This window comes from Manis pentadactyla, chromosome 6, assembly GCF_030020395.1.
Source record: "Manis pentadactyla isolate mManPen7 chromosome 6, mManPen7.hap1, whole genome shotgun sequence".
Classification (NCBI taxonomy): Eukaryota; Metazoa; Chordata; class Mammalia; order Pholidota; family Manidae; genus Manis; species Manis pentadactyla.
Window position 1 is genome coordinate 45,857,491 of NC_080024.1, and position 144,179 is coordinate 46,001,669.

Here is a 144,179-nt window from a genome sequence, read left to right on the forward strand (position 1 = left end):
TTCCTCCTGTGGTTTCTTTCCTTTGGCACTCGATCCTTACCCTGCCTGTTTAGAGTGACCTCTTGCGTCCAGAAATAGGAAGATTTTCATTTCTCAACAGACATTCTAGTGACAGTATCCATGAGATAGCTAATGGCATCTTTTACCACACTGGCGTCAGAGGTCATACCTCAAATCCAGGCACAGTTCGGCTGGGGCTCCAGATTGCCCCCAGGTATCCAGCAATGGGGTGAAAGAGAAAGAACTAGTCACTAGCTCCCACATTTCCTAAGCAAACTATATAATAGCAAAAGGCAAAAAGCATCATTCTCAAAATAATTCAACAGACTAATACGTTGCTCCAGCATCTTTCTGAATATACTGAGCCATCCTAACTGCTCTAATTTGGCAAGAAAAAATAGGAAGATTTGCTCTGTCACAGTGACTCTCTGTTTTCCCCAGAATTTGAAGCATAATTTTTAATACTATGCAATGCAAACTAATAGAAGGAATTTTTTCCATCCATTTGCTTTTGGCAACAAGCCTTTATAAATCCTAATGAAGTTTTCTCTTCTTTGCTTCGAAGAACCAAGTCCCCAGTCCATGGAGGCAGATCAGCCCAAACCAGTGTTCAGTCTCCTTACAGCATCCCTCACGCGAAGGCACTCGGGTCTGGATCTGGTCAGGCTATCCAAGGAACGGCACGATGCTGCTCTCACCATGCAGAGCTAACCTACAAATGAGTTTTGGTGATTGATGGTCTGAGCCCCTTGTTTGGGAGCTCTGCTTCTTCCCACAGTGCAGAAGAGCTTCTAGTGCTGAGACAGGGACCGTGGGTGTAGTCAAGAGTAGAGTGAGGGCCTCTGGAAAAAGCAAGGCAGGATACTTACAGTCAGAGCAATGTACCTACATGCAGGGAAACCCCCTACCAAATCCCATGTTGAACGCTAAGCTCTAGAGTCATTCCTCAGTGAGATCAGTTAATATTCCCAGATAAAGGAAAGTGTCTCAGCATAGCCCATGTTTTTATAATGCTGATCATTTGTCATCATGTGTAAGATTCACTTTAGCATGCCAAAAGGGACTTGGTGTCCCATCAAGGACAAACATCATAAGACCACTTTTAACAAGTCCACACCCCTAAGCCCTTTATCAGTTCCCAAATATCTTCAACTGCCTATAAATACCCTAGACAATGTACCACTCCGGGCTTTCTTATCCGCTCCTGGCTTAAGCCAGGAGTTCTGTCCTCTCACTTTATCTCTAAATAAAAGCCTCTCCCTGGCTCTCCTACCTTGGTGTTTGCTAAGTTCATTCTTCAACGCTGCAAACAAAAACCCCAGTATCAGTGCTACCACCAAGTTCAAGTTCCACAGGAGAAATCACTGCACACAAGCTTTTAGAAAGTAAATAAATTCTAAAGCAAATGTGTTTATTTGCCTTCAATAGAATGTGGATTTCTGGTGAAAAATTAAAAATGTACTTCAGAATCACAAATGTAACAATGACCAAAGAATTTCTGCAGAAAGTAAGTGTATAAAGTGCTTCCTGTCAAAAGAGGAAACTATTCTGTTTTTAATGTTAGGTGCATACATTTGAATTAGATTTACCTATTCCCAGTTTTTTGAGAGAATGGACACTTTCTGTAAATTACCATTATTATGCAACAGGCTGACCAATGATAATGTCATTACCCTCTCAACTGCCTGACACACATATGACAGCAAGTGTCAAAGAGTGGTCAACCCAAACATCCCTAGAAAATTCCAGAGTCTAAATGTCTAAATTAATCTGGTAAACCAGTTCCAGAGAAGATGGGAAGAGAGCAGAGCAGCCTGAATCCCAAACTGGTGGGAAACGGCCTGAGTTCACAACCAGTCCTCACCACCTCCTGACTACGTAAACGTGGGCATGTTCCTGAATATCTCATCACCTTGCTGTCCCCACGGGTAAAAAGGGCTAGTAACCACCTACTTCAAAGGGTTGTTATAAGGGTTGAACAAGTTAATGTTTGCAAGGTACCTGGAAAAATGCCTGGCACTTTGTATGGGTCAGGTTCCTGTCAGGAGACAGTAACCACAGAGTAGTGAGCAGGGAAGCCTTATAAATCTTTATGGGGAAATTCACGTATATAGGTACATAGATAGGTAGATATGAAGTAATAATTAGTAACAGGGGATTAGATACTAAAAAATACAGGAATAGCAGATCCAGAGACAGCACTAGAGCTGAGCAGAGTGCCCAGGGAAGGAGAAAGCTTGGGAAACCCCCCATCCCTACTACCTGTGCCCCCAGCCTGAGTCTGACCTTGTGAAGGGAGGTGTGACAGTGGCTCCCCAGAGACCAAGAAGCTCACTGAGGTGCTGGCAGGCAAGGAGAAGCCACCCATGGGGCCTGGAAGAATCTGGGAGCTTCGCCAGAGAAGCCGACCAGCTCGCCCAGGTTTCAGCTGCAGGGTGGCCCCTGAAGTCACTGGGAACCTGGCTGGGGCACCGGGAAGCCACCAGCTGGGGTGCTGTTGAGTTAGTGAGGAAGCCAAGAGGGGGACCCACAGGGCTGGGAGCTGCCACTGAACCTCACTGGGGCTGAGGGCCTCTGGGGTCCCACACTGCAACCAAACACTATCGGATAAAGAACACAGGGATGCACACTGAGCCAGGAAAAGCCCCTTCTTCCTGCAGTGTCCCTCCAGTGACAAGGTCAACTGGCTAAAGAGAAGTATTTACAGGGTTCAGCTCCAGGCTCATTCAGGGCAGTGAAGAATGGGCTTGTAACCAAGAGGCAGAGTTCATAACTGGCATAGGGATGCTTAGAAAACAGTATAAAGGTATTTGATACAATGAGCACAATAGAATGGTTTTGCTACACAATAGCTTCCTAGCTAGATTTTCTCAAAGGAAGTAAGGCCAGAAGAAGTGTTTTCTTGTAATAGGAGAGGATGACATCTTGGACTATTTGGCTGGAATCTGTGATAGATTTTCTTAGTATTTTTCTAATTTCTTAGTCTTGTAGTTGTCATTATTACAACAGACCAACTCATGTCAAAGGATATCACTTTATAAACACTTGGTGTTGCTTTCAGTAGTTTGTAACGCATTTTCCAGTTCATTTTTTCCATGCAAGTAACATTATTCATTGTAGAAAATTTTAGAAGGTATTTCTGAGCAGAAAAGTTAAATTTATCCTGAGACTAAAAAAAAAAGGATTTGCTAAATAAATAAAAGCTATGCAGCATGCAGAAGACGCTAAGTCCTATCTAGCTTATCTCTGGGACTGTACTGGCAAAGCCCCTATAAGAGGAGGCCTACCGTAGTGCCTAAAAAGGCCTGGATTCAAGGGAGGTAACATACACATGAATCCTGTCTTTGCCTCATACTAGCTGCTAGGCAGCCTACCCAGCCCCTTTGTGCATCAGTTTCCCCATCTGTAAAATGGGGATAATAATAATACACCTAAATCATAGGGCTGGTGTACTAAGTAAATTAGTATACAAAGGGCTTAGGACAGTACATGTTAGTTTTTAACTGGGTAGTTGCTTGGCCAGAACTGCAAACAAAAATGTTCCTAACATACCAAAACGAGAAATGTAAGTGGGAGCTAATAGGACAGATTTTTTTAATCCACAGGCCTGAGACATCCTTCCTCTGGGATCATCCTCCCCTCGATCCCCAGGTCTCCGCTCTGGCCTGTGATTGACAGCTCCAGTGTTTGCTTGCTCATCCACAGCCCCCACTTAGGAGAGGCAGTGATTTTGCTCAGGTTATATCACCTATTTAATGGTTCTCAACTGTGGGTGAATTATGCTGTGCCCACCTTCCACTCCCAGGAGACTCTTGGAAATGTCTGAAGACATTTTGATTGTCCCAAATGTGGTAGGGGTGCTCGCAATGATGCTGCTTAACATCTCAGACTATGTGGTATGTCTGCACACAATGAAGAATTAGCCAAACTGTCAACAGTGTCAGCACAGGAACACCCTCCTCTGGAGGGTGCAAGGGATTTGGAGAAAGTGAACAGAGAGCCAATGAGCAAGGACATGCTTCCTTGTTCCTCAAAGGTTCCCGATGAGTTCAGCCTGGGTTACAAATCCAGTCTGGCCAACCTACCGCCTGAGTCTAAATATACAATTTCTGAAGCCTCGGGCTATTCCTGTCATCTACATAGAAACTGAGTACCCACGTCTTCCAAACCAAAAAATTAATGGATGAGTTCTTGAAAGAGCTGCTATTGAAGCAGAATGTCCAAAATGTTAAGATATCTTGGCAGAAGGAAGCAATACTTGTCCTTTTCCAACGTCAGCAAATATACTCCCTTTTGCTTTCCATGTGCTTGCCAATTTTAAACAAGTTTAATGTGCTCTCTGTTTGAATAAACTTCTCTAAGTTTCAAGCCCCTATATTCATTCCTATAGCTGAGCAAAATATTACTAAGGCAATGAGGGCTTCAGGTAAGAGGGGAAATGGAAAGTATGAGAAGCAACATTATAAAATAAAAAGTTGCTAAATAAGCAGGGCAGCACACTGATGGTTACTGTCCAATTCTATTTGTCTTAGCCACAGCCTACCTTAGAAACTGTCTAGCTGGCAAAATAGGAAGTGGATATGCAGAGGCAACTGCCTGTGAACAAAGAAAAATTAGCTTTTCGGTAATAATGTGTAACAGTGTGTGTAAACCATGTGTATCTCATGCTACTTCCACTCACAGGACTGTAAGTGAAAATGGCTCCTTTGAGGCTGTACCACCAACCAAATTCTGTGACTATGAAACTCTGAAAACAGCTGGAAACCACCTTTTTTTCTGTTAGCTCTTCATGTTTCCTTTTCTGGCTATCCTACATGCTTGAAATCCTGCGTGCAAACTGCAACCCTCAACAAAGAATCAGTCACCCACCCCTCACTGACTGGAATCAGCAACTTGACAGTTTTCAAGGGAGTTTCCTAGCATATGGAAAATGACAGTAATTTCCGTAGCTAAGTATCGCGTTTGCTCCTTGTGGCGGTGACAACAGCGATACGTACACAGACCTGGTTCACTTCAGTTCTTTATTGTTGCTCGGAAGGTCGGGAGAAGGTGAGTGAGAAGAAGCAACAGCCGGAGAGAGCGAGTGAGAGGAAGAATGAGAGGAGAGAGACTCTCCTTCTCTTTCCTGCTTATGCCTTATATAAAGGAAGCTGGCCTATGGTGATCAAGATCATGCGTGACCTTTAAGCTGATTGGTAGCATGCCTTCTGCATGAGTTGAGCACGAGCGCGGAAGCATGGGGCAAGCCTATAGGAGCAACTTCCTTATGCTAATGCCACCAAACCAGGAAGGGTGGCGCCCAGGAAGCGGGCGCCATCTTAGGGCGTTGGTCAGCTACAGTGGAAGGGCGGTGTTCAGCCATAGTGGGACTCAGCCTCGGCCATAGGCCGGCCCCTACATCTCCCCCTTTTTTGTTTTTTAACACAATGAGGCTCGGGGACCATGCCTGTCTTAGGTTGTCAGGGAGGCGCAGCATCCTTACCCGTCATAGGGCAACAGACAGCTAAGGTCTGCGCCCTGTCTTAGGTTGGTATGCATACCTCCTGATCTTACCCGTCTTTGACTACTGGTCCAACATATTGAGCCACACCCTAGGGGAGATGCCTTCCTCTATAGCTGTCATGGCCTGCACCAGAGCCATCCGCACTTCCCGATGTTGCCGTTGCATGGAACAGACTTTTCTCCCAAGTAGGAGAAGACCTAAAAGGAATAATATACCCATAACACCCATGCCTGACCAGGCTTTAGTGGCATTTAGCACAGCTTCAGCAAACTGAGCTACAGACAGCGTCTCTACCTTTTGGGAACTAACATTCAATATTTCTAGCCGTAGCTGAGTGGTGAGCACGTACAGATTGGCAGCTTTAGAGAGGTTATGAAAAGGAATGCCAGTAACACATAGAGCTGTCAAAGGGCAGATATGGGAGATTAAGTGTATTGTTGGTAGAGTAAAAGGCGGGAAAGGTATGTGCAGTTTCAGTCACCGGGAGTGGTAGAGGCCAAGCCTTCACCAGACCCCATAGTTCTCTGGGTTCCGCTATCGCCTGCTGAAGGATCAGTAGCAGGATCAGCATCAGTGGGGTCGGCATCTCGCACTTCCGGTTCTGGTCTTGCCACTCTCCGTGTCAGGCGTTCAGGCACCCAGATGGGATTGTTTCAGTCCTGTGGGAAAACAGAAACAGAGCCTTGGTTCCAGATTAACACTGGATCCGGGCCTTTCCATGATCCTTCCAATACATCCTTCCACATAACTGCGGGCATGTCTTTAGGCCTGGAACGGCAATTATGCTGCTCTGCTGCACTGTGGCCATCTTTGTCCAATGTCAAAAAATTTAAAATGAATAATATGATGTTAAGTTTGTCTCTGAGGGATCCGAAGTCTGCCCCTATTCCCCCTTTTTGTTTATAGAGAGCATTTTTAAGGGTCAGGTTGGTGTGCTCTACCACGCCTTGCCCTTGAGGGTTGTAGGGAATACCTGTGGTATGGGTGATATCCATTACCCTTAAAAATCTAAGAAAGGATTGGGATGTATATGCTGGTCCATTATCAGTTTTTACATGCTTGGGCTTTCCCCAGGCCGAAAACGCCTGAAGGCAGTGAGTTATGACATCTCTAGTTTTTTCCCCTGTATGGCAAGAGGCGAAAATGATGCTTGAGCAGGTGTCAACAGACACATGAATATATTTCATTTTGCTAACTCTGGAATATGAGTGACATCTATTTGCCAAATGTAACTGGGTAGTAGTCCCTTTGGATTGACTCTCTCTGAAACGGTGGGTAAGAGTGTAACACACCATTTACAACTTACTACTATGGCTTTAGCTTGGTCTCTAGTAATATTATATTTTAAGCGAAGGGTGTTTGAATTCACATGAAATTGTTTGTGAAATTGTGTGGCTTGTTCTACATGGTCAAATATTACTGAGATGTTAGACTCACGGGTCAGGGCATCGGCACGTCTGTTTCCCTCAGCAATGGGTCCCGGGAGGGAAGTGTGGGCTCTTACATGTCCAATAAAGAAAGGTGTTGATCGATCCCAGATCAGTTGTTGTAGCTTTCTAAAAATACTGGCAACGGGGGAAGACTGGCTAATATAACTTACATTCTCTAAGATGGACACAGCATTCACTACATACTGACTATCTGCTAAAAGGTTAAAAGGTTCCTGTGAGAAAAGTGTAAAGGCTTGTGCTACAGCCAACAGCTCTGTTTGTTGGGCTGAAGTGGTTGGAAAACTGAATGTCCAAGATTGGTCACCAGTGACCACAGTCCCAATGCCATTCTTTGACCCATCAGTGAACACCACCTTAGCCTTGGGTATGGGATTACATCTTGTGTTTTTAGGAAAGATGATGGGATTAGAGAGGCAGAACTGTAGCCAAGGATGTTTTGGGTAGTGGTTGTCAAAGGAAGCATTGGTGATGGTGTAAGCAACAGCCCATGCATCACAGCATGCAGTAAGACATTCAATCTGCTCAGCAGTATAAGGTGTTATTATTACGTTTGGGGGAATCCCAAATGTTTTTATAGCTGTCCTGATTCCCTTGATGATCAAATCAGCTATACTCTGAGGATACCAACTTAATGTTTTTCCTGGAGAGTGGGCTAGATATACCCAGAGAATTGGCCCTTCCTGCCAAAGTACCCCTGTTGGACTATTATTACTGGGTATCACTATAAGGAATAGCAATTTGCCATAGTCTATTCTATCTACCTGGGCAAGCTGCAAGCGGGATTGGACTAGGCTCAAGGCTTCCTTGGCTTGCTTACTGAGAGAGCGCGGAGATGATAAATCAGAATCGCCCTTCAGTGTCTCATATAATGGACTGAGTTCTTCATCTGTAAGCTTTAGGAATGGCCTTACCCAATTTATATCTCCAAGGAGTTTTTGAAAATCATTGAGGGTGCTTAGATGATCTGTTCTTATGATCACTTTTAATGGTCTAACAACAGTATCTTCCAATTTTATTCCTAAATACCGTTTGGTACAAGTTACCTGTACCTTTTCTGGTGCTAGTTCTAAGCCCCATTGTTTAAAATGTTCTTGCAAGAAGCAGAGGCCTTCTTCTACTACACTGTTCCTTTCATGACATAAGAGAATATCATCCATATAATGATAGATAATCACTTCAGGGAACCTTTTTCTAACTTCTGCCAGGGCCTTATGTACAAACAATTGGCACATAGTAGGGCTATTCGCCATGCCTTATGGCAACACCTTCCATTCATACCGCTCATCTGGGTGACCATGATTGACGGCTGGTACCGTGAAGGCGAACCTTTTACAATCCTCAGGATGAAGAGGGATGGAAAAGAAACAATCTTTGATATCTATTACAATGGTCTTCCAATCTTTTGGCAGGGCCATAGGCAATGGTAAACCTAATTGTACTGATCCCATGAGAATCATCTGTTTATTTACAGCTCTTAGATCATGCAGCAATCTCCATTTTCCTGATTTCTTTCTTATGACAAATATGGGTGTATTCTATGGGGAAGTAGAACTTTGAAGATGCCCTGCAGCAATTTGCTCTTGCACTAATGTGTGGGCTGCTTCCCTTTTCTCTTTAGTAAGGGGCCACTGAGGAACCCACACGGGCTCCTCCTCTGATCACCATTGTATTTTTAGTTCTTGTCTGTCCTCAATGGCCCCGAGGAAAAACCCAGTCCTGGGCCTCCAATCCTACTGGGTACCACTCCTGAGAGCGGGATGGGTGTCTCTCTGCCAGTCAAGTTTTTTCCTATGCCTCCGGTCCCTGTATGGCCCTGCTTCCTCATAATGGACTTTGCCTGATTACTATAGAAGGTTTCTGTTGTTAGTTTAAGATTCATCTGGGTCAGTATGTCTCTTCCCCAGAGAGACACTGGTATGCTCAGCACATAAGGTTGAACTACTCCCTCATGCCCTTCCGGATCTTTCCAGGGGAGTGTGGCAGCACTACATAATGGGGCTTGAGCTATGCCCAGCCCTCTTAGAGTCTGAGCAGCTCGGTTTAGAGGCCAATCTTTAGGCCACTCAGCTTCCCTTATAATGCTGCGATCTGCCCCTGTGTCTAATAGTCCTAAGAAGTTCCTATCTCTAATCTTCAGGACAAGCATAGGCCTGTCTCCCAGCTCCATTGTGAAACAGGTCAGAGGGGCCCCAGATGATCCAAATCCTGATTGCCTCTTTTCATGTTTTTATGTCCATATTGTCTACGCTTACTAGGAAGCATAAGAATTTGAGCAATGCAGTCTCCAGAATTGATGGCTGTAACGCCTCTTGGGGAGGAGACCATAATCTTTAGTACTCCCTCATAATCTGGGTCAATAACTCCTGGGTGTACTATCAATCCTGCTTTGGTTGTGGAACTCCGGCCCAATAGGAGTCCCACTGTATCCTTAGGTAATGGACCTTTAAAATCTGACTCTACTAACTGGACCCCCATCTCGGGTGTCAATACGAGTCTGGTGGTGGCACGGATGTCCACTCCTGCGCTCCCTGCGGTGGCTCTCCTTGGTTCAACTCCAAGCTGGATCCTTGATCTGTCAGATGAAAATGTGTCCTGGGAATTTGTTGGATCACCCCATACATTTGAGGGCCCTGAGGTGGGGGGCCCGGCCTCCCGTTTTTTGCCTGCTGCGGGGGTAGTGGGCGTCCCTCCACATCTACTACTGATCTGCACTCTCTTGCCCAATGGTTTCCTTTTCTACATCTGGGACATAATCTCGGTTGTGGTTGGATGTTGGTCACACTGGCTCCTCCTCCGCCTGATTTCAGGCAATCTCGCTTTAAATGACCCATCTGCTTGCAATGGAAGCATGCCCTGGGAGGGGTACCCCTGCTACGCGCCTGTTGCAGTCCCTGAGTTATGGCTGTGGCTATCACTTGTCCTTGCACTACACTATCATTGATGTCTCGGCAAACTTTGAGGTACACATTTAAATCTTTATTTTTCCAAGGCCTGATAGCTTCTTTACACCATTTATTTGCTTGCTCATAGGCCAACTGTTTTACTAGGGGCATGGCTGTGTCAGCATCTCCAAATATACGGCCTGCGGTTTGCATCAGTCTTGCCAAGAAATCTGCGTAAGGCTCATTTGATCCTTGGAGTACTCTGGATAGTTGACCCTGTAAATCACCAGAGCCCTGGAGTGTTTTCTAGGCCTTGACAGCTGCTGTAGCTATTTGCATATACACTGCAGGCGGATAATTTATCTGATTATGCTGTTCTAAGTAAGGTCCTGTGCCCATCAGCATCTCTAGGTTCCACTGATTGTTCCTTGCGGCAGCATTGCGCCAGGCAGTGTCTTGTGAAAGCTCTGCCCACGCAGTTTTGAATAGCAGGTACTGACCTCCAGTAAGGCATGCTCTGGCTACATTAGCCCAATCATTTGGTGTTAGATTCTGAGTGGCTAATGACTCCACTATGGCCACAGTGAATACTGCTTGCACTCTATAGGTGGTGACAGCTTCCTTTAGGCTTTTTACAAGCTTAAAATCTAGGGCTTGATGGTATCTTTGCTGGGTGTTTGGATCTTCTATTACTGGGAAGGCTGCATTCCCCTCCATGGTTAGCCATTCCCTCCATCTATTCTTGCCCAATTGTTCTTGGCACCCCTGGCCACCACAACATGAGTAACTCTGGTAAGGGGGTTGGAGAGCAAAATGGATGATTTGGGGCAGTTGGCACAATCTCTTCTACCTTACTGCTCTTATTGGGGAGAGGGGCCGAACTAGTCTCTCCTTCCTCTCTGCTTATTCTCAGTTGGCTCAGTGAGGGGTACAATGTGGGCCAATGTCCTCTCTGAGCAGCCCTAGCCTCTAACTCTTCTCCTGATAATTCTTGGTCCTCTTCCTCATCAGAGGACCCCCCCTGTGTAGATCCTCTTTCAGATGCTCTCGCAGAGGCTCTTTCTTCTTTCACTTCCTCAAGAACCTCCTCTCCTTCCCTTCTGGCCTCTCTACAACTAGGTTTATTCTCTTTTAGGCAGCTCCTAACCAGCCCCCATATGGGGAGCGTCCCAGCCAGGAGCGGCTCCCTGCGATCTGCGTTGCGCAGATCCTCGCCTAACTTTTCCCACACGGGGGTAGTGATTCTTCCTTCATCTAGGAACCACGGAGCATGCTTCTCTACTGTGTGGAGGAAAGCCCTTGCGGTTTTTGTTTTTAATGGTGTTCCGCTGGCCCTCAGGAGTGCTCTCAAAGGCTCTTCTGCTCTCAGTCTAGACCCTTCAGACCCCATGTTAATAGTGAAGAGATTAAGATATACTCCTGATGTCTATAGGTAGGGGGTACTCTTATCACTAATTTACATTCGTCGCTATACCGCGAACTTTCCTTGCTTCGTCGCTATCCCGCGAACTTTCACTGGCACCCTTACTTCATCTAACATACTTAGCAACAACAAACACAATAATAAGCACAAGGATGAACAAGACGAACAGACAGAATAGAAATCCCCACCTCGGCTGCTTACTTTCGTTTTGCTTGTTGATCCACTCACCCTCCTCTTTCGAGGTGCCCTCCCGAGCGATCCTTCCGAATGGACTGCTTCAGGGTAAGAAGCTCTATGGTGTCCGCGTCCACCAGTTTCTCCTCTGGGTGGTTGGAGAAAAATTCCCGGGTTTTGGCACCAGGTATCGCGTTCGCTCCTTGTGGCAGTGACGACAGCGATACGTACACAGACCTGGTTCACTTCAGTTCTTTATTGTTGCTCGGAAGGTCGGGAGAAGGTGAGTGAGAAGAAGCAACAGCCGGAGAGAGCGAGTGAGAGGAAGAATGAGAGGAGAGAGACTCTCCTTCTCTTTCCTGCTTATGCCTTATATAAAGGAAGCTGGCCTATGGTGATCAAGATCATGCGTGACCTTTAAGCTGATTGGTAGCATGCCTTCTGCATGAGTTGAGCACGAGCGCGGAAGCATGGGGCAAGCCTATAGGAGCAACTTCCTTATGCTAATGCCACCAAACCAGGAAGGGTGGCGCCCAGGAAGCGGGCGCCATCTTAGGGCGTTGGTCAGCTACAGTGGAAGGGCGGTGTTCAGCCATAGTGGGACTCAGCCTCGGCCATAGGCCGGCCCCTACAGCTAAGTTCCTAGTTAACATAGAAATATACATATGTTAATCAATTGAAGACAGTTTTCCTTTACAGTTTTCATTTGCTGTAGTAGAAGTTTTTCCTTCATTTTACCAAGTTCATACTTCCTATTTAGTGTCTAACCAACATCCTACAAAATGGAGATTAAATCTACTCAAAACTATTGCAGATAGAAGGCCATCCTTTTCTAAGGCAGCCTCATACTCATATGTCAGCATCCTTCTCTTTACAGAACAATTTACTATCACAAGTCTTTGTGCACAGTCAAAATGCTATTTAAATAAAATTTTTCTATGAACAGCTTCTCAGGTAAAGCCAAATATGCTTGTATGTTAATTCCTTCTTTAGAAATCAAAGTATAGCTGGAAAGAATTATACTGTATTTATCCATAGACTGGGAAGTGAGTCAACAATTTTTTCAGTGGTAGCACTTGGTAAGGAATAAGGCCCAGCCTGTGAAAGAAAAAGAAATTGCATCAGCAATTCAGGCAAGAGCATAAAAGCAGGAGAGGAAAAGGAGAGACTGCTTTTCCCTTTCTCTGAAGTCAGCCAGGGTCCACCCACCAGCATCCTCTCTGGGATCTTGTGAGCTATGCCTTGGAATTACTTTAAAGAACTTGACAAGTTAGGTGCCCATTATGGCCATTGCTAAAGTAATTGCGGGCATTAGCGACACTCATGCTAAGGAACTTGCACTAGTACCTCCTTTGTTCTGGCACTATAAACCCTGCAAGGTCACAAATCTGTTTCCACACCCCTGAAGGTTGCTGTCAGATACATTTTCTAAAATAACTGGGGACAGAGGGTTGCCCTAACTCTTCAGAATTTACTGAAGGCCTACCGGGACGTGCAGATATAAAGGCAAAGCAGTCCCTGTCTACTAGGAGACAGACATGAAACCCAGTGCTTTCATACCTTCCAGCTCAAAAACTGTAAATATTAAACAAATTCATACCTTTACATCTACTTCCTCCCTCTAGCTTTTCCTTTGGTCAATGATGCTGTGTCAAAATCAAATCTAGGACTAAAATGTGTATGTGTGCAGGGGGAATGGGGTGTCATTCTACAGCCTTCAGTTGATGAACCTCATTTTCTTGATCTTTAATAAGAATTGGGAAAGACTACCTTCATTATGTTGTTGTTCTGAATCAAAAAAGAAAAATGAACAATTAAGTAGATGAAAATACTTTATAAACTAACATAAGGCAATACTGAAACAAAAACTTATCTAAAACTATAAATGAAACAAACAAACCCTTCATTTGGTCTCCACTGCCAGCATGAGGCTCTCCCCCATACAACAAACCAGTCTGAATCAGGGTAAACCAGTTCTCAACACACAGGTTACCGGAAAGGGCATAGTCAGTTATTTTTTTTATATGAGCAATACTTAAATATCCTACTCATCATTAAGACTTTCTATTGTGTCATCTGACTAAACAGCTGCACAAAACTACTTTCCCAAAGCAGTAAAACAGAATCACTGCCTATAAAGCATGCTTTCCTTTTATTTTTTTTTAATTTCCAGCAAGAGCAATGGATTGTGATGAATTTCTCGTTTGCAGATTGGTATCAGGAAAAATGTGCTTTTATGCAAAATTAACTTAAGCCCCAAGAACCACACCCAAATAATGTTCAAGTTACTCTAGCAGGCTGAATTTGACTTCACTGCCTGATACCTATAAGGGTCCATTTGTCCCTTTCAACCTCAGCTGTACCTTGGTCAAGTAGATATTCCAAATCAAATATTCTGATAAATGCACTAAATAGACTTCCCTTAAACTGCTTGATGCAAAGAAATGCAGGCTGTTGACTGAATCATCCGTGCATACAGGCAGACCTTGTTTTACGGAGCTACACTTTACCACACTTCCCAGATATTGTTTCTTACAAATTGAAGGTTTGTGGCAACCCTGAGTCAAGCAAGTCTCCTGGAGGCATTTTTCTGTTCACTTTGTGTCTGTGTCACATTTTGGTATTCTGGCAATAGTTCAAACTTTTTCATTATTATTCGTTATGGTGAACTGTGATCTTCACAGTAATGAAGTTGTGGTAATCGTCAGTGATTAAGACTCACTGAAAGTTCCAATGCAGGGTTAGCATTTTTTAGCAATGAAGTATTTTTTAATTATAGTATTTACATTTTTTAAATACTTAATGCTATTGCACACTCAACAGACTACAGAACAGTGTCAACATAATGCACTGGAAAACCAAAAAATTAATTTGACTTGTTCTATTGCAATGTTCACTTTATTGCTGTGGTTTAGAACCAAACCTGCAGCATCTCCAAGACAGAAATTCAAATTCTCTGTAGACAAATAATCATTTACAAGTTGGGAAAATGAGAAGTAAACACAGGCCCAACCACCAGTCTCCCTCCTCCATTGCTACGCCACAGAATTCATTTTCCCCATAATTATCCTAAATAGAAACATCAGATTTCACCTCCATTTCATCAAAAACAGTGCCATTGAGCTGGGCTCTGGGGGCAAACAAGCCCCCGCAGGTCCATGGTTTCCGTCAATCAGCCTTGCCCAGACCATTCTCAGCCAGCACAGCCTGGCCTTCGCGGGGTGACTCCGGGGGCCCCCCGGGCCTCGCTGCTGTGCAGGTGGGCAGGGAAGGCCCGGTGGCATGCAGGGAAGTCCACTTCAGTTTTATCACTCAGGGTGGGATGGCCTTCTTGTCGGAGAGCAGAACCTTTGCTGGAGGTGGGTGCGTGATTCCATTTTCAGCACCGTCGGTCCTGCGGGAAGCCTGCGAATGCCCAGGCACCCCAGTGTGCCCCAGGGAGGTGGCTTCTTACTGCGCAAAGGGCTGAACTGCCTTTCCACCTGGTGACAGGCTCACCGATGCCTGGGACCAGGCCTGGAGGGCACTGGCTGGAGACACCCTAACTGAAGCTGAGTTCTTGACTTTGATTTGGGTGCTGGTGGAAGGGCCCAAAAATCTGACTGGCTTAGGACGAATCTTAGAGTTCACCCCTTCTTCTTCCTCTTCATTGAATGCTATCAGTTGCCTGTAAATACAGAAGCATGTCATTGTCAGCATTGACAGGTTCAGTAACTAATTAAAAGGTCTCCAAAGTTTACCTTCAGGATGAACAAAAAACATTTAGTAAAGAATCTGAGTCGAGGTTTAGAGGTACCTCATCTCTCATCTCCCACCAAGATCAATAACTAAATCAGCAAGTTTACGAAAGGGTGTTTCAACTTGAATAGAAATTCTTTAAAGTCACACATGTTAATACCAATGACGTTAAAATGTGGAGTGTTATACTAGACTTATACAACATATCACTCGGCTCCCAAGAACCGTGATGTGATTCAGAGGATAACCAGGACTACGTCAAATTATTTTTCCCAGAAAAACAGTTTCAAGAGATTAACTGAGAAAAGAAGTGGTTTCACAAATAAACTTGAAAACTCACTGCTGCATATTTTACTCTCCTTTTGAAGCTTTAAAACGCATATTAACAAATTAAACATTCTGGGAAGGCCTATAGTAAAGACACCTGTTTCATTTTGTTGGATCTGTATTTGCCAATTATGCTGTACCCAGAAAAATTAACATTCTGTGGAACACATTTTGGGAACTGCTAGAACAGTCAAACCCATGGTATAATTAAAATGCTTTTTTAATTTGGGAAGTATTAGAGAAAACTTCAAAGATTCCTGAACTGAGTTTGCCATTCACTGTAAGTCTAGAGGAGGAACAGTGTTTCAGTTCTTAAAATTTCTTTTTATACAACTTATTTAAACTAAAAACAAAAACATTCCCCCATTTCTCCCCTCAACCCCCGCCCCTGCCGACCTCTGGCAACTACCAATCAGTTCTCCATATCCATGAGCCTTTTTTTTGGTGGGGGTGGCGGGGTTATTTATTTTTAGATTCCACATAGAGCCTTCTTGTCTTTGTCTAACTTATTTCACTTAGCATAATGCCCTCAAGGTCCATCTATGTTGTTACACACAGCAAGATTTCTATGGCTAGTCAATATTCCTGTGTGTGTGTGTGTGTGTGTGTGTGTGTGTGTGTGTGTGTGTGTGTGTGTGTGTGTGTGTGTGTGTGTGTGTGTGTGTGTGTGTGTGTGTGTGTGTGTGTGTGTGTGTGTGTGTGTGTGTGTGTGTGTGTGTGTGTGTGTGTGTGTGTGTGTGTGTGTGTGTGTGTGTGTGTGTGTGTGTCCATTTATCATCAATGGACATTTAGGTTGTTTTTATATCTTGGCTACTGCAAATAATGCTGCTATGAACATGGAGATGCGTGTGTGTGTGTGTGTGTGTGTGTGTGTGTGTGTGTGTGTCCATTTATCATCAATGGACATTTAGGTTGTTTTTATATCTTGGCTACTGCAAATAATGCTGCTATGAACATGGAGATGCCTATCTTTTCAAGTTAGTCTTTACATTTTCTTTGGTTAAATACCCAGAATTGGAATTGCTGGATCATACATCATTTTAGTTTTTTTAGGAACCTCCATACTGTTTTCCATAGTGGCTGCAGCAATTTACACTCCCACCAACAAGTACATAAGGATTCCCTTTTCTCCACATCCTCACCAACATTTGCTATTTTCTGTCCTTTTGATAACAGCCATTCTCACATGTGTGAGGTGGTAGTTCATTGTGGTTTCTATTAGCATTTCCCTGATTACTGCTGTTAAGCATCTTGTCATGTAACTGTTGGCTATTTGTAAGTATATTTTCTTTGGAAAGATATCTATATTCAGATCTTCTGCCCATTTTTAAATCAAACTGCTTTGTTTTGCTATTGAATTCTTTATATATGGATTTTATATATTGAGAATATATATCTTCTGATATACGGTTTGCAAAAATTTTTCCCATTCAGTAGGTTGCCTTTTCATTTTGTTGGTGGTTTCCTTTGCTGTACAGCAGCTTTTAAGCTTGATGTAGTCCTACTTTATTTTTGATTTTGGAATCCAAAAAATAACTAAGACCTATGTCAAGGAGCTTAACACCTATGTTTTCTTCTAGTTTTATGGCTTCAGGTCTTATATTCAAATCCTTAATTCACTTAATTAGTTTTTGTGTATGATGTAAGATAAGTAGTCCAGTTTCATTCTTTTGCATGTGGCTGTCCAATTTTACCAACACAACTTATTAAACAGACCCCATTGTATATTCTTCACTCCTTTGTCATAAATTAGTTGACCACATATGTGTGCATCTATATCTGGGCTCTCTTTGCTGTTCCATTAATCTATGTGTCTCTTTTTATGTCAATATCACACTGTTTTAGTTACGAGAGTTTTGTAATATACATAGTACCCCCTTATCTGCATTTCCCTTTCTGCAGTTTCAGTCACCTGCAGTCTGGAAGTATATGATCCTGGACTGACTCCTTTATCATTACGTAATGTCCTTCTTTGTCTCTTGTTACTTCCTTTGTTGTGAAGTCTAATTTGTCTGATACAACTACTGCAACTCCTGCTTTTTTCTCCCTATTAGTTGCATGATATATCTTTTTCCATCCCTTTACTTTCAGTCTGTGAATGTCTTTGGGTTTGAAGTCTCTTCTAGGCAGTATATAGACAGGTCATGTTTTTTTATCCATTTTTCTTTTGATTGGTGCATTCAGACCATTTACATTTAGGGTGCTATCGATAGGTATGTACTTATTGCCATTGCAGGCTTTAGATTCGTGGTTACCCAAGGTTCAAGGGTAATTCCCTTACGATCTAAGAGTCTAATTTAACTCACTTAGTATGCTATTTTAAACACAACCTACAGGATTTTTTTTTCCTCCTCCATTCTTTATTTATTAGGTAGCATATTCTGTACTCTTTGTCTATCCCTTGATTGACTTTAGGGGTAGTCGATTTGATTTTGCATTTGCTTAGTAATTAAGTGTTCTACTTTCTTTGCTGTGCTTTTATTTCCCCTGGCGACAGCTGTTTAGCTTTAGGAATACTTCCATCTATAGCAGTCCATCCAAAATGCACTGTCGAGGTAGTTTGTGGAAGGTAAATTCTCTCAGCTATTGATTAACTGAAAATTATTTAATCCCTCCTTAAAATTAAAATGATAATCTTGCTGGGTAGATTAATCTTGGCTTGAGGCCCTACTGCTTCGGTGCATTCAATATATGATGCCACTCCCTTCTGGTCTATAAGGTTTCTGTTGGGAAGTCTGATGATAGCCTGATGGTTTTTCCTTTGTATGTCATCATTTTTCTCTGTCTAGATGCTTTTAAATGTCTGTCCTTATCCTTGAATTTTGCCAATTTAATTATTATACGTCTTGTTGCCTTCCTTGGGTCCCTTGTGTTGGGAGATCCATGCACCTCCATGGTCTGAGAGGCTATCTCCTTTCCCACACTGGGAAGTTTTCAGCAATTACCTCCTCAAAGACACTTTCTATCCATTTTCCTCACTCTTCTTCTGGTGCCCATATAATGCAAATATTGTTCCATTTGGATTGGTCACACAGTTCTCTCAACATTCTCTCATTTGTAAAGATCCTTTTTTATCTCTGTGCCTCAGCTTCTTTGTATTCCGCTGCTCTAATTTTTATTGCATTTACCATTCTTTTACTACATCTAATCTGCTTTGAAATCCCTCCATTGTATGTTTCATTTCAGATATGGAATATCTTAATGATTCAAATCTCTGTTCTAAAATCGTCCCTGAGTTCTGGAATATTTCTGTACCTCCATGAGCATGTTTATGATTTTTATTTTGAACTCTCTTTCAGGAAAACTGGTGAATTCAATTTCATTTAGCCCTTTTTGTAGTGTTTCTGAGATTTTTGTTTGAACCAGGTTTCTCTGACGTTTCGTATTTGTACGTGGTGCCCTCAAATGCCTAGATGCTCTATTCTCTGGAGCTGCTCAGCCCCTGGAGTGACGTCAGGGGTCCCAGTGGAATAGTGCTTGTGCCTAGGGGGGCAGAAAGAGCTCTTTCCTGCTTCGCAGCTGTTGTGCCTGTTTCCACTGTCAGAACCTGTGGGCTGAGTACACAGGTGTAACCCTAGGCACTTTTTGTTTGTAGCTGTGGTTGGCAGGTCCTCCCTCGGCTGGACTGACACCAGGGCAGGGACTGCCGATTTGCAAGACAGTGTCAGTAGGCCCGGAGGAAGGCGCAGCAGGTTGTGTATCACAGTGGGAGGCCTTGGAGCTGAGCAACTAGGCTGAGAGACGGAGTGTCTGAAGCTCCCGAAAGTTTCCAAACTGCTGGGCTTCCACCCCCTCCCCGCTCCATTTGCCCGCTCCATTTGCCCTCCTCCTGCCAGTGAGGTGTGGTGGGGAAAGGCCTTGGGTCCCACCTGATCAAGGCTTTGGTATGTTACTTTGTTTGTGAGATAGGTTCTGTTCTTCAGGTGTATGCAGTCTGGTGCAGTCTTCTTTCCTGTTGCTCTTTTAGGATTAGTTTTATTAACTATATTTTCATATTATATGTGGTTTTTAGGAGTTCTCTTTCTCACCTCTCATGATGCCATCTTGAATTTCTGACTTTCCTTTTCCTAACTAAAGGTATATTTTAGTAGAATGTTCATGTGCCTCTTTGGCAATGTATTCAATAATTAAATCACTAAAAAAATGAGTATTTGAACTTTATGTACTAATTTTTTGTAATAAAATGAAAAACTTCCCCAAATTCATTGTTTTTAGAAAAGTTCTGTGTTCTTTATCAAATATTCAACTAAATTATGGGTCCCAAATTTTCATAATACAGGAGACAGCAAATTACCACTCATGGCATAAATCTGGCCAGGCAGCTATTTTTGACCAGCCTGCAAACTGTTGGTCAAATGGTGCCCAACCCCCACACTCCTTGTTCTAAGATGGCGACCGTTAAGTTTCGGTTTCCCTAGATTAGGTTCAGCTTCTCCCTCATGACACAAAAACTCTGTGATGCAGACCAATAAACTCCCGCCAGCTGACCCCAACGAATCCATAAACAATTAGCTCATGCCAAATGCCTTAACAGAATATATAAGCCAGAGCTCCCCAGCCCGCGCTGCTGCTCTCTCACTCTCGTGGGCAGCAACCTCGCTGCCACTAAATAAATCTTTTGGTTGGATATTCACTTCTTGGTGTGGTTATCTCTTCCCCTAAGTAACTCGGTGGTTTTTTACAAACTAAGAATGTTCTCAAAATTTTTTAATCATTGAAAAAAATCAAAAGACTAATATTTTGTGATGTGAAAAGTAAATAAAGTTCAAATTTCACAGTTCATAAATAAATATTCATTGAGTCATACATAGCCATATTAATTTGTTCATATGTAATCTTTGGCTGCTTTTATGCTCTAAAGGCAGAATGGAATAGTTTTGACAGAGACAATATACTTTGCAAATTTTGGTGTTTACTATCTAGCCCTTCACATAAAAAGTTTGCCAACCTGTTTTAGTACAACATAAATAGAGTAAATCACCTCAGAAATCATTCCAATGCCTTGTGGATTTAAAAGACATTCTTCAGGATCAGTGGCTCAAATACAGTTAGTTCTAGAAATTTCAGCTACTACAGATTTTATCAGGCAATATGTAATTCAATGTTTGATACTTTTAGCATTTTTTGACAAGGTTAGCCAAACATGCACAAAGTTTCATTTAACATATGACATCTAACACAGAACCTTTTCTGGATTAAGTTTTTTCCTACAACTTAAATTTATCAATGATTAAAACACTTTTTCCATAATTTTAATAGCTTCAAGAGGTAATCTTGAACTTGATGCTCCTTCCTCTACTAGAGTTGGAGAAAATTGGAAATCTCCTTTACCATGAAAAACATATCAGAGAGTACATTATTCTAAAGTACTAAATCTTTATAGAAGTATGTGAACCAGAGTTTCTTGAAACCACAATGAATTTCAGTCACTAGTGATTTGTTTATTATCAATTTTTTAAAACATGGATAAAAGCTTCAATGAAAAACTTTTCAGTAAAAATCTTCTGTTCCATTAAAACGCAGTTTAAAAGTACGTGAGTCTAGGGCTCGGGAATATCAGTGGTTTGTATGACATCTGTAAGGATACTTTTGACACCACAGTCAGTGTATGCACACTGGTAGAATTCTTCTGAAAACAGGTTTGAACTGGAGTGCCAGTCATTTCTTATTAACTGTCATTGTTGAAAGATCTGTATCTATAGGTTTCATGATTTTATATGATCTTTGAGATCAGATCATTTATTAGAGATTGTTAAACTTGGACTAAATTACTAATTAAATAAATTATTAGAAAGTAAAAATTCTATATAATAATCACATTTTTTCCTCTGGTCTCCATTTCATAAACTGACTGCCTAACTTTATTAGAGAAAATACAACTTTGTAAATCAAAATTCCCTCAGGTGTTTCTGCTTTAGAGCTGGCTCCCTGTCAAAAAAATTTTAGAAAAAAGAACACATTCTCCAAAATTTCATGAGTCAGCATTAGGAGAGCTAGTGATTGTGATTAACATTCTTTGCTGTTTGGTCCACCTTTTGAACCTTTTAAACATGATCCTTAGATTCCAGTGACAACCATGCAGCAGTTGGATCCATGTCACAAAGTAGCAAGTGAACTGATTTGAAAATTTCTTCTAACACTGTACTAGCTATCCATCTTGTTAAATTTTCCTCATTACTCATGTTCTTATAGTCTTTACGTTCATGTAAAATTATTTATATAAAGGATTTAATAACTTAACTACCAATAATTTTTTTACTGATGATATCTTACACACAAAAAGTAACTTGTGTGTAAAGGGTTTTTTTCTTTAATTACATGTCTCATTTTATGCATATATAGTATTTTATACACAGTAATCACTTATCTCTAGCTGGTATTTTATCCATAGCTGGATTTTTTTGCTTGCGAGGTATTTTATAAACTGATAAAACTTTATCTGCAGGTGGGAAAACCTGATTTCTTATATCTGCAATAAACACTTTTATCTGAATATCGGAATATACTTGTAATAGTGAACCAATCAAAGTAATAGTGCCATAAAATCCAGCTGGAATTTTATCTTAACTTGCTAACTATTTGGTGAAAATATTCTCCAAAAATTTAGCAGGAAAATTCATGTTCACTTTGTGGTGGTTACTGAGGACTGACTGGTTTACTAGGTACACTTTTGTTTCTTTTTATCATGGCACATAGGTAATATTAGAAATTGGCATTTTCTCATACCAGTATGTCTATCAGAAATGTTTATTAAACCCTTCTCTTACCCAGGTGTTTACCATACTTTCTTTGGCTGTTAGTTTTTTGCTCGGTATTACAAGAATCATCTTATAGGGCATTATGTTATGCTTTACAAAACATTTTCTTTTCTCAGGGAAATAAGCATAGTTATATCAAGCATAGAAGCTTCAGTGCTCACCCTGCCGGTGTTGCAGATTTGGAAATCCTGGTCTTAATTCGAAGACACACTTTTGACAGAGCTGAAGACACATTTGACAGAGCTGAAGACACCTTTACCAGCATTTTAGATCCTTGTTTGGTAATACTGGACTTGGGAATTTCTGTGGATAAAGCAAAAAGTATATGGATATTTATTAGACATTTTAATTGAGGCAGTCACACATACTACAGCATTGGCTATTAAGAATTCAGAAATGCACATTTATAAAAGAATTTGCAGGATTTCAAAACCATTCACAGAGATTCTTTTGATCCTTCCAAAACTCCTGTGAATGATATCTTCATTTTGCACACTGAATCTTGGTAAGGTCAAATATTTTGCTTAAGGTCACACGAGTAGAAAGTGGCCAGCCTGGGGATAGAGTCTAACTTTCTGACTTTCATGGTGTCATTATATCTACTGCATTCTGATGCTTCTCTAGTCAGGTATGCAAAGGATGCCTTTTTCTAACAGAAAACTCTCTGAAACACTGTGATGAGCTAAACTCACATGGGAAAGTAACTTTTCAACAATGTACAGTGAACGTGTCTACTTCTGAGTTCTCAAGTGAAATTAGAAGTGCATTAAAACTGCTATAATTTCTCACCCACTTCGGGTAAGTGTTTAGTTGACTAACTTCGGTAAGTGTTTAGTTGACTAACTTCAAGTGACTTTTTTGTCATGTGAAATAACACCGTATTGATAATAAGTTTCCATTTGGATTCACTTTTCTGTACCACTTATTCAGAACATGGACTCATAGAGAATATCATATTTTAATGTAAACAAAATGATAATTTTATATATAAAAACAGAAGTGAGCATTTATTATTTCTGAAGCATGAGTGGCATTAATACAAACCTGATCTTATTTTTCACCAAAAAGTCATAGAAATTAGGCAGATAGAGAAGTTTTTCAGTGTATACATAAGGTGTACAAAACTGAAACAGATGAGATCCCCGGAATTCTGGGGCTTGTCTTAGCCCTTCATTTAGGAATTATGAAAATGAAGTGTGATTAGGAAGAGAGGCAGACTCTCTAATTCTGTACCTACACATCTGTGCAGATCTATTCAATCTCTATGGGCCTTTTTGTTTACACATAAATCTAGGGATGAAGGGACTATTCTGTTGATTATTCCTAAGGGCCTTTCTAGTTCTAACACTCTTGGATTCTACACAGCTTATTAAAAACAGGAAAATGGAACAAGAGGAAAATGCTGGTCTTAGGAAATACTTTGGGTGAGAATGAGGAGAATTTTGAGGTAATACTAAGAAGAAATCTTGAGGAGTTGCTACAGGACTAAAAGTTGCCCAAGTCCCAGGGGATGTCAGTATGCCAGTAAAAGAAATTCAGCCCAAGGAAATTAAGTATCTACCACAATGAGACTGAGAGAAGTTTCACAAAGACCCACAGCTAGGGAGGCAGCTAACCTACTAAGGAGTCAGGAAACCCGAGTTTAAGTCTTAGCTTTACTACTTAGAGCTGTGTGAATGTTGCCAAATTGAATCTAATTTCTCTCTGTTTCTTCATATGTAGAATGTGAATGACACTCCTTGTCTCATAAGAGGATAAATGAGATATATGTAAAAACTACGCATTTTGTAGACATGCCATCGTCAGGAGCCAGTGCAAGTGGTCACTCTGAATTGTCCTTTGGGCCAAAGTAGGTTCTTATTTAAAAAAATAAGAAATAGTAGTAAAACCTCAGATAACTCAAATATGAGATGGACTAATTATTTGACTTATCTGAGAAATTTGGTAAAATTTCATTATTAGTTGATAAACTTTCTAAAGTGTCTGACTCTGTATTTCACATAACTGAACTGCCTTTTGCTTTTAAATGACTGAATAAGGACATCTGGTTCACTACCAAGGCTACCATTCCAAGCACCATTTTTTTTTTTAAGTTTCTAGGCTAAGTAGCCATCAACTTGCTAGGATATACGAGGAATATGTTTTGATGAAAAGTCACAGAAAAATTCTCAGTAGCTGAGGATCTCAGATATTCAGACTTAAGTTATTTTAGATTTTACTGCATATTCTAAGTGAAACTGAGAATGTATATGACTCCTACCTATTGAACTCCAGACTTAAACATCCAATTATGTATGTGCCACCTCAACTTGAATATCTAAGGGGTACCTCAATTTCAACGTAACAAAAACATAATTGTGCCATACACCCCCTTACCCCACCCACTAGTTACTCCCATAGTCTCTCCTATACACGCCTCCTCCCTACTACATGTCTGTGTTAGGCTCTTGAGAATACAGTTGTGATTTTCATGGAGCTTATAATCTAGAGGGAGATAGTAAAAACAACAATTAATAGTCTGTCAAATAGGAATTGTGCCAATGTGCTAGAGAGAAAAATAAAGAAGTGGAACAGGTACTGCCATAGTGAGAATGAGGCTCCAAATAAGTTTTAAAGACCGTGGTCAAAGAAGACCTCATTGAGAAGGTGACATTTGAGCAAAGATCTGAATGTGAGGAATGAGCAATGCAGACATGGGGAGATGGGTGCTATATGAAGATCAGCCAGAACAAAGGCCCTGAATGCCTCAAATGTTTACGAGGCAGCAAGGAGGTCAGTGAAACTGGAGCAGAGTGAGCCAGGAAGAAGAACAGAGGAGGTTAGAGAGGTATTAGGGGGTTGGGGTGATGTTTAGATGAGGTAGGGTTTCACAAGCCATTGAACTTTCTTTGGCTTTTGTCTCAGATGAGATGGGAAGTACTTATCAATATCTGTGATGATCCTGTTTATGTCCCCACCCTTTGACACCCTGCCCCAAGGTACAATGTAAATTCTGTAAGACCAAGGACTTTGTTAGTCTTATGCATATATGGGATCCTAAAACACAAGACGTACCCAGTAAATCTTTGAATGAATGAATAAATTATCGAATCGGACAGCTGCAATATTACTGAAGGATATAAGAATTAAGCATGATCATTGCAACAAAGTTGGAAGAACAAAACACTTCAGGAGATGGGATCCAGGCTGGGCTCTGTGTCTTACTCAGTGTAACCTTGGACAAGTCACTTCCTTGGACTAAGCTTGAGTTTCCTCATAGAAAAAATGAGGGGGGGTTGTATCTAAGTGGTTTCTCTAATAGCCTATGATTCCATAAATGCAGGTATCAGTGATTGTTGGGACACCTTTTGGATATGATATGTTCATAGAATTCTGGCATACTTGCCACTATTCTATGAATCATCTTACTGAAAATGATTTTCAGTTCCAAGTTGAGAGAATGTTTCTTCAGCAACTCCTTGAGTGGGTTGTATGTTTGACATAGCCAGGGTGAACCTTGGTGTGAGTTTCAAGATCACTATACTATACACATGACAGCCTACCTCTTGTACATGCTATCATTGTTAGAAACACACTGATGCTCTGAGCCTCCAACAAATAGAGAATGAAAAACTCCTTACAAATTTTCTAAAGACACAGTCTTAATAGAGATTAAGGAAAGTTAGGTCCATATCAGCCGGATTTTAATGTAAGCAAATAAATTTAGCTCTAAAATCCTTTTTTAAAAATGCATTTTGGTCAGGCTAAGTACAAAGGAAAGACAGGTTCTCAAAAAGAAATCATATAAATTCTAGTATCATGGATTCTGGCTATGATAGAAACTATCATACGATACACCATTATTTTATGGATATTTCTCACAGGAGCATTGCAAATGTAACTTCATAATATCACACCATATTCTTGACTAAAATCATTAATAAAATCTTAGTAGCAATTCAGGTTTGAGTCTTAGCTTTACTACTTAGAGCTTGAATGGATGAATAAATGATTGAATCGGAAAGCTGCAATATTGGCTCATTTTAACACCTGAGTGATACAGTACTGGATCATTTTCAAAAAGTAGATAAGCTCACAGGAAACAAACAAACAAACCAGTATCAACTTCAGGTTTGATAACTTAAAGATTCATCAAAGCATTAAACAAGGTCTCCATTTGAATACTTTCTAATTTAAATTAAGGAAAGACTTTCACCTTCAAATATTTTAGCACTGGCATCTGGGGTACAATCTTCAATCTCACTAAAACAAAAGAAGAAGAACATTTCATTTTTTATGTATTTAATGAATGAAGAAATTATAGCTAAATAGCAATCTGTCAGTCATTCTTCATATGTAAGTAAACCTGGTATAGTATGTCACTTGTATCACTGACTTTCCAAATCAAATGAAAATGATTTCTAAATTGACTTTTTTTCCCACTTTTAAAACTTAATATACATAACATAAAATTTACCATCTTAACCATGTTTAAGTGTAGTTTTGTGCTTGACTATACCTGAATTGTTATGCAACTATCTCCACAATCCATCTCTAGAACTTTTTCATACACCCCAACTGAAACTTTGTACTCGTTAAATATGAACACCTTCTGTCTCCATCCCTAGACCCACTATTCTGCATACTATCTCTATGATTTGACTACTCTAGGTATCTCATATAAATGGAATCGTATTTGTTCTTTTGTGACTGACATTTCATTTAGGATAATGTCTGTATATGTTGTAGCATTTGACAGAATAATATGGCTGAATAGTATTCTACTGAATATATGTACATAACACATTTTGTTTATCCATTCATCTGTCATGGGCTCTGTAAATTGCTTTCACAATTTGGCTACTGTGAATAATGCTGGCGTGAACATGAGCACACAAACATTTGAGTCCCTGTTTTCTTTTGGGTATATACCCAGAGGTAGAATTGCTGTATCATATGTTAACTACTTTTTTGAGAAACTGTCATACTACTTCCCATAGTGTACCATTTAAAATACCTGACAGCAATGTATAGGGGTTCCAATTGCTTCCACCTTCCTGCCAGCATTTGTTATTTTGTTTTTGTTTTTTTATAACTATTCTAATGGATGTGAAGTACCATCTCATTGTGGTTTTGATTTACACTTACTAGTGATGTTGAGCATCTTTTCATGTGTGTACTGCCCATTTGTATATCTTCTCTGCAGATTTTTTGTTGTTGATAGGATCTTTTAAAATAATGTATTCTAAATAGTAATCCCTTATCAGACACATAGTTTACAACTATTTTCTCCATTCTAAGGGCTGACTTTTCACTCTGTTCTTTGAAGCACAAGATTTTAATTTTGATAAAGTTCAACTTAATCTAATTTTTCTTATTGTTTGTCATATCCAAGAAATTATTGCCATATCCAATTTCATGAGGTTTTTTTTCCCCGCTATGTTTTCTTATAAGAGTTCTATAGTTTTATTCAGGTCTTTGATCCATTTTGAGTTAATTTTTATATACGGTGTAAGATAAGGGTCTACATTTTTGTGTGTGTGGTTATCTAGTTTTCCCAAAACTATTTGTTGAAAAAACTGTACTTTCCCCATTAAATGGTCTTGGCACACTTATAAAAAATCACTCAACTATATATTAAGGGTTTGTTTCTGGGCTTTTATTCTATTCCATTGGTCTACATTTCTGTCTGTATGTCAGTACCGCACTGTTTTATAAGTTTTGAATTCAGAAAGTCCAATTCTGTTCTTCTTTTGCAAGACTGTTTTGGCTATTAGGAGTCCCCTGAGACACTATATACATTTTAGAGTAGTTTATTTCTATTACTGCAAAAAGTGTCATTAGCATTTTTATAAGGATTGCATTTAAGCTGTAGAATACTCAGGGTAGTCTTGACATCTTAATTTAAGTTTTGCAACCCATTTACATGAGATGCCTTTCCATTAATTTGTCTCTTTTAATTTCCTTCAGTAATGTTTTGTAGTTTTCAGTGTACAAGACTTTTGTATCCTGGTTAACTTTGTCCCAAAGTATTTTAATCTGCTTGATATTCATAAAAATAAATTTTTTATTAAATTTCTTCTTGGGTTGTTCATTGTTGGTGTTTAGAAATGCAACTTATTTTTCTATGTTCACTTTTGTATCCAACAACTGATGAATTCATTTATTAGTTCTAAATTTTGTTCCTTTTTTATACGAAATCTTTAGTTTTCCTCAAACCAGATAATGTCATCTGTGAACAGAGATCATTTTACTTCTTCTCTGCCAAATTAGATGCCTTTTATTTATTGACTAGCTGTGGCTAGGATTTCTGGTATTGTGTTGAATAGAAGTGGTGAGAATGGACAACCTTGTCTTATTCCTTATTATAGAGGAAAATCTGTCAGGCTTCCACCCTGAGTATGATGTTAATTATAAGCTTTCCATATATAGCTTTTATTATTTTGAGGTCATTTCCTTCCATTCCTCATTTGTGTGGTGTCATAATGAAAAGGTGTTGACTTTTGTCAAAAGGTTTTTCAGTTTAGATGAGAACATGTGTGTGTTTTCCTTCATCCTGCTAATGTGTTGTATTACATTGCCTGGTTTTTGTATGATGAACTTGCCTTGTAGTCCTAGGATAAATCCCACTTAGTCACAGTGTATAATCCTTTTCAGGTGATGTTGAATTGTTCGCTAGTATTATGTTGAAGATTTTTGCATCAGTAATCGTAGGGTCTGTAGTTTTCTTATAGAGTCCTTGTCTAACTTTGGTATTAAGTAATGCTGGCCTCATGAGTTTGGAGATAATCCTTCCTCTTCAGTTTTTAGAAGAGTTTGAAGAGGGTTGATGTTTATTCTTGAAATGACTGCAAGAATTCATCAGTGAACCATCTGTTCCTGAGTTTCCCTCTGGTTAGATTTTTGATTACTGATTCACTCTCCTTACGAGTTATAGATCTGTTTAGATTTTCTATTCCTTCGTGATTTGGTCTTCAGAGGTCATGTGTTGTAGGAATTTATCCGTTGCATCTATGTTATCCAATTTGTTGGCATACAGTTCATAGTACTCTCATATAATCCTTTTAATTTCTGCAAAATCAGTTATAATAGTCTTTCCTATGACTTTAGTTGAGTCTTTCCTCCTTTTTCCTTAAGCAATCTAAAAGTTTGTCAATTTTGTTGATCTTTTTGAAGATCCAAGTCTTGTTTTCACTGATTTTCTCTATAATTTTTCTATTCTATATTTTGTTTATCTCTGCTCTAATCTGTTATTTCCTTTCTTTTGCTATTTTACTTTAGTTTTTCCTTTTCTACTTAAGGTATAAAGTTAGTTTTTGCTATAAAATCTTTTAATGAAGAATTTATAGTGATAAATTTCCCTCTGAACACTACTTTTGCTGCATCCCAGAAGTTTCAGTATATTGTTTTCATTTTTTTTCTCTCAAATATTTTCTAATGTCCCTTATGATTTCTTCTTGGATGCATTGGTTGTTTTAAAATGTTAGTTTCCACTTATTTGTGAATTTTCTACTCTTCCTTCTGCTATTGAATTCTAATTTCATTGTAATTGGAAAAGATACTTTTTATGATTTCAGCCTTATAAAACATATTAAGATTTGTTTTGTGATCTGCATATACAAGGTTTATCCTGGAGGATGTAACATATACTTGAGAAACATGTGCATCCTACTCTTGCTGGGTGGAGTGTTCTGTACATGCCCATTCGGTCCAATTGGTCTATAGTGTTATTTAAGTCTTCCAAATGTTCTATTTGGTTGGTCTATCTACTATGGAAAAGTAGTCTATTAAAGTACCCTACATTATTGTAGAGCTATTTCTCTCTTCAATTTTGCCAATGTTTGCTTCATATATTTGGAGGTCTTGTGTTTGTTGCATATGTGTTTATAATTGTTATATCTTCTTGGTGAATTAACTTTCTTATCATTATGTAAACATCATATAATTGTCTCTTCTAACAGGTTTTCACTTAGTCTATTGTGTTTGGTAGGGATATCTTTTCCCATCCTTTCACTTTAAAACTTTGTGTCCTTATATCTAAAGTGAATTTTTGTAGTTCATATGTAGTAAGTCAAAAAGGCACTTAATACACCCAACCTACCAAACCTTAGAGTTTAACTTAGCCTACTGTAAACACACTCAGAACAATAACATTATCATAAAAGGTGGGGAAAGTCACCTAACACAGAAACTTTTTTATAATAAAGTGTTGATTATATCATTATTTATTGAATACTGTACTAAAGTGAAAAACAGAATGGTTGTATGGGTACAGAATAGTTGTAAATGTATCCGTTTTTCATTTTTGTGACTGCATGGCTGTCTGGGATCTGCAGCTCACAGCTGCTGCCCAGCATCACAAGAGTATTGTATCATGTATTGGTAGCCTGGGGAAAGTTAAAAATTCAAAATTTGAAGTCTGGTTCCTAAGAATGTGTATCACTTTTGCACCAGTGTAAAGTCGAACAGTCTTAAGTTGAACCATTTTTAGGTGGGGACTGTCTATATTTTGGATCATGTTTTTAAATCCATTTATCAATCTGTCTTTTAGTTGCAGTGTACACACCATTTACACTTAAAGTAATTACCACCAGGGAAGCATTAATTTTTACAATTTTGTTTTCTGCATGTCTTATAGCCTTTTTATCCCTTATTTCCTCCACCACTGCCTTCCTTTAGCTGTTAGGTGTCAGCTTTCTTCCTTTAGTGTTAGCTGAGGTTTTGTAGACACATTTTGATTCCCTTTTCATTTGCTTCTATGTATTTTCTAAAGGTATTTTCTTTGCTGTTACCACAGGGATTAGATATAACATCCTAAAGTTATGATCATCTTAAATTCATACCAATTTAACATCAAATGCAAAAACTCTATTCCTTTATAGATCAGCCCCATCCCATCTGTTATTCATGTCCCAAATTATATTTTTAACTATTCTGTACCAATGAGTATAGATTTATAAATATTTTGATGCATCTGTCTTTTAGGTCCTATAGAAAACAGAAAGTGTAAACATGAACTAAAATTATAATAATACTGGTTTTTTATGTTTGTGTGTTTATCATTACTAGGGAACTTTTATTTTCATATGGCCTTGAGTTACTGTTTAACATCCTTTAGTTTCAATTTGAAGGGCTTCTTTTAGCATTTCTTGTAGGCCATATCTCTCACCTATGAAGGATATTTTTGCTGGTTATTAAGTTCTCAGTTCTCACTTGACAGTTTATTCTTTCAGTTCTTTAAACATATCATACACTGCCTTCCAGCCTGGAAGGTTTCTTCTGAAAATTTCACTGATGGTTTTATGGGGATCTCTTGTATGAGATGTGTCTTTTCTCTCTTGCTGCTTTCAAGATTCTCCTGTGTCTTTGGCTTTTGACAAGTCTGATTATGTCTCAGTATGGACCCTGTGTGTTTGGCTGATTGGGGTTCATTGAGGTTATTTGTATATTCATGCCTTTCTTCAGTTTTAGACATTATTTAGCTTCAAATAATCTCCATGCCCTTTCTCTCTTTTGGAACTCCCATAATGCTTACATTGAATTTTTTTAATTGCATAGAAAAAGTAAATCCTGTATCAAGCAATTTTATTCAGTTGGAATTATTTGCAATCCAATATAGCAAGATAATAGCATTATTAGTGTGAAAATGTTTATCTTTTTAAAATTGAATTATAGTTGATATACAATCTTATGCTGGTTTCAAGTATACAACACATTGGTACAACAGTTCCCTGTATTAAATCCTCCACCTGACTAGTGCAGTTACTATCAGTCAGCATAAGATGTTACAGAATCATTGGCTATATTCTCCATGCTGTACTCCAATCCCTGTCACCAATTTATATTATGATTGAGAATTATTGTGCCCCTTTATCCCCCTTTCCTTCCTCACCCACTCATCCCAACGCTTCCCCTATCTTAACCACATCACTTCTCAGTTTTCTATGAGTCTACTTCTATTTTGTACCTTTTGTTTGTACCTTATTGTTCCACAATAAGTGAAATCATGTGGTATTTGTCTGTCTTTGCTTGGCTTATTTCACTTAGCATAATACTCTCTACATCCATTAATACTGTCACAAATGGCAGGATTTTTCTTTTTCGAAGCTGAATAATATAATATTCCATATGCATATGTACCACATCTTCTTTATGCATTCATCTATTGAAGGACACTTTAGTTGCTTCCATACTTTGGCTATTGTAAATAATGCAGCAATAAACTTAGGGGGGCATGCATCTTTTCAAATCAGGTTGTTTTTCTTTGGGTAAATTCCTCAAAGTGGGATTTCTGGGATGTATGGTATTTCTATTTTGAGTTTTTTGAGGAACCTCCATACTACTCGCCACAGTGGCTGCACCAACTGACATTCCCACCAACAGTGTAGGAGGGTTCCCTTTTCTCCACATCCTTGCCAACACTTTTTATTTCTTGTTTTTTGGATAATCTTTGTCATGTATATCTAATTGGTATATCTCTTCATGGATATTTTCTGGAGATTCACTTGGTTTCTCTAAATGGGCCCTATTTTCCCTGTTTCTTTGTTTGTATTGTGATCTTTTGTTGAAATTTGGGCATTGGAAGAAACAGGTAACTCCTAGTTTTAGGATATTTATAAGGAAGCCCTTCTTAGGAACAGCCTGAGGTATAATCTTAAGTCTTACGTCTTTCCTAAGCATACATGTTTTTGGGCCTATGTATGTGCTTTTTTTTCTTCCTTATTCAGTTTTATTGATCTGCTTTTAGGTATTTGACTTCCTAAGAGTCTCATCATGATCTTCTCAGTGTCTTAGATGTTCTGTATTCCTCTTCCTGTAATCTGTCTTAGGTGTTTGTGCATCTGTAGTTCCCTGTGATTTTTGTGCACTGTGGCACCCATCAACTGCCTTCAACGGTTTCTAGGCTTAGAATCAAACTATGCTACCGTTCCTAGTCTAAGATCCTATTCAGGTGAATTGGAGCCTACAGATAGGTCAGTCCACTGCAAACAAGTTCCAGTCTGTTCTTTCCACTCCAGAACTGAGAATTGGGTCATTTCTTCCCAGCTGTGGCATGTCATCTTGCAGAGGAGGTTGGGCAAGGGCACATAAAAATCTGCGGAATTTCCCACCATTTTGAATGTGGTTTTTCCCTGGTTGGGTATTCACTTGCTTACTTCAGATAGTTGATTTCCAGACCTCCTATAAAGTTGTTTTACCAGTTGGTAGTTTATTTTTTGTTTCTCTGAGGAACAAGGGACCACAACTGGCTCATATGCCATTTTGCTATAAATTGACTTTTGGTATTTCCTATGCCCTCTGCCTTCATCATTGATATAAATAATAGTGAGATGCCTGCATTACTAATTATGTATGTTAAAATAACCATTATGCAAGAAAAGAGGCAATGATGAGGCAGGAGTACATTCCCAAAATAGTGTCTGAAAAAGAAACAATCTATCACACTGTGTGGGGGAAAAAAAAAGTACCAAGTAGATTCTTTTTCTATACTTGTTGCTTCTCTCACAATAGAAAATGGTACATATTCCAGATTATGAATATTCTTACAAGGTTAGGAACAATTTTAAAACAAGTTTTAACTATTTAGATACAGTCTAGATTTTAAGTCTACAATGTACTCTGTTCTTTCTGTCCTCTATAGTTGCCACACAGTCCAGATTTTGCACCTACAGTCATCTACACTTAGTCTTCTCTTCATGTAAATACTGTCCATCCTTATAGGCTCCCATCAAACTCCATTGCTTTCTAGAATTGGTCTCTGAATGCTTAAGCTTACACTGCTCCTTCTCTTCTTTGGATTCTTCTTATAGGAAGTTATACACACTGGAACACTTAGCTACTTAAGAGAGTTGAGTAGGAACCTTTGGTTAACAGTGCAGTTACTGCTGTGACCCAGTGTCTATCTCCCAGGTCAAAACAAAAACAAAACACACTAGCAAATTCTTGATCCAAGACCCTGCAATGCTAGAAAGGATGTAGAGACCAGGGAACTGCAAATAGGCCATCATGTTGTAAAGGGACACTTTAAGAAGTGTCCACAGTGGGGAGCTAAGGGAAGGAAGAATAATGAAGAGTTGAGGGAAGGGCTTGGGCTGAAGAGTTGCCCATGGTTGAGCACCATATTCTTCCCATAAGCATTACTTTCATCTCAGATTTCTATATGTATATTGCTTTAATTTCACGTACCTGGCACATGAATTCAAATCTTCTTGGTTGCATGAAGATATACTCTTAATTCTTTCTGTTAAGTAACATATTCGTTCAGCCGGAAGATTTCTTTCTTCTTTCTGGAAAGGTGAAAACCAGATATTACATTCAAGAGAGGTTGATATATAACTTTCTTACCTTACTGGCACATTTTGCACTCTGATGTACACATTAAATGACACAAAGCTTTAGAGATTACTTAAAAGATAGATGAATCCTATAATTCTAATTAAAATGTTTCTAATGTTCTTTGAAAATGCTTCAGTGAATATGATCTATAGACTAATAGTAGAGTTTGTATTGTATAGATTTTCACAATGTTTGAAGAATATAGTTTTCCACTTCTGTCCTTTACAAATATTTTTTATCATCTCTTACTGAGTTTAAAAAGAAAAAGAACAAATATTACTCTGGTCAATTCAGTAGCTTGTCAGGTCAATCTTTTTTAGAAAAAAAGACTTAATTGAAATGTAGTTTATACATGGTATTATATTGGTTTCAGATGAACAACTTACTGATTCATCAATATACACAGTACTGAATGCTCACCATTATAAGCGCAATTACCTTTACCACCATTCCCTATATACTTTCATCCCTGTGACTAAATTATTTTGTAATTTGTAGTTTGTACCTCTTTACCCCCTACAAGTTATTTCACCCATGCCTCCCCCAGTGGTAACCAACTGTCTTTTCTCTATATTTCAGTCTATTTCTGTTTGCTTTTAGATTCCACAAATAAGTGAAACCATATGATATTCCTCTTTCTCTGACTTATTTCACTTAGTGTAAAACTGCCTAGGCCCATCCATGTTATCACAAATGGCAAGAAATCTTTTTTATGGCTGAGTAATATTCCATAGAAATACCATATCTCCATCCATTCAGTGATGGACACTTTGGTTGCTTTCCATATGTGGCTGTTATATATAATGCTGTAGTAAACACAGGGGTGCATATATCTTTTTGATTAATGATTATGTTTTCTTTGGGTAGATTACCCAGTAGTGGAATTACTGGGTTAGGTGGTATTTCTATTTTTAGTTTTTTTGAGAAACTCCGTACTGCTTTCATCTTAATCTACACTCTGATCTATTTGTCAGGAAGTCATGTGTGATTTCATGGTCCTGACTTTTATTATAATAACTCTATTGTAATGTCTGTTAGAATCTCAAAAAGGCTACTACTGAGATTATTGTTCATGCATCCATTTTGACTTCTGTTAATATTATAACATTTCTCAAGCTATCAATGAAACCAGCATTTCTGACTATGAGAAAACCAAGAGTAAAATTTCTGACAATTCTACAGATAACTAAAAACTAATTTTAAGTAATGTTATTCTGTTCAGAAATTTTATTCCCAAGGGATTACTTACATATGAATGAAGACTACCAAGTAACATGCTAATGTAATGGTAAGAACCCATATGGCAGAGGTAACTTTAGAGCTAGAAAGCACTGTCATCTGGTACAAAATATTTAGGGCAAATGGATTAAATTAGTGCCTCAGCCCATGATAATCTCCATATTTGGGCATGAAAACATAAAACACTTATTGAAATATTTCTCATCCCAAGATTTAGTTCAGTCAGTAACAAGACAGTGCTGGAGAAAATTCACTTCAAGTTTACATTCCAGGGAGTAACTTTGGTTATTGTGCAGGCCATAGATTATATCCCTAAACACATTCAGTCCTCTTAGGAGTAAATACCATCAGTACAAGGGGATTTGTTAAAAATCATAGGTATAGTGGATCAACACAGTTCTATGGGACAATCCCTTTGCCCTCAGTGGTATAGTTTTCTTGTAACAAGAACATCATTTCGGCATTTTAAATCCCAATTAGTTTAATGTATTGGAGCTCAAGTATAGAGCTACAGGGCTATAGGTCTATAGCAAGAGGAAATGGGTTCATAAGAATGGCAGTACATGGGCTGCTGGGTCTTGAACAAGGATAGAAGAGGAACAAAACTGGGCACTTCTTGAGAGTATAGAAAAACTCAGGAAGGCTAATTAAAGTAAGATAATAAAGAAGTATAATCTAAGTGTCTATAGTCTAATGTTTGTTGATGAATGTTGCTAAAAGTAAAAAGTACTGTGTAGAGCCATAAATTTGAGAAATTAAAACTATTTTAGCTTATTTTTGAAAGTTCATATATCCTGATAGTCTATTAACTGGGCCTTTAAGATACCATTAGATTACCCACAATAAAAAACTACAGGAACTATATGAGATTGCTTTTCTGAATTTTCAAATGAAGATCATAATTTTGGTCAGCCTGGTTTTACTATTAAGTGTATGTCCCCATGTTCCCATAAAATTTTCTTTTAAAAGCCAGTTTAAACTGATTGTCTTAGGAAAACTAGCCTGAGACCTTGAGAGTGAGCCACAGAGCTGATGTGGCAAGTCCCAGTAAGTTACATGACTTTACGGATGAACAAGTGTAACCAATTCTCACAGAGTGCTGGGCAATAAGAAAAAATGCACTTCCATATACCTGTTTGAGGAAGGGAATCACAAAACAATTATGCCTCACTATTCACTTGTATTTTGAATTTTAATTTTAATGTTTTCTTACTGCTTTTGCACTTACCTCTAGGGGTTTTACATCCAATTGTCCTGTCTTAGTCAATGAAGCATGTCTTCCTTTTTTTATCTTTCCTAAATTAGATGTGTCTGATGAAGAGATACTTCTCCCGTTTACTGATACACTTCTTAGCTCTTCTATGCTATGTCCAGTTTTTCTTAAACAGTCCATCTCAAGTTTTTCAAGAGGTTGAGTTTTTACAGAAATGACTGCTAAGTGTTCTGAGAGAATGTCAGGATCTATTTTGATTGGCTTCTTCCTAATATGTGGGACTATTTTAATTGGAAACCCGTCTTCAACTGAATCTTGCTCTGACTCTCCTTTTTCTAAGTCAGGGATCATTTTGTCAGCATACTTCTGTGCCTTTTGAACAATTCTATTAATGTCTTGATCTCCAAAGAGTTCAGCACTTGAATTCTTTAACTTAACTGTATCTAATCGAAGATCTGAAACTCCACTAATAATTAAACTAGCCACTTCCTTAAGGAAGGCTGTGTTTGTACCTTTTATGTCATAATAAAGATCTTTATGGGTTCCAGATTGTTGCAGTATATCACTGTAAATAGAATCAATAACCTGAGAAATCATTTCTATGCTTTCTGGATTTAAAAAGTGTTCTTCAGGATGAGCAGAAACAAGATTAATATTATTTTTGGAAATTTCAGCTGCCACAGATTTTGTCAGTTGAGATGCAATTTTATTTAACTCAGGCTTTGACAAGTTTTTTGCATCTTTGCTTGAGACACTGGGCAATGTTACAATTTTAGCCAAGAACAAAGCCAAAGCTTCCTCTAAAGTTGTAGTATCTAACATAGGACCTTTTTTGGATGAAGACTTTTCCTGGGACTTAAACTTATCAACAGTTTTGACCACTTTTTCCATAGTTTTGACAGCTTCCAAAACTAATTCTGAATTTGATACTTCTTCCTCAAATTTAGGTTGAAATTCAGAATTGGAAATTTCCTGCACCATTAAAAAACCTATTATATTAGAAAGGGCATTGCTCTTACCCATTAAATCTTTCAATATAGAGGTGTGTGAGCCAGAGTGCTTTAAAACACTAGTATAAACAGAATTAACTATTTTTTCAATAGTTTCATTGTCAGCTGAAGGTACAGTAGGCAATTCCTTGGCTGGTGATACAAGTTTAATGTTACTTTTGGAGATAAATTCTTGTATTGAATTTAATATTTTTGAGGTTATCTTTTGCATTTTTTGCATTTCAGTTTCTCCAGATTTGGTTCTTTCCTTATCTACTGTTGGAAACATAGATAAAAGCTTTGATAAAAATTTTACAACAGTTTCTTCTATTACATCGTAAGGCAGTATATGAGCACATGGTTGAGGCTGGGGAGCGTCAGCAGTTGTGATAACATCTTTAAGAATATTTTCAACAATGTAGTTAACTTCTGAACATTGATATGGAGTTAGCTCTCCAGAAAAATAGCTCTGCAGCTGATTGCCAGACACTTCTTTTAGAATCAGGTCAACTATGCTTTTGGAAAGGATTCTGCATCCACTGGATACACAATTTTGTATAATCTCTTGTGACCCATACTGTGACAAAAGATTATTATAAATAGAATGAACCACTAATTGAATAATTTCATCATCACTGGGATGTAAGGAGTCCACATACTGAATAATCATATCATCATATTTGGAGATCTCTGTTGTAACTGTACTTAGTAACTTCATTTGAAGAAAATCCAGTTCTGTGAACCGTTTGCCCTCAGGTGTTTCTGCTTTGGTGTTAGACAGAGTTGAGAAAATTTTAGATAAGAGAGCAGAAATCACATTCTCTAAAAATTCATGAGGCAGCATGACGGTATATGGTGACAATGCCTGACATTCTTTGCTGGCTCTTTTAACCACGTTTTGGATCTTTTTAACAACATCCTTAGATTTGAGAGGCAAATATGCTGAAGCTGGAATCTCATCACAAAATCCAAAATTAAGCTGCTGTTGAAAAATTTCATTTATCACTGCATTAGTTAGTTGTCTTGCTATGGTTTCCCCATTAGTTTTTATACTCTTACAAATGGAGTCTTGAGACCTATATTCCTTCAAAATATTGCATACAGAGGAGTGAACAACTTTGTTGACCAATGTTTGATCAATTGCTGGTATGTTATTTAGGAAAGGTATCTTGTTTAAAGAGGAGTTTTTAGTCATTTTGTGCATATGTGGAATTTTATCCACAGTTTCCTTAATGCTAGATGATGCCTTTTCTGCAGTTGACTCTTTATGCCTGGAAAGTACTTTAGGAACTGATGATGACATGTTTTCTACTGGGGGAAGAAACTGATTTTCCGGATCTGTTCTAAATACCTTAATTTGAGCATCTGAAAACTCCTTTAACAATGAATCAGTAAGTTTCATAGCTGTGTCATATAGTTCCGTTTGATTTTCATCCTCACTTACATTTTGACATCTTTCACACATTTGTGTTTCTGGTGACGAAGAAAAGATCAACTTGTTTATAATTTCAGTGATAGTATCTTCTAAAAACGTAGCAGGAAAAATTCCAGCTTTATGTTTTGGTTCGTACTGATGACTATTTGTTTTACTAGGTTCAATTTTAATCTCCTTTACTTTCACTTTCTCTTTTTCTCTCTCTTTCTCTCCCTCTTTCTCCATGGCAGGGAGATTTTTGCTAATTGAGAGGGATAAATCCTTTGTTGAAACAGACTGTGCACTGTCCTTGCCAACCTCCTGAATTACCTGCAGTGACCTATCACTTGGGGGACTTTGGAGATGTGAATCATCTGTGGATCCTTGAGAATGATATATTTCTAAGATAACATCATAAGTATTTTCAATGATATTTTGAACATGTTCATAATCTGAATATTGTTCCTCATTTACAGCTATTTGAGATGGACAGGCTTGTCTTTCCATTCCATTTGATTTTGGGGTAGCTGCTTTCAAAGTTTTCTCTGCTGTGGTCTCTGTATTTCTCACTTTAGATGCCAAAGAAGATAAATGAAAGGGCTCATCTTCTTTATTCAATGAATTTTCTCTTACGCTCTTAAACTCTTCACTGTCTGTTTCAAAATCTGCTCCAGGTATTTCCTTCTCATGTTCTATATCATTAGTAGCTGCTTGAAATTGTGTCTGTGCCTCATTACATTGCCTTTCCTCATATTCTGGAGCTGATGTACTTTTCTTCTCAGTGTCATCATTTTTATGTGTTAGTCTTAACTCTGCGTCCTTTGTAGCTTTACTTTTTGTACTAGTAGTTGAAATAACTTTTGATATATTCTCATTATATTTTCTAATTGAAATTCTCATTTTATTTTCCTTCTCCTTTTTATTTGCCACACCTGCAGCTGACTCTGATAACAGGTTAACTGCATTATTTTTCATGATTCCAGTTACAGCGGTAACTATCGGATCTTGGATGCTGCCTTTTTTCATTGATGTCTCCTCACCTTTGAAACCTTTCTTTCTATTCACTGCACTTCTATCTATTTCCAGTGTGTTCAGTGAATTTTTCTGGTCTGACTTTAGAGAAGTATGTTTATATGATTGTGTTGGTGAAGCAAGTTGGTTCCCTTTTAAGCATCTGTTTACTGGTGTAGAAATTTTCTCTGTTAGGCATTGAATCCTCTGGGTGATGTTATCTGGATTTAGAAATGAAAAGAAGGTAGAAGACCCATCTAATGAAAAAAGTGGCTGAATTTTGAATGCAGAGATTGACTTCTGGGCTAAAGCAGTAATCATTTCTATAGCAATGTTATTTTTATCATCATTCTGAACATCATTAGATCCATACTTTGCAATGAATTGATCATAGAAGGGAGAGAAATAAAGAATCACCAGTGTTTACAATAGCTCAATAAGTGAGTTAAGTTAGACGGTAAGATAGTAAAGAAGCTAACCTTGAACCTTTGGTAACAATGAACCTAAACCCTGCAAATGGCAATAAGTACATATCTATCAATAATCACCCTAAATTTAAATGGACGGAATACACCAATCAAAAGACACACAACAATAGTATGGATAAAAAAGCAAGACCCATCTATATGCTGCTTACAAGAGACTCACCTCAAACCCAAAGACATGCACAGACTAAAAGTCAAGGGATGGATAAACATATTTCATGCAAACAACAGGGAGAAAAAAGCAGGTGTTGCAGTACTAGTATCAGACAAAATAGACTTCAAAACAAAGAAAGTGACAAGAGATAAAGAAGGACATTACATAATGATAAAGCAGTCAGTCCAACAAGAGGATATAACCATTATAAAAATATATGCACCCAATAGAGGAGCACCAGCATATGTGAAACAAATACTAACAGAACTAAAGGAGGAAATAGAATGCAATGCATTCATTTTGAGAGACTTCAACACACCACTCACTCCAAAGGATAGATCCACCAGACAGAAAATAAGTAAGGACACATAGGTGATGAACAGTGCACTAGAACAGATGGACCTAATAGACATCTATAGAACTCTACATCCAAAAGCAACAGGATACACATTCTTCTCAAGTGCAGATGGAACAGTCTCCAGAACAGACCACATACTAGGCCACAAAAAGAGCCTCAGTAAATTCAAAAAGATTGAAATTCTACCAACCAACTTTTCAGACCACAAAGGTATAAAACCAGAAATAAATTGTACAAAGAAAGCAAAAAGGCTCATAAACACATGGAGGCTTAACAACATGCTCCTAAATAATCAATGGATCAATGACCAAATTAAAATAGAGATCAAGCAATATATGAAAATAAAATGACAACAACACAAAGCCCCAACTTCTGTGGGACACAGAAAAAACAGTCTTAAGAGGATAGTATATAGCAATCCAGGCATATTTAAAGAAGGAAGAACAAACCCAAATGAATAGTCTAACGTCACAATTACCAAAATTGGGAAAAGAAGAACAAATGAGGCCTAAAGTCAGAAGAAGGAGGGACATAATAAAGATCAGAGAAGAAATAAATAAAATTCATAAAAAAACAATAGAAAAAAATCAATGAAACCAAGAGCTGGTTCTTTGAGAAAATAAACAAAATAGATAAGCCTCTAGCCAGACTTATTAAGAGGAAAAGAGAGTCAACACAAATCAACAGTATCAGAAATGAGAAAGGAAAAATTATGACAGACCCCACAGAAATACAAAGAATTATTAGAGAATACTATGAAAACCTATATGCTAACAAGCTGGAAAACCTAGCAGAAATGGACAACTTCCTAGAAAAATACAACCTTTCAAGACAGACCAAGGAAGAAACAGAAAATCTAAAGAGACCAATTACCAGCAACGAAATTGAGGTGATAATAAAAAAACTTCCCAAGAACAAAACCCCTGGGCCAGATGGATTTACCTCAGAATTTTATCAGACATACAGAAAAGACATAATACCCATTCTCCTTAAAGTTTTCAAAAAAAATAGGAGAGGATGGAATACTCCCAAACTCATTCTAGGAAGCTAACATCACCCTAATACCAAAACCAGGCAAAGACCCCACCAACTAATATCCCTGATGAAGATGAACAAAGATGCAAAAATACTCAACAAAATATTAGCAAAACAAATTCAAAGTAAATCAAAAGGATCATACACCATGACCAAGTGGGATACATCCCAGGGATGCAAGGATGGTACAACATTTGAAAATCCATCAACATCATCCACCATATGAACAAAAAGGACAAAAACCACATGATCATCTCCACAGATGCTGAAAAAGCATTCGACAAAATTCAACATCCATTCATGATAAAAACCCTCAACACAATGGGTATAGAGGGCAAGTACCTCAACATAATAAAGGCCATATAAGATAAACCCACAGCCAACATCATACTGAACAGCAAGAAGCTGAAAGCTTATCCTCTAAGATCGGGAACAAGACAGGGATGCCCACTATCCCCACTGTTACTCAACATAGTACTGGAGGTCCTAGCCATGGCAATTAGACAAAACAAAGAAATAAAAGGAATCCAGATTGGTACAGAAGAAGTTAAACAGTCACTATTTGCAGATGACATGATATTGTACATAAAGAACCCTAAAGACTTCACACCAAAACTACTAGACGTAATATCCAAATTCAGCAAAGTTGCAGGATACAAAATTAACACACAGAAATCTGTGGCTTTTGTATACACTAACAATGAACTAACAGAAAGGGAAATCAGGAAAACAATACCATTCCAATAGCATCAAAAAGAATAAAATATCTAGGAATAAATCTAACCAAGGAAGTGAAACACCTATATGCTGAAAACTAAAAGACACTCTTAAGAGAAATTAAAGAGGACACTAATAAATGGAAACTCATCCCATGCACTTGGCTAGGAAGAATTAATATCGTCAAAATGGCCATCCTGACCAAAGCAATATACAGATTCGCTGCAATCCTTATCAAATTACCAACAGCATTCTTCAACGAACTAGAAAAAATAGTTCTAAAATTCATATGGAACCAACAAAGACCCCGAATAGCCAAAGCAATCTTGAGAAGGAAGAATAAAGCAGGGGGGGATCTCACTTTCCAAATTCAAGTTCTACTACAAAGCCACAGTAATCAAGACAATTTGTTACCTGCACAAGAACAGACCCATAGACCAATGGAACAGACTAGGGAGCCCTGATATAAACCCAACAATGTACGGTCAATTAATATATGACAAAGGAGCCATGGACATATAATGGGGAAATGACAGCCTCTTCAACAGCTGGTGTTGGCAAAACTGGACAGCTACATGCAAGAGAATGAAACTGGATTATTGTTTAACCCCATACACAAAAGTAAACTCTAAATTGATTAAAGACTTGAATGTAAGTCATGAAGCCATAAAACTCTGAGAAGACAATATAGGCAAACATCTCCTGAATATAAGCAGGAGGAAATTCTTCCTGAACCCATCTCCTCAAGAAAAGGAAATAAAAGCAAAAATGAACTCATGGGACTACATCAAACTAAAAAGTTTTTGTACGGCAAAGGACATCATCAACAGAACAAAAAGGCATCCTACAGTATGGGAGAACATATTTGTAAATGACATATCTGACAAGGGGTTAACATCCAAAATATATAAAGAACTCACACACCTCAAGACCCAAAAAGCAAATAACCCGATTTACAAATGGGCAGAGGATATGAAGAGATGGCTCTCCAAAGAAATTCAGATGGCCAACAGACACATGAAAAGATGCTCCACATCACTAATCATCAGAGAAATGCAAATTAAAACCACAATGAGATATCACCTCACACCAGTAAGAATTGAAAAGACTAAAAACAACAAATGTTGGCGAGGATGCAGAGGAAGGGGAACCCTCCTACATTGCTGGTGGGAATGTAAGCTAGTTCAACCATTGGGGAAAGCAATATGGAGGTTCCTCAAAACACTAAACATAGAAATACCATTTGACCCAGGAATCCCACTTCTTGAAATATACCCAAAGAATACAACTTCTCAGATTCAAAAAGACATATGCACCATTATGTTCACCACAGCACTTTTTACAGTAGCGAAGATATGGAAGCAACCTAAGTGTCCATCAGTAGATGAATGGATAAAGAAGATGTGGTACATATATACAATGGAAAACCACTCAGCCATAAGAAGAAAACAAATCCTACCATTTGCAACAACATGGATGGAACTAGAGGGTATTATGCTCAGTGAAATAAGCCAGGCGGAGAAAGACAAGTACCAAATGACTTCACTCATATTTGGAGTAATAAGAACAAAGAAAAACTGAAGGAACAAAACAGCAGCAGAATCACAGAACCCACGAATGGACTAACAGTTACCAAAGGGAAAAGGACTTGGGGGGATGGGTGGGAAGGGAGGGATAAGGGCGGGAAAAAAAAAGGGGACATTAGGATTAGCATGTATAATGTGGGAGGGGGTACGGGGCGGCCTCTACAACACAGAGAAGAGAAGTAGTGATTTTACAGCATCTTTCTACGCTGATGGACAGTGACTGTGAAGGGGTATGTTGGGGGAACTTGGTAAAGGGGGGAGCCTAGTAAACAATATTCTTCATGTAATTGTAGATTGATACCAAAATTTAAAAAGCAAAAAAATCAATATATTGGTAATTATTGGCATATGATTTTCACCTTTCAAACACCTCATTAAAGAAAAAAAAAAAATCAAGAAATAAATTGGGTTTTCTTCAGGTATTTATTTTCCACCTTGTAGATTCTTAACTTTAGCCAGAAAGTTGAGAAAATAACCCTGAAGAATTCAAGTCTCTGTCAAGTGCTGGTATCTCTCTTGCTTAAATGCCTAGGGGCCCTAAGAAGCTGGAAATCCTGGGACAGAGAAATCATTTCCAACTTTCGTGCTACATCCTAGCATGTCTGCAGTGATCTCTAGAGAATTCATTCATGTATTTATTTAAAATATATTTCTAGTAAAAACATGTAATATTATACTGTGTAGTACTTTTAGAAAGTCAAGAAGATGTGTTGCAATAACAACTTCACTGAAATTAAAATGTGTTAATTCCAGGAAGGGTAGGGATAGACTGCAGTGTCAAGAGTACTTCAAATGGGTACCGGACTCTATTCTTTCTTCTATTTAACAGTATTACAGTTTTTCATTTTCTTACCTGTATTATCAAAAGTAATTGGATTTTTAGTTATCACTCCATCTTTCTATATGGTACAAAATTAAAGAGAAAAATATTCATTAGTAACTGTTCTTCTGAAAAGGATTTTGCCTTCTATCAATCAACTAAATTAATACAGATTTTTTCCCCTCTAACTCTCATGAAAATTGTCTCAGAGACTATATATATTACCAACTACCTAGGACACCTTCCACACAGATTTCAAATTTAACTAGTTCAAAACTGGGTTCAATATATAGCCATTTGCTCCTCTTCTAATATTCTATAATTTGTTTAAGATATAGTAATCCATTCAGTGGTTGATTCTGATAAGTTTAGAATCATTTAGTAAGCTTCAGGGAGAAACCATTCAACCCATTCCAATCCAAGTAATGTTTAATGAATGCAATTCTTAGAATAAAAATAAAATCAATCACCCAAACTGTCATTTTACTGTAACAACATTAACATTTTTTTGTTTCTCTCAGCCCCACAAGACAGAGTTCTCAAAGGAGTGATTATGTCTTACACATCTTTGTATCCTACATGTCCCAGTTCCCTCATTTTCCTTTCCTGTGGGCTTAACACAGTGTTCAGCCAACAGTACAGCTCAATAAATGCTAGCTAGCTATTATTATCATTATAATTGCTAAATGTGTCTTAGTTTCTGCTATATTACATAAAGAAATTAGCATAAAGATAGCCCAACAATTTCAGGGAAAAGGACTGGTTTCATAAGGAGGCCCTAATATCCTTATCCAGTCAATACCATGATAGTGAAGGAGATGATTTATAATAGTGAAAGTTAGCCAGTTAAATGAATAATCATCATAGAAAAGTTTGAGACATAATTTTATACCTTTTGTTCAGTGCCATTATTTTCATCTGGTTGACAAACTACTGAACTTACTGATTTTCTGACAACATTCTTTGAACTACTTAGAGATGGATGTATTGCATTTGCTGTAGGTCCTAAAAGTAAATTAAAAACAAACACCTAAATGTTTTTAAACAACTTATTAAAGTATAGTGGAAGTATGGTAATTACTTAAAATGGTTTTATCCATTTAAAAATATGTCTACAACTGTGAAACCATCACTGCAATTAAAATAACATTTCTAATACCCTAAAAGTTTTCTCATCCACCTCTGTAATAGGTCCATCCCCTGACAACACTGCTGTTACCTCTCACAGAACATTAGTTTACATTTTCTAAACTTTTACATGAGTAGAATATATGGTATGTACTTTTTTTCCCTGGCTTCTTTCACTCTAAGTCACATGTTTTAATTTGGTCCTTTTTATTTCTGAGATGTATTCCATTGTGTTGATATGTCACAATTTTTTTATCCATTCACCTGTTGTTTGGGTTGTTATGTTGTAGAAATTGGCAGCTTGCTCAAAACTTTCTATGGAAATACAAAGGACTTGAATAACCAAGTCAACCTAGAAGAACAGCAAGTGTTGGAGCACTCGAATAGCCAAATTTCAAGACTTATAAAGCTATAGTAATTAAGAGAAAAGTGTATTCATAAAAGAACAAATAGATCAATAAAACAGAAGAGAATGTCCAGAAATAGGTCCATCTGTCTATGATGCCTTTCCTTTCAAAGATGCCAATGTAACTCAGTGGTGTTGGAGTAACTGAATGTATACAAGATAAACTTGGATATTTCTGTTTTCACCAATAGCAAGGAAGCTATCAAAAATCACTATGATTATGTCAGAAAGGAATCAAGAGCTATCTTGAAGGGGCTCCCACTGTCCAGCACTGTCACAATTTCACCATTAATAAATTTAGTAACAGCAGTGTACTGAAGCACATCAAATTTATTTAAATCTATGAACTCACAGTAACACAAAATATTAATTACTATTGGAGGATGCTATTGGAACAACTCATTATTTTGAAAACTGATAAATGATGGTAAAGTATTACACATTCATCTGTTTTTCTTAAGCATCCTGTACCACAATGTAACCAAACAAACTTGAGGGGAAATTTCTTTTTATAAAATGATTCCAGCTAATCTTTAAAGAAGTAATGATAAAAATAAAATATCCCAATTTTACAACTCCTAATTAATTCATGGATCTAGCCTTGAAAATTAATGGCTGTACCGCCCTTTTCAGAGCAGTGAATGGTCCACAGACGGTGACGTCTCACAGACAGAAGAAAAGCTAATAAACCTTAGTGGATTCAGGCTAAATGAGAGACTTGCTAGAGAGGCAGAACTCCCTCATACGGTCACAAAGACATGAGTTTTATGACTGCATTTTCTATTTTTATTTCTGTAATAAAGTTCTTTGTATCACAACAAAAAGAAAGAAAATTAACAGCTGTAATTAAAAAAGAGAAAGACAACAAGATACTATGTTTCCTGGTGGAAAGACACACCACCATCTATGAATTAGTCCTGCTGAAGAAAATGAACCTGCAATATAGGGGCATATGAAGACCCTGAACTGATCTGCTCTCCCTAGATGAAGCAAATCTACATATAGAACATTTCTCTCTGAAAAACACATGGAAACTAGCTGAACAGCTCTTCCACAGTAAAGAATAAAAAGGCCACATCAGGACAGGTAGGGGAAGAGAAACAGTGTAATAGAAAATGAAAAGGCAACTCAAGAGACTGGAAATACCTGCAAATCACATATCTGAAAAGACTTTTATTCAGAATATATATATATAACTACTAACATTCAACAGTAAGGCAACTACCCAATTTAAAATGAGCTAAAAGATTCAACAAATACTTCATTAAGTATGTTTTACAAAAGTCAAAACAGCATATGAAAAAATATTCATCATCATTAGCCATCAGGGAAATGCAAATTAAACCACAATAACATACTACTACATCTATTAAAATGGCTAAAATAAAAATTACCCATGATATCAAAGTTTGCAAAGGTGTACAGCAGATGGATCTCTCATGCATTGCTGACTGGAATGAAAATGTTATAGCCACTCTGGAAAAGAGTTGGAAAGTTCTTTTACAAATATTCTTACTATAAGACCCAACAATCCTTTGTTGACACAAAAAGCTGAACACAAATACTTCTCATCTTCCTATTCGTAATCAACAAAACCTGGAAACCCAAATTTCCTTCAACTAGTGAATGGATAAACAAACTCTGGTGTATACCTACAATGGAATAGCACACAGCAATAAAAAGGAGTTAACTATTGATACATGCAGTACCTTGAATGACTTTCAAAGGCATAATACTAAGTGGAAGAAGACAGTATCAAAAGGTCAAATATCATATGATTCCATTTATAAGACATTCTCCAAAGAAAAAAGAACTATACAGATGGGGAACCTATCAGTAGCTACCTCAGGTTATTAGTGGGAGGTAGAAAGGTGTGACTACTAGAATGTAAGAACTGTTCTGATGTGATTGTGGGAGAGAGCACACAAATCCATACATGTGCTAAAATTCATGCAGTTGTACAAAAATTCCATTTTGTTTTAGGATTTAAAAATCTAAATGCCTCCGGATCTTTGAAAATAAAAAAAAAGAGAGACAAGATCAAAAGTAGGGACTATAGGGAATTCAGGGCTCTGAACTCTGCCTGGAGAGTTGCCAGCTACAAAATGAGGGGCAAATTGCCCATAAGAGTGTAAAGGCTGGGACAGTGTACAGAGTTCATACTCAGGGTTCAATGATGAAACGATAGAAACTAGGTTTGATTATGGTAATTGGAAAAGAGGGGCATTCCCATAATAGATAATGACTTGTGATGTCACTACTGAATATTTCTAAAATTAACAAAAAAGGGATTCACATGCCACTCTCTTAGAGGGTAAGTAGATAGGGCCCTGTTCCTCCCCCACCACATATGTATCAATATAATTTCAGAATTTATCTTTTAATGAAATATCTTCCAACTATGCCTAATTAAATTTTCAGGTTTGATCCCCAGTTGTCACAGATAGACTTGTAGCCTGGTGAGGTTGAAAGTAATATTTTCCATCTACCATCCTTTCCACCAATATCACTGAGAATTTTGATATCAGTAAGACTAGTTTGTGTTGCATGAAATACTAATTTTAGAGGCTCATTGTGCACAAGATAACTTCATTAGACTCTGAAAATTTACTTTTATTGTCTACATTTAGTAGCTATTGGGCTGGTAGTGCCATAATTGCGTGTTGTAATAACTGTTTGATGTGTGGAACCCATAAAGCTTAGAGTTGAATTAACTCAATCTCAGTGTTCCTGAGTAGAAGAGAGACTTAGCTAAGACAACCCTGTCTCTCCCCAGGTTTCTGAGGCTTGATGAAACTAATCAAATTACATAATCAGGGAGGAAAGATTTTGGACTGCTTTTTCTTTATATTTTAACTGATAAAAGGAGAAAAGAATTTTATTTATATACATTGACTTTTCTCCAGAAAATTAATAGTGGGAAGGAATTCATATTATTAAATTTTGAACAGTCTTATACTTTTAATAGTGTATTATTTGAAGGATTTTAATGCTGGTATTTGGGTTCCTGGTCTAATCCAGTGAGCTCTAATAGACAATATGAAATAACATAGTATAAGATAAAAAAAAGAAAGTGGTTTTTCAGTGGGGTTAGTGGTGGCTTTGGAGTTAATGTATTTAAGTTCTGACCCACTTCAGAGCTTTGTAAAATCATCTTAAGCATTATAAAAATTATTTTGCAAATTTGTTAGGTTTCATATATTGTTCATTTAACAGCAGTAGACCCTCATTTAGTTTTTCTAAAATGAGATAGTACTAAATCAGTAGCTAGAAATCAAATTCTGAAAGCAGTAGAGGTTGCATCATTGTTCATAAGCATCACTCCAGATCAGTCATTTGGCAACAGGACTTATCTGCACTTAAGCAAAAGAGGCCATCCAAACTCAGTCTCTCCCCAAATTACTACTTAGTATTTCTTGTCACAATATTCAATTACCATTTACTCCTTTATTTGCTCTCCGGTCACCAACAGCAGAAGCTACCTTTACATCATCAAAAGTCTTCTTTTTCTTCTTCCGGGAAGCTTAAAGAAATGTAACAAAACATTTATTTGTAATTGTGATGACAGAATTAGACTATCTTTTATGACAAAAACAGATTTTTCATGCCCAAGAGGAAATGAGCCATATGCTAATTCACACGGAGGATTGTAGGGAGGTATTGAAGATGGAGAGGCGTGAAATAGGAGGAAAGAAAATTACTATTGAAATACTATCCTTTCGATTTAACTTATATACTCAGAGGGACAGAATTTTCTTTGGAGGGACAGAATTTTCTTCCTGAAGAGAGAAAAGCTCATACCCAGCTCAGCTGTAACATGCCATTTCCTCTGTATGGGGATACACAGCTACTGGCAGGAGATCCACTAGCTCACAGTGACTACTGCAATTCTTGGATGTGCCTCAGACTGGTACAAGCAACCACATACATAATCCCTTTTTTTTGTAATAGAGGTAATCACAGTTGTTGTTTCTAACCATCTAGGGGGGCAGTGGGTCCTCACAGCATGTATGCTCAATGGGCTTTCATGAGAGAGATAAAATGTGAGTCATCTGTTTCCCCACTGCAGCAGATTCATTTAACATTCCCTCTCTCTCTCTCTCTCTCTCTCTCTCTCTCTCTCTCTCTCTCTCTCTGTTCCTCTGAAGTCATCTATAGAGGTATAATTAAATTTCATCTGTTGCCTTGATAATATAAACTAATTTATATCCCTACTCTGAAAGAAGTGATTTGTGATAACAAATGTTTAAAATGTCTACTTGAAACTCTTTTCCTATCAAATGAGAAATTTATCAGTTGAAGATGCAGAGATGTATATACTTACTAAAGAGATTTCTGGAGCATGAAACTGCTGCCATTACCTCAATGAGCTGAATAGACTGAATTAGTCAATTTAGCAAACAATTATTTTATATATCTATGCATGTGTGCACACACACACACACACACACTCACACAGTACAAGGTACTCTGTGAAATACAAAGGTGGGAGTTACATATTATGGGTGATTAAGAGAGTGGGAAGTATTCCATAAGTATGTTAGTAAGGACAAAGTACTACTAGGGATTCAAAGAAGAGGGATCTTTCTATTAGGGTTATTGAAAGACTAGGGAATGGTATTTACAGTAGAGTTTAAAGATTTGTGGGGTTTGGATAAATGGACAGTGAGCACATCATTCCAGGATGAGTAAATTGGATGAAGAGAGGCAAAGAAATGTTAAAGGTAACTTGTGCTTTAGAAATGGTTAGTAGTCTAATTTGATTGGACAATGAAATAAATTGAGTGCTCACTATGAGCTAGAACTTTTGGGCTCTTGAGGAATTATTTAGCAGTATTATCTTTGTTTTCAGATGGTAAAACTGTGCTTCAAAAGGTTAAGTGATTTGTCAAAGCTATTCATATTGCTAAAAAACGGTAAAGCGGGACTTGGACTTCAGCTATGCAGATCACCACTAGATGATGTCTTCTTCAAGGAGAAAGTACAATGTGAAGTTAAAGTTAGGTTTGACTTGGACTGTACATGGTGATGAATGGTTGCCTAAGAAGTCTGAGCTTCACTTAAGAGGTAATGAGGATCTTTAAGTTTTGAGGCCAGGAGAAAAGACCATCAGAGCAGAGTTTTAAGTTTAATTAGGTAGTAGTATAAAAAAATGGGGGGTTGAAGTAGGTAAAAATAAGAGCCAGTGAAGACTAGTTAGTAATCTATTGGAGTGACATTGGGAGAATGTCACCTGGAACAGGACTGCCAGGACAGATATAAGATTGGTGGGATGCTCTGATGATACCACCATGGAAGTTCTTTACTGATACTACACAGTCACAGATACTTAAGACAAATCTACAGTTTTGCATTCTGGCAATGAAATTTTAATTAATATCATTAATTAATTTACTTTAATCTCACTATATCTTGCAGGGTTACAAATTGAAGGAAGCTGGTAGAGACTGGGAATAAACTCATGATTTGATGTTCCTCGTTTAAACTCTTTTCTTTTTCTCTTTCCCTCCTTCTCTACTGCCTCCTTTCCATTTTTCCTGTGCTTTTTTCTAGTACTGTCTATTTTTTTCTGCCTGGCAGCATAGTAGAATACCATGTTAGTGTATAATAGCAATTATCTTACACACAAGTTTTTAAAGTTTCAGAAGCAAAAAATACATTATTTTTAGTATAGCGAACTTAGAACTGTGGTATAGAGCTTGTGTACTGACACAATTGATAAGATTTTAGGTTGTTTTAATTTTTTATGTATGTCTACTTTTGAACTTCAACTGTAATAGGGAAATGCCCAGAAGTGTACCTGACACAAAGCAGGCAGCAACTGTATGAAACAGACTTTTGCAGAAGGATTTTTTTACACGAATAAGTAGGTAAGTACTTTCTACATGGCTACATGAACTCTTAATGTTCTCACACTTACAATGTGTTCCATCTTGTCCTCTGTAAACAAATGTATCTTTTTTAATCTCTTTTCTTTTAAATACATTTTCTTGTATTTTTGGTAAATGAGAAGCCATTTCTTTCTCTGGAAGGACTTGTTTCTAAAATATTTTAAAAAATAGATTGGTTAATACCAATTGCCTTTTAGAAATGCAAAAGATTATTTTTTAAAATGTGACAGTATATTGGAAATTAATAGTAATTCTTGTCTTGTGACTCATAAGATTATGTTGAGAATAAATTTGGGAGGGTAGTAAGGGGTAAATTTCCACCTGTGGACAAACATGAAAAATATATTTAACACTCAGATGTATTTAATCTCACTGTACATTAGAGAACTAGTCCAGTTGCAGATCTGATAGGGTCTTAATCCATAGCTACTCTGGTAAATTTAAGCAATTTCTAAATCATCTTCAATTGAGGATTCCTGAGTGACTTAACTAGAAGTCACTCAAGCCTACCATAAGTAAACACAATACATGAAATATGACTTCTTTGGTGAATCTCCAGCCTAATATTGACTGTGGATTACTAGAAAGGAGATAACTTCACAAAGAAAGAACCTCAGAGGCCCTCAGAGGGTTCCCTGAGGTATTCAGCAAGAAAATGGATCAGTACATGTCTGTGAGGAGAACTACACAAGGCCACAGAAGGGACCATCCTATCCTAAAGGACTGGTGCAGTTGTCACCTACAAACCATCTGATTCTGACTAGCCACTGTAGAAAAATATCATAAGTCACAGGGTATTTTGACAAAATATAACCAATACAGTACAAAATATCGGTCTTGCCTCAGTAGTGGGGAGTAACTATGTAAATATCATAAAAATATTTATTATAAAAAAGTAAAAGAAAACATAAACATGGCTGTGGCTCTAACAAATCTTAAAAAAGCAAGACCTATTACAAACTGTTTCCAAATAAATAATCTACATTCAAAAAAAAGAAAAACCTAAAGAATATGAGAGTATTTAGTGCCCAAAAACTAAAATTCATGACATCTGGCATCCAATCAGAGTGCCAAACATACTAAGAAAATATGAGCCATAAAATGAGCAAATCAATCAAAATTGACCCAGAAATGAAACACATTAGAATTAAAGATTAAAACATAACTGTATTCTACATTTTTATAAGGTGAAAAAGAGACATGGATCATATAAAAGTTACCAAAATCAATTGTTTTAAATGTGTGAGATGAGAAATGCAGTGTAGTACATTAATACCAATGTATTAATGGTAAAGTAGACATTACAGGAGATTACTGTGTATTCAAAAAAGAAGCTATTCAAATGGGAAGACTAGGAGAAAAAAGCTACAAAATGAAAATATCAGCATAGGGTGGGACATCAAGCAGCTTAATATGTCTGTAGAGAGGACAGAGGGGACAAAATAAATATTTCATAGTAATGTCCACCATCACTGCTTCTATTTTACATTATTACATTGGAGGTTCTGGTCAGCAATCAGGCAAGAAAAAGAAAAAGGCATCCATATTCGAAGAGAAGAAATAAAACTATCTTTATTCATAGAAAATATAATCATTTATGTAGAATTTCAATTGGCATCTAGAAATAAACTAAAAATGATTTTATCAATGCAAGATAAAAGAAAATGTTTTTCTATATATTAACATCAATAATCAGAATTTGAGATTAAAAATACAAATTATAATAGCATAAAAATTATGAAATACCTAGCGATGTGTAAGACCTGTACACTGCACCCTACATAATGCTGGTAAGAAAAATAAAGGAAATCTAAATAAACAGAGAGGGAAATTTGGTTCATGAGTTGGAAGACTCAACATTATCAAGAAATCAGGTGTGTCAAAGATGACCAATAGAGTCAACACAATTCCAATCAAAGTCTCAGCAAATTTCTTGGTAGAAATTGACAAGCTGACCCTAAAATTTATATGGAAATATAAATGGCTTACATTAGTCAAAACAACATCAAACTAAAAGAACAAACTTGGAAGGCTAGCACCGATTTAAAGAATTAAAGGTACAATATTCAAAAGAGTATAATAGACAAATAAGTCAAAGAGCAGAAAAAAGTCCAAAATTAGAGTGATACAACTGATTTTTGACAAAGATGCAAAGGCAAATCTTTTAATGATTTTGATAACTCAAAGCATACAGTTTGCGGAAAATTATATATAACATCAAATCTAAAAAAGATAAAAATATTAAGAAACACAAAAATGAACTGAAAACATCACATACTAAAACATGATTGAAAAAAGACAATTCACAGTAACTCCATTGAAAATATCAATAATTCAAATAGCTCTCCCATTAACATGGTTCAAGCAGCCTCTGGTGTTACCATGCCTACCATCCGTGGTCATGTCTAATGGGCACTCACACTGCCAGAATTTGTTCCACTGCACTAGTTGCCACTAAATAATGGGCTAGAACTCCTTGAACTGTTAATTGGCATCAGGCAAAAAGTAAAAGGAACCTAGGCATTTTGTTGCTCTCTAAAAACTAATATTTTCAGAGATTTCTGGAAGTCAAAGAAAGGCCAACTCAGAGGGACTGTCTACTGAAAAAAAGTTGTGTAATATTGAGCATTAGAACATAATAATTACAGTAAAGTGGAATAAGCTAATCTTGCCATATGAACAGTGAGTCCCTGACAATACTAAAAGATACCTGTTAACCCAAAGTAGAATAAAAAATTATCATATACATATTTTAATTTCCAGTATTTGAAAAATTTCTGTAAAGCTGCTTAACCAGGCTATGTAAATCTTACACTTACATCTAGGTGTGTCAACAATAAACTACTTGTTTTGCAAGCATTTTCTATTAAAAAAAAGTATTTATCATATATAAATATGTTTTTCATTTCCCAGAAGTAAAACTGTTGTTTGATATGCCCTTTTATATTTAGTTTAGTAAAATTCCTGTACTTTGTTAATAGTCAATTGTGTTTAACTGCACTTTAATCTAATCTGAATCAATTCCAGACATGGACAACTGACCCGAAATAAAGATTTCCCTCTCTTAAAATAAAAGATAAATATTTCATCTTATTTTGCTACCTGTTCAGAAGAAATTAAAAGAAAACATGGAAGAAATGTTTTGGAAACATGGAGGAAAAACTCTAGGCACAGAAAAGAGAAATGGGGGAAAATACAGAACACTTAAACGTCATTCTCATTTCTATCCAACTCTCTTAACTTTAGAACACCAATCTGTAAAAGTACATATACATACATTTGACATTTTTATCCAACTCTGTAAACTCTAAAATCTGAATTCACTCATGCACATGAGTATGCATGTGCATACACACACACAAAAACACACACACTCTCATACACAGTCTCACACAACCTGAGTCAAACAACTGAAAGGCTACATCCATTCACTCTGCACCAAATCATTCCACTTCATCTTGAAGAACATTTTTTACTGGTGATAAACACAGCTGCATGTGTGGGTACGCACACACACAGTGTGTATGTTCTTTCAGTCACTGTAGGGCACTGTAACTACCCATACTGTTTCTGTTGCTCAAACTGGTTTGGCTTCCAGCTTACGAATCTTGCTACCACAACAGACTATTCCTATTGGCCTCAGCTCAGGCAGAAGGGACATATGTGAGTAGCAATTTAATTCATCAACTATGCTAGCAACCACTGGCATATTTGGCATATTAATCACTTTCTCTTTCTTGGCCCAATAGAGCAACTTCAAAATATTATTTATCTCTGCTCTAAATTTTCATTTGGAAAAGTTAATTTGTCAAAACTAAAGGTAAAAATATTATAAGAAAGTACTTTGCATACAAACAAACCTCTCTCAAACCCTATGTAAAGAAACCAGATTTAAGTGTTTAACTTACCTGTTCTTTTATACAGTGTTTTTCAAAATCTAATTTTAAGCTTCTCAAATATTCTCTATATTTATTAAACTCTTTCAAGGAACATACAACCTAAAACAACAAAAAATATATATAAATACACATATTTAAAAATCCCAACAATTACTTTCCAGAGTAAAAATAGTAATAGCATACCATTTTCGTGACATTTGGGTATCAAGAATATAAATTGCTAAAAATTTTTTAAGTGATATCTCTCTACAATTGTTAATCAATAGGCAATCTTTATCCAAAAAACATTATTAATAATACTTGTGCTACAAAAAGGAATTTAGTACACCCAACTGGAGTTACGAAAATACTAATGTAATAGTAATGTTCAAACCCAATAAGAATATAGTCTGTGAGGATTCTACCAAGCTGATTTTGCTAGGTTCCCATTCTATCTCAATTTTTCAAGAAGTGTAGGGGACATAATCCTTGACAAGCATATGACATCAGAGACAGAAAGAGGCCTATGATATAGTTGGGAAAATTATCTTGACATCCTCGAATTATTTGGCCACCATCTTTTGACATTACAAAGAAAAAAGGTGAAGGGAAAAAGTTTAATTTAGAAACTGTTTATCTGATTTCCCTTGACCCATGTACTAAGCAATTAATGGAATTTCCCATTAACCATTTCTCCTGACCGAGTTAAAGGTGATACCCCTTCTATACCCAGAAATATATGGAGGCTTTCAATGATTAAAGAGAAGTAATCTTCAACTCACTTCATTATTGCTGGTGATGAATCCACCTTTCTTTAACCTTCCCAGGATATCCTTGCGTTGATGGTATGCTCTTAAATGTGGATCATGGAGACTATTATATTGGTTTTCCAAAATTCGACAATAAGGATCCGATAGATTAAAACCGTAAGAAGGTTGAAAGAGCTGCAAACACAAATTTTGAAATATTGTAAATGTAAAATTAGTTATGTAATTATTGTTATAAATGTAAAAACAGAATTTAAGTTTTAAATATCAACCCATTGAAATGACTAGACTGTTCACTGAAAATAAAGCACGCAAGAAGAATTTGAAGGACAAACAAGCAACAGAAAAATTTGGATTAATGAACACTAATTGTTTATCCCCACCTCTTTTCCCACTGACCAGAACTAGTCTAAAAGTCCACCCTCACTCACTGAATTCCTCCCCTAAACTCCATCAGTCAGTCCCTGGCCCTGAGACAGAGAAGAAAGGAGGAAAGGGAAAGAAACGGAATAGGAAAAAGTTTGCTTTAATGTAAAAGCTAATGTTAAGATTCATCTTTTTCCTCTTCCCTCTTCTAGGTCAAACTGTTATATTCAGTGGATAAAAGGATAATATTACTTATGATTAGTTTATCTCAGTAATCTGAAAAAGGAAGAAAAATGGAAAAGTCTTTCACCAGGATTCACTGAAGCAATTTTAACAAAAAATAGAAGTAAAACTCAAGATGCTAAAGGTAGTGGATTAAAGAGTTATTTTTACTTGGGGTCTTAGCTGATGCAAGAAACCCCGTGTTCGCTGACTGCCACAGTCAGGAAAAATTTCAAGGCCTTTATTATAAAGTTCAATATATTGAAGAGCCAATTATAAAGGATATTGATAAGGACTGAGGTTTCTCCATATGTGTATGAACCAAATACAACCTTATATAATAGCCATTAAAATATAAAAGGTGGAAAGTTTAAGCTACAGTCATGTTTCTATATCTATTACTTTAGGGGAAAAAGCTGAGTTACTTAATTTCATTCGTGACTTAAAACATTACCAAAGTGAACATAAGGGATTTTTGTTTGTTTTGTATTTGGTGTGAGTTCTTAGTCCATTTTTTAAATTGCAGCATGGCAATGGAAGAACCTCTGAAAGGGAACAAGTGCAGGGTGGAAGTAAATGTGGAAGTCCTGATATTGCCTTTGCATTCCTTCTTTTTGCTTACCTTGCAGTTTTTTTTAATACAAAAATAAGTTTTGGTCTGAAGTAGTATCAAAGCAGGAATTGGCTCAAGTGAAGGGCAATTAGAATGTTTAGGGGATGTAGCAAACCTGAGAACACCTGCCCTGTTTGCAGGCATCCTATTCCACTTATAAGACCCCACCCATTGTGCACCAATCCAGACCTGTCTGCAGGTACCAATTTGTTACCTCTGTACTTAGTCTGGCAGCTGTACCTCAGTGAGATTCTGAACATTAAGGAGACTGGCTGGGTACGACTGTAAAAAGAACTCCCTAAAGGTAGGTTAAAGGATGTCTCAGATGTGAACAAAACGGCAGATTAAAGGAACCTGATAGGATGCTAGCTTTCATTTTCCATTTAAAATTTCCTTGGTAAGTTTCTGACCTCTTGCTTAACACCAGACTTTAATCCCCTCTAAGGGTCTAAATTATTAAGTGGAATTCCCCTAATTACCAATGCTTCCTTGAGAGGGTAAAGAAAGGAATCGCATAAGGTAATGTCTTGAATTTAGTGAGACCAGATAAGAAGCCTCTACCTTTCCTGTGAAGGGAAACACTCAACAATCAGTCAAGGAGTGGAGTGCTCTTTTAGATTCTGAATTTTAGCTGTTAATGGCAATATGTTTCTGAAGATCAAAACTGGGCTAATGCCTGTAAAGAAAGAGCACCTTTAAAACGAATCCATTCATTACAGCCAGGGAAACCCTTCTATTGTCAGTTAAAATAACTGGTTTCCCTTTAAAAAAAAGTTTGGGGGGAATTAATTTAACATAGAACATCTTTTTAAAAAATAGTTTACAAGAGAGGAGCCAAGATGGTGGCGTGAGTAGATCAGCGGAAATATCCTCCCAAAACCATATATATTTTTGAAAATAAAACAAATGCAACTATTCCTAAAAGAGAGACCAAAAGATACAGTACAACGAACGGCTAGGCTACATCTACATTTGTGAGACGCCAGCGCCTCACAAAGGGGGTAAAATACAAGCTGTGGCCCGGCGGGACCCGAGTGCCCCTCACCCCAGCTCCAGGTGGGAGGAGAGGAGTCAGAGTGGGGAGGGAGAGGGAGACCAGGACTGCTAAATACCCAGCCCTAGCCATCCGCACCGGGACCGCGGACACACAGGGAGTGGTGTGCTGCATACTAGGGAAACGGAACAGTAAAACCTGTGAGCGGGTCCCCACAGCCGGTGGCCCAGGGGCAAAAGAAAAGCGAGAGCTTTTTGAAACTCTTAAAGGGACAAGGACCCCACAGCTGGACAAAAGCATCCCAGAACACTCAGCCCAGCAGCTGGGAATCCCAGGGAATACCGGACGCCCTAACCCCCTGGGTGGCAGCACAGCTAAGAGGCCCCTCACAGCCATAAACAGCCTCCTGCCCGTTCCTCCTCCGGCACGGCCCCGCCATAGCGGAGCAGCATCCTGAGGGTGGCCACACACACAGCACCCACAGAGCTTATTCCACAGCAGCCAGGCAAGAAACAGAGACCCTGCCAGCACACAGCTGCCCAGCACAAGCTGGTAGGGGTCGCCATTCTCCCAGGAGAGGAAGGCCACAAACTAGCAAGAAGAGACATTCTTCCGGCCTAAACACGCGCCAGCTCCCCACAACTACCTCTATCGCCATGAAAAGGCAGAAGAATTTGATCCAGACCAAAATCAGAGACAACCGCTGAGAAGGAGCTTGGAGAGACAAACCTAACCAATCTTCCTGAAAGAGAATTCAAAATGAAGATGATAACCATGCTGATGGAGCTGCAGAGAAAAATACAAGAGCTAACAAAGTACGAAGGGAGACTAAGGAAATAAAATAATCTTGGAAAGGACTTATAAGCAGAATGGAAGAGATGCAAGAGGCCATTAATGGAATAGAAACCAGACAACAGGAACGCACAGAAGCTGATACAGAGAGAGATAAAAGGATCTCCAGGAATGAAACAATATTAAGAGAACTGTGTGACCAATCAAAAAGGAAAAATATCCATACTATAGAGGTATAAGAAGAAGAAGAGAAAAAGGGACAGAAAGTGTATTTGAAGAAATAATTGCTGAAAGCTTCCCCAAACTGGGGGAGGAAATAGTCACTCAGACCAGGTAAGTACACCGAACTCCCAACAAAAGGGACCCAAAGAGGACAACACCAAGACACATAATAATCAAAATGGCAAAGATCAAGGACAAGGACACAGTTTTAAAGGTAGCTAGAGAGAAGAAAAAGGTCACCTACAAAGGAAAAACCATCAGGCTAACATTAGACTTCTCAACAGAAACCTTACAGGCCAGAAGAAAACGGCATGATATATTTAATGCAATGAAACAGAAGAGCCTTGAACCAAGAATACTGTATCCAGCACAGATTATCATTTAAATATGGAGGGATTAAACAATTCCCAGACAAGCAAAAGTTGAGGGAATTTGCCTCCCACAAACCACCTCTACAGGGTATTTTAGAGGGACTGCTCTTGATGGGAGCACTCCTAAGGCTAAATAGATGTCGCCAGAGAAAATAAAATCACAGCAAAGAAAGCAGAGCAACCAAAAACTAGCCAAAGGCATAAAATAAAATCAAGTACCCACAAAAGCAGTCAAAGGAAAGAGAAAAAAGCACACAGTAAAACACCAAACATATAAAGAACAGAGGAGGAGGAATAAGGAGAGAAATAAAGAATCACAAGACACTGTTAATAATAGCTCAATAAGCGACTTAAGTTAGACAGTAAGATATTAAGGAAGCTGACCTTGAACCTTTGGTAACCACGAATCTAAAGTCTGCAATGGCAATAAGTACCTATCTTTCAATAATCACCCTAAATGTCAATGGACTGAATGGACCAATAAAAAGAGACAGAGTAACAGAATGGATAAAAAAGAAATACCCATCTATATGCTGCTTACAAGAGACTCAGCTCAAACCCAAAGACATGCACAGACTAAAAGTCAAGGGATGGAAAAAGATATTTCATGCAAACAACAGGGAGAAAAAGCAGATGTTGCAGTACTAGTATCAGACAAAATAGACTTCAAAACAAAGAAAGTGACAAGAGATAAATATACATGCACCCATCACAGGAGCATCAACATATGTGAAACAAATACAAACAAACTTAAAGGAGGAAACAGAATGCAATGCATTCATTTTAGGAGACTTCAACAGACCATTAACTCCAAAGGATAGATCCACCAGACAGAAAATAAGTAAAGACACAGAGGCACTGAACAGCACACTAGAACAGATGGACCTAATAGCCATCTATAGAACTCTACACCCAAAAGCAACAGGATACACATTCTTCTCAAGTGCACATGGAACATTCCCCAGAATAGACCACATACTAGGACACAAAATGAACCTCAGAAAATTCCAAAAGATTGAAATCCTACCAACCAACTTTTCAGACCACAAAGGCATAAAACTAGCAATAAACTGTACAAAGAAAGCAAAGAGGATCACAAACACATGGAGGCTTAACAACACGCTCCTAAATAATCAATGGATCAATGACCAAATCAAAATGGAGATCCAGCAATATATGGAAAGAAATGACAACAACAACACAAAGCCCCAACTTCTGTGGGATGCAGCGAAAGCAGTCTTAAGAGGAAAGTATATAGCAATCCAGGCATATTTAAAGAAGGAAGAACAACCCCAAATGAATAGTCTAACGTCACAATTATCGAAATTGGAAAAGAAGACCAAATGAGGCCTAAAGTGAGCAGAAGGAGGGACATAATAAAGATCAGAGAAGAAATAAATAAAATTGAGAAGAATAAAACAACAGAAAAAAATCAATGAAGCCAAGTGCTGGTTCTTTGAGAAAATAAACAAAAGAGATAAACCTCTAGCCAAACTTATTAAGAGAAAAAGCGAATCAATACACATCAAAATAATCAGAAACGAGAAAGGAAAAATCATGATGGATCCCACAAAAATACAAAGACTTATTAGACAATACTATGGAAACCTATATGGCAACAAGCTAGGAAACCTAAAAGAAATAGACATCTTTCTAGAAACATACAACCTTCCAAGACTGACCAAGAAAGAAACAGAAAATCTAAACAGACCAATTACCAGCAATGAAACTGAAGCAGTAATCAAAAAACTACCCAAGAACAAAACCCCCGAGCCAGATGGATTTACCTCGGAATTTTATCAGACATACAGAGAAGACATAATACTCATTCTCCTTAAAGTTTTCCAAAAAATAGAAGAGGAGAGAATACTCCCAAACTCATTCTATGAAGCCAACATCACCCTAATACCAAAACCAGGTAAAGACACCACCAAAAAGGAAAATTACAGAACAATATCCCTGATGAAAGTAGATGCAAAAATACTCAATAAAATAATAGCAAAATGAATTCAAAAATACATCAAAAGGATCATACACCATAACCAAGTGGGATTCATCCCAGGGATGCAAGGAAGGCACAACATTCGAAAATCCATCAACATCATCCACCACATCAACAAAAAGAAACACAAAAACCACATGATCATCTCCATAGATGCTGAAAAAGCATTTGACAAAGTTCAACATCCATTCATGATAAAAACTCTCAACAAAATGGGTATAGAGGGCAAGTACCTCAACATAATAAAGGCCATATATGACAAACCCACAGCCAACATCATAATGAACAGTGAGAAGCTGAAAGCTTTTCCTCTGAGATCAGGAACAAGACAGGGATGCCCATTATCCCCACTGTTATTCAACACAGTACTGGAGGCCTAAGCCACGGAACTCAGACAAAACAAAGAAATGCAAGGAATCCAGATGGGTAAAGAAGAAGTTAAACTCAATAAGGCTTCTCTCTCACTTACCAACTTTACATTTCCCTGTATGGCCCCGGAAGATGACTGGTTAGCCAGAGACGGGTAAGATTCCTCAAGGGAGGAACAACCTAAGACAGGCACAGTCGCAGGGGGCCATCTGGTGAGAAAATGGGGAGCAGCAGAGGTGAGGCTTAGAACCTCCCCCCTCATGTTCTGAGAGAAATCTTCTGCATACATGGATGTTTATTGCCCTCGTCTAGCTCGGATTAACACATAGTCTACAGGCACACACCTGATCATCTACATTTGCTCTCTTACAACACTAAACTCTGTTTTCTACCTTTATCTCGTATCTACCTACCACTTCAGCATTTTATTAAAAATAATGATAATAGAGAAATGTGGTATCCACATATAAATCAAGTTTAAAAATCAAATGAATATTCATATTTGAACTGTTTATAGTTCATAATGCATGAACAAAACCAAAAGCTTCTGTGATGACTGCCCTTGCACTGTTCACCATGCAACTTATTCACTATGTAAGAATTTGTACTCCATGTAAGAATTTGTTCATTATGCATCAGAAGATTGGAGACTGACGAAAATTAGGCTTGGGGTGGATTAATGATTGTGCATTGAGTACTGACCCCCCCATACAGAAATTTATTGTTGTTAACAACTATTTGATCAATAAATATGAGAGATGCCCTCACAAAAAAAATGTATATATATATATATATATATAAACACACTTCCAATTGTAAAATAAATAAGTAACCGGGATGTAATGTATAGCACAAGGAATATAGTCAAAATATTGTAGCAACTTGGTATGGTGATAGCTGGTACCTAGAATTATCATGTATATAAATGTTGAATCACTGTGTTGTACACCTGAAACTAATGTAATGTAATACTGTGTGTCAACTACCCTTCAATAAAAAAAAAAAAGTTAAACTGTCACGATCTGCAGATGACATATTGTACATAAAAGACCCTAAACACTACACTCCAAAACTAGTAGAACTAATATCAGAATTCAGCAAAGTTGCAGGGTAAAAAATTAACACACAGAAATCTGTGGCTTTGCTACACACTGACAACGAATTAAAAGAAAAAGTAAGCAGGAAAACAATTACATTCACAATTGCATCAAAAAGAATAAAATACCTAGGAAAAAACCTAACCAAGGAAATGAAAGACCTATACCCTGAAAACTATAAGACACTCTTAAGAGAAATTAAAGAGGACACTAACAAATGGAAACTCATCCCATGCTCTTGGCTAGGAAGAATTAATATAGTCAGAATAGCCATCCTGCCCAAAGCAATATACAGATTTGATGCAATCCCTATCAAATTACCAACAGCATTTTTCAACAAACTGGAACGAATAGTTCAAAAATTCATATGGAAACACCAAAGACCCCGAATAGCCAAAGCAATCCTGAGAAGGAAGAATAGAGTGGGGGGGATCTTGCTCCCCCAACTTCAAGCTCCACTACAAAGCCACAGTAATCAAGACAATTTGGTACTGGCACAAGAACAGAGCCACAGACCAGTGGAAAATAGAGACTCCAGAGATTAACCCAAACATATATGGTCAATTAATATATGATAAAGGAGCCATGGACATACAATGGGGAAATGACAGTCTCTTCAACAGATGGTGCTGGCAAAACTGGACAGCTACATGTAAGAGAATGAAACTGGATCACTCTCTAACCCCATACACAAAAGAAAATTCAAAGTGGATCAAAGACCTGAATGTAAATCATGAAACCATAAAACTCTTAGAAGAAAACATAGGCAGAAATCTCTTGGACATAAACATGAGCGACTTCTTCATGAACATATCTCCCTGGGCAAGGGAAACAAAAGCAAAAATGAACAAGTGGGACTATATCAAGCTGAAAAGCTTCTGTACAGCAAAGGACACCATCAATGGAACAAAAATGTACCCTACAGTATGGAAGAATATATTCATTAAATGACAGAGACGATAAAGGGTTGACATCCAAAATATATAGAGAGCTCACACACCTCAGCAAACAAAAAGCAAATAATCCAATTAAAAATGGGCAGAGGAGCAGAACAGTTCTCCAAAGAAGAAACTCAGATGGCCAACAGACCCATGAAAAGATGCTCCACATCGCTAGTCATCAGAGAAATGCAAATTAAAACCACAATGAGATACCACCTCACACCAGTAAGGATCGCCACCATCCAAAAGACAAACAAAAACGTTGGCGAGGTTGTGGAGAAAGGGGAACCCTCCTACACTGCTGGTGGGAATGTACATTAGTTCAACCATTGTGGAAAGCAGTATGGAGATTCCTCAAAAAGCTCAAAATAGAAATACCATTTGACACAGGAATTCCACTTGTAGGAATTTACCCTAAGAATGCAGCAGCCCAGTTTCAAAAAGAAAGATGCACCCCTTTGTTTATCACAGCACTATTTACAATAGCCAAGAAATGGAAGCAACCTAAGTGTCCATCAGTAGATGAATGGATAAAGAAAGTGTGGTACATATACAAAATGGAATATTATTCAGCCTTAAGAAGAAAACAAATCCTACCATTTGCAACAACATGATTGGAGCTAGAGGGTATTATGCTCAGTGAAATAAGCAAGGCGGAGAAAGACAAGTATCAAATGATTTCACTCATATGTGGAGTATAAGAACAAAGAGAAACTGAAGGAACAAAACAGCAGCAGAATCACAGAACCCAAGAAGTTCCAAACAGTTGGGATTCCAAACCCACAGAATCCAACAGTTACCAAAGGGAAAGGGACTGGGGAGGATGGGTGGGAAGGGAGGGATAAGGGGCGGGGAAAAGAAAGGGGGTATTATGATTAGCATGTATAATTAGCAAGTAAGGGGGGGCATGGGGAGGGCTGTGCAACACAGGGAAGACAAGTAGTGATTCCACACTGATGGACAGTGACTGTGATGGGGTGTGTGGGGGGTGCTTGGTGAAGGGGGAAGCCTAGTAAACGTAATGTTCTTCATGTAATTGTAGATTAATGATAACAACAACATCCAAAAATTGAGTAAAATTATGCAAAGCAAGGGCAATGGAAATTGTAACTTAATTATGCGCTGTGAGCAGAATCTTGAAAGATTGAAGTTGTTACTTATATACATCCTAAACAATACCTTAGGTTTTTATGTGAGTTTTTTGTTCTCCGGTAACTGTTAGTGCAAATTCCCTTAATGTATTTTGCATGATGTAGCGCCTGAATTTTAACAGCAAGTAGAAAAATTTTTAATATAAGAGTTAAAAATTACCTTTTCACCTAACTTTGTTGTGCGGTACAAACAATCGCTTCCTGGGATCCTGGGCAACTTGACCCCAAAAGGGAGATCCAGTAGTTGAGCTGCTCTGATCCCTGGAAAGTGGGTTTTGTCTGCACCCTGTCAGAGACAATTGGAGAGTTTTGTCTTTCCTTTCAGTTATTACTCATTTAGTTTAGACCCAGCTACTTCTACTCCAACCAAAAAAACCCAGAGTCCCACACTCAGGGTCTACGGACCTCTCCCTGACAGACAGCCCCAAAGCCCTCCCGCTTCCCGCCCTCCAGTTCCTCTCCCGCTGCCCCGCAGCCACTCGGGGGCCAGCGGAGCCCGAACCTCTGGCCGCGCCGGGATGCCGAGGCGGGACGGTTATGGCCCGGGAGGCCCGCCTGTGGCTAGCCCTGCCCCGTTCCCCAAAGGCTGGAGCCCAAGCTGGACAACTACGATGGGCGTGCTGCCACTCACGTGTCCGCACTGCCGGCTGTCCGTGACCAGGTCGCTGGCGACCGTCTTGGTGGCGGCGCTGGCCGTATTGGAGCTGGTGCTGAGGTACTGCTCCACAGCAGCTCGGGCCGGCTCTACCCCTCTGCCACCTATCCCTCTCGCATGCCCTGTGCCTCTTCCCCAGCGTCGTCCCTCCATCCTGACCCGACTGGGAATGGCCAGTACTCTGCGTCCCCAAGGCTCTTCCCTTGCCTCCTTCTAGGCTCGGAACCTGGGACAATTGGGGGCGGGGGCACAGAAGGGTGACATCACAAGCCCGCCCCCTCCCGGCCTGGCCCCGCCCTCGCGAGTGAGTCCTGAGGGCATCAGAGCTGAGAAGGAAGTCCTGTTGGCCTGCTCTAGAGGGTCATAGCTCATAGATAGTATCATTTCTCTGTGAAACCAACTCCCCTCAGTCAAACCAAACCAAAAGTAAAACATAGGAAGATTTGCTTGGGGAGAGGGGTAAGCTGGCTAATTTCACCTGTCTTCCAAGGAGCTATATGGTTCTGTGCATAGAAACTTAAAATTAGAGGCCTGACTTTCTACAGGTCCTCTCAGCAGTGACCACACCCCATCCCCAGCCTCCCACAGCCTTTTCCTACTCCAGGTCCCACGTATAGTCCACTGGCTTCCTTCAGGGCTCGTTGCCTTCCTCCTGCCTCCCTCTAGTTTTCCTTCTAGCCCTCTGCTTCTCTCTCTCCCACTCCTTCCTCTCCTCCCTTGCTTTCTCCTATATCCTTCTTTGACCGCCTCTCAACCATCCAGCCAAAATTTATGAAGTGCCTGACACCATTGGGCCAGTCATTGAGCCAGGCACAGGAATACAGCGACAAGTCAAATATGGCCCTTTCCTTAATGAAATTTCCTAATTCTTGGGTGACATATGCTTATAATGAAGTATTTTTAAATTCTAAATTCAATATCATTACATTATTCGTAATCATTTTTGATAGTAATAGAAGCTACCTATGGATGTAAGCTATGAATGAAAAAACTAGTATATTGTATACAATTTATTTGACTGGAAAGAATTATTTTATGTGAAAACTAAAGTTGTGTATGTTGTACTGTCTTTTAGAGTTAATATGTCTTGCTTTTCCCTCAAGTATATTTGCCTTAAAAAAGGGTGTTGAATCATTTATAATACATACCATATATATATTAAATATACAGATAGTGTGTGTGTATATATATATATATATATATATATATATATATATATATATTCTCTTTTTTGGAAAGGGTTGCATTTTATCATTTGCCAACTCATGCTATCAAGTAAATATGAGCATATATTTTTAATATATTTTAATTGGTCTAATTTTCCCAGAAGCTCATTAGATTATTACCTTAGAAGAAATCAGCAATTATTGCATTTCTTTGGCAGATAAAAAGATTTATCTGTAGTCTTAAATAATTTCCTACATTTATAGCATAAATTATTGATGCATTTTGGTTGATCTAAACTTTATGCCTAAAAATAAAATAGATTGAAAAGAAGAATGAATATGGGAAATTTAAAGAATAAATAAATGTAGAGTGTTCATGCTTATACATAATTATTTCCTAATCATTAAATCAGAGTAGTAGAAAAGGTGATCCTGATTTTTTAATTGAAATATAGTTGATATACAATATTATTTATTTTCACAAGTTATATTCACATATTTGAGAAAGAAAAGGAAAAATCAGGAGAAAAAAATGTAGTTTAAAAAAAACACATTAATTCATATGAAATTATTCACCCTGAATTAAAAAGAAAAACAACTGAGTCTCATGAAAAGCACCAAGTTGTTTTAAGAATGATGGATGGATACAAAGGTATCTGTATTTCTAGTGTATTAAAAAGCAAATGAAAACAAAGATAAAGGGAATATTTCTTGACTCTTAAAAATATTTGCACTGGTAACTATGGATTCAATAGTAAGTTATTCTTCTTGTTTGTTCTCATGTAAAAAGTAATGATAATCTTGTGAGAAACAATTTCAAATGTTGAATAAGACTATGAATTAAGACAGCCATGTAACAGACAGTTACATTTAGACTGCCATGATTTCTTTTTATATTCTACAACACTTGTTGGGATAACAGTGAACACATAGCCCTAACTACTGCTTCTCCAGTCATGGGACTGCTTGCTCTATTTTCAGTAAAATAACTCTGGTTATCTTAACCCTTAAGACCATATTTTTCTGCTTTCCCTTATTCCTCCTCCAAGGGGCCAAATATCATTCAACATTTTCACAAAGCTTTTTTTTTAAAACTGTATCTGTATCTCGCACATACAACAAACCAAGTGCTTAAAATGTCAACTGGGATTACACAGCTCATTTGAATACTTTAAATCATCAGTGTCTTTATTTGAAAACATTATATTTTTAGACAATGTGTGATGTGTCTTAAAAATATGAAACTGCACTTTATTAAGAAGAAATAGATCTAAAGGGGAAAATGTGAAAATAAATGGTTTCCCAAACACAAAACCACACAGAGATTGCTTTAACTGAGATGGATGTATAATGGAGACAAGTTAGAAAGAATAAACAGAGAAGCACAAGGAAACACTACAGAATCCCTGTGCAACAAGCAGCCCTTCGAATATATGTTTCAACTATTATACTGCAAATAGAGCAGTTGAAAGCTTTGGGAGAATATGAGTTGCATACTACTGTATCTTTTTAAGAAATGAAGTACACTTGTACCAAATTCATATCTATTGAACTGAGAGGAAATATCAAGAAAAGGAAAAATATTTTAGCATAATTACTTCATTATTCATGGAAAAAGATACACACATAAGAAGAGAAAAGCAACATGCTATATAAAGTTAATAAGGGCAAATCATATTTTGCCTAAAAGCAAAAACGTTATGCTAATAAGGCATAACATATTCAAAATATATCTGAAATAAAAATAACAAAACAAAAATAACATGATTTCATTTATATATGGAATCTAAAAAACAAAATCACATACAAACAAAACAGAAACATGTATAGATCAGATTGGTGGTTACCACAGGGGGTGGAGGCAGAGGGATGGGTGAAATAGAAGGAAAAAATGACGATGTTTAATATTTTAATCTGGGCAATAGCTAATGTAAGTGTATACACACATCAAAATTCACCAAGCTGTACACTATGATTTGTGCATTTTATTTTATATACCCCAATAAAGGAAAATGTTTAAATAAATAAAACCAAAATATTCTCAAATAAAGAGAAATAGCCAAGTACTAGAAAAGAATAAATAAAATCAGAAAAAATAAATACAAGAAGATGCTCTACTTTTGAATCAGATATAGATCTTGGAGAGGGTAAAAATGTGTGGATTGTTTATACTTACGTAGTTACCCTTTCTGGCTCCATGAAACAGGAATTAGAATTGCCATGTCAGAGTTCAAAATATATTCTAAAGGCATTGTTTCAACATAAATTTTCTTCCACATAAAAATTGAAGAGATTTTATCTTTGTGAATGAGTGATGCTAATGAGGAAGGGATAGAAAACATTTCTAGATACAGTGAAATCATTCTGATAGGATAATAGCTCAAGGCCTCAATGATGATGTGAAAGACCCATTGAGTCTATTGGAATCTACGTATTTAACAAGATTCCCAACTGATTCTTAGGCACACTTGAGTTTAAACAGCATTGATTTGGGGATATGATGATCCCATAAAAATAAAAGTATCTCGTTCAGGTAAGTTATCTTAAGCTGACATTAAAGAAAAGAGAGGTTACTCCCTTTGATTAACAATGAGGTCTCATTATTTTATATCTAATGCTGAAATAAAATTACACAGACTATTCTCTGTCTAAAGAGAGACAGAAAAACATTTTTGTTTCATGCAAATAATGGAGAAATTATTGGAATAAGCCTATTTTGTGTTTTTAGTATTTGTATTTTAATGGTGCTAATAGGTAAATCAGTGACATTATAAAAATACGGTACTTTCTAGAAATTTAGTGTTGGAATAAAATGTATTTCATAATCAAAGGCAGATTTTTTTGCTGTTATTTCTGTAGACAATGGAAAAACTGGTTTAATTATTCTTGCAGATTCCTGTCTCCTAGGAACTATTTAATGAGTCAAAGACATCTCTATCTAGGAAAGGGTTTGATTATCAGTAGCTTAAATAATGATCCAGTTCAAAATGACTTTGTGGATTCTGAATCTGAGAGATTTTGATAGTTTGTTAACTTATAATAAATATTTATTAAATGCCTTCTACATACAAGTAACTGAATAATACCGACACTCTCTGTGCCTTGTTGAATTTACCATACAGCAAGAGATAGTTTTAATTGGCTGAAATCAAGACTTGGGGCTGAAAATCCACTCTTATTTCCTCTGCTTCACTAAGGCAGAAATGAATATTGAAAATTGGATTATTTTGGAGTACATAAATTTATCTTCCGGAGGGAATTTGAATTTTGGTCATAAAAGCTTAGAGCACATCTGGCATGTCAGATAAGGAAAATGATGTAATTAGATAAACTGCAAAGGGTCCATGTAAGAGAATGAACTGGATCACTGTCTAACCCCATACACAAAAGTAAATTCAAAACGGATCAAAGACTTGAACATAAGTGATGAAACCATAAAACTCTTAGAAAAAAACATAGGCAAAAATCTTTTAGATATAAACATGAGTGACCTCTTCTTGAACATATCTCCCCGGGCAAGGGAAACAAAAGCAAAAATGAACAAGTGGGACTATATCAAGCTGAAAAGCTTCTGTACAGCAAAGGACACCATCAATAGAACAAAAAGGTATCCTACAGTATGGGAGAATATATTCATAAATGACAGATCTGATAAAGGCTTGACATCCAAAATATATAAAGAGCTCACCCACATCAACAAACAAAAAGCAAATAATTCAATTAAAAAACGGGTAGAGGAGCTGAACAGACAGTTCTCCAAAGAAGAAATTCAGATGGCCAACAGACACATGAAAAGATGCTCCACATCGCTTGTCATCAGAGAAATGCAAATTAAAACCACAATGAGATATCATCTCACACCAGTAAGGATGGCTACCATCCAAAAGACAAACAACAACCAATGTTGGCGAGGTTGTGGAGAAAGGGGAACCCTCCTACACTGCTGGTGGGAATGTAAATTAGTTCAACCATTGTGGAAAGCAGTATGGAGGCTCCTCAAAATGCTCAAAATAGAAATACCATTTGACCCAGGAATTCCACTTGTAGGAATTTACCCTAAGAATGCAGCAGCCCAGTTTGAAAAAGACAGATGCACCCCTATGTTTATCGCAGCACTATTTACAATAGCCAAGATATGGAAACAACCTAAATGCCCATCAGTAGATGAATGGATAAAGAAGATGTGGTACATATACACAATCGAATATTATTCAGCCATAAGAAGAAGAAAACAAATACTACCATTTGCAACAACATGGATGGAGCTAGAGGGTATTATGCTCAGTGAAATAAGCCAGGCGGAGAAAGACAAGTACCAAATGATTTCACTCATATGTGGAGTATAAAAACAAAGAAAAACTGAAGGAACAAAACAGCAGCAGAATCACAGAACCCAAGAATGAACTAACAGTTACCAAAGGGAAAGGGGCTGAGGAGAATGGGTGGGAAGGGAGGGATAAGGGCAGGGGGAAAAAGAAAGGGGGCATTATGATTAGCATGTATAGTGCTGTGGAGGGGGTAAGGGGAGGGCTATACAACACAGAGAAGACAGGTGGTGATTATACAGCATCTTGCTATGCTAATGGACAGTGACTATAGTGGAGTTGGGGTGGGGGACTTGGTGACGGGGAGAGCCTGGTAAACATAGTGTTCTTCATGTAAATTTAAATTTAAATTTAAAAAAAACTGCAAAGGTTCCCAATGAGCATGTAACCATGCATGAAAATGGGACTGCACCCTACGGGAGTGCTAAGGCATGTTTGGTCCGCTGCTTGATTTTGTCCTACATGATTTGTTAAGCAAACAAAAGAATATGAGAAGCTCGCTAGTCTGAGTGTGCCAATGTTGCAGTAAGGCACTTCACCCATTCTTTCTAGGCAGTAAGGCACTTCACCCATTCTTTCTAGGCAGCTGCCCCTGTGAGAACTGCAGATGCAGAAGAGCTGGCCACTGCACCCAAAGTAAATATGGCAAGGTGGCCAGAAATAATTATGAACTACAAAAATGTAAGCTACAGATGCTGCACTCAAAGAATACACAGAGATGGAAAAAACAAAAACAAAACCATACAGAACAGGCAAAAAAATATTCATGGAAGCCAAAATTAATACCCACTCTCAAATATCTAGATAAGCAAATTCACATATTTAAATATACTACAGGTAACTGATAAAAACATTGGTGTGAATTGAATGTTATAGTAATAAAGAAACTGAAACATGATGGAAACTGAATTTATAGAGGAGAAAATCTGTTACCAGTGATGAAAAATAGTTTTCTAAATCACACCATAAATTTGAAGCAAGGTTGACATTACAACCTAGCCTCCTAACTCCTGGTCTAATCCTGTTTCTACTGAAGCATGCTGCCTATCTCCCGTTATCATAACATGCTCTCCGTAATACCAATATTATTCACATTATGTTGCTCTTCAACATGCGATTTGATTATTTTCTCAAGTATTACTGTTTAACAAACTCAAATTATTACTTGATGTTCTAAAATACATGAAAAGAACATGTACAAACTTGTTAAATTTTGCATTTTATTAAATGAATTACAATAGTTTACAATATTTTAACTAATAATGTATAATTTCTGCTGTGAGAATATTTCTTTTATTATTTAACCCTTTTGTTGTTTTTTTAGTTTCTTAAAACAGATATGCTGTACTCTTGATCCTTTTTAGGGCTATTAATTACATTTTTTAAAAGTCCCTTCCATTCTTCGCCTTATGTTTATATGTTTTAGATTCTTGGTTCAGGTTTTTTATATCCTGATCATTCTCTTTTTGCTGCTGGCAATCTTCAAATATATGTTAACCCTTAATTGGTATTTAATATTTATAAATGAAGACTATTTGATTGGTATTGCTATTGACATTTTATTTTTTTGCAATGGTGGAAGTCTGCAAACACCTTAGCTGGCATTATGCAAGAAATAAACCTAAGCTCTGGAAAATGAGCAGGCTCTAAGTAGAGACAGCCTTCGATTTAAGGTATGTACTAGGGAGATGATGCTCCAAAGCACTATAATAATGAGGAGTCTTCTCTGGGGTTGGCGCACTTAATAAATATTCCAAAACTGAGTGGTACTTTCTTTCTTTCCTTTTTTTTTTCTTATTTAATTTGGGGATTGAAAATTGTCTTAATCTCTGTGAGCTCTCCAATTACCAGACTAATTCCCTTCTGTGGAATGGTTATTTAGAAAGTATTTCTTGAGTTTAGCTAAGAGCAAATGCTACATACAGCCAGTTGCTCCTTGTACATGAAACACATATTTTCAAAGACAGTTCTTTAATTCATTACCATGATTTATTCTCCAAAAGCCCATCACTGCATTCAGATTCTCTATTACAATCTCTTCTATGCAAAATTAGAGGTCTTCTCCTAAGAGGTCTCAGTCAACAAACCATCGTTTTCTCTCCTCCAGGAATTTGTCTGTTTCTCTTCTGTTGATGGTACAATTTCTTATTTTGCTAAGAATTTATACTTTTGTTATTAGTATTCTGTAGATATACAATGTCACTTCAATTAGATTTTATGAAGGAGAACGGCTAAATTATTACTCTTCCATCTTGAATCTGATATACATTTGTTTTTTATGTTTACTTATTGTTTGTTTTGACCATACATTTTTAAAAATTCATAAAATCTTTACCTTTTTTTAGTTTCTGTCTTTATAGTTTTTATAAGGAAGAGTTTGCCTTCTCTAATACACAGTACCTTATTATTAATTTTAATTATTTTAACATTGTATCAATTTGTTTCTCTTTCTATATGATGATGAGAAACATGATGGGCAAAATAAATAAATAAATAAATAATCATAGGCAACAACACGTTTTACCTGGCTCCACTTGGAGAAGGTATCAGGGTGGTGTTCTGAACAGTTCTGTGTAATGCAGAATAGGACCAAGAAGATGTGAACTTGGGTTTCAAGTAGATGATACTATAATGAGAATGCAATTAAAGCATTTATAGGATATTACGACCTTACAGTTCTCCCAACTGGCATGGGTTATAATCAGTGTAAATAAACTAACTATTAAGAAATTTATGTGTACATTCTCTATCTTGGCATTGCTTCCAGGAAGGAAACTTCAGAGCTGAAAAATGCTGCCCATTCTCCGGCTTCACCTGTGATCTTGCTTGGGCTACTGCCATCCTGCTGATTTCTCTGACCTTCCTATTCCTAGTTTTTACCAAAATAGAATAAATCCAAAGGGAGAGTCACTACATAGACCATACAGGGTATTTGCCTTACATTCTGACTCTGAAATTTTGGATTCTATTAAACTCTCTGTGGAAATACAATGAATATGTTCAATTTGCTATATTTATTACATGATTTTTTCTTTGTCCAATATTGTGAAGTCTTTTAACCCTTTCTTTGGATAAGCATTTTTTTAAAAACCAAGTACTTAATTTGGTTTATGTGTGACACATTAAAACTTGCATTACAGTTTTTCTAATTAAGATGATTTTTTACAGTATTTTTAATTTTACAACAATATTTAAGGGAAGATCCACAGATTTCCCATATACCTTTTATCCCCATGCATATTTTTTTTAACCTAAGAATCCTTGCTTCTGCCACCCCACAGCTACCTGACTTATCCCCACATAGGAGATCTTCACTCAAACTACGTATCTAATAAGTGCTGTACTCAGACTTGCTTTCTCTATCTTGCCTCATCATTCTGGTTTTAGATTCTTTTGGATTTTCTCTGTGTTTCATTTTTTTTCAAAATGCAGATTGTTTTTTAAACTTTGCTATATTTAAAAAGAAAACATTTTCTATGATTTAAGCCTCCTTGAAATTAAATTCTGCTGGTCAGAAATATCCCAAATGAAACATCTATTGACCAACCCCACAAACTTCAACTGCTTCCTGGAGTTTGATGACATGTGATGGAAAGTTCACTGCTGATAAATAAGAGTAAAACAGTTTACATTATGCTTTATACTTATTCTGCATAAAAAATAGCTTCTTTTGCTTGTTAGAGTTAATTACATAGATATCTTGACCCTCATTTTCTCTTTAAAATGTTGTAAGGTATATCATCTGTTACCTTTTTCATGATCCCACCTACTAGTCAGTTGTGCAAGCCAGAAAAATGGAAATTACTCTTGATTCCTTCCTTTTCCTAACTCTCAACATTTAATCAATCAATTAGACCTCTGTATCATTCAAATCCATCTACTTTTCTCCCTTACATCACTATTGTTTAAGTTCATGCTGCCACTTCTTCTTGTTTTCTGAGATTATGGGAGGTTTCTTGCATTACTCCGGCTTACATAATTTCATACACTGAAGCTGTAGACAATTTTTTTCTTTCTGGATTATTTTAACCCAGAATTAAAATATATTAACCATAAGTGAAAACGTTTTCCTAATAGGCATATAGACTTAATCAATAAAGTGGGTTTATCATATTTGTGTTTATGGAGTTTTTATACCTTTTTCGCTTTTATAACTTTTAGATATGAGTACATTTATGTAGTAATTATTTTTATTAAAGTTGAGGCAACTTGTTCAATAGAATCAAACATTGGCATATGGTAAATATGCTGCTCATATATGAATTTACTAAACATTTTCAAAACTCCTGGGCAGAATTCATTTTATTCTTTAAAAATACATGAATATTTATTTTAATATATCATGATAAATTGAAACTGTTATTAAATTTCTGTGATATTTCATAATCACCTCCACAGTGATATTAGATTCAGGGATAATTTAGACATAAGGAGAAATATGATATATTTTCTAAAGAATTATCCATGTAAACCCTGTTGAAATGTATAACTAACATTCCAGGAACTAAACTATCCAGAAAAATGATGGGATGTGAGAATAAAAGAAAAATTATCAATTATACACCTCTAGCCTTAAGAGATTATTACTTATGAATTTTTATGATTTCTTGGCAAAGGGTATCCCTCTTAGTTGCTTAATTTTGCAGGAAGAAAAAATGACTTAATATAACCCATTTTCTATTTGATGGTGAGTTGTATAAATTTCCTGTTATTTCTTCATATAATTTGTCAAATTATACTACTGGGAATTAACATTGCTATTGAACTTTTAACAGTATTTACATATTCTAGCAAAACTATTAATCTTACATGTGTTAATAAACTGAACTTGAAAATCTATTTTGAAGATATTCCTACATTGTTTTATAACTTTGCTTACTAGGAAAAAACTACACAAAAATCAGTTTGTTTTTCTTCTTGGTGATTGATATTAAGTGAGTATCTACAAGAAATTTAGTCCAACTACAACAACCCAGAATGAAGTACTATAGAAAAGGGAATTACAAAGAAGAAATTCTAGAGGTCAACTGCTTTTTGACAAAGACTCAAGAACAATTAAATTTAGAAAGGACAGTCTTTCCAAATAGAACTGGAATACCTGGGCATCCATATGCAAAAACAACAACAGGAATCTAAACACAAACCTTCCACCTTACATAAATTTAACTCAAAATGGATCACAGACAAAAATGCAAAACTATAAAACTCCTAGAAGATAACACAGGACAAAATTTAACTAACATTGGGTGTGGTGATGACTTCTTAGGTACAACACTAAGCACAGTCCATGAAAAAAAAGTTGGTAAGTTGAAATTTAATACAATTAAACACTTAGCAATATAAAAAGACACTGTAAAGAAAATGAAAGGATGAGCCACAAACTAAGAGAAAATATCTGTGAAACACATATCTGATAAAGGATTGGTATCCAAACTATGCAAGGAACTCAATAATGTACAAAATATATATACACATGCAAAAAAACCTCAATAAAAAATAACCCAATAAAAAGCAAAAGATCTGAACAGACACCTTACCTAAGAAGGTATAGGTAGATATCTGAACTATGATTTAGATAGTATATAAGTATATGAATAGACGTTCAGCATCATTTATCATTAGGGAGTTTCAAATTGAAACAACAGTCCGATTGTTTAAACAACTACACACTTATTAGCAACTTTCATTCATTGGTGTTGGAAATGCAAAATTATACAGCCACTTTGAAAGACACTTTGGCAGTCTCTTACAAAAGCAAGCATACCTTTAAACATAAGATCCATCAATTGTGTTGTGTGATATTTACCCTAACGAACTGAAAATTTATGTCCTCACAAAAGCCTACACACAAATGTTTATAGCAGCTTTATTCATGATTGCCATAACTTAGAAGCAACCAAGATTAAGTTCAATAGGTGAATGGACAGACTACTTGTAGTATATCCTTAAGTGTACACTGGCTGAGTTTCGATAAATGTTCATAGATAACGTAAACCCTTTTCAAGATAGGAACATTATCATCACCTCAGAAATCTCCTTCATTTCCTTTCCTATTCAATTCTCTCCCATGTTCCTTCAAATAAAGGCATGACATTCATTTCTACAACTCTTATAGCTGTTTACACAAGCAAGACATTTAAAAAGAGGTTATATGATATAGGTAGAGCAACTACAAAAAATACTATTATGTGTCTAAAATGTACTAAGTATTTTGTTAGAGAAATAAATCCTAAATACCTGGTCCTCCTGCCTAAGCTTAACCCAGCTACCAAATTTCTCCACATGGCTCTGATAGCAAACCTAAAACTTTATGTGCTCAAATAGGACATAAGCTGTGTAAGTAAAAAATGAAATCTATTTACTACATAATTGCCAAATTTAAAAGTTCTCACAGTAATTTAATATTTTTAATCAGAGTGGGAACTTATTCTGGAGACAGAAAGGGAGACAAAAGAGGAACTTAAAATAAGTACTGTAAAATAATTTCAACATTCAAAATCTTAATCTACTAATTAAGGTCAATCTCAAGAAGCATTTTTTTCTTTCTTTGCATTTTCATATCAAATGGATTTTCTATTTTTATGAATAATGGCTCATCTACTCCAGAATTTAGATATAAAGAATGTTATTTAACTTAAAGAATAAATAAATCTTAGCCTCCCTGTGATTATTTTACAGGTATTTCATTTTTGTTATATGTTTTACAATACATTGAATGAATTTAAAAATGCAATTACTCTGTTGAGTTGCTCTACTAGTATCATAATATATTAAGTATGACACTAAATCTAAAACCAGACTGAAAAAAGTCCTGTTTCATGAAATCTGATCATTCTTTATGGTTTAGTCTCCTTTCATAAAGCTTTTCCCATAACCTAACCTTTTCTCATAATATCACGGAACAGCATTCACTTGGAATTAATCACATGCTATCTTGTGATCTCACTTCCATTTGTAGTATTTTTTCCTATGTTTCACACAGATATGCCCTGTTTCCCTAAATGAACTTAACCTCAGGGAGATAATATTGTTCTTCAATCTTTTCTTATAAAGAGACACACAAAAGTCATGCACACAGAATCTGTGGGCTACACACAAATATGAAATACATCTCTGTTTGAAAACATAAATATCTATTCTTTTCTGTCTTAAAAGAATAAGACTTAATAGATCTTATATTTTGGAAGAAATAAACAGCAAGAGCATTCTAAAATGTCTACGATGAATTTAACAAATCGTATTTTTGAATTGTCATCCGAAGATTTTATTGTGTATACACTTCAGGTTGTTGGTTTTTTTTTTTAATTTGACATGTTAACATTTGGTAAATTTAAGATGTACAGCTTTTACTTTGTACATTTATATATTGTAATGTGATTGTTTCTGAAGCAATATCTACCACATTACACCATAGTGCAATATTAATTTCTATATTCATTATACTGGGCATTAGATCTCTATGGCTTCTATACTAGTCACTACAACTTTGTACCCTTAAACATGAGCAATCTTATCCACCTACTTCCCATTCTATGATAACTGCCATTTTACTCCCTTTTTTACAGACTTGACATTTTTAGACTCTACAGATGACTGATATAACACTTGTCTTTCTCTGATTTATTTTAACATGTTCTCAAGGTATATCCATACTTTCACAAATGACAAGATAGCTTTCTTTCACATGGCTGAATAATATTCCATTGTGTACATGTACCCATAACAGTTTTATCCAATGATGGGCATTCAGAATTTTTACGTATTTTGGATATTGTGAATAATGCTGTAATAAACATGGGTCTGCATATATCTTGTCAAAATCCTGCTTTCATTTCCTGTGGGTATATACACAGAGGTGTAATTACTAGACCACATAATCTGTTTTTGATTTTTTGAGGAAACTCCATATTGTTTTCCATATAGGTGGACTAATTTACATCCCCACCAGTGGTGTATGAGGGTTCCTTTTCACCAGAGCCTCACTAGAATTTGTGTCATCTTCTTGATGACAGCCATTCTAACAGGGGTGAGATAATATCTCGTGTGGTTTTGATTTGCATTTCCCTAATGATATTGATCATTTTTTCATGTACCTGTTGGCCATTTTCAGGTCCTCTTTGGAAAAATGTCTATTTAGTTATTCTGTCCATTGTTTAGTCACATTGTTTGTTTTCTAATAAACTGTTCTTTACATATTTTGGATATTAATCCCTCATCCAATATATAGCTTGAAAATTTTTTCTCCCATTTTGTAGACTGCTGTTTCATTTTGTTAATTGTTTCTTTTGCTATGCAGACCATTTTGAGTTTGATGAAGTCCCATTTGATGAGTTTTGTTTCTGTTGTTTGTGCTTTGGGCATCATGTGAAAAAGATCATTGCCACTACAATACTGATGAGCTTCATCCCTATGTTTTCTTTTAGGACTTTTATGATATTAGGTCTTAAGTGTTAACTCTTTGATCCACTTTGAGTTAACTTGTGTGAGATAGAGGTCTGAATTCGTTGTTCAACATGTTTCTCCAGTTTTCCAGCACCATTTGTTGAAAAGACTATCCTTCCCCCATTGGATGTTCTTATTTCTCTTTTGATTGCTTCTGTAAGTTGATTTTGTATCCTACCATTTTACTAAAATTATGGATGAATTCCATGATATTTTTCTTATTGATTTTGGGATCTTCCAAATATAAGATCATGTCATCCACAAACAGTGACAGTTTTACTTCTTCCTTCCTGATTAGGATGTCTTTTATTTCTTTGTCTTGCCTAACTGTTCCAGCTAAGGCTTTCAGTAACATACAGAAAAGGAGTATAAGAGTGGGCAACCTTGCCTTATTCCTGATCTCAGAGGAAAACCTTTCAATGTTTCTGCATTGATTATATTATCTGTGAATTTTTGTATATGGACTTTATTGTGTTGACAGATCTTCCTTCCATATGTAATATGTCAAGGGTTTCTATCATGAAAGGATGTTGCATTTTGTCAAATGCTTTTTCTGCATCTATTGATGATCAATCACGATTTTTATCTTTCATTCTATAGATGTGATGAATCACATTTATTGGTTTGTGTATGTTGACCCATCCTTTCACTCCAGGGACAAATCCCACCAGATCATGGTATATGATCATTTGTATGTGCTTTTAAATTTGGTTTGCTAGTGCTTTATTTAAAATTTGTGCATCTATATTCATCAGGTATATTGGCCAGTAGTTTTCTTATAACACCTTTATCTGACTTAGGTATCAGAGTAATGTTGCCTCATAAAATGCATTTGGGAGTGTTTTCTCCTCTTCAAATTTTGAGAAGAATTTGAGAACAATTGACATTATTTCTTCTTTAAATATTTGTTAGAATTCAGCAGTGAAACCACCTGTCCTGGAATTCTATTTACTAGGATGATTTTGATAACTGCCCAACAACCCAAGTCATTCATTATTGGTATGTTCAGGTTTTGAATTCCTTCATGAATCAGTCTTGGTAGGTTTATCCATGTATCCTAGGTTATCCACTTTGCTGTCATATAATTGTTAATAGAAGCCTCATGATATTTAAATGTATAAAAGATCTTAATAAATGGGAGAGATAAATTTCATAAATATCCACAAATGGAAAGTGATTACCAGAGTGGAAGAATCAATACACTAATATCTATTAGCTTCAATGCAATTCTACAAAAACCTAAAGCACATTTTTGTTTTTGTAGAAATTTATCAACTGACTTATGAATTGATTCTAAAATTTATATATCAGTGCAAAGGGTCAATATATCTAAGGTTGTTTTGAAGTGGAAAAAGAAACCTGGAAGTTGCACAATACCAGATGAATCAATAGTAATTAAGAGAGTGTGGTGTAGGTGCACGGACAGACATACAGCTGCTCACTGAAATAAACAGAAAACATACTGATCCATATTTGGCACCTAACTGATGACAAAGTGCCACCCAGCATTGAAATGAGGAAAAGTGGTCTTTTAAATAAATGGTGCTGGATCATTCATTTGAAATTCAGATGAAAAAATATGAATCTTCACTCCCACTATACAAAAGCATTAGAAAAACAGTATACACCTAACTTTGGAAGTTAAAACATTAAGGCCTTTAGAAGTTAACATATGCAAATATCTTTAAGACCCTAGGACAGGCAACAATTTCTGAATAAGCATAGAAGTAAAATACTAAAAGAAAGATGGGTAAACTGGATGTCAAAAATTAAGAGATTCTATTCATCAAAAAACACCATAAGAGTGAAAATGAAGCCACAGAGCAATATTTACAAAACATGAAAATAATAATGTATCCAAAAAGACAAAGAACTGCTAAGAGTCAATAATAAAAAACATCCCAGTAAAAAGTCAAAAATCTTGAACAAACACTTCACCAAAGAGGATATACAAACAGCCAATTTCATACAAATATATGCAACATCATTAGTCATAAGAGAACTTTAATTTTATGCTTCATCTACCACTGCACATCTATCACAGGAGCCAAATAAAATAACAACAACATGATTCTATCAGTTGTTGGTGAAGATGTGGAGAAACAGAAACTTTACTAATGCTGGGAATGCGAATCAGAAATCCACTTTAGAAAACAGTTTGCAGCATTTACTAAAACTGGAAATATTCACACTACCCCCATCATTTCTATTCCAGAAATACATGTACATTTGCATCAAAGAGCATGTGCAAAAATTTGTCGTATTATCTGTAATATTTCCAAACTTCAAAGAACCCAAACGTTCATCAATAATGAGATGGGAAAGTAAAGTCTGCCACATACATACAGTGAAATACCATTTGATGAACAACTCCTACATGCATGTTTCAGGGGAAACTAAGTGAGTGGGTAGTGGGATCCATGGGGTGCCAGAATGGGAGGCAGATGCCCCAGGGTGGGCAGGGTGAGCTGCCTTTTGATGCAGGGAGGAGGTGAGTGAAGGTGCCTGCGAGCAGAGCCCCTCTGTTCCCCACCACTGTGGGGTCCTGTGCATCCGGTCCTGGGCACCTCAGTGGATGGGGTCTGAAGCCCGGATGGCCACAAGGCTTAAAGCACATCCTCAGCTGCCTGGGCTCCAGTTCTGACAGGTGACTCTGCCTGGGCACAGGACAGGAGCACGAGGGGCACAGCTGGATGACCCTCCCTTGTGATCCCCAGGGGCAGTATGTCAGGATGGACACTGAGCGCCTGGCTCCCACCATGCATGGTTTCCTCAGGGAATCTGACACCTTGGTTCAGTTGGTCACCACCACCTGCCTCGGGACCCCGAGCATGATGGCCCAGGACAGGGCCCGAGTGGTGGAGTTCTGGATCCAGGTGGCCATGGTATGTCATGGGACGGCCCCCAGGGTCCATCCTGGCATCTTGGGACCTGCTCCTCTCCTTGGCCAGCTCCCAGGATGGGTGCCTGCGGTCTGCCCTGCACGGTCCCTAGGCACCTCCTGCCAGGAAAGTGCGGACCTGGACTCGCAGGCCCCAGGGGTGGGACAGCCATCCCTGGCCCCTTCCTTGGGTTGAGCTACAGTCCTCCACCTAGGAGGGCTGCTCACCAGGTACCAGCTGTGCTGGGCTCCCTGGGTTTCTGTGTCCTTAAGGACAGGAGTTCATTGGGGTACAGAGCAGAGAAGCAGGCCATGCTCTCAGCTCTGTCTTCCCTCCCAGGAGTGTCGGCCCCTCAAGAACTATGATGCCCCCATGCCATTCTCTCAGCCCTGCAGAGCCCTGCTGTATGTTGCCTGGAAAGCACCTGGGGACATATTGCCTGGTGGGTAGTCCTGTCCCTGGGACCAGGGCACCTGAGTGGACAGGGACACACCTACATCTGGCAGTGTCCCCTCAGTCGGCTGGGACTTCCTGGGAGGCAGCGGAGCCTAAGGACAGGGATGGTGGGCTCTTGGAGCCCCTGTGGGTTAAGCCACGGGTTCCCCCACAGGAATCAGTTCACTGCAATGTCAGGTGTGGGTTGAAGCCAATTGGAGATTTTGAGCATGTGCTCTGCAGCAGGAGGTCTCTGCCCCAAGGACGGCGACCTGGCCCAAAGCAGATTCACCCCCGCGAGAACTGGGAATGGAGGCCCCAGGTAGAAACATGGAGCCCCCTCTGCAGGCCACAGATTCCCCAGGGCTCAGGGCCGTGGTGGAAAGCCTCATGCAGGCTAGTGGACCTTCTAGGATCTCCAGGAAAAGGGCTCTGCCCCCAAACTCTCCACCTGCTGGCCACATGTCTCCCTCCTCTTGTCCCCTCCCCTTAGCACCAGCCTGATTTTATATGAAAACCTGAAAATGGAGGACAAGTGAGTTCACAGGAAGCAGCTCTTCGAAGTACGTGGAGGCTACAGGTCTGGAAGGGAGGCAGTCCTTGGGGCAAGTCCTCTGCTGTGCTGTAGCCCAGCCTTGGGACAGATCGAGGTTTGCGGGGTGAGAGGGGGAAACTGATGGGGGAAGTAGAGTCACCCAGGCCCCCGAAGGCCTTGTCTCCCTCCCTCCCTGGCTCCACTTGACTGTTGGAGGTGGGAACAGCATAGGTGCCAGGGTATTCAGGCAAGGCATCCATCAACCAAGGTCTGGTTGTGGGAGGCCACATGGGATGGGACCCCAGGAGAGGAAGAGGAAGGTGAGAGTGGCGTGGCCAGGGTCGGGGGCAGTGGGGGTGACCCTGCACCTGCTCCTGGTGCCACCATCCCTGAGATGCCAGCACTGGGGCGACCAGGAGGAGGGCGAGAGCAGCTTGGTACAGGGAGAAGTTGGAGGACAGGTGCAGGGACCACAGGTCCTGGGACTGGCCAAAAGCCAGCCCTGGGAGGGCCCGGGAGTGGAGCACAGAGTGAAGGGAGGAGAGGGAGGCAGCACAGGGTGGTCCAAGGGAGCTGGGGGCTGCGGGTGTCAGGTTCAAGGGAGGCTCTGTGGGCATCCCTGAGGAAGGCAGGGACTCATCACCTACCCACCCCCGTGGCACAGGACATGGTCCCCTTCCTCGACATGTTTCTGGATGATGTGCCTGTAGACAAACTCCTGGAACATCATGAGGACGTGAGTGAGCCCAAAGGGGCAATGGAGGGTGGGCAGGATGGTGAGCTTTAGAGAGGAGAGAGACCCCAGTGAGCCCGGACCTCTCAGCACCGGGCCACCCCCCATTCCTGAGAGTCTCCCCTGCACCCCAGGAGCTGGGCTTCTTGGAGAGGAGTGCCAGAAGGACCCACCTAAGCCCCGGTCCTGGCCACAGGGCAGGTGGGGCTGAGGACTACAGGGGGCAGCTTCTGAGCACGACTGGCCTCCCCCTCAGGCCCTGCCCAGGGGGAGGGATGTTGCTCCTTCAGGGCAGAAAGCACATCAGGGGGCTGGCAGTGCCTTCCCGCCTGAGGCCTCAGCTCCCCAGTCCAGTCCCCGCTTCTCAGTAGCCCCGAGCCTGGGCCAGGTCCGGGTGCTGTTTCTGGGCAGGCCTGCCCCTTGGAGGGCCCTGGCAGTCCTCCAACTTGAGAAAGGGTGGGGACGTTCCGGCCTTGTTCTGGGATCAGGGGACTGTTTCTGATGCACTTTGGTTTCCTTCCTACTGTCAAGACCCCCTGGGCAGGACCCTGTGCAGCCCATCCCCTGGGTCTAACGTGTCTTGGGAGAGTTAAGACACGCAGAGCTGAGGACACTCAAGGCTTTGTCAGGTGGGGGACGGGGTGTGCCATCAAGGCCACCTTTCTGGAGGAGGAGCTGGAGACCCAACAGTGGGAACAGGCAGGGCTGAATGACATCGGGAGGAAGGCGGGTTCCCATGATCAAAGATCCGGGACCATCCTAGTGCCCCACTCCTCACACCCCTCCTTCTCTGTACCCTGTCCTTGCTCTGCCCCAGGTCGCTATCATCCAAAGTGAGATCATGATGCAGAGGGAGCTGGCTTTGCTGTATGACCTGGAGCCTGAGGAGCGCTTCATATCCTTTCTCCATGCCATGCAGCCCCTGGATGAGGAGCAGAGGTGAGGCCGGCAGGAGTCAGGTATGGGCTACAGCTGCTGGCAGGCTCTGGGAGAAGGGCCCCCCTGACGTGTGGCTCCAGGGGCTCACAGGTGGCCCTCTGCCCTACAGCTACACCCTGTCCTGCCAGCTGGAGCCCCCAGGCCAGGATGCCAGGAGAAAAGGACTGTTGTTCTTCAGGTCCCACGTTTAAACTTACTGGCCAGGGCCAGGTGAGTTTCTGGGCTGGGGTAATCAACAAGGGGTGGGCAGCTGCTCAGGCTCAGGGAAGCTTTGGGCCACGTTGGGTGCGGCGGTGTCCTGAAGATGGGTGGGGCTGGGACCCCAGCTTCACTGGCAACAAGTCATGTCAGGCTTAAGGGTGATTTCCCTCTCCCTCTGGGACCCAGCCTCCTCCCTCTGTGAGTAGGTGATGCCCATGAGCCTTCCCGTGGCAGGGAACCCCCGGGTACTGGTGACTGACAGGACCCTCTACACATGGCCCGGGGCACAGAGGACAGTGTGGTCGGGGTAGAAGCAGGATAATGGGGGGAACCTGGGATAACCTGCCTCTTCTGTTCATCTGTGTGGCCCTGTAGCTGCTGTCATCAGGCCCGCAGCCCTGCTGGTGTCTTGGCTGCATGCAGAGGAGAGCTTCCACTTTGGGCAGGCGGCACCTTGCGCCCCAGGACTTCCTGCTCCCCTTCCACCCCCTGCTCATCCTGAGCCTCTGCTGGGATAGGTGCTGTGGCACCTCCTCCGTACTCAGACTTGGGCAGCTCCCCAGGCTGCCGCTGCATCCTCAAGGACCCGTACATAGCTGCAGTCAATGTGGCCACCTTCGTAATGTGTTGCCCCCTCTGCTTGTGGCCTGCTGGACAGAGGCGAGCTGCCCCACCGTGTGGAGGATATTCCCCTTTGTGCAGGTGGCCTCCCACGTTGTCGATGCCACCTGCTGCCTGGGTGCTGTCAGCCACAGAATTGTAGCCACAGGGTTGCAGGAAGTGGTGGGGCCGTCCTCAACATGCCCGGCCTTTCCCAGAACGGGGACAGACACGGACACGGTGCAGTGCCGCATGGAACCACCGCCGCCTGGGTACCCAGCGGAGGCATCTGAGGATGCAGGGGTGGCTGGCCACCACAGGTTCCCAGCGCATGCCCCCAGGGGAGCCCCTGGGCAACTTCCTCCCCTCATCCCTGAAAAATTGCCTAGCTGGGGATTAAAGATGGCGGTGTAAGAGGTGAGACAGATACCTCCTCCTAAAAACACATATGAAACAAAAATATAATTAATACAATTCATCCTGAAAGAGTACCAGGTAAGAAGGCTGCACCAGATTGCATACATCTGGAGAAAAAGAGCAGACCTCACGGAACAGGGTGCAAGTGAGCATCTATGAGATGGGAAATGTGATTCTGCGGTTGTGTCATTAGTCTCATTTCTTCATGCTTTGGTCGACTCCAGCTAAGGGTGATTTTGGTGTTTAAGGATGAGCAAACCAGCTGCTTCATCGGGTACTTAACTGAGGAAACAGTGCTCTGCTGCAGTTATGTGAGGAAACACTGCGAGGTTCATTAAGATGCATGTAGGTCTCTTTTTCCTAAGAAATTTGAAGTGCAATTTTGTCAATTATAACCACAATGAGATATCACCTAACATCAGTTAGGATGGCCAACACCCAAGAGATAAACAACAACAAATGTTGGCAAGGATGTGGACAAAGGGGAACCCTCCTACACTGCTGGTGGAAATGTAAATTAGTTCAACCATTGTGGAAAGCACTATGGAGGTTCCCAAAGAATTAAAAATAGAAATACCTGTTGGAACTCAACCAAGAATTAGGAGAAGTGCAAGTTGCAGCGCTCCAAAAAAATCTTGCGACTATAGACTATCTACTGTTAAAAGAACATATGGGATGTGAACAGTTCCCAGGAATGTGTTGTTTTAATTTGTCTGATTTTTCTCAAACTATTCAAATTCAGTTAGACAATATCCATCATATCATTGATAAGTTTTCACAAATGCCTAGGGTGCCTAACTGGTTTTTTTGGTTTCACTGGACATGGCTGGTAATTGTAGGTCTGCTTTGGTTATGTAGCTGTATTCCTATTATGTTCATGTGTGTATGCAATTTAATTAGTAGTTTAAAACCTATACATGATTATGTTACTCTACAAGAAGATATGTCAAAGAAATAATCAATCTTCCCATGTTTTCTTCCGTCTGCTACTTCTATAGCTTTTCTTCTTCCTTCCTAATTACAACCCTGAAGTAGAATTCATGCCTCATATCGAAATTACCGAGTATCATAATTCTTCCAAGTGGTAAAGATACCTCAAGACAAATGCTGGGCATAGAAGCCACAGGGCATAAATCTGCAAAGAAGTAAAGAGCTAACCTTTTCAAACAATAAGGCTTCTCTCTCACTTACCAACTTTACATTTCCCGGTATGGCCCCGGAAGATGACTGGTTAGCCAGAGACGGGTAAAATTCCTCAAGGGAGGAACAACCTAAGACAGGCACAGTCACAGGGGGGCCATCAGGTGAGAAATTGGGGATCAACAGAGGTGAGGCTTAGAATCTCACTCCCCCTGTTTTGAGAGAAATCTTCTGCATCTGTGAATGTTTTGTTGCCCTTGTCTAGCTTGGATTAATACTTAGTCTATAGGCACACACCTGATCATCTACATTTGCCCTCTTATAGCACTAAACTATGTTTTCTACCTTTATCTTGCATCTACCTACCATTTCAGCATTTTATTAAAAATAATAATAATAATAATAAGGGAAAAATGTGGGATTCACATATAAATCAAGTATAAAAATCAAACGAATAATCATATTTGACCTGATTGTTTATAGTTCATGATGTGTGATCAAAACTGAAAGTTTCTGTGATGACTGCCCTTGCACTGTTCACCATGTAAAAACTTATTCACTATGTAAGAACTTGTTCACCATGTAAGAACTTGTTCGTTATGCTTCAGAAGATTGGAGACTGTTGAGAATTAGGCTTGGGGTTGATTAATGATTGTGCATTCAGTCCCCTATACAGAATTTTATTGTTGTTAACAACCATTTGATCAATAAATATGAGAGATACCCTCTCAAAAATAAAATAAAATAAAATAAAATTCTTGGCATCAATTTTCATCGAATAAGAGAGAAAGCTCTGTACTGTTATGGTGACTGTGAGTATTAGAATTTGCCAACACTCACAATCAAGTAGATGGCAAATCCAATCAGATGCATTCTATACTACATGGAATATGTCACTGACCTCCTAGGAGCTATGAGGTAGCATTTATTTGGAACTTCCTTTCTCCATATCCAAAAAGTTTTTTAGATAACTGAGCTCAAAGTTATGTCAACAGTACCAAAATCATCATCAGTTGTCCTCCAAGGGCAACATAACTGACCTGAAAGGAAAGACAGTCATAAACAATGAAAGTACTTTATAAGCAGTAAGGTCTATAAATAGACACTAATATTTCTATTACAGTTAGAACTATCATAATTTCTGTTTCATGACTCTGTCATCAATATGACAATGGAGTACTCAGGTTCTTGCAATAATCTCTAAAGTATATCTGGAATGACCTAACATGTGACATGATAATTGCATTTTTATTTCTCTCTGACTTCAACTCCCTTTTATAGCGTGCTCACTGCACTGATGGAGTGGACATCTTAAGGAACCCCCACCAGAGGGAGCCCTATAATGAAGTGTACAAACCACTACTTATTTCCATTTTCACTATGTGTTCTCTCTCAAGGATAGTAAAGCAGTGCAGTGTATTCCCTGGTGAATTGAAAATAGTTGCAAATAACACGGGTATTGCTGTTTTATTGCTGTTGTTCTTTTCCTTGCCAGCCTTCTCCCAGCCCCTCAGGAATTCACACGTGATCCCAGAGGACTATTCAGGGAGCCGCTGTCAGTGGGGAAACCCACACGATATTCTGAATGGCCCCTCTGAATACGTGAGTAAGGATCCTTAGTGGTTACTGCTTGTCTTGTTTTCTTTAGGATGAGGCCATTTTCAGGAGCCTCCTCACACATGAAGATTTCTGATTGATAGCACACACCTGTTTTCTAAAATGGCTGATCTCCAGCATGGGAAACATCTCAGGCTCAGTCTTCCCTAAACCACACACTAGAGCTAATAATAAAAACTAGAAAGATAGCACAGAGAAGACAAGTAGTGATTCTATAGCATCTTACTACTGTGATGGACAGTGACTGTAATGGGGTATGTGGTGGGGACTTGATGATGGGGGGAGCCTAGTAACCACAATGTTCCTCATGTAAGTGTATATTAATGATATCAAAATAAAAAATAAAAATAAAAATAAATTTTTTAAAAAATAGAAATACCATTTGACCCAGGAATTCCACTCCTAGGAATTTGCCCTAAGAATGCAGAAGCCCAGTTTGGAAAAGACATATGCACCCCTATATTTATCGCAGCACTATTTACAATAGCCAAGAAATGGAAGCAACCTAAGTGTCTGTAAGTAGATGAATGGATAAAGAAGATGTGGTACATATACACAATGGAATATTTTTCAGCTATAAGAAGAAAACAAATCCTACCATTTGCAACAACATGGATGGAGCTAGAGGGTATTATGCTCAGTGAAATAAGCCAGGTGGAGAAAGACAAGTATGAAATGATTTCACTCATCTGTGCAGTATAAGAACAAAGCAAAAACTGAAGGACCAAAACAGCAGCAGACTCACAGAACCCAAGAATGGACTAACAGTTACCAAACGGAAAGGGACTTGGGAGGATGGCTGGGAGAGGAGGATAGGTGGGAAGAAATAAGGGGGGAAAAGGGGCATTACGATTAGCATGCATAATGTAGTGGGTTGGGGGGGGGACATGGGAAAGGCAGTATAACACAGAGAAGACAAGTAATGATTCTATAATGATAGTCTAATAAAATAATTATTTTTACCACTTTCCCAAATGCTAACTAATACCTTAGAACACATTCAATTCTCCTAACCTTCCGGACTTTATTACTGTTATCATACTTTTTAATTCTACATAGTTTAATCTCCATGAGAGTTCATTCTAGGACTCATAGACTAAAATTCACCTCTTTTCATAAATTGCCTTGCCTTTCATCTTCATTTGTCCCTGCATTGTTGGTTTTCAACTTGGGATTACTTTCCTTTGGACTTAAGAACTCACTCTAGTAGATCCTCTAATTCAAGGCTGCCAACTATGAAGTGTCTCACTTTAACTTTTTCTTAGAACATCTTTGTGGTTAATACTGCTGATGGGTGTAGAATTCTGCTTTGACATGAAAATTTCTTTTAGCATTTTGAAAATGGTGCTCTGTTGATATCTATTTACCTCAGGTATACATGTTTAGACATCATCTATCAGCTTTTTTCTTGCTTATTTGGCCTCTGATTTCCCTAAAGTCTGTATGTAATTCTGGTTATTCGATCATACTGTAACCCCCTATGGTTTAGAGTGTAAATATTGTGCTTAGGGAATGTAAATTGTATCTGTGGATTGCTGTCCTTCATCAGCGGGGAGCATGCTGTGTATTTTCACCTGTGGTATCAATTCCTTACACCTCATTCCCTCTGTTCCTCTTTCAATCACATCCTACTTCTCCTTCCACTCTGTCCTGACATCTCCAGTATTGTTCACACTTCACTTTTGTTGAGATATTTGTTCTTCACCTGTCTTGCCATTAAGGAATCCAGCCTTTGCTGGAATCAATCACTTCTTAATTTAATTTGTTAATTTAAGTTCTAACATAAACACAAAACATAGCCTTAATTTGGAACACAGCAGAGCTCTTTCATTTCACAACGAAGAGAAAAAAAATTTTCCTTCTCATTCAGAGAAACACAGAGAGGAGAAAATGACAAGCTGGATCATATTAAGATATATTATGAGGAGTTGGCGGAAGATGGCGGCGTGAATAGAGCAGCGGAAATCTCCTCCCAAAACAACATATATCTATGAAAATATAACAAAGACAACCCTTCCTAGAATAAAGACCAGAGGACACAAGACAATATCCAGACCACATCCGCACCTGAGAGAACCCAGCGCCTCGCGAAGGGGGTAAGATACAAGCCCCAGCCCGGCGGGAGCCGAGCGCCCCTACCATCAGCTCCCGGCGGGAGAAGAATAGACAGAGCAGGAGGGAGACGGAGCACAGGACTGCCGAACACCCAGCCCCAGCCATCCGGGCCAGAGTGCAGGGCCCTCAATACTAGGAAAACAGGGCAGCAAGAACAGTGAGCGGGCACTGGAGGCCGGGTGCCGGAGGACATAAGAAAAGCGCGCGACCATTTTTTTTTTTTTTTTGCTTTTTTGCTGTTTTGTTTAGGCGAGCGCTTTTTGGAAGTCTTAAAGGGGCAGGGCGGGACACTTAATCCAGAGGTAGGGAATCCGGGAATCTCTGGGCACCCTAACCCCTGGGCTACAGGGAGCAGGGAGGCCCCTTACGGAGATAAATAGCCTCCCAGCTGCTCCCCCTCCAATGCGACTCCACCACTTTGGAGTAGCTGCCCGAGCCAGGCCACGCCCACAGCAACAGCGGAGATTAACTCCATAGCAGCCGGGCAGGAAGCAGAAACCCTGTCTGCGCGCAGCTACAAAGCACAAGCCACTAGAGGTCGCTGTTCTCCCAGGAGAGGAGGGCCACAAACCAACAAGAAGGGAAGTTCTTCCAGCCGTCACTCGTCCCAGCTCTGCAAACTATTCCTATCACCATGAAAAGGCAAAGCTACAGGCAGACAAAGATCACAGAGACAACAGCAGAGAAGGAGACAGACCTAACCAGTCTTCCTGAAAAAGAATTCAAAATAAGAATCATAAACATGCTGACACAGATGCAGAGAAATACGCAAGAGAAATGGGATGAAGTCCGGAGGGAGATCACAGATGCCAGAAAGGAGATTGCAGAAATGAAACAAACTCTGGAAGGGTTTATAAGCAGAATGGATAGAATGCAAGAGGTCATTGATGGAATTGAAATCAGAGAACAGGAACGCATAGAAGCTGACATAGAGAGAGACAAAAGGATCTCCAGGAATGAAACAATATTAAGAGAACTGTGTGACCAATCCAAAAGGAAAAATATCCGTATTATAGGGGTCCCAGAAGAAGAAGAGAGAGGAAAAGAGATGGAAAGTATCTTAGAAGAAATAATTGCTGAAAACTTCCCCAAACTGGGGGAGGATATAATCGAACAGACCACGGAAATACACAGAACCCCCAACAGAAAGGATCCAAGAAGGACAACACCAAGACACATAATAATCAAAATGGCAAAGATCAAGGACAAGGAAAGAGTGTTAAAGGCAGCTAGAGAGAAAACGGTCACCTATAAAGGGAAACCCATCAGGCTAACATCAGATTTCTCAACAGAAACCCTACAGGCCAGAAGAGAATGGCATGATATACTTAATACAATGAAACAGAAGGGCCTTGAACCAAGGATACTGTATCCAGCACGACTATCATTCAAATATGACGGTGGGATTAAACAATTCCCAGACAAACAAAAGCTGAGGGAATCTGCTTTCCACAAACCACCTCTACAGAACATCTTACAGGGACTGCTCTAGATGGGAGCACTCCTAGAAAGAGCACAGCACAAAACACCAAACATGAAGAATCGAGGAGGAGGAACAAGAAGGGAGAGAAGAAAAGAATCTCCAGACAGTGTATATAACAGCTCAATAAGCGAGCTAAGTTAGGCAATAAGGTACTAAAGAGGCTAACCTTGAACCTTTGGTAACCACGAATTTAAAGCCTGCAATGGCAATAAGTACACATCTTTCAATAGTCACCCTAAATGTTAATGGGCTGAATGCACCAATCAAAAGACACAGAGTAACAGAATGGATAAAAAAGCAAGCCCCTTCTATATGCTGCTTACAAGAAACTCACCTCAAACCCAAAGACATGTACAGACTAAAAGTCAAGGGATGGAAAAACATATTTCAAGCAAACAACAGTGAGAAGAAAGCAGGGGTTGCAGTACTAATATCAGACAAAATAGACTTCAAAACAAAGAAAGTAACAAGAGATAAAGAAGGACACTACATAATGATACAGGGCTCAGTCCAACAAGAGGATATAACCATTCTAAATATATATATATGCACCCAACACAGGAGCACCAGCATATGTGAAACAAATACTAACAGAACTAAAGGGGGAAATAGACTGCAATGCATTCATTCTAGGAGACTTCAACACACCACTCACCCCAAAGGATACATCCACCGGGAAGAAAATAAGTAAGGACACGGAAGCACTGAACAACACAGTACAGCAGATGGACCTAATAGACATCTATAGAACTCTACATCCAAAAGCAACAGGATATACATTCTTCTCAAGTGCACATGGAACATTCTCCAGAATAGACCACATACTAGGCCACAAAAAGAGCCTCAGAAAATTCCAAAAGATTGAAATCCCACCAACCAACTTTTCAGACCACAAAGGCATAAAACTAGAAATAAACTGTACAAAGAAAGCAAAGAGGCTCAAAAACACATGGAGGCTTAACAACACACTCCTAAATAATCAATGGATCAATGACCAAATCAAAATGGAGATCCAGCAATATATGGAAACAAATGACAACAACAACACTAAGCCCCAACTTCTGTGGGACACACCAAAAGCAGTCTTAAGAGGAAAGTATATAGCAATCCAAGCATATTTAAAAAAGGAAGAGCAATCCCAAATGAATGGTCTAATGTCACAATTATCGAAATTGGAAAAAGAAGAACAGATGAGGCCTAAGGTCAGCAGAAGGAGGGACATAATAAAGATCAGAGAAGAAATAAATAAAATTGAGAAGAATAAAACAATAGCAAAAATCAATGAAACCAAGAGCTGGTTCTTCGAGAAAATAAACAAAATAGATAAGCCTCTAGCCAGACTTATTAAGAAGAAAAGAGAGTCAACACAAATAAACAGTATCAGAAACGAGAAAGGAAAAATCACGACGGACCCCACGGAAATGCAAAGAATTATTGGAGAATACTATGAAAACCTATATGCTAACAAGCTGGGAAACCTAGGAGAAATGGACAACTTCCTAGAAAAATACAACCTTCCAAGATTGACCCAGGAAGAAACAGAAAATCTAAACAGACCAATTACCAGTAACAAAATTGAAGCGGTAATCAAAAAACTACCAAAGACAAAACCCCCGGGCCAGATGGATTTACCTCAGAATTTTATCAGACATACAGGGAAGACATAATACCCATTCTCCTTAAAGTTTTGCAAAAAATAGAGAAGGAGGGGATACTCCCAAACTCATTCTATGAAGCTAACATCACCCTAATACCAAAACCAGGCAAAGACCCCACCAAAAAAGAAAACTACAGACCAATATCCCTGATAAATGTACATGCAAAAATAATCAACAAAATATTAGCAAACCGAATTCAAAAATACATCAAAAGGATCGTACACCATGACCAAGTGGGATTCATCCCAGGGATGCAAGTATGGTACAACATTTGAAAGTCCATCAACATCATCCACCACATCAACAAAAAGAAAGACAAAAATCACATGATCATCTCCATAGATGCTGAAAAAGCATTTGACAAAGTTCAACATCCATTCATGATAAAAACTCTCAGCAAAATGGGAATAGAGGGCAAGTACCTCAACATAATAAAGGCCATCTATGATAAACCCACAGCCAACATTATACTGAACAGCGAGAAGCTGAAAGCATTTCCTCTGAGATCGGGAACTAGACAGGGATGCCCACTCTCTCCACTGTTATTTAACATAGCACTGGAGGTCCTAGCCACGGCAATCAGACAAAACAAAGAAATACAAGGAATCCAGATTGGTAAAGAAGAAGTTAAACTGTCACTATTTGCAGATGACATGATACTGTACATAAAAAACCCTAAAGACTCCACCCCAAAACTACTAGAACTGATATCGGAATACAGCAAAGTTGCAGGATACAAAATCAACACACAGAAATCTGTGGCTTTCCTATACACTAACAATGAACCAACAGAAAGAGAAATCAGGAAAACAACTCCATTCACAATTGCATCAAAAAAAATAAAGTACCTAGGAATAAACCTAACCAAAGAAGTGAAAGACTTATACTCTGAAAACTACAAGTCACTCTTAAGAGAAATTAAAGGGGACACTAACAGATGGAAACTCATCCCATGCTCGTGGCTAGGAAGAATTAATATCGTCAAAATGGCCATCCTGCCCAAAGCAATATACAGATTTGATGCAATCCCTATCAAATTACCAGCAACATTCTAAAGTGAACTGGAAAAAATAGTTCAAAAATTCATATGGAAACACCAAAGACCCCGAATAGCCAAAGCAATCCTGAGAAAGAAGAATAAAGTAGGGGGATCTCACTCCCCAACTTCAAGCTCTACTATAAAGCCATAGTAATCAAGACAATTTGGTACTGGCACCAGAGCAGAGCCACAGACCAATAGAACAGACTAGAGAATCCAGACATTAACCCAGACATATATGGTCAATTAATATTTGATAAAGGAGCCATGGGCATACAATGGCGAAATGACAGTCTCTTCAACAGGTGGTGCTGGCAAAACTGGACAGCTACATGTAGGAGAATGAAACTGGACCATTGTCTAACCCCATATACAAAAGTAAACTCAAAATGGATCAAAGACCTGAATGTAAGTCATGAAACCATTAAACTCTTGGAAGAAAACACAGGTAAAAACCTCTTAGACATAAACATGAGTGACCTCTTCTTGAACATATCTCCCCGGGCAAGGAAAACAACAGCAAAAATGAGTAAGTGGGACTATATTAAGCTGAAAAGTTTCTGTACAGCAAAAGACACCATCAATAGAACAAAAAGGATCCCTACAGTATGGGAGAATATATTTGAAAAATGACACATCCGATAAAGGCTTGTCGTCCAGAATATATAAAGAGCTCACACGCCTCAACAAACAAAAAACAAATAACCCAATTAAAAAATGGGCAGAGGAACTGAACAGACAGTTCTCCAAAAAAGAAATACAGATGGCCAACAGACACATGAAAAGATGCTCCACATCGCTAATTATCAGAGAAATGCAAATTAAAACTACAGAGGTATCACCTCACACCAGTATGGATGGCTGCCATCCAAAAGACAAACAACAACAAATGTTGGCGAGGCTGTGGAGAAAGGGGAACCCTCCTACACTGCTGGTGGGAATGTAAGTTAGTTCAACCATTGTGGAAAGCAGTATGGAGGTACATCAAAATGCTCAAAATGCTCAAAACAGACTTACCATTTGACCCAGGAATTGCACTCCTAGGAATTTACCCTAAGAATGCAGCAATCAAATATGAGAAAGATCAGTGCACCCCTATGTTTATTGCAGCACTACTTACAATAGCCAAGAATTGGAAGCAACCTAAATGTCCATCGATAGATGAATGGATAAAGAAGATGTGGTACATATACACAATGGAATACTACTCAGCCATAAGAAAAGGGCAAATCCTACCATTTGCAGCAACATGGATGGAGCTGGAGGGTATTATGCTCAGTGAAACAAGCCAACCGGAGAAAGAGAAATACCAAATGATTTCACTTATCTGTGGAATATAAGAACAAAGGAAAAACTGAAGGAACAAAACAGCAGCAGAATCACAGAACTCAAGAGTGGACTAACAGGTACCAAAGGGAAAGGGACTGGGGAGGATGGGTGGGTAGGGAGGGATAAGGGGGTGGGAGAAGTAGGGGGGTATTAAGATTAACATGCATGAGGGGGTAGGAGAAAAGGGAGGGCTGTACAACACAGAGAAGGCAAGTAGTGATTCTACAACATTTTGCTATGCTGATGGACAGTGACTGTAAAGGAGTTTATAGGGGAGACCTGGTATAGGGGAGAGCCTAGTAAACATAATATTTGTCATGTAAGTGTAGATTAGTGATACCACAAATAAAACAAAAAAAAAAGGGCAGTTCCTGTGTGGTAACCTCCAATGAGTTCTACACAAGGTATAAAGGGCATATAAAAGTGTAGGCAAAGGGTCTGTTTGCATTTATACAGAAGATCAAAGCCTAATTAGGCTACCCCGAAAATGAACTAAGATACGATATGAAAGAGAACTTCCAACATCATGAGACTCATGCCAGAAGATGATCATCAAAACACCCCAACAAAGATCCACGCACTGCTACAGCTGTAGATGCACTCATCCCACCAGCTCCTGGACTTGCCATGGGAATGAAGGAGATATCTAAGCTGGCCTGTGCATACAGTAAAACAACAAATTTGACTGGATCTATACTGTTGGAACTCAACCAAGAATTAGGAGAAGTGCAAATTGTAGCGCTCCAAAATCTTACAACTACAGACTATTTACTGTTAAAAGAACATAAGGGATGTGAACATTCCCCAGGAATGGGTTGTTTTAATTTGTCTGATTTCTCTCAGGCTGTTCAAGTTCAGTTGGACAATATCCACCGTATCATAGATAAGTTTTCACAAATGCCTAAGGTGCCTAACTGGTTTTCTTGGTTTCACTGGAGATGGCTGGTAATTACAGATATGCTTTGGTTATGTAACTATACCCCTATTATGTTAATGTGTGTGCACAATTTAAGTAGTAGCTTAAAACCTATACATGCTGAAGTTACTCTACAAGAAGATATGTCAAAGAAATAATCAATCTTCCCATGTTTTCTTCCGCCTGCTACTTCTATTAGCTTTTCTTCTTCCTTCCTAATTACAACCCTTAAATAGAATTCGTGCCTCATATCAGATTGACCGAGTATCATAATTCTTCCAAGTGGTAAAGATACCTCAAGACAAATGCTGGGCATAGAAGCTACAGGGCATAAATATGCAAAGAAATAAAAAGCTAACCATTTCAAACAATAAGGCTTCTCTCTCACTTACCAACTTTACATTTCCCTGTATGGCCCCAGGAGATGACTGGTTAGCCAGAGACGGGTAAGATTCCTCAAGGGAGGAACAACCTAAGACAGGCACAGTCGCAGGGGGGTCATCAGGTGAGAAATTGGGAATCAACAGAGGTGAGGCTTAGAACCTCACCCTCCCGTTCTGAGAGAAATCTTCTGCATACGTGGATGTTTTATTGCCCTTGTCTAGCTTGGATTAACACATAGTCTACAGGCACACACCTGATCATCTACATTTGCTCTCTTACAACACTAAACTATGTTTTCTACCTTTATCTTGCATCTACCTACCACTTCAGCATTTTATTAAAAATAATAATAATAAAGAGGGAAATGTGGTAGCCACATATAAATCAAGTATAAAAACCAAATGAGTATTCATATTTGAACTGACTGTTTATAGTTCATAATGCATGAGCAAAACCGAAAGTTTCTGTGATGACTGCCCTTGTAATGTTCACTGTGTAACTTATTCATTATGTAAGAATCTGTTCTCCATGTAAGAACTTGTTTGTTATGCCTCAGAAGATTGGAGACTGACGAAAATTAGGCTTGGGGTGGATTAATGATTGTGCATTGAGCATTGACTCCCCTATACAGAATTTTATTGTCGTTAACAACCATTTGATCAATAAAGATGAGAGATGCCCTCACAAGAAAAAAAAAAAAAAAAAAAAGGACAGACTTCCAATGGTAAAATAAATAAGTAACCGGGATGTAATGTATAGCATAAGGAATATAGTCAAGATACTGTAACAGCTTGGTAGGGTGATAGCTGGAACTGAGAATTATGTATATAAATGTTTTATCACTGTGTTGTACACTTGAAACTAATGTAATGTAATACTGTGCATCAACTACCCTTCAATAAAAAATAATTATCTAAAAAAAAAATTAAAAAACAAAAAGATATATTATGAGATGGTTTTCATCAAAATTCACCAGTGAGACAGAGCAGTGGAAAGCCTGGGAGAGACTCAAATTACCTCCATCTGGTAAAGGACAACAAGCCAAATTATGTAAATAATGTCATCCAATAAAATAAAGTACTGAAAGCCCACAAGAAAAATATGGACAAAGCTAGAATAGACATTGGATAAAAGAGGATAAGCAAATAACTGAAGTTTTTTTAAAAAGCTTTACCCTGTTGGAGACTGTTGAAAGTTAGGCTTGGGGTTGATTAATGACTGTGCATTGAGTCCCCTATACAGAATTTTATTGTTGTAAACAACCATTTGATCAATAAATATGAGAGGTCCCCTCTCAAAAATAAATAAATTTTAAAAAATGAGAACAGTGCATTACCTAATTCCAGATCAGAAAAAAAAAAAAAGCTTTTCCCTGTTTAATTTCAGGGAAATGCTAATAAAAGTTGCAATGAGCTGTTTTAAGACAGAAATCAAATTAGATGAATGAAAAAATACCAGGAATACATGCTCCCCAGGTTCTGGAACAATCAGATCATTCATGTAGGGCTAGTGAGAATTTAAATTGGTAGAACATCTTTGGAAAACTGCCGGCACCTACTAAGGCTGTACACACGCCTACAGTGGTCCCTGCACACAAATATCCCCAATATTGTGCACCTGTTTGGTCCCAAAAACCAGAGTCAAAATCACTGTTCTAGGAAATAATCAAATGCTAACGAACAGGAAATGGATATACATAGTGCTCTCTGCACCCCATGGAACCCCACACAGCAATCAGGATTTACAAATAATTACTGACAGAGGAAGAATCTCCCACATCAATTGTTGAGACACAGACAGATGCAGACAGACCAAAGATGTACAAGGATTCCAATTTTTCTACATCCTTGCCAACACCTCTTTTTAATAATAGCGATTCTAAATGAGGAGTGATATATTTTGGTTTTGATTTACATTTCTCTGATCATGAGTAATGTTGAACACCTCTTCATGTGAATCTTTCCCATTTCTGTCTTTAAATAAGTATCTATTCCAGTTCTTCGCTCACTTTCCAATTCTTTTCCCTCCTGAGTTGTAGAAATTACCTACATATTTTGGATATTAACCCCTTACCACATACAAGATTTTCAAGTATTTTCCCAAATCTGTAGGTTACCTTTCCACTTGATTAATTATTTTGTGATACAGTGCGTTTAAGTTTTATGCAACCCCTCCTGATTGTTTTTGTCTGTTACTTGTGCTTTGGGGCATCTGACCTAAAGTGATCAGCAGATTCAGTGTTGTCCCCATAAATACCACAATGATTATTTTACAGAAATATTTTTAAAAAACCTAAGATTCAGATGGAACCACAAAAGATCCAGAAGAGCTAACCAATCTTGAGAAAGAACAAAATGGGGGAAATCACACTTCCTGACTGCAAACTATATTACAAGTTACAGTAATTAAATCAGTATGGTACTGGCATAATGATGCACATGTAACTCAACAGAAGAGAAGAGAGAGGGCCCAGAAATAAACATATAGAATCAACTACTAAGGAACCAAGTATAAATAGGAATGGGGAAAGGATAGAATCTTTGACAAATTATGCTGGGAAAACTGGATAAACCCATTAAAGAGCTCTCCTGCTAGCTTATGCTCTCTCCTCTCCCTCTCGCTGCCACCTCTCTCTCTCCCACACACACACAGTCATTAAATAACAGTGATCCTCTGCCATAACCTGGATGTATTAAACCCTGCCTTTTCAGATACCCTGAAGTTTTAAGTGGAGCTGTTTCCAGCAGGCAAGTAGAGGGCAAAAGAAGATAGGATATGGAAACCTCAAGCTGGTCAGTGGAACTGGAAGATGGGTCACCTCATGGCTGTGCAGTCCCGGCAGGTGAAGTTAAGACAGATGTGCCTGAGTCATGGTCAGGGCTGAGGACAGACATCCCTGTCCCTGTATCCAGAAGCACCAGCCCAACCCAGCTGTGCCCAGAAGGGCAGCCACACAGGCCTCCCAGAAACCAGGCAGGAAAGAGGGAACGGCCTAGACTGAAGTCCATCTCTCCCACCGAGCATGGGGGGAGCCATAAGGCAAACAGTAACTACACAGCAGTGGGGGTGGGCCAAGTCCCCACCCAATTCAGGGAGAGGGAGAAGTGGGTTTGCTTTGTTACACTCTATGGTTTACACACAGGTTATTTAGTAAACGGGGAAGAGAATTCAATAGCATTTTCTTTGTTTCTTTTAAAGCCTCTGAAAACATCTTGTCAGAGAGGCTACATGATCGGGCCCAGAGGTGTGCTGGCAGCCACAGATGCAGGTGAAGCTGGTCACTGCCCGAGCCCCCTCTGCAGCAGTCACACAGGACTCCTCCAAGCTCTGGCCCTGCCCCTGCCATTCCTTTTCAATGTAACACACCTTCAACCACCCCCTCCCTGGACCAGTCCTCAGCTACCCAGCCCCACAGCAATGCCAGCTCCCTCTGCCTCCTCGTCTGCCTCTCAGCTCAGGTGCAGGACGAAGCTAAACACCTTCTGCGCTGTTGTTGCAGTGGTGAGGATGATCCCAGGGGAGCAAGAAATCAGGGCAGACGGCAGTATGGGTGGAAGAGAGCAGAGTAACAGGAGGGCATTTTCATGCAGTGCGCTCCTTGGTCTCAAACACAGATTCCTCACAGCAAAGCGATCATGCCTGTCACAGCCCTCACATGTGGCGTAGCATTCATACAACAGATAGAACAACAGTACCAGTGCAAATAGGCCTGACATTTGGAGACGTGGGGTGGGGGCAGATTTACAGTGATAACTCACTTGACCTATAAACTCATAACAAGCATTTTATATTGGTTCAGTTTGTCAACATTATCTCATGACCAGAGTTTCTCCCAGAGTGATGCAACTCCGTTTTGCAGGCTGCCATTCAACTTTGCCAGGCTGCAAACACAGTGGTGGTCTTAGCAAACACAGAGCTTCACCCTTCGGGGCGTCTGGTGTGCTTTGGCTGACAGGTACTATTTTCTTGGTCTGAGGCTCAATCGAGGTATTAATAAAATGTTGGATTTCTCTCCATGCATAACCCACTTATCCATCCCTGTACCCAGAGCTGTAATTTCTTCCTCTCTTCATTTGCCATTTATCTTTACCCAGATTTTTCTGCCTGTGGAGAGGACGTCAGGTCTGGCAACTGTGCTGGTCCAGATGGCTGGCAGCAATACCCGTCTCACAAGTACCTCCCCTCAGCCCCCTCCCACCCACGGAAGGTAGGGATACCCAGAAGCAGAGCCTGGGGGCGTTCCCAGCCACTAGGAAGCACAGCTGTGCTATCAGCTCTGACCTGACTACCTGGGGTCAAGGCACCATTCACCTCAGCAGGTGCTTAGGAATTATGGCATAAAGATTTAAGGGTGTGGTTACATTTTCTTGCTTAGTAAAGTTCACTGCTTCTGGCACCCTCAGAAGCAGCTCTGTTCCTGGAGCCACTGAATCGGTTAAGAGAAAAGAAAGTTGTGGTCATGTGGGGAAGAACGGAACAGTGCACCAGCACCCTCTCCCAGACCCCCTTCCCCAGATCCCCTGGAGAATCAGAGGAATCTACAATCCCTTACCCGCCTCATGTGGAGTGTGAGCACCCACTCTTGAAGGCATGTAAGCCAGCCCCTCATGCCTTTATCTCCCATTTTAGGCGGCCAATGTTTCCACAGCCTGCTCCAATTTTCTATTAAACCATTGCTCTGAGAGTGACATGCAACACTGTACATCCGTCTGATGGGATGTTTCTTGGCCTACCGTGGAACACCATGGTCGGTAAAGCATGTTCCCTGGTCGAAGATGTAACTTGGTTGTCCAAACTGGTACAGAATCTTCAGTTCCAAACCTTAAATGGTATCTTTGGCATTTGCACCTACCACTGGGTATGCAAAGCATAGTCCAGAATAAGTGTCTACTCTGCTAACGACCCACTTACAGCCTCCAAGAGGTACTAGCGTTGATCCAATGTAACCCACTGGCAGGCTATGTGTGGGGCGTGCCCACTGGGGAACTTTCCCCATAGCCAAATGCAGTCTCTGTCTCTTTAGCTGACAGTCAGAACAGGTCTTGCTGGCACTCTGTGCCTCACAGGGTGCAAGAGGAGTATGTGTGGACTCAGCCTGTGTGTGCGCTGCTGCAGCTCCGCATGGACCCTGGTGGCTGCATCCAAGGGCAGCACCACCAGGCCTACCTGGTGGCTCCAATCACCTCCCATTCCTCAAAAAACTTCTTCTGATGCAAACCAACATGGCCTGCTTTAACGTGCCCCTCAAATTCCCAGGGCAATATCTACATGGCTGTTGCCCACACGGGCATTCCTTTCATAGTCCAGTTTCCCATCTCCCGTCTACCTGACCACACAGCCAGGCCAGTGGCCACAGCCCCGGGTCATAAGAACCCCAGCACGAGGGGTTTTCCTCACTGCTCCATTCTCCCGTCACTGGCCAGAAAAGGGCATGGAATTCAGCCCAGTGAGATCATTTTTTTCTCTTTCCTCCCAGCCAGTCTTGCCATCCTCTGGTCTTACTGCAGCAGCTCTCCAACCAGGATACTGTCTATGCCTCCTGGAACTGCCATCTGTAACCAAGCAGCTCTTTGTCGTTCAGCTGTCCATGCAGCTCACCGGGGGCTCCAGCGTCGGTCCCAGAGGAAATGAGGCTGCCTGCTCATGGATCCGTGAGGGCCTCCTTGCATCCCCCTGGCAGCCTGCCCCTGCATGAACCATATCCATTTGATTATGGGACTCTTCTGGGCTCTGCCTTCCATACTAGAGCGTTCCTCTGACATCACCCAACACATTATAGGTATCTCAGGTGTCAAAATTATTTTATGTACATCGGTCACTGAGGCAGTCTTGGTTACTTCCCAATAGCATGTTAATAATTGTCTCTCAAGTGGTGTGTACCAGGCAGCAGCATGTTTTCTGGTCCAAAACCCCAAGGGTCACAGCTGGGAAGTGCTCGTTTTCTTTTTTTTTTTTTTGCCACAAGCTCCAGTCTGCATGGGTGTGGGGGGCAGACACTTCCAAAATCATGTCTGAGTGGGAGTCACAAGGGCCCGACGCTGTCAAGCGCACAGCTGCCATGTGTAATTCTGATGTGGCCCGCTTCTGTTCAGGACCCCACTCAGATGCAGCTTTCTTTCATGGAGTCTTACAGACAGGAGCTAGAAATAGTCCCCAGTGTGAAATATGAGTCCTCCAAAATCCAAATAAACCAAAAAAGCGCTGGGCTTCTTGTTTGGAACTGGTTGGGGAGTGACAGCAGTTTACTGATAGTCACACTTCTGGAATATCCTGGGTGGTTTCTGCCTGCATTGTTCCTACAATTTTCACTGAGCAGGACCTTGGACCTTCGCCGGATTTATTAACCAGCCCTGGTTAGTCATGTATGTCCTTGTTGCATTCAAATCAGTCCTGGCCAGCACCTCTGTTTCTGGTATTACCATAATGTCACCAACATTGTGTATTATTACAATCAAGCATTGCACCAAGTCCAAATCCCTCCTGACCACGTGGTGACAATAAGCTGGGGAGCTCAGATCCCCGCCTAGCACAGCAGAGACAAAGTGGGATTCTTCCCACCTGAAGGCAAACTGGGCTTGCCTCTTTCCAGGAATTGAGATAGAGAAGAGAGCATTTGCAAGGTCCATCCAGGACTACTAGCCTCCTTCAACCTGCTGTACTGCTGTATGGCTGAGACCATGCCTGGAACTGCTGGGACTATGGGCGGTACCCACATTATCTAAGCTTGAAGAGTCTCTATGTGCCATCCACCTTTGCACAGGCCACACAGGACTGTACAGCAAGTCTGTGGACACCAGCACTCCAGCTTCCAGCATGTCACTCCTAAGAACGGTGATATGTTTGTCAAGGTATCTGCCTCTGTGGGTTCACACAGTTACAGCCATTCCCCATTTAGAATGTCCAACTAAACAGGCCAGAGGACAGGCTTACATACCTTCTGTTTTACTGTATTAGGCAGGAGAAGCCAATCACAAATAATATCCATCCCAATAATACTTTCAGGTAAAGGGGATGCAACCACCTCAAGCAAAACCTGCTCAAACACCCAACTTTCATCCAAACTTCAACCTCAATACCATCAGCCACTGCATCTCCATATCCTCCTAATCTAACCTTAGCCCCTGCTAAGACTTCACCAACAGGTTTTGCAATCACAATGCATTGGGCTCCTGTACCAAGGACTCCCAGGGTCATTTTCCTCCTCCCCCTGACCATTTTTCTCACACATATGTCAACAGTCTCAGGGCCCAGGCTGGGTTGTGGCCAGAAGACCCTGGCACTTTTGTCTATCTTTAAATTGATTAACCTGCCTGACCACCACTCCCAGGGATTCCTGGTCAGATTTCTCATTGTAATCATGGCCTTCAGGCTTTTTAAATTCCTCCAAACTGGGGTATGCAGAGTGGAGTTTTTGGCTGCTGTAATGTTGGAGCAACAACAGGGGTTCCCACCGGCCCACCCAATTTCTGGTAGTGCTGCATTAATACCTTTCTTCAACCCCAGCAGTGTCTGCTTAATTCACACAATTTTTCAATAACCAACTGAAAACTTCCACTCAGTTGGGTCGAGTCCTTTGACTCTCCCCTTTGTCCCTCCCCATCTTCCTAGGTATACTCATGTTCTTGGACCCACAAGGGGAAGCTGAAGTAACAAATCTGAGAAGCCTCCTCAAACTGCTCGATTTTGTAGCAGTCAGGTTACACGGGCTGCCCATGTAATAGGCCCTTTAACCTCAGCGTTCACCATGACCTGTGTAACAGGAACATTCAGTGGGCGCCTACCTCAGTCACCGCAAAGCCAATCCCACATAGGAAGCATTATCAGCCCTTTTATCTGGGGTGTTCCATCTGCATTTAGAGGGGCAGTTGGGCAGTCCCCCTTCTCAGGACATACAGACCTCACAGTGGCTTTTACACGGTTCGCCAGGCAGGCTGTTCCCTCAGGAATAACCTCCCATGTGTCTGGATCACTCACAGCCATCTGTGATTGCCCAAGAGTGAGAGAGGGCCTTTCTTCAGCACAAACATGCTCTTCCACTCGGAGGCATTCAAAACCAGACACAGCCCCCAGGCTGGTGACCTCACAATGCACTTTACTAAAGGTTCTTCAGGAAGCTGGGGAAACCAGTCCACACAGGGAGCCAGTTCCCTTACACTATGTTCCCTGGTTTCACACATTTCCTGGCTTTTGCCTTCTCCTACATTATTTTCTTGGTGACTAGAGTCTTAGAGGTACTTTTTGTTGCTTGACATCATTTTCCCTTTTTAGGCGGCTTGAGGCTAACGGCTGTGGCTCATGTTGACCAAAATCCCAGCTTGGTTCCGCATCAAGCCCTGACCCAGAGCTTTTTCATTTTGACTATTACAGATAACAACCAGGGAAAAGAATATTTAGCCTGCTTCTTACTCATCTGCATTTCCTTACATAGTCACCAAGCCAACTCCTCAGCCCCTACTAAGACTTCACCAACAGGTTTTGAAATCTTAGGAGGTGGGTCCACTGCTATTTCTAAATTCCACTGGTAACTTTTACCTTTAGTAGCCAATTTTAGGGCAGCTGCTCCTTCATACCAAGGGTGAGTGGGTAGCCGTCCAGGCATCAAAGGTACCTCATCCCCTGCCCTTCCATTCTTTCTCCTCAAAAACCACATATTTCAGAGCACATGGGCAGTTCTAGCAAATCCCAGTATGCTGACACCAAATGTGTTTTCTCATACACATCGTAGTACAACACCTTTTGAGTTTCTGAACACAATTCCAACGTGTGTGTGTGTGTATGTGTGCGTGCATGCGCATACGTGTGTGTGCGTGTGTTATCTCACAGACACCAGGCAATTCCTAAACGCTGGCAGGGAGTCTGAGAACTCAACTCAGTTCTGATGGCATCTGCCTGGAGACAGCACCAAATTCCCCAGGGTAAGGGCTCCATCCTACAAGGCTCGGCACCTCCCCCTCCAAATACCTGTTGCAGGCCCCAGTCAGTGACCTGTGCTTCTACAGAACTGGCTAGAGATTGCACGTTCCAATGTCCTCCCACTTAGATCTGATTAATTTGCTAGAGTGGTCACAGATCTCTAAAAATGGGTGCCCTAAAGAATGCAATTTAACAGACAAATGAAGACATACACAGGACAAGCTCCCAAATAAAGGAGGTTCTATCCTTGTGGAGTTTGGGGCTTGGGGACTAGCTGTGTTACACACGGAATCTTTTTGGCTCCACAGTGTGGAAGCTCTCTCCGACAGAGAAGCAGGATCCGAGAGAAAGAGATACTCATCTCACTGATGTTGCTGAGGGCTTCACTGTATAATCATGATTGACGCTATCATTGGCTGATTCTAACTCCAGCCACTGCCATCGGGTGGGGTCCAAAAGTCTCTCATTAACATGACAATACACCCACTTGACCTTTAAGGTCCTGCAGTGCTTTCAGGAAGTGTGGAAGAGGAAGAAATACACCCAGCAATTATATATTTGGGATACTGAATGACCAAGTATGTATGTTGTATAATTCATTATATCACAATATTCAAAATAATGTTCATTACTTGTATTATGCCCACTGCTATGCCAGGCCCTGGGAGTACGATCACGCAAGCCCAGTCTTCAGCATAGAAGGAAGACCAGAGTTAACAAAGTGAGAAAAAAGTGAAACAAACAAGACAAGATCAAATTGTAACCAGTTATATTAAGTCATTAAACAGGGCACTGAGATAGCAGTTCATGACGGGAAGGAGGACCAGGCTAAAGGAAGTCATTTCCAAGAGATCACATATAGGCTGAGAAGGGAAAGGGGAATTTCAACAATACAATAAAATGATCATGCATCACTATCAACTGGGATTTACTCTGGGGATGCAAGGATAGTTCAATATCCACAATTAATAAATATGACACATCACATTAACAAAATGAAGGATAAAAATATGATCATCTCAACAGATGCAAAAAAACTTTTGACAAAATTCAATATTCATTTATGATAAAAATTTGAAACAAAGTGGGTATAAAGAGAACACACCTAAACATAAAAACAGACATATATGACAAACCCAGAGCTATCATACTACACAGTGCAAAGTTGAAGGCTTTTCTCTGAGAACAGGAACAAGTCAAGGATATCCTCTCTTGCCATTTTTGTTCAACATTGTACTCAAAGTCCAACCCATAGCAATTAGCCAAGAAAAATAAAAGATATCCAAATTGGAAAGGAAGTAGTAAAAGTGTCACTATCTGCAGATGGCTTCATGCTGTATATAGAAAACTCCAAAGCATTCACCAAAAATCTATTAGAAGTAATAAATGAATTCAACAAAGGTGCAAGATACAAAATCAATATTCAAAAGTCTGTTGTGTATCTATACACTAAGAATGAATTGCAAGAAAAAGAAATTACATAGTTATTCCAACTTACAAATGCAGCAGAAAGAATAATATCCTAGGAATCTATTTAACCACACAAGTTAAATAACTATATGCTCAAAACCAAAAAATACCGATGAAAGAAATAGAACTACACAAATAAGTGGAAAGATAAACCATGCTTATGGATTGGAAGAATTAGTATTGTGATAATGTCCACACCATGGAAATTAACTACAGATTCAATGCAATCTCTGTCAAAGTACTCATAGCACAATTAGATATTACAATGCTATGAGCAACATTACCTTTGCTATATTTCCATCCCTATGACTAAAGTATTTTATAATTTGAAGAATGTACCAAGTTATCCCCTTCACCAATAAAAAGACAATATAAAGAAGGTTAGAATCCTGAAAAAAAAAAAAGACCCTAAACATTATGGTACTGGCACAAAAACAGATCCTTACATCAATGGAACAAAATAAAGCACCCAGAACTAAATCCACACTTACATGGTCAGTTAGTCTATGACAAAGGAGGTAAGAATATATATTGGGAAAGTGTCTTCAATAAACAGTGTGGGTTACACTGCCCAGCTACATAAAAGGAGGACCACTATCCTAAAACATATCGAAAAAGAAACTCAAAATGAATTACAAGACGTAAATGTAAGACCTGATACCACAAAACTCCTATAAGAAAATATGGGCAGCAAGCTCTTTGAGTCTGCTCTTAGCAACATTTTTTTTTTAACTCTCTCCCAAGTCAATGACAATAAGAGCTAAAATAAACAAATGGGACTACATCCAACTAAAACGCCCTGCACTGCGAAGGACACCATCAACAATACAGAAGAATAATGTACTGAATGCTAGAAGATGTTCGCACATGACATATTCAATTTGGGGTTAACATAAAAAACATATAAAGTACTCCTACAACTACTACTGAAAAGACAATCCAATTAAAAAAATGGGCAGAGGACCTAGATAGCATTTTTCCAAGGAAGATGTGTAGATGGCCAAATGGCACATGGAAATAGTCTCAGTATCACTAACCATTAGGGAAATGCAAATCAAAACCACAATGAGATCTCAATTCAAATCTGTTAGAATGGAAGTTCAAATTGGAGACAAAAAGTAACTACACAAGGATGTGGAGAAAAAGAAACCCTTGATTGTTGGGAATGGGAATTGGTGTATCCAATGTGAAGAACAGTATGGAGGCTCCTCAAACAATTCAAAATAGAACTCCTATATACCAGAAATTTTGCTTTATGTATTTATCCCAAGAAAGTGAATATACTAATTTGAAAAGACATATGCATCTCTATGTTCACTGCAGCATTATTTACAACAGACAAGATATGGAAGCAGCCTAAATGTCCGTACATACATGAATGGATAAACATCTGAAGCACGCGCACACACACACACACACACGCACACAGTGGCATATTACTCACCTTTAAGAAAGAAAAAAAAATCCTGCCACTTCGGACAACATCAGCAATATCAAGTCTCCTTCAGAGCACTTGCCCTTGACATGAGGTGCTGTGAACTGTACCTGCCCTCTGTGACCTTCTTCCCCATAAAACACAACTCCAAGTAGTCACAAGAGAAATGTCATGTTAAATGTGACTGGGGAAAATTCTACAATATTAATGGCAAAGAATCTTGAAAAGGGAAAAGATCATCCAAAACAAAGAATGTCTCAGAAACGCCAACAACAAAGAGTGTCCTAAGGAGACGAGATCACTGGATGTAATGAGGTATCCTGAACTGGATCTTCGAGAAAGGGTCCATCTATGGAAATATGAGGGAAACAATGGATGGTGGATGGTGACACTACAGCATCACTGTTTTTAACTGTAACAATAAGCTATAATGATGGTAGAAAGAGGGGAAGGGACCTGAGCAAATTGTGAAACCCTGCCCTGTAGTTGCAAATTTTCTGTAAATCTGAAACTATCTTAAAATAAAAACGTACTAAAACACTTTCATAGCTTAAAACCTATTATCTTTAAACTATCTGCTAGAAATTACTATTAATTTTGATTGTCAACTAGTTCTATTGCTCTGTTTTTTAATGTTACTATTTATGTCACAGAGAAATAATTAACCCCAGAAGACACATAATTTCCAAACTGTGTCACAGTTTTCATGTTTAATGGAGAATGCATGTACGTACTTACATATTATATATAATTTTATTTGGCAGGGCCTTTTTTAAGTCATTGTTTCACTGGTATGGCTGTCTCCTGGAGTCCCTCTGAAAAAATGTCATCATAAATATATGTAGAGATTCAGACACTACGGTGTGTATTCCACTTCATGGCCGAACATATTCAAAAGACTGCTTATAAAAACATTAAATAAAATGGTCTAGTGTGACTGGCTCACAAACTCCAAGAATACTTCTATATTTCAGCAGTAATGAAACAAATCAAGTGTCTGTAACTCAAATGCTCAGATTACAATAACGAGAACAGAACGTGTGGCCATGAAGAGGTTCTATGTTTCACCTCGATATTTTCTAATCAGAAAATGTCTGAAATATATTCAAACATCAGTTCCTAGGTGAAAATGAACAATGAAAAAAAATCAAATTAGAACTGGCAGACATTCCTGCAAATGATGGTAGGTGTTGGTACACTGTGTGCCAGACACCAGTGACTCTTAAGCGATCACACAAAATCATTCAAAGCTAGAACACTGGTATGCTCCACAATTTGATAAAACTTACATGTTGATGTAATTCTTTACAGCGAATGATGTAGGCGAACATAAATGTTATCTGTCACTTTATGCTTACAATTCAAAAGGAACATAGAACGTACATAAGAAATCAGGTTAGATCTGAAATACAACTGAGAACATAAAAACCTAATGGTTTTCCTACAATTTTGATTGCATAAGAGAAGTAATCCTGCGTGAATACGTCAGAGGACAAGCTGTGTTTAAGGTAAAAACACTGCCAACCATCCGGCTAGGAGCACAGACTCGGCCGGAACAGCCCCAAAGGCCCGTCTAGCAGAGACGCACACCACCGCCCCTATCGATCTACAATCACAGGAAATGCAAAAATAGGAAAGGAACATGGGCTAGAGAAAACAACTGGCAAACAAACAGTGATCAGAAAGAATAATTTTTCCACTAGCCTCTGGGGATATGGTGCCAAGTGTTTCTATGCAGTTTTAGAAAGATTTTGCTTGAAATGTGGTTGGGACCACTCTGAACCACGAAGTTAGTTAACGTAATAAACCAGGACAGGAGAGCAAAAAGCACCAATGGCTCCTATGTATCAGGCCAAGGTGTAGGGGCTTTATTTCTACTACATCACTTCATCTCGACATGACTGATGTGACTTACTCACCACCTTCATACATCAGTAAAAAATTACTTCAGAATCACTTCCCTGAACAGAAATTCAAGGACATAAATATTCTTAGAATTCCTGCCACCTTCACCCAACTCTTTAGGCTCAGCACCTTTTTCATACGAACAGAAATAAACATAGCTCTAAAAGCTACTATTCCATGTCAAATAGAACTCACTCACATCTAAATGCCTAAATGCAGTGAAACGCCACCTCCACTTTAACAGTAGAGAGGGGAGCAGTTTCCCAGAAAGCTACCTGGCCTGCCACCTCAGCAAGCCCAAGGGCCACTAACCCACACCAGCCCTTGGTGTCCCCAAAAGGTGGCTCCCTTACCTGTGACTACCCATGCTCTCTGGAGATGGGCCACAAGGCAGGGCCACAGGCATGACATCACCACACACACACAAAGACCTACTGGGCCTGCACCTGCCTCAGCCCCCGCAGGCCAGCCAGGGTGCTCCCTGTGTGGGGCCTCACATCCAGCACCTGGTCAGCCTCTCTCTCCGTGAGGGCATCCCCTTCGCCCTGGAGCTTGGGTGACAATAGTCAATCACCTCCTCTGCCAGGCCTACTGGATTTCAACACTTCTTACCACCATGGCCTGCACCTTGCTCAATTTCCCTCTTGCCTTCCCACTAAGTAAGAGTCGCCTCAGACCTCTGGATTCTTAGTGAGACCTTACCAGTGTGCATCTACTTTACGCCTTTTGGGAGTTTTAATCTGGATCCTAGTTTTCTCTGCACAAGCTTTAGCATAGTACACTCGGGATCATTCCCTGAGAGCCCCCTGCCAGTCCGGTAAGTGCAGGGACTGTGACCTCTCACTGCCAGAGCCTTGGTCAGAGTCACAAGCCTGTTTCGCTTCCCTGTGGCGGCAGATAAGGAAATGCCACAGCCCCAGGATAGCTGGCTCTAAGGAAGGGAGCTCAATAGAATAGAGCCATTTACATGTTGCACTCAGGTTTCAGCTTGACTACTTCACAGACTTCATTTACATTATATAGGAGAAAGTGGCCCAGTCCTAAGAGGACTGCTTTGAATAGAGAGCAGGGGAACTTTCTCCAAAGCCAGAGATAAAATTCAGAGGCTGCCACAGACATTTATGGGGGGACACCGGTTTCTGCCACTTCCTGGGAATCATCCTGCTAATCACCCACTGTAAGAAATCTGATCTGTGAGAAAAAAGGTCACAGGTCATCTGCAACTCTCACATAGGCAGCAGCCTAGCTGGAGGTTCACTCAGCGCCATCGGATCGATGAACCGGAGCCGAGACCCAAGGACCACTGTCTGAGTCCAGTGAGCCCTCGCAATCCACAGATTAGGAAAGGAAAGTAGGAGATCCACTCAGCCACTCCCTGACATTCCCGTCCATCCAGACGCGGGGGATCAAGGACCGGCAGACACCGGGAAACCTTTCACATGAGACTTAAGACGGGTAGCCGACGATAATTGTCTTTTAGATGGCTAACGGTTGCCCAGACACATTTTAATGAGATAAAAAGAACAGCATTTAGACAAGAATAAAAGTGAAGCATAGATCTCCTACCTTGTGGTGGTCGGCATTAGGTTCCGTGGAATTGATGAAGTTAGAAGAGGGTTATAGGAACGCCCCCTGCCTCACTCCGAGGCCAGGGTGGCCTGAGAAAGCAGGCTGGAAGTCAAAGAGAGACAGAAAGAGAGACACTCCTCATTGGTACCCAGTCGGGCTGTCGGGGTCTGATTCCAGACACACAGACCTTTGAGAAGCAGCTGAAGTGTAGCCTCAGCCTAGGCGCTCGCACAAGGCCACGGCTTTCCTCAGTCCCTCGCGTCCAAGGAGATGCCTCTGAAGGGGAAACCTGGCCTCCACTCAGGTGACTTGCGCGGCTCCAAAGGAAGACGGGGGATCCACTGAGAGAGACACAGGGGAACCTGTCACTCGAGACTTTGAGATCAGCAGCCGGGCTATTCCCATTTAAGTGGCTGACGAGCGCCCGATGTTGTGTGCCATAGACAGCTTCGTTCTATAAAGACCGTGAAAGAAAAGGCAGGCTTGGATTATGACTTACTCCGAAGTTATCCCGGATGAGCTCCCAAAAATGATGCAGCTTCTCACACCAGAAGGGTATGAAACTACAAATAAATTACAAAAATAACACAAAAAAGCCTACCATCACATGGAGGCTTAACAACATGCTCCGAAATAACCAATGGATCAATGACCAAATAAAAACAGAGATCAAGCAATATATGGAGACAAAGACAACAATAATTCAACAATGCAAAATCTGTGGGACACAGACAAGGTGGTGCTAAGAGGGAAGGATATAGCAGTACAGGCCTACCTCAGGAAAGAACAACAATCCCATATGAGCAGTCAAAACTCACAATTAACTAAACTAGAAGAACAAATGAGGCCCAAACTCAGCAGGGGGAACACAATAAAGAATAGACCAGAAATAAAATAGAGAAGAATAAAACAATACAAAGAATCAATGAAAGCAGGAGCTGGTTCTTCGAGAAAATAAACAAAGTAGATAAACCCCTAGCCAGACTAATTAAGAAAAAAAAGGGTCTGTACACATAAACGGAATCAGAAATGAGAAAGGAGAAATTACTATGGACACCACAGAAATACAAAGAATTATTAGAGATTATGAAATATTATATGTTAACAAACTGGATAACCTAGAAGAAATGGACAACTTTCTAGAAAAATACAACCTTCCAAGGCTAACCTACAAAGAACAGAAAATCCGAACAGAGCAATTACTAGCAATGAAACTGAAATGGCAATAAAAAAACTACCTAAGAACAAAACTCCTGATCCAGATGTCTTCACCACTGAATTTCATAAAAATTTAGTGAAGATCTAATACCCATCCTCCTTAAACTTTTCCAAAAAGTAAAAGAGGAAAGAATACTTCCAAACTCATTCTACAAGTTTGGCATCTCCCTAATACCAAACACGTGGCAAACACACCGCAAAGAAAGAAAATTACAGACCAATATCCCCGACGAACATACATGCAAAAATGGAACAAAATATTAGCAAACAGAATTCAAAAATACATCAAAAAGATCACTCATCATGATCAAGTAGGATTTATTCCAGGGATGCGAGGATGGTACAGTATTAGAAAATCCATCAACATCATCCACATCAACAAAAAAGAGGACAAACACCACATGATCATCTCCATAGTTGCTGAAAAAGCATTTGACAAAATTCAACATCCATTCATGATAAAAAGTCTCAACAAAATGGGTATAGAGGGCAAGTACCTCAACATTATATGGTAACAAACAGGACAACCTAGAAGAAATGGTCAACTTTCTAGAAAAATACAACCTTCCAAGGCTGACCCTGGAAGAAACAGAAAATCTGAACAAACCAATTACCAGCAGGGAAATTGAATAGGTACCCAAATAAAAAGTACGAGAGGTACCTCATGAAAAAAATTAATTCTGAAGGCGCTGCCTCCGGCGGCCTCTCCCACACCGCCGCGCCACGAGTCCCGCCCGACCCTCAGCTCGCCCGGCCCTCGCCCTCGCGGCCGCCGCCGAAAAACTGCACACACGGCAAGACGCCCGCCAACCTTCCGGTCCGCGCGGCCCGGCCCAACCCCTGCGCCGGCGGCCCCGTCCCGGACCCCGCCAGCCCCCAACTCGTGTCGGTGGCCCCCTGGCCCCGCGGGCTACGCGCCGCCCGCCCAGCCCCTCGCACGGCCACCCCCTCACCGGTTCGCCGCGCTCGCAGGCGGAGGCAGGGGTCCCCATGCCCCGTCCGGGCCCCACCGCGCCCCTCGGCCAAGTACCTTCCGGCCCGCACAGCCGTCGCTGTCGCCTTCACCCCTGAAGCGGGGCCCGCTCTGGACGCTCCGCCGGAAGTCCGCGGCGGCGGGAGCCGCCTCGCGGCCGGGCTCTCGGTGGCCTTGGCGAGGCGGTCGGCGGGGGACAGGCGGTCCCACGTGCTGCGGCAGACGAGCTGGTCCTGCGCGACTGACCCGCGGCGGCCGCCGAGACCGAAAGCAGGCCCGTGGCGGCGAGGGTCCCGGTCGCGCCGCCCATGGCACCAGGCTGGAGGCGGCAGCGCTGGACGGGCGCAGGTCCGGCCGGGGCGGCGGATCCAAGTCCGGGTCGAACGCCGCCCTCCGCCCGCCGCGGGAGAGCCGAGAAAGGGCGAGTGTGGCCCCGGGAGCCCAGCCGGCGCAAGGAGGCGATCTGAGGCCGAGGAGCGAGGTCGGTGCCGCCGGCGCCTGCGCGCCGGGAGGAAGGCACAGCCGAGCACAGCGCGGGTCCACCATCTGGACTCCGGCGGGCTCGCTGCGCGGACCGGACGGCTGGCCGGAGGAGGCCGGAAAGGGACGGCGGACCGCAGCACGGACAGAGCCGGGAAAGAATCTTCTTCCGACGGAGCTCGCGACGCTACTAACTCTTGAATACGGCGGTGGGGACGCCTACTACTAACACGTAGCCGCCCGAGTTACGTGTGCTTCGCGCACGCCCAATGGCTGCCTGCTCAGCGGAGCCGCTCGCTCATTGGCCGCGGGAGCCGTCAGTCGGGGGCGGGTCTAAGTGCGATGACGCACGCTCATTGGCCAAGCGGGTTGTCAGGCGGGGGCTTTCATTTTGTTCAATATACTTTCTAATTTATTCGAGATGACGCACGTGTTATTTTTATTTATTTTATTTTGGTGTCATTAATAATCACATGAGCAACAATGTGGTTACCAGATTCCCCCCATTCTCACGTCTCCCACACACATCCCATTACAGTCACTGTCCTTCCGCGTAGTGAAACGCTGTAGAGTCACTACTTGTCTCCGTGTCGTACCGCCCTCCCCGCGCCGCCCCTGCATTATGTGTGCTGATCCTGATAGCCCTCATTCCCCTTCTCCCTCCCTTCCCACCCACCCTCCCCAGTCCCTTTCCTTTGGTAACTGTCACTCCATTCTTGACTTCTGTGAGTTTGCTGCTGTTTTGTTCCTTCAGTTTTTGCTTTGTTCTTATGCTCCACAGATGAGTGAAATCATTTAGTGCTTGTCTTTCTCCGCCTGGCTTATTTCACTGAGCATAAATACCCTCTGGCTCAATCCATGTTGTTGCAAATGGTAGAATTTGTTTTCCTCCTACGGCTGAATAATATTCCATTCTGTATATGCACCGCCCCTACTTAGGTTGCTTCTATTTCTTGGCTATTGTAAATAACTCACGTGTTATTAAGTTACTTAATTTTCAAGTGACGGAATTTGCACTTCTGGAGTGCCGCTGGCCCGACCCCTCACCCGCGAGCACAGACTCATGTAGTCCGCCAGGGACCCCTCCGATAGGGCCCAAAGTCTGAAACCCTGGTGTGCCGATGCCCCTCCCCCTCCCCCACCAGCACAGACCCATAGATGTTCGCCAGGACCCCTGCGATAGGCCCCCAAGGCTGCACCCCTGGAGTGCCGCTGGCCCGACACCTCCCCCGCCGGTACAGAGAATTGCGGTCCGCTATGACACACTCCGATCGGTCCCCAAGGCTGCACACCAGGAGTTCCGCTGGCACAACCGCTCCCCCGCCAGCACAGACCGTAGGGGTCTGCCAGGACGCCCTCCGATAGGTCCCCAAGCCTGCACCCCTGGAGTGCCGCTGGCTCGACCCCTCCCCCACCAGTCAATCCATCAGTGAAGTTGCTAAGCTTGTGAATATGTGAAAGTATTACCGGAGATGGGTCCCTAGTCTTATTGCAAGAAAGACTTCAAGAATGGTTGTTGAGCATTGAGTTTATCTGGAGAATAAAGTGCAGAGAAAGATAACAGTACCCCAGAGGGTTGAGGTGCAGGGAATGATAGGACGCCCTTTTTATCTGCAGGGAGATGAACATCATTAAGTAGGGTTAGGTTTCAAAGGGAGCAGGTGGAGTCTTCCTGGAGTTCAGGCTTGCTTCACCCTCACATCCGGCGAGGGAGGTTTTTTCACTATATTTGATTTTACTATGTTAGTGAGTATATAATGTATTTGGAAGTGAAGTCAGGGTCAACTTCTCCTCCGTGTTGGAATCAGCCAGTTTTGGCCCGTCTATTATCTATACCCTCCCTCCCCTCCCATGGGAACAGCTTGTACAGAATGCGAAGGATGTAAGCAAGCATCTGACCAAGTCCCCGTCCCTCTACCTGCTTAAGTCTAGCTATCTACCCACTCTAACGAAAGGAACACTTAAAATTCCCATTTAGTCTTTCTCTGCACTGTGACCTAGAGACTCTGCATTTCATGTTATGGTATCAGTAAACTTAGACCAGAATGACTCACTTTACAATTATTTTTTTATTCATTAATGTTAGTTAAATACACAGTCCATAATTACTAGGAAATGTGCCATTTGCATAGTGTGAAGCCCATCCACATTGGCAGGCACAGAATTTAGAGATACCGAATTTCTGTTTGCCAGAAGAAAGCATTACCTATTCATCATTTCAGCTCACTGGAGTCTAAGATGGGAACATCTACTGGAAACTACCCTATTCTCTGGATTGCCTCTCTTTTATGCACCAGCATTCCCAGAAATAGAATCTCTTCTCCACAGCTAAGGTGTAACATGAGCAATGTCCATTGCACAAGTTTCTTGTGAGGATTTAATGAGAACATGGATATAAAACACCTCCTATCATGTATGCCACAATAGGTAATTGTTAAACATGAGATTTATTACTTATTAAATGTTTAAATCATGCCTTTCCTTCAAAGAAACTATGTTTTATGAAATATTTGCTAGGTGAAGATCAACACACATAAAAGCTCTTTTTTTAAAATTGCTGAAAATCCATGCAAAAGCATAAAGCAAACCGAGGTAAGCCTTGTGATGGCTCTAAAAAAAATTGATTTAATGAAAATTATTGCCAGCGTGATGCTTTGCAGAAGCAGCAGGCTTGATTCCCGCACTTGTTATCATTTATTGTCATTTAGTTATATAGCCTACAAGCTGGGAAGCCCTATAGTGGATTACTACTACCGACAATTAAGGTGTGTATATGTTATCAAACATTTTGTTAGCTGATTTTTTTACTTGTCTCATTTTATGACATATGTTAGATTGTGAGCTTCTAATGAAAGGAGTTATCTTTCCTTTTCTTCCTAAACAACTACAGGGCTTAATCCCAGCTGACCTGAGTGGCAGTGTGGCAAGACCCACCACTGAGAGCAGCGAAAAATAAGATTTTTCTTCTGTTGACAAGTTTGAGACTCAAGTCTTTGTTTCTGCGAACTTGTCATTTCAAGACCTCCTTAGTGTTGAAATCTTTGCTTCCAAAATAAATATTTTCCCTATGAAAGAATATATTTATTTGAGGATTAAAACACTGTAATATTGAACCCAAAATAGTGCAAATATTTTTATTTTGGGGAAGATACACTTTGTTGTGGACTGCGTGTATCTTTAATCAATTTAATTGAAATACAAATTGACTTGCCCTAAATATGCAAATGCTTTGACACGAGGTTTTCCATTATGCCACAGAGGTACAAAATATTTTGTAAACAGTTTTGCAGAATGAATTTTAAGGTCACTTTAATTATTTTAGATAATCACCTAGAAATAATAATTTGGATGAGGCCATGCATTCTGTATTCCAGTTTTCTTGGTAAAAGAAAAATATGTTTAGATCTTATTACCACCAAAGTATCAAATTTATAATTATTATTTTAATTTTTTCAAATTAATTAATATACACATTTTAAAATCCAAATAATACCACAGGATTTATGACTAAAAACAGCAATACCAATCCTAACACTTCCAACTTTTGATTCCAGCTAATCAAGAACAACCTCTCAGCTGAAATCATTTACTCCTCTATAAGCTATAACACAGATTTGCATAGCATCTAGGTGACATAGTTCTAGGTCACATTTCTTGATTTTTTTCGTTATAATCCTTATCTCATCATTAAACACACCCTTGAACAGCCCTGTGTCCCTCTGATTTCAGTGTTATGGTGCAAGTTTATTTAAATCAACAGCCACTGTTTACATTATGAGAATTCTACTGTGACTTAAGGGGAAGCGATGTTCACATTATTCCTCTGATAGACTTCACTGTCTCCCCAATCTTTCTGTCCCCTCTTCCTGATTTTTTTTTTGTTATCATTAATGTACAATTACATGAAGAACATTATGTTTACTAAGGTCCCCCCTTCACCAAGATCCCCACACAAACCCCATTACAGTCACTGTCCATCAGCGTAGTAAGATGTTGTAGAATCACTACTTGTCTTCACTGTGTTGCACAGCCCTCCTCATGCTCCCCCCAACATTATACATGCTAATCGAATACCCCCTTTCTTTTTTCCCACCCTTATCTCTCCCTTCCCTCCCATTCTCCCCAGTCCCTTTCCCTTTGGTAACTGTTAGTCCATTCTTGGGTTCTGTGACTCTGCTGCTGTTTTGTTCCTTCAGTTTTTCTTTGTTCTTATACTCCACATATGAGTAAAATCATTTGGTATTTGTCTTTCTCTGCCTGGCTTATTTAACTGAGCATCATACCCTCTAGCTTCATCCAAGTTGTTACAAATGATAGGATTTATTTTCTTCTTATGGCTGAATAATATTCCATTGTGTATATATACCACACCTTCTTTATCCATTCATCTACTGATGGACACTTAGGTTGCTTCCATTTCTTGGCTATTGTAAATAGTGCTGCGATAAATATAGGGGTGCATATGTCTTTTTCAAACTGGGCTGCTGCATTCTGAGGGTAAATTCCTAAAAGTGGAATTCCTGTGTCAAATGGTATTTCTATTTTGAGCATTTTGAGGAACCTCCATACTGCTTTCCACAATGGTTGAACTAACTTGCATTCCCAACAGCAGTGGAGGAGGGTTCCCCTTTCTCCACAACCTTGCCAACATTTGTTGTTGTTTGTCTTTTGGATGGTGGTGAACCTTACTGGTGTGAGGTGATATCTCATTGTGGTTCTAATTTGCATTTCTCTGATAACTAGCGATGTGGAGCATCTTTTCATGTGTCTGTTAGCCATCAGAATTTCTTCTTTGGAGAAATGTCTATTCAGCTCCCCTGCCCATTTTTTAATTGGATTATTTGCTTTTTGTTTGTTGAGGTGTGTGAGCTCTTTATGTATTTTGGATGTCAAGTCTTTATCGGATCTGTCATTTATGAATATATTCTCCCATACTGTAGGATACCTTTTTGTTCTATTGATGGTGTTCTTTGCTGTACAGAAGCTTTTCAGCTTGATGTAGTCCCACTTGTTCATTTTTGCTTTTGTTTCCCTTGACTGGGGAGATATGTTCAAAAAGAAGTCGCTCATGTTTATGTCCAAGAGATTTTTGCCTATGTTTTTTTCTAAGAGTTTTTTGGTTTTATGACTCACATTCAGGTCTTTGATCCATTCTGAATTTACTTTTGTGTATGGGGTTAGACAGTGATCCAGTTTCATTCTCTTACATGTAGCTGTCCAGTTTTGCCAGTACCATCTGTTGAAGAGACTGTCATTTCCCCATTGTATGTCCGTGGCTCCTTTATTGTATACTAATTAACCATATATGTTTGGGTTAATGTCTAGAGTCTCTATTCTGTTCCACTTGTCTGTGGCTCTGTTCTTGTGCCAGTACCAAATTGTCTTGATTACTGTGGCTTTGTAGTGGAGCTTGAAGTTGGGGAGCGTAATTTCCCCCCCACTTTATTCTTCCTTTTCAGGATTGCTTTGGATATTTGGGGTCTTTGGTGTTTCCATATGAATTTTTAAACTATTTGTTCCAGTTCATTGAAGAATGCTGTTGGTAATTTGATGAGGATTGCATCAAATCTGTGTATTGCTTTGGGCAGGATGGCCATTTTGACGATATTAATTCTTCCTAGCCAAGAGCATGGGATGAGTTTCCATTTCTTTTCCTGATTTTTTTTTAGTCAGTTGCTGGACATACTGGATCCTGTAATTACGTCATCTTTTTCTGCTCTTTAATCACCTTGTCTTTTTGTTTCACCTTCTGGTGATTCTTTCCCTACTACGTCCCCTAGCTTTCCTTCATGTGTTCTACTTCTCGGACTCTTAGGTTTGTTCTTCTTAATGTTTCAGATTCATCCTTCCGTTCACTCAGTAAGTACTGATGGAGCCCCTTGTTGTGGAAATGCTCTTCTAGGTCCTGGGCTGCTTCATTGAAGAAAATGAGCCATAACCCCTGGCCCACAGAGGGAGAGAACAAAGAAAAACTATGGAAAGGAATTTACATTTTAAGTGACAAATCCTAAGCGAAATAAAAGTAAAGAAAGGGATATGAAGCCTCCAGAGTGAGGGCAGTTTGGAATTGCAGTCTGGGGAGAGGCTTCTCTGGGAAGGGGAGCAGGGAATGGGGAGGCGGATCTCCACACAGGAGCTTTCCAGGCAGGGTAAACCAATTCTTTCAGGAACTAGGTTTATCTGTTCATAATCTCATAAACTGATGCAACAACTTAGAATTCTGTTCTTCAGATATGCTTGTCATTTTATAGTGCTTTGGGTCATACTCATATTTTCTATCCCCTCTATTTCTTTAAATATATTAAATCCATTTATTTTATACCCAGTGTTAGTGATTTTAGAATCTGAAATGCTTGGTGGTCAGATTATGTTAACGCATATTTCTCTTGCTGATGGTGACTTTTTCCCTGAGTATTTCATCATTTTCTACCTCTCTCCATTCCTCCCTTCCTTTTATTTCTCCGTTCCTTTCTTGTTACTCATATTTCTTGCAGACTAATCCATTGAAATTCTTTGAATCCTACAGTGAAGGTTAGTTTTCCATACATTAGATTCCTCAGGATGCTACTAGCTCAGGACTACTGTATCTTTTCCCTTGCTTTTTCATTTTTTATTTATTTGTATTTTATTATGGGAAAATGCTTGATATGGGCTCTACCTTAGTAGGTTTTCATGTGTGCAACACAGTTTTGTTATCTATAGGCACAATGTTGTACAGCACATCTCTAGAACTTACTCATCTCACGTAGCTGAACCATTATTCTGGTTGATTAGTAGTTCCTCATTTCACCTTCTGCTCCCTAGGCACTGGAATGCATTTTATTCTTTGCTTCCATGAGTTTGACTCTGATTCAATATTTCACATAAATGGAATCATGTGGTAGGACCACTTTAAGCTAAATTCTTGACTGAGTCATTCAGGGTAACCAGATATTCTACATTGAAGCTGCAAAACCATCAGAGAAAAACCTGTGCTCACAAATTATAATGGGAAAAGAAAACCTCTCCAGTCTTTCACAATTGCCAGGGCTCTTAATTAAGTTTTATTTTGTTTCTTTTATTTTGTTGGCTTTGTTTCTTGTAAACTGGTAGGTATGTATATGAGAAAAGGCTGGGAGGGTGGTGAGGGGGTTGGGGAGGGAAAGTGTCACTCTTAACTCTTACACTGAGGATATAGCCTGTTACATTCCCCATCTGTAATTTACATTCCTCATGAGGCCATAATAATCAAAATAGGGGGGATCGAAGACGGCAGCATGAGTAGATCAGTGGAAATCTCCTCCCAAAACCACATATATCTATGAAAATATAACAAAGAAAACTCTTCCTAGAATAAAGACCAGAGGACAAAGGACAATATCCAGACCACATCTGCACCTGAGAGAACCCAGCGCCTCACGAAGGGGGTAAGATACAAGCCCCGGCCCAGCGGGAGCTGGGTGCCCCTCCCCCCACCTCCCGGCAGGAGAAGAGCAGGCAGAGCGGGAGGGAGACGGAGCCCAGGGCTGCCGAACACCCAGCCCCAGCCATCCGGGCCAGAGTGCAGACACAGTGCGTGCACAGAGGGCCCTGGATACTAGGGAATCAGGGCAGCAAGAACAGTGAGCGAGCACCGGAGGCCGGGCGCCGGAGGACATGAGAAAAGTGAGCGAACAATTTTTTTTTTTTAATTAAAAAAAATTTTTTTTTTTTTTTGTGGTCGTTGTTTTGTTTGGCAGCTGCTATTTGGAAGTCTTAAAGGGACAGGGCAGGACACTTAATACAGAGGAAGGGAATCCGGGGATCTCTGGGCACCCTAACCCCCTGGGATGCAGGGAGCAGGGAGGCCCCTTATGGAGATAAATAGCCTCCCAGCAGCTCCTGCTCCAACGCGACTCCACCATTTTGGAGCAGCTGCCCGAGCCAGGCCACGCCCACAGCAACAGCAGAGATTAACTCCATAGCAGCCGGGCAGGAAGCAGAAACCCTGTCTGCGCGCAGCTGCGCAGCACAAGCCACTAGAGGTCGCTGTTCTCCCAGGAGAGGAGGGCCACAAACCAACAAGAAGGGAAGTTCTTCCAGCCGTCACTCGTCCCAGCTCTGCAAACTATTCCTATCACCATGAAAAGGCAAAGCTACAGGCAGACAAAGATCACAGAGACAACACCAGAGAAGGAGACAGACCTAACCAGTCTTCCTGAAAAAGAATTCAAAATAAGAATCATAAACATGCTGACACAGATGGAGAGAAATACACAAGAGAAATGGGATGAAGTCTGGAGGGAGATCACAGATGCCAGAAAGGAGATCGCAGAAATGAAACAAACTCTGGAAGGGTTTATAAGCAGAATGGATAGGATGCAAGAGGCCATTGATGGAATTTAAACCAGAGAACAGGAACGCATAGAAGCTGATGCAGAGAGAGACAAAAGGATCTCCAGGAATGAAACAATATTAAGAGAAATGTGTGACCAATCCAAAAGGAACAATATCCTTATTATAGGGGTTCCAGAAGAAGAAGAGAGAGGAAAAGAGATGGAAAGTATCTTAGAAGAAATAATTGCTGAAAACTTCCCCAAACTGGGGGAGGATATAATAGAACAGACCACGGAAATACACAGAACCCCCAACAGAAAGGATCCAAGAAGGACAACACCAAGACACATAATCATTAAAATGGCAAAGATCAAGGACAAGGAAAGAGTGTTAAAGGCAGCTAGAGAGAAAACGGTCACCTATAAAGGGAAACCCATCAGGCTAACATCAGACTTCTCGACAGAAACCCTACAGGCCAGAAGAGAATGGCACGATATATTTAATACAATGAAACACAAGGGCCTTGAACCAAGGATACTGTATCCAGCATGACTATCATTCAAATATGACGGTGGGATTAAACAATTCCCAGACAAACAAAAGCTGAGGGAATTTGCTTCCCACAAACCACCTCTACAGAACATCTTACAGGGACTGCTCTAGATGGGAGCACTCCTAGAAAGAGCACAGCACAAAACACCCAACATACGAAGAATCGAGGAGGAGGAATAAGAAGGGAGAGAAGAAAAGAATCTCCAGACAGTGTATATAACAGCCCAATAAGCGAGCTAAGTTAGGCAGTAAGATACTAAAGAGGCTAACCTTGAACCTTTGGTAACCACGAATTTAAAGCCTGCAATGGCAATAAGTACATATCTTTCAGTAGTCACCCCAAATGTTAATGGGCTGAATGCACCAATCAAAAGACACAGAGTAATAGAATGGATAAAAAAGCAAGACCCATCTATATGCTGCTTACAAGAAACTCACCTCAAACCCAAAGACATGTACAGACTAAAAGTCAAGGGATGGAAAAACATATTTCAAGCAATCAACAGTGAGAAGAAAGCAGGGGTTGCAGTACTAATATCAGACAAAATAGACTTCAAAACAAAGAAAGTAACAAGAGATAAAGAAGGACACTACATAATTATAAAGGGCTCAGTCCAACAAGAGGATATAAACATTCTAAATATACATGCACCCAACACAGGAGCACCAGCATATGTGAAACAAATACTAACAGAACTAGAGGGGGAAATAGACTGCAATGCATTCATTCTAGGAGACTTCAACACACCACTCACCCCAAAGGATAGATTCACCGGGAAGAAAATAACTAAGGACATGGAAGCACTGAACAACACAGTAGAGCAGATGGACCTAATAGACATCTATAGAACTCTACATCCAAAAGCAACAGGATATGCATTCTTCTCAAGTGCACATGGAACATTCTCCAGAATAGTCCACATACTAGGCCACAAAAAGAGCCTCAGAAAATTCCAAAAGATTGAAATACTACCAACCAACTTTTCAGACCACAAAGGCATAAAACTAGAAATAAACTGTACAAAGAAAGCAAAAAGGCTCACAAACACATGGAGGCTTAAGAACATGCTCCTAAATAATCAATGGATCAATGACCAAATTAAAATGGAGATCCAGCAATATATGGAAACAAACGACAATAACAACACAAAGCCCCAACTTCTTTGGGACACAGCAAAAGCAGTCTTACGTGGAAAGTATATAGCAATCCAGGCATATTTAAAGAAGGAAGAGCAATCGCAAATGAATGGTCTAGTGTCACAATTATTGAAATTGGAAAAAGAAGAACAAATGAGGCCTAAGGTCAGCAGAAGGAGGGACATAATAAAGATCAGAGAAGAAATAAATAAAATTGAGAAGAATAAAACAATAGAAAAAAATCAATGAAACCAAGAGCTGGTTTTTTTAGAAAATAAACAAAATAGATAAGCCTCTAGCCAGACTTATTAAGAGGAAAAGAGAGTCAACACATATCAACAGAATCAGAAACACGAAAGGAAAAATCACGACGGACCCCACAGAAATACAAAGAATTATTAGAGAATACTGTGAAAACCTATATGCTAACAAGCTGGGAAACCTAGGAGAAATGGACAACTTCCTAGAAAAATACAACCTTCCAAGACTGACCCAGAAAGAAACAGAAAATCTAAACAGACCAATTACCAGCAACGAAATTGAAGCGGTAATCAAAAAACTACCAAAGAACAAAACCCCCGGGGTAGATGGATTTACCACGGAATTTTATCAGACATGAAGAGAAGACATAATACCCATTCTCCTTAAAGTTTTCCAAAAAATAGAAGAGGAGGGAATACTCACAAACTCATTCTATGAAACCAACATCACCCTAATACAAAAACCAGGCAAAGACCCCACCGAAAAAGAAAACTACAGAACAATATCCCTGATGAACGTAGATGCAAAAATACTCAACAAAATATTAGCAAACCAAATTCAAAAATACATCAAAAGGATCATACACCATGACCAAGTGAGATTCATCCTATGGATGCAAGGATGGTACAACATTCGAAAGTCCATCAACATCATCCACCACATCAACAAAAAGAAAGACAAAAATCACATGATCATCTCCATAGATGCTGAAAAAGCATTCAACAAAATTCAACATCCATTCATGATAAAAACTGTCAACGAAATGGGTATAGAGGGCAAGTGCCTCAACATAATAAAGGCCATATATGATAAGCCCACAGCCAACATCATACTGAACAGCAAGAAGCTGAAAGCTTTTCCTCTGCAATTGGGAACAAGACAGGGATACCCACTATCCCCACTGTTTTTCAACATAGTACTAGAGGTCCTAGCCATGGCAATTAGACAAAACAAAGAAATACAAGGAATCCAGAATGGTAAAGAAGAACTTAAACTGTCACTATTTGCAGATGGCATGATATTGTACATAAAAAACCCTAAAGACTCCACTCCGAAACTACTAGAACTAATATCAGAATTCAGCAAAGTTGCAGGATACAAAATTAACACACAGAAATCTGTGGCTTACCTATACACTAACAATAAACTAATAGAAAGAGAAATCAGGAAGACAATTCCATTCACAATAGCATCAAAAAGAATAAAATACCTAGGAAAAAACCTAACCAAGAAAGTGAAAGACCTATACGCTGAAAACTGTAAGACGCTCTTAAGAGAAATTAAAGAGGACACCAACAAATGGAAACTCATCCCATGCTCCAGGCTAGGAAGAATTAATATTGTCAAAATGGCCATCCTGCCCAAAACAATATACAGATTCGATGCAATCCCTATCAAATTACCAACAGCATTCTTCAATGAACTGGAACAAATAGTTCAAAAATTCATATGGAAACACCAAAGACCCTGAATAGCTAAAGCAATCCTGAGAAGGAAGAATAAAGTGGGGGGGATCTCACTCCCCAATTTCAAGCTCTACTACAAAGCCACAGTAATCAAGACAAGTTGGTATTGGCACAAGAACAGAGCCACAGACCAATGGAACAGACTAGAGAATCCAAACATTAACCCAAACATATATGGTCAACTAATATTCAATAAAGGGGCCATGGACATACAATGGGAAAATGAAAATCTCTTCAACAAATGGTGCTGGCAAAACTGGACAGCTACATGTAGGAGAATGAAACTGGACCATTGTCTAACCCCATATACAAAAGTAAACTCAAAATGGATCAAAGACCTGAATGTAAGTCATGAAACCATAAAACTCTTAGAAAAAAACATAGGCAAAAATCTCTTAGACATAAACATGAGTGACCTCTTCTTGAACATATCTCCCTGGGCAAGGGAAACAAAACCAAAAATGAACAAGTGGGACTATATCAGGCTGAAAAGCTTCTGTACAGCAAAGAACACCATCAATAGAATAAAAAGGTATCCTACAGCATGGGAGCATATATTCATAAATGACAGATCCAATAAAGGGTTGACATCCAAAATACATAAAGAGCTCACACACCTCAGCAAACAAAAAGCAAATAATCCAATTAAAAAATGGGCAGAGGAGCTGAATAGACAGTTCTCTAAAGAAGAAATTCAGATGACCAACAGACACATGAAAAGATGATCCACATCGCTTGTCATCAGAGAGATGCAAATTAAAACCACAATAAGATATCATCTCACACCAGTAAGGATGGCTACCATGCAAAAGACAAACAACAACAAATGTTGGCGAGGTTGTGGGGAAAGGGGAACCCTCCTACACTGCTGGTGGGAATGTAAATTAGTTCAACCATTGTGGAAAGCAGTATGGAGGTTCCTCAAAATGCTCAAAATAGAAATACCATTTGACCCAGGAATTCCACTTCTAGGAATTTACCCTTAGAATGCAGCACTCCAGTTTGAAAAAGACAGATGCACCCCTATGTTTATTGCTGCACTATTTACAATAGCTAAGATATGGAAGCAACCTAAATGTCCATCAGTAGATGAATGGATAAAGAAAAAGTGGTACATATACACAATGGAATATTACTCAGCTATAAGAAAAAAACAGATCCTACCAATTGCAACAACATGGATGGAGCTAGAGGGTATTATGCTCAGTGAAAGAAGCCAGGCGGAAAGAGACAAGTACCAAATGATTTCACTCATATGTGGAGTATAAGAACAAAGGAAAACTGAAGGAACAAAACAGCAGCAGAATCACAGAATCCAAGAATGGACTAACAGTTACCAAAGGGAAAGGGACTGGGGAGGACTGGTGGGAAGGGAGGGATAAGGGCAGGAAAAAAGAAAGGGGGCATTACGATTATCATGTATAGTGGGGGGGGCACAGGGAGGGCTGTGCAATACAGAGAAGACAAGTCATGATTTTACAGCATCTTACTACACAGATGGACAGTGACTCTGAAGGGGTATGTGGGGGGGACTTGGTGAAGGGGGGAGCCTAGTAAACATAAAGTCCTTCATGTAATTGTAGATTAATGATACCAAAATAAAAAAAAATTTTTTTAAGTCCCTAATATACATATAGTAACAAATAGATATAGTGAAGCACAATTGAAATAATTAAAGACTTGGAAAATAAAAAGAAGAGAAAATAATCTTCACCTCTTTCTAGACAAGATGGAAAAAAACAAAAAATATACATTGGTTATGAATATGTATAAGAAGGATCGTCATAATTCTCATACATTTTTGTAAGGAGTATAAATTGGCCAACATTATTTAAAAATATTTAAGACAAAAAATTAGATCCATAATTTCACTTAAAAAATTAGTCTTTAAGCAATATTTGCTTAGGTATGTTTGTCCATTATATATTTGTAACAAGTATTTTGCAATAATAAAAATTTGCATTCAAATTAAATAGAAGAAAATGTTTCATGCATATAAAAACACTATTTTGTTATAAAATATAAAATAATATTGTGAACAACACCAGCAACTAGGCAATTGAACATATTTAACATTCATCTGTTAAGTATTGTGCTAAGAGCCTTATGTGTATTATCTCATTGGATTTTTATTAGTATCCTATGAGTCAGATAACGCTATGTGCATTTTATGTATTAGGAAATTGGGCTTTTGAGAGATTTACATAATTTTGCTCCAAGTGACGCAGCCAGTATGTAATAGAATTTAAATTCAGTGTTTGTGATTACAGAGTCCATGCTATTGGCTATGTTAACAAAATTTTACATAGGTTTATATATATAAATAAATGAGAAAGTCATTTTATAATTTCTATAGCATGATCCAATAATATAAACTAATACTGGGAAAGAAAGGACAGAGAAAGGTAGACATTCAGACAGACAAACTTATAAAGACAATACCTAGAAAGACTTTCCAGAGGAGAAAACATGAACTGTTAACAATGGTTATCCTGTATGGGTGATTTTAGTGGAGATTTTCACTTAGAACAATTGAGTGGTTTGGAATTGCTGGAATTTATACTTCTATTACTTTATATTCAAGGAAAACAACCAAGAATATTAAAGCTCATTGAAATGGCATCATTATTGTGGAGATTAAGAAATAATTCAACTTAAAATAATTTAAGATTTTAATACATTCGTTCAGTGATATTCTCCCAGTTTTCATACTATAGATGCTGCTCTGTGGGGGATATAAGGTAGTTTCCTCTTAAGGGTGAAAGGTTTTCTGCAAAATTTGTACTCAAAGAAACAGGTAGTTCCTGCTATCATATCTGGATAACAAAAGATTGTTCTAAGCCTCTTTAAAAGCAACATGGGAAATACCAAACTCATCCTTTTTCCAGTATACATTTTATTTATCTCCTCAATTACATTGTAATTTCTTATGGGCATGCTGCTGAACACAAACTACATAACAAAAGAACAGGCCAAATTTTTGTTTGTTCATTTCTTTTGCTTGTAATATTTGTTTTTTCTCCTGTTCTCCATATAATTAATGTATTATTGTTGGTGAAAATTTAGGAAAGTATATTTAAAATTTTTTAAACATCATCTTATAAAACCATGATGTTCTTATCCAGAAATAAAATTAACATTATGTTTTATTTTTCTACTTCTAGAATTTTAAAAAATTTGGTTGAGTCACATTGCATTCTGATTTTTGGTCATTTAACATTATTAAATGGTATGCCATTAGAAATTTTTCATGAACATAATTTTAATATTTGCATAATAGTCTCTGCAAGTAGTGTGTTGCAATTTAAGTAATCATTACTTTTATTTATTTTCCCTTTTAAATAAGACTGGAATATATTTGTTTTTTGGGTATGTACATCTGAATATTTTCTTAGACAAGTTTTTTCTGGTTAAATTAATTCCAAAGTTATAATTGCTTTAAACCTAAGAAAATACCCATTTCACAGGATGCTATCCAAAACCAGTTATAAAGAAAAGAAAATACTTTGCTATTCTGATAGGTTAAATTGTACTTCATTATTATAATTTGAATGGTTTGTATTTAAATGAAAAGGAACACATTTTTTTTTACTTTTTTCAATATTGCATACTTCCCAGCTGGATTCAAATCTTGGTAGCTTTGTATTAAGGTAAAAGGTAAATGATAACTGTAAGAGTTGTTTCAGTTTCCATAACTGTGGCTATTATCTTCATCATGATATCCAGTCTGAGAACCCAGTTCCTGAATGATAGGATTCAACTCTTTCATTCTAAGCTGTAGGTGGAAAAGATGAAGAATGCTCTTCATTCTCTAGTATATACAACTGGTTATTCAACCATTTTGTCATAGTCTATTTAATACTTGTATTAGTCAGTGTCCTCCAGAGAAACAGAACCAATAGGATGCTGTTCATTTGTGTATTATAAGGAATTGGCACATGTAGTTATAGAAGGTGACTGAGCAAACCGGAGCCCCAGGACAGCTGATGGTGTAGCTCCAATTAAAGCCTTCAGCCTCAAGGCTCAGGAAGTAGTGATCGTTCAGTTCTAGTCCAAAGCAGGGAAAAGACAATGTCCCAGTTTGAAGGTAATCAGGCAGGAGGAAATTGACTTTCACTAGGGAAGGATCAATCTTTTATTCTATTTAGGTCTTTGACTGATTGAACAAGGCCCACCCACATTAAGGAGGATGATCTGTTTTACTCAGTCTACTGATATCAATGTTAATCTAATCCATATACACCCTTACAGAAACACTTGGAATAATGTTTCACCAAATAACTGAACACTTTATGGCCCAGTCAGGTTAACACAGAAAATTAACCATGACAATACTCATGTTTATGGAGTGATTACTGTGTTACAATTACTTTTCTCAGAACTTTATAATGATTAACCTATTGAATACTCATAACAAACCTATGAGATCCTATTACTGTTTTTGTTGTTCTTCTATTTTGGAGATGAGGCACAGGGAAATAATTTGCCTAAGAGCAAAAACCTGAACACCTAAAAAAGGATGGCATTAGGATTTCAGTTACAGTTTTCTGGTGACAGAACTGGCTCTCCTTATTACAATTCAACACTGTCTCTCTAGATTGGACAATTTATAAATACTGTTGTCTAAAATTATCATTTATATCTTTACATTTTCTAAAGTAAAATGATGTGCCAACAATTATGCAGGGACAACAAGCATAGATCAGGACTATAACCTGGAGGTATGCTCACCCCCAGATAAATATTTAGTAAAAGTGCTATTGCCTAACTGCATAAGATTGCAGGGATATCTTCCCTCCCTTTTACTACTACTTATAATGAGTAAGAACAAACACTCACATTTGCCCCAGCACTCAGAGATGACAGAGCTGACTATAAAAAAATGTGTGTGTGTGTGTGTGTGTGTGTGTGTGTGTGTGTATGTGTATACCCAAGGCAGCCTGATTAGTTACAGAAGGACTTGCAGGGCCAAGCAAACATAATAGTCATTCCGAAGGTTGACAAGTCAACCAGAGAGCTGGCACTTTGTAGAACACATTAGAATTAGATTTCAGTGAAAGTCAACTGATAAAGATTCAGTGCTTAAGATGTACTTGTCATTGAACAAATAAAGGTTAATAATTTAATACTAAGGGCATTGAAACAAATAAAAAGATTTCTAATACTGGTGATATGAAGAAATAAAAAAAAATGTGGATCCAACAAAAGAGAGTCAGTGAAAATGAGCAACATATATAATGGAAACCAGACCAGAAAAGAAAGATGCCCTTTTCTTGAAAAGGCTGCTAGGTTTTTCCTTTCAGTTGCTTTGTAGAAAACCTAAGATACTGCTCTCTGAACCACAGGGTATAGCTCTTATAATTCTGTTTATTCATTTTAGAAATACTGTATTTAGTTATATATCTGTTACAAATTACACCAAAATAGCAGCTTAAAACTAACAAGCATTTATTTTATCATAATTCCTGTAGTTCATGAGTTCAGGAGCCACTAAAATCAGTGATTCTGGCTTAAGGTCTCTTAGGACTTTGCAGTCAAACTGTGACCTGGGTCTGCATTCTAATCTGAAGTCTTCACTATGGTAGAATCTGCTTCCACAGTCACTCACAAGATTTTTGGCAGACCTCTGTTCCCTGTGGGCTGTTGGACGGAGGGTGTCAGTTCATCCCTGCATGTCGGCCTCTCCATGTAGACCATTTTGTAGGACACCGGGCTATATGGGAGCTGGCTTCCCTCAGAGTAAGTAATCTCCGAAGAAGGGAGGAAGAATGCACCTCGACATGTATGACCTCATCTCAGAAGCAATGTCACTTACCTTGTACTTATTAGAGGTGATTCACTAAATCCAGTCCCCACACAGGAGATTATACAAAAGATTGAATACCAGGAGGTAGAGATGACTGGTGGCCAACTCAGATGCTGGCCTGGTGTTGGTTTTCAGATTTTGGTTTTGTGGGACCCCCTGCCTCCATTTTGTGTCCTCCATCTTGAATAACTATGACCCCTACATGACCCCCTGCCTCCATTTTGTGTCTTCCATCTTGAATAACTATGTCCCCTATATGACCCCCTGCCTCCATTTTGTGTCTTCCATCTTGAATAACTATGTCCCCTACATGACCCCTAGCCAACGGGACCACCTCCATTTTGTTCTGTGTCCTCCATCTTGAGTAAGAAGTTTCCCACTCAAGCCACGCCCATTCCTGCGGAAACCATGTCCAGCAACCTGTGCAACAAGACCCTGACCCTCCTCAGCCAATCAGCTAAGGTCACAATAAACCACCCCCCTTGGAAAGCCCCTAACTGTTCCAAAAGTATAAAAGCAAAAAGGGAACTTTGTTCAGGATCTCAGACCAGGTCCTGTGTTCTGACGGGCCACTGAGACCCTAGTTTGAACTAGCAATAAATACCTGTTTTGCTGTTGCATCTCTCTACTGAACCTGGTGACTGTGGCTCCATATGGGGAACTCAAGGAAACAGGGCGCAACAGTTTCCACCATCTGCCCTCTGGCACCCAGGGATTCACATCTCTCCTGCATGTAAGACACACTCTGTCCCTCCCAAGGCCACTCAAAATCTCACCCCAGTGTAACATCAGCTCAAAGTCCATAATCTCATCCTTTAGATCAGGCCCAGGTATGGATGAGTATCCTCCGGTGTAGTTCTTAAGCACAGCTCTTCGACAGCATTTCCTTTTGATCTGTGATACTGAGCCGATGAGTGAACAGCTAACACAGTAGTGGGACAGATAAAGGGTAACCAGTACAGGCATTCCTGTTCAAAATGTGAGAAAAGGGAAACTCAAGGGAACCACTGGTACATAGGATATCTGAAATCCACACGGAATAAGGTTAGAAGTTGCTTGAATAGCCTCAAGAGTTGGAACTGCTTCTTCATGGCTCTGAGCTTTACCTTCTGTGCTCTTTTGAGGAAATCAAAATAAGGGCCCTTTTCCAGGAAATGTAACACGTTCTCAGGTGAGCAGTTTTCTCCGCCTCCTTTGAGTTTCCCACATTCAATGGACTCTGTCCTCTAACCCCATTCCATCCCAGCTAGTGTCCTAATTTTAGCAGAAGATACCCCACAAGTTTAATTAAGAGTTCAATTTGCTTTTTTTTGGTGTTCAGAAATATTGGATTAGATTTTGGTTTTCAGAAATATAGGCCCTGTGGCTACAGGACTATGACTTTCTTTCAAGGAAGTCATAGAGGTGTTCATGTTCCTTATTCAAGGTCTTGAACTAGGAATTTAAAGCCCTGAGATTATTTTCTTTCCTCAAACTCTCCAGCATAGTTAGAAGCAAGCCAACAACATTCTGCATTACTCGATTTTTACTAAAATATTCTGTGGGAGCAAATACATATCACTTAGAACCTTGCCTTTTATGGACACTCCATCACAAGCACCTTAGCATGATAATTTGAGTAATTGTTTTCCACGGTGTGTCATGGACTATCAGTGCCTCCTTTACCATTGGAAGCAGGGTCATTAATGCTTTTATATCTAATCATACCAGAAAATTCATTCCATAAGTCCCAGAACCAATGCAGAGAGCACATCTTTATGAGTCTGTTCCTCTGGAATTATTGTCAATGCCAAATTCCATATCCATCAGGGTTCAATCAGAAAACCAATAGTTGGTAACATAAGTCCCTCCTTGGGCCACTATAATTTCCCAACCCTGAGCTTCAAAGTCCACATATCATCTTTCCCAAATCCTATCAGCTGTGTGAGGAACTTCATGTCCTTTTGTTAGGCTCAGATGATCAATTCTGAGTCACTCTTCTCTCACGTTCAATTAATGTGATTTATGATAGTAAACAATCCCTTGATCAAGGATACCCAGATCCATCTGACAGGTTTCCATAATTTTGGACCTTGGGTAAAGGGAGTCTGAGTTTGGTCTATTTCCTTGTTCCTTCTTGCCTCCAAGAAGACCTCTAATTTTCTTATATAAATAGATAAATTCCCTAAAGATCCCTGAATACTAATAACAAGGCAGAGTGCAGTTATGCTATGTTGATAATTTTTTTGGCATGAAGCACTTATTCAAATTCATGTAAACTTTAAAGAGAACAGAGGACTTTATTACATTTAGTGCAGCAGGGGAGGAAAATATTCCTACTACTCTGATCTTACTATTATCATAACTTCACCTTGTTCCTTAACAGTTTTTATATGATAGCTTTCTTGATAGTTAGTGTTCTAGAAACTGATATTAGAACCACAGTTTATATCTTTTATTATTTTGAATATCTATTCTTAAATTTTGTTATTAGTAATAAATCCTGCCAATTTCTTAAGTAAATGTCTACTTTAGATAATGGTATACAGAGAAATCAGAGCCTGCCAAAAACACTAGTGCCTAAAGTAGGGAGAACCAAATGTGTAAGCCTGCTTCAGAAGGATTTCTCAGTCTGGTGTCCAGAGAAAACTAGAGGATTAACTGAGGGTCCTTGCACTTGTTAATTACATATATATATATAATCATATATAATTATAAATGGATGGTAGCAAATAATTAGAGTATTGCAATGAGACTGGGCAACAACAGGGAGTCTGACACTGTGCAACACAGAAATTAATAGGCAACGCAAAGGAGAGATAGGACCCACAGACCTTTGGCCTGGTGCACACTCATCTGGGAGACAAAGTAGCATTTTCCAAAACATATTTTAACTGATTTCTGTCTTTCTCCCTAAAATGTGAATATAACCTAAAATTTGGAGAAAAAGAAAAATGCTATTCTAGGTTGAAGGGGAATTATTGGTTTGTAATTTTTTTAAGCTGCTAAGGAAAATGGAAAAGAATAGCACAGGAGTCTATGACAGAAGAGTCAGACATTATCTATCTAGTAATTTTTATGCCATCATGAGTGAAAAAAAATTTAAACAGATGATGGATTGACTTGAGTTCCACTTTAGCCTTCAGTTATAGTTATGGGCAAAATTCACTCTCAGGCAGTAAAGGTGAGGATTCAGGCCACTGGGCTGCATGATTAGAACTTGATATATAAAACAATTGGTTGCCTTTTTGAAGCTGACTCTGAAAACATCAGCAAATTCTGTGCACTGGTATTTTGATTTCTTTTAATTTCCATGAGATAGATATATTCAGTTATCAGAAAAGAAAGAGGTATTCTATCTTTTTATTATTTATATATTTCCATAAGAATTTCAAGTCATGCATATTTTCTTTGATTAAAGGTGTTTTGTTTTCCTTACTCTCCTCAATTTTGCATTTTTTGTCAGAGAACTTGAATTTCTTGTTGACATATTAGTTAGTCTGAAACTACCAAAAACACAATTTGAACATTAAATGCTTTATTGTATTTATTTCTTTTTGCACATATGTGTTTAATACTGTGTAAAATATCAAATATATTTCAAAAGTGAAATAATAGCCAACAAACTAATTTTTTCATAAATATACATTCAGATGCAATGTTTTGCTTACTGTTGAAGTATAATTAACATGTAAAAAAGTCAACAAATTTTAATTGCACATTTGACAAGCTTTGTCAGATCAAGATATAGAATATTCCCATCACTTCAGAAATGTATGTTCTTCCCCTTTCTATCCAATTCCCTAGTACCATCCAAAAGCAGTCACTATTCAGACTTTTAGCACCTCAGCTAGGTTGCTGTTTTTGGACATTCATGTAAATACAGTGATACAACCTGTGCTCTATTTTCTATGGATTATTATATTCAATTCAGTGTTTCTCTGATTTATCCATGTTGTTGCATAAATCAGTAGTTCATTCATTTTTACATACAAGAAATACTCAACTATATGAGTCAAATATAGAACATTCCCACCATCTCAGAAATCAACTGTTTTATCCATCTACCTGCTGGTAGACATTTAGGTTGTTTACAGATTTTTAAAAATCATTTTACTGAGGTAAAGTTTACATAAAATAAAATGAGCAGATTTTAAGAATATAATTTGATGAGTTTTGGCACATTTATTCACCTGTGGAATCACAGCCTCAATTAATAGAAAAATTACTTTTATAATCATTGAAGGCTTCTCCTGACCTTTTATCTTCAATTCCCTCTGCGTAACCACTAATCTGATTTTTAACGCCATAGCTTTGATTTTCCTATTCTGGAGCTAAGTATAAATTGAATCCTAAAATATTTTTCATCTGGCTTTGTTCACTCAACAATGTTAGGTTTTTTGAAAAATTCATCCAGGATAATTTTTTTTTATTCTTCTATGTTGTTGCATGAAGCACAGGTTATACCATTTATTACCACGTAGTACCACAATGTAAGAATATACCACATTTTTCATATTCATTCTATCAGTAGGCATTTGTGTTGTTTCCAGTTTTTAGCTATTATGAATAAAGATGCTCTGAATATGAGTTTATGAATGTTTTTGTGAGCATATATATTCTCTACTCCCACATCTCTATCCATTAGTTTCTATCACTGGGTCATAGTATAAATATATGTTTAATTGTATAAGTTTTCTGAAGTAGTTGTACCATTTTACACTCTTTTACATTTTACATATCATATTACACTATAATATGAGCATTATAGTTGTCTACGTCCTCACCAGCACTAAGAATAGTCAGACCTTTTCATTTCAGCCATTTTAGTAGGTGTGAAGTGCTTTCTTACTGTGAGTTTTATTTGTATTTCCTTGATGACTAATGACAATTAATGAGCACTTGTGAAGTGCCAGTCCTTCTTCTAAGGGATCTGACTGCATTTTATACTCAAAATTACTCTATAACATAGGTACTGAAGGGACTGATAATCAGAGAGAGCTACTTCATTTTTTTAAATCTTTGTAAGAATGTGTATTGGCTGTAACTCTTTTCACACTCCCCTTCACAAGTAAATTCAGGCCCTTTTCAAAGCACAAAGTACCATATTTACTGTAACATTTAAGGTAAACATTTAGGGTATGCTAACTGAACCACTGTTTTTACTAGATTCCTGACTTATTTTTTTGAATTTGTCTTGACAAAGCTTTTGAATGTTGTGCCCAGAACTCCATTTACTCATAATCCCTGTGGATTTCATTATATCCTTTGCATAAGCAAATTTATAGGAACACACATGTCTTATTTTAACAGAACTGACTATATCTCTTTTCTTTTTTTGCTGCTTCTAAAATCTTTTTCTTTTCTTTTTTTCCGGCAATTTTATTATGATAACCTAAGTATGGTTTTCATCATGATTTTCCTGTTCAGTGTTTTTTGTTCTTATAGAATATATAGATTGAAGTTTTTTATTAGTATTAAAAAGTTTTAACCATAAACCTTTCAAATATTTCTTCTATCCCATTCTCTCTTCTTTTTAACACTTCATTTATATTTTTTGTTGCACTTTTCTGTTATATCCTGTGAATTTCTCTCTTTTTTCTCTAATTCTCTATTTTGCTCTGTGCTTCAGTCAGTATCTTATTTGTGGCCTTTATGCTTGTGCACTAATTCTCTTTTTAGCTATTATTTTATTCTTAAATCATAAACTATTTTCTTAATTTTAATATTTTCTTAAATCTAGAATTTTTCTATGCAGTCAATCTTCTGGCTAGTCTCTCACATGCAAATATGTTCATCTCCATCCTAAATGTATATACCCCAGTCCTAGTGTATGTAGAGAAATTTTATACTAAGCAGATTCCTTTTTCCCACATACATATATGAGTTGATCTTTTGGTCTGATAACCAAAAATTTTTTATCTTTAAAATCCAAATATTTATCCAAGTCTTGTCTTGGTATTCAACATTCTTGGTTAATTTTCTCTAGCAGAAAATATACCATTTCAACATTAGATTTTAACCTATTATTTCAGGAAATGTTTATTGAATTGAATTACTAAATATTCTCTACAACTGTTTTGATATTTTTTTTAGAAACTCCAACTATGCATATTTTGGCTATCTTTCCCTGCTTATCTATCAGTTTCTTATTAGTAGTTTAATGTTGGTTTTTGTTTCAGTTTTCTATTTTCTTATTTCTTTCCATAATGTTCCCTACTTTGCTATTCATCAGATCTATAATCGCCTGTGTTCCTTATAATTTTGTCTTTATTTCTCTAAATGTAGTATTTTTTTCTAAGAAACTGAGTTTTGCCAGTTTTACTTAACACTTTATTTAGTCCTATCTGTTTCTAAATTTGATTTCCTCTGTCAGCTTTTTGCATATGGGGAGAAGGCAAGTAGGTGCACCCCCACCCCACAACAGAACTTTATGGAAGCAACTAGTCCCTTTAAATATGATGTCTTTAGGTAGCCAAGCTGCTTCTGACTTTATGAGCTCAGTTGTGTTCTGGGGAGCTTCCAGTCTTTTCAATGGCTACTGTCACCAAAATTCCTACCCACTGCCTTGGCAACTCTAGCCTTTTCTTTTAGAAGGTGTTTATTCTTCATACTTTATGAGGTCTGCCACATTTTTGTCACTGGGCTATTTCTACACTTTCTCTCTACACCTGCACATGCGCCCACAGCTTGTGCAAATGCCACATAAGGTGAAAGCTGACTTTTGCTTCTGCTTTTTGATCTGTCATTCAATACCTCATTGTCCTTCCCCGTTCTACCCTGTCACGGCCACTACTGCCTCCTGATGTTTTCTAACATACTCTGTTGTTTCTGTTAGCATCTAGGATTTGAGAGTTTCTTCTTAGCACATACTAGGCTCAAGTTTAAGTGTTTACATTCTTTCTTTATTTTTTTCCTCAGAGAAAGGCATTTACATTTGTGTGTGCATGTGTGTTTGTTCTTAATTGTTACGTGCTCTAAGAAGGAACACCCATATTTTGAACAGGAAATTTCAAAACTAAGCTGCTACTGTGTTGCTGTCATTGACAAGTCTTGAAACTCTATTTTTAGGACAAGAATTTGTGGGGGCAAATTGGGGAGGATGATATCAATCATCCTAAAGTTACAGTTAGGTTGTACTCTATAGGGATACTTCCTCAGCACATCTACTTACTGGGTTACTGGGTCCTCTCTCTGAGGTGGCAGGTCCACTCTCAGGTTTTGGTGTCCCCTTTTTATAAAATGCAGGAGTTTTTATTGTTCTCACAGTTTTTCTGAGTAAAAATTTATTTAACTAGCTTAGAGTGTCTTGAGTCAACAATCACACACTGGGTTCTTTCTCAGCCCTTTTTTCTGCACTCTGCAACATCTTCAGTCCAGAGTTAGAGTATATAAAACTAGGTCTCAGAAAATTAAGAAGCAAATATCTTATACTATGCAGGCCTGAACTCCTACAACTTAAATTTCCTACCAGCTTTTGTGATTTGGGTATTTTAGAGCCATCCAGTACCTCTTAGCCATTTCTATATTCTGCATGAAAACTGCGAATGTATTTATATATACAGTTCTGACATTTTCCACTAGGTGATTGAAAACCATTTTCTATTTGGCAGTTACTTATTAAGTCTCTTTCTGTCAAAAACATGGTTATCTAGCTACTTTTGACTCAGAATCAATTTAACCTTTATCAAATATACATTTATTAAATATACATTAATTATGGACTCTGAAATTTACTACAAAAAAGATTTTTGTCACACTTTCAAAATCATCATGATTTTTGAATAAGGATTGTGATAATTTAAATAATTATACCAGTTAAGATGTTGAACTATATAATGCAAAACAAAAAATAATATATGGAAGAGTGCTGTGTTTCACATATATTTTTTATTTACTGGTACAGGTCTTAGAAGTTGAATAAATTTACTCATCTGATGAGTGATTTCATTTACCACATTTCTGGAGAAAGTAAAACAACTGAAAGGACTAGAATAGCAGAAAAAAATAAAAGTTTGAAAAAGAAAGAAAGAAAGAAGCCACAAACACAGATGCAATAGATAATAAACAGAACTGAGGAGAAATGTCAAAAGTTCATCACAGCATCCGTCATGCTCTCCCTGCCTGTGCCAGTCATGCAGACGTTCTCACCCTTTTGAACAGGTCATACTTTCTTTCCACAGGGCTTTTGTCCACATTGTTTTCTCTCCCTAAGGCATTTTCACCATTCTGTTAATCTTATTTTCAAATCTCACCTCAATATCACATCTTATGGAAACATTTCTTGGAGGTGCTCCGGTTTTATGCACTATTCTTTCCTTACACCATTGTTTCAAGGCAATTGTTCGTGGGTTTTTATTTGGGTAATTAGTTGTCTATCAACCATACCAGATTCTAAGATTCATGCCTATATGAGCCTTTTTTTGGCTCAGCATTATATTCTGAATTCCTGATTTAGCACATTGTATATAATCAATAAAAGGGATTGAATTAACAAATAAGGAGAAATGGACATCCATAAACTAATTCCAATGCCTATATAACTGCATAATCTTGAAGAATTTCAAGGCTTCTATTGAGGTGCTAACTACAAAGAGAAATGAGTGTCTAACTTGGAAATATTTCGCCATAATTGTGGCAGGTGTCAAGGAATGGCTTAGAAGAAATTGCTCCTGTTGCTGTATAAGCTTCCTCTAATAAATATCTGCAGTTCTCTGATACCTTGAGAATGCTCAGGGAAGGGAGGGGTTATTTACCACTTGGATTACAAAGTGATCTAGATTGCTGGGAAATTTATGGCACAGTGAAGAGTATGCAGGAGAACTTGAAAGCATCAGTAATAGGCTTATCTTTGATTTTTTGCACTGAAGGCATTTTAAGGCCCTCTTAAATCCTTTCTTAGTCCTG

At 39.1% G+C, this 144,179-nt stretch overlaps 1 protein-coding gene across 13 annotated transcripts; it reads right to left on the reverse strand.

Annotated features, from left to right (window-relative positions):
• Positions 1-13,248: 13,248 nt before the first annotated feature.
• LOC118931930 (fibrous sheath-interacting protein 2-like) lies at positions 13,249-118,176 on the reverse strand. Of its 13 annotated transcripts, XM_057503790.1 has the most exons (14): positions 117,354-117,487; positions 67,434-67,683; positions 66,963-67,088; positions 57,678-57,839; positions 56,926-57,015; positions 53,047-53,167; positions 50,563-50,649; positions 46,485-46,597; positions 45,626-45,671; positions 37,039-40,658; positions 34,422-34,522; positions 26,452-26,498; positions 22,418-22,559; positions 13,249-15,100 (listed from the first exon to the last, which is right to left on the reverse strand). In XM_057503790.1, exons 2-14 carry the CDS (start codon positions 67,608-67,610, stop codon positions 14,884-14,886), a joined length of 5,049 nt encoding a protein of 1,682 aa, XP_057359773.1. In that variant the 5' UTR covers positions 67,611-67,683; positions 117,354-117,487; the 3' UTR covers positions 13,249-14,883. The 13 variants fall into 13 exon arrangements, with proteins under 13 accessions (XP_057359773.1, XP_057359772.1, XP_057359771.1 ...); XM_057503788.1 differs by lacking the exon at positions 67,434-67,683 and having other exon boundaries at positions 13,251-15,100; positions 117,354-118,170; XM_057503789.1 differs by lacking the exons at positions 66,963-67,088; positions 67,434-67,683 and having other exon boundaries at positions 13,250-15,100; positions 117,354-118,171.
• Between the last annotated feature and the right edge of the window lie 26,003 nt (positions 118,177-144,179).

Bases quoted from the DNA above. Each gene is read 5' to 3' on its own strand.
- LOC118931930 (XM_057503788.1), bottom strand. From the start codon at position 117,842: ATGGTGGACCCGCGCTGTGCTCGGCTGTGCCTTCCTCCCGGCGCGCAG. The intron at 57,840-66,962 runs GTAATTTTTAAC...TTGTGTTTGCAG, and splicing joins CAACAAAGTTAGGTGAAAAG to CTCTTTCAACCTTCTTACGG. The intron at 45,672-46,484 runs GTATAAAATTAT...TGTACCATATAG, and splicing joins ATAATGGCACTGAACAAAAG to AAAGATGGAGTGATAACTAA.